The 126,023-nt window shown below is 40.3% G+C and overlaps 1 protein-coding gene across 3 annotated transcripts; it reads left to right on the top strand.

Moving 5' to 3' along the window:
* The first annotated feature begins 32,836 nt into the window (after positions 1 to 32,836).
* Positions 32,837 to 125,257, top strand: HOMER1 (homer scaffold protein 1). Of its 3 annotated transcripts, none has more exons than XM_049794436.1 (9): positions 32,837 to 32,928; positions 59,665 to 59,821; positions 67,074 to 67,205; positions 71,969 to 72,061; positions 79,956 to 80,098; positions 104,021 to 104,177; positions 117,370 to 117,480; positions 119,099 to 119,179; positions 124,413 to 125,257. In XM_049794436.1, the coding sequence occupies exons 3-9, from the start codon at positions 67,104 to 67,106 to the stop codon at positions 124,599 to 124,601; spliced, it is 876 nt and encodes a 291-aa protein (XP_049650393.1). In that variant the 5' UTR covers positions 32,837 to 32,928; positions 59,665 to 59,821; positions 67,074 to 67,103; the 3' UTR covers positions 124,602 to 125,257. The 3 variants fall into 3 exon arrangements, with proteins under 3 accessions (XP_049650393.1, XP_049650391.1, XP_049650392.1); XM_049794434.1 differs by lacking the exon at positions 32,837 to 32,928 and adding an exon at positions 34,112 to 34,199; XM_049794435.1 differs by lacking the exons at positions 32,837 to 32,928; positions 124,413 to 125,257 and adding exons at positions 34,112 to 34,199; positions 121,898 to 122,276.
* Positions 125,258 to 126,023: the final 766 nt, after the last annotated feature.

Below are 126,023 nucleotides of genomic sequence, written 5' to 3'. Positions count from 1 at the left end.
GAGGTGTGGAGTGGGACTGCAGAGAATCTGCCAAGGGAAGGTTTGGGCTACAGAATGGGTCCTGTGCAATTTTAGGGTTAGAAGAGAAACAGTTGCTAGGGGTCTATTTGTGGTGGGGCTGCAAAGGGGCTGTCTAGGAATGTTTTGGTCTGCAGAACAATTGCCCTCAAAGACTTCAATCAGGGCCATGTTTGGGTTTACCTGGATTTAAGGCCCTGGGCACATTTAGGGTGCAGAGAGGACAGTTCCTAGGGGTCTAGCTGGAGTGGGGCTGCTGAGGGAAGGTCTGAGCTGCAGAAGGAATTCTGTAGGGACTTTTTTATCTGGGCCACGTCTGGGGCTGTCTGCTGTTAAAGGTCCATGCGCTTCTAGCACTAAGGTTGGAAGAGAGACAAAGGCTAGGAATCTAGATTAAGTGGGGCTGCAGACAAGCTGGCAAGGGAAGGTGTGGGCTGCCAAACCAGTTTTCTCCTGAGAACTTTTTCATCTGTGCTAGGGTTTGGGTTTTCTGGGTTTAAGGGCTACCTGGCCACTTTAAGGGTTAGGATTAGAACAGAGACAAAGGTCAAGGTGGCGCTGCAGAAGAGATACCAAGGGCAGGTTTGTGCATCACAAAGAATTGTCCCCTGAGAACTCTTCCATCTTGGCCGTACCTTGGGGTGTTTGGCTAAGGTCAGCCAACAGTTAAGATGAGGGTTAGGATAAGAGATATGGTTTATAAATTTACATTTATAAACCAGCGTGAGTTGTTTGGGGCACGTGTTGATAAGGATTTCATATGGGAGGTACTGTGATGAAGGAAGAGTTCTCCCCTGTGAAGGAATTCAGTCCCAAGAGAGCTTAAACATGATCAGCAGCAGAATAAATCTTTAGTTTCATGAGAATCCTACCAGTGCCCAGTTATGTAGGACTTTTGCTTTTCATCTGGAACTCAGCCCTCTTTATATGCTATTTGTTTGGAATCCAAACTTAACTTTCCAGTTTCTGCTCAAGCCAGAAGCTTCATATTTTAACTGTTAAAAGTCAGGGATACGACTGTCCTGGTTTCAGCTGGGATAGAGCTAACTGTCTTCCTAGTAGCTGGTACAGTGCTATGTTTTGAGTTCAGCATGCGAAGAATGTTGATAACACTGATGTTTTCAGTTGTTGCTCAGTATTGTTTAGACTATAGTCAAGGACTTTTCAGCTTCTCATGGCCAGCCAGGGCACAAGAAGTTGGCACTGGACACAACCAAGGCACCTGACCCAAACTGGCCAACGGTGTATTCCATACCATGGGACGTCCCATCTAGTTTAGGAACTGGGAAGTGGGGGGGGGCAGGGAATTGCTGCTCGGGGACTGGCAGGGTGTCGGTCGGCGGGTGGTGAGCTATCGCCCTGTGCATCATTTGTACATTTCCAATCCTTTTATTACTACTGTTGTCATTTTATTAGTGTTATCATTACCATTATAGTTTCTTCTTTTCTGCTCTATTAAACCGTTCTTATCTCAACCCAGAAGTTTTACCTTTTTTTTTCCCGATTTCCTCCCCCATCCCACTGGATGGGGGAAGTGAGTGAGCGGCTGCGTGGTACTTAGTTGCTGGCTGGAGTTAAACCACGACAGACTCCTGATAGCTGGAGTTCCCCGCTTGGCCCATTCAAACGGCATTCTCTAGACCATTTGACCACTCTTGTCACCATAATCTATCCATTAACCAATAACATGTCATTCTTTGAGGTTTCTCACATTTTCCATGGGGCCTACAATAAATATAACCTAACACAATCAATATACCTGGTAGTCCGCAGGCATCAACATTTTTTGTACAGTGAAAAGGAAAAAAACAAAAAAAAATATTTAGGAATGCATTTACCCAATTAAAGTAACTTGTGTTGCTGTGTTTTTCCTTGTCTCCTTTTCCTCCACTCCTTGGTACAAGGCACCCTGATATTTTGTGTTTGCCTTAATCTAGATACTAAATCTAACCATTTTTTTTTTTGTCACAGACTGTTCACTCTTAAGGATTTTTCCCCCATGTCTTACCTGCATCCACTTGTCAAAATAGCTACACATTTCAGTGAGGCACCCAAAATAACCTGACGTTTTACAAATTGCCAACAGTCTTCTGAGACAAATCTCTGTGCTTTGACGTGCTGAGAGCTGTTCTGTTTTTTTCAATATGTACCTTCGTACATTGTGACCCTGACTGTGATGTCAGAAAGTTAACAGGTTAGATTCTCTTCTGTCAGGAAAGACCTACAAAGCCTTACTTCTGGTTTTAATCATTCAAGCAAAGAATCAGACTGCTGGTCAAGAGATAACAACTGTACAACAAGGAATTTGAGAACTAGCACTACAGATTCCACCAGATACCCCAAAATAGAGTAGGATTAGGATCAGTCTTGTGTTTCTGCCTCCAAAGAGAAATATTTCTTTAGAATAAAAATGGTGTATTTATTGTAACAGTACAGTTTGTAAAACTAATTTATTGGAGGAACAACAAAGAAATTGAATGATCAATGAAAGAAATTTATGATCTAGAATAGAAGCAGAGGCTGAATTCAGGCTCTAAAAACTACAAATGGTATTTAGTTCTGATAGAAAAGAAAGTGGTTTCCAGAAGTCATTAGCAAAGAGGTCTCTGATAAACTGGCTGCAATCTTTCTCATAGAATGGAAACAACTATGCAACTAGAGTTCCTGTTTGGTGCTATTTACAATTTTCTGATACTTCTAGAGCTGAAGTGCTTCAGGTATAGTTCAAGGTAAATAGTGCTGGAAAGTTTGGTCAAAGGTGCTCAATGTTCAATAGCTCAAGGAGAAAAAATGAAGGAAAAAACCTCTATTCCTCCAAGGAAACCTTTGTCCAATCTTAAAAAGTCTATAGGCTCTTTTCTCTGTCTCTTGGCTCTGGAGAAGGCCTATGGGAAATGAGACAGGTGTATGTTTAGAATATGCTTTACTATAGCAAACAGCCTTATGAAAGAGCATTTGATACTACTGCTTTTAAAAGTGTTACCTGATTAAGAGTGATTAAAAACATGTACTCATGTACTCATCCTTTCCCTACTGGGAAATTAGTTAACTTATTTGAAACATTTTTCAGTTTCAAAACCAGCTGTAATATATGGTCATTTATGATGTTATTAGTCTCCACAACCAGGTCTGAAACAATGACACTCATATCAGTACAGTGCTTCATTTTAAGTATGCCATTTTCATATTTTGTAGTGAGACCAAATGTGGCAAGTATATTAAAATAAGGAATGTAACTCCAATGAAATAAATGGAGCTATAACAGCAATTAATATGGTGCAGGATCCACACTGAAGTCTGCAGCTTTTTAATCATGATACCCATATGATATGCTTTGCAGTTTGTTTAGAAATCAGGATGTTCTGGGATTGAAGCCAAACCAGAGACTTGGGTCTAAAATAAACTTTAGGTACCAGGCAAAAAGCAGCTTTCCTCAGGAAGACAATACAATATTTTAATAATAATACAAAGAACTTAAATTAGATGTACATTAAGAAACAATATTAAAAAGGCACAAATCAATTGCTGAAGGTTGGAAGGTGTCCATGTAAATGTTCACTGCATTAAAAGCAAGATTCAAAAGATTACCAAGTAAATACTGAAGGAAAAATTAATAATTTTCTTAATTAAACAAATGCAGTATTTTTTTTCCCACTGTGCAGCATCCTAGTTCTGATGTTCAACATTCAGCCAGGGTCAGTGATGTTCATGTGTGCCTTTATATGCTTTCTTTAGTGCTTTTTAAGTGAGAGATCAGTTGATATATTTATTAAGAACAATATGCTAATTTTATATATGTCTCACGTAATACACAGTACAGTATTTATGAGACGTAATTAATGTATCATAGGCATTGATATGGAAATGTTAAGTACCTTTTCAAATATGTATGTTGTGTCTATGAATTCCAACTTAAAATTATAAAATACAGGGTTTATAAATCTATTGTGCTGATTTATAGCAAAATATGTATTTACAGGTACCTTTGTTTGGGATGATCTAAAAACATGTCTACATATGAATGATTCCTGTACCTTTTTCAGATGAGTTGTTTGTACTGTGCCATTTTGAATTACTGTTGAAAATACACTATTTGTTTTTGATGAGAATTAAGGCTGCTGTGATAAATGGCGTAATGCAGTGCACTGGCTAGATTAATGAGTATATTTGCTAGTAATTTAATTACTTCAGTGCTTTGTTTTGTAAATTTTCTAATTAAACTCCTTAAAATACAACTTTTTTAAAGGAAGGCCTGAGTTCTGGGTTTTCCGAAATTTTAATATTTTCTCTTTTGTGTGAACAAAGACAAGTTTTAAAATAAACAAACAGGGTCAAAAATTTTGATTGAAAACAGTGGATGATGCCAATTAATTCCTCACAACCCTACAAAACTGGTTTTTTTTCAGTTAGTTTTGTTTTAATCCATTGTACTCTTGGGAAGATATTCATGTTCCCCAAGTACTAAACTAGTCAGTAAAGTTTTTGAAGGGTTTGCCTGATACATCAGTTCATGAGGGTTAGGTATTTAAGAAGGAATTTGATGATTGTTACAAAGGTCTAGTAGATATTTCACTGTGGCCTAGTTTTTATTAGTGGCTGAGAAAAACTGATTTAGGGTTAATGGATCTGGAGGCAATACCTACTCATTAACTTAACTTTGTGCATATATTAACATTCCCAAACTGGGGGACAGACAGATGCAAACTTTTTTTCTCTCTTGAACCCAGCATTTTATAGAGACAGTAAGTATTACCTCTATTTTATACTTGACTTTACTAAATTAAGCATGCACTTGGAAGTTATGAGGTCTCAATGAGCACAGTGAGATTTGAACAAGCTGGGAAGGTCCTACTATAAGTTAATAAAATATAACTTGCTACCTGCTGTCTTTTTTCCTAGTATTTCCCATGTGCACTGCCAAAGGTTGAGTAGGGTGTGAGAGCTAGCTGTTGGTGGTCAGCTTAAATTCTGTTGTATTACATTTGTTCACTGTCTTCAGGTTTTTATGTCTGGTTTTGATTGCTTATGTGTTTGCGGAAAATGCATCTGAACACCCAGTTTATTTGATTCAGAAGTTTTCCCATGTTTAAGAACTAAAATTCATCAGCTGGATGTAAATGATGACAGTATTTTATGGAAAAAAACTATCTAGTGGCTTTGCTGGCAAAGATGTGTGCCTATCAACTAAGAAATTCCTTAATCTTATCCCCCCAGAGCAGATTATTAAAGATACTACTATTCTAGGTATTACAAGTCTCCTTACACAAAAGCTATTGTAAAGTTCACCAAATTTCAAATACATTTGGCAGAATGAGGAGCATTTTCATGTACCATAAAAATTTTTAATTAAAATTTACTAGTGTTTAGGAGTTCTTACTCAAGAAATCAGAACATGTTTTTTTAACAAGTTTAAAGATTACATTAAACTTTACAGTATGTGTAAATGTGTTTTCTTCGGGGCTTTTAAACAAAGCCTTAGAATAGGAATAACTAAAACCATAGTTTTTACTTAGCATTTAAGTAAAGCAGCCTATAAAGAGTTGGACCTATGTACTTTGGTTCTGAAAACCCAGGTCCTTCTCTCTCAAGTTGCTAGCATTTATGCTACTAGTAAGCTGTAAAAGTGACTCTCATTTTAAAATGCAGGCAGCCAAGAGATGGACACGTATCTGTGTCCATACACACTTGCTGAAGTCAGTTACAGAAGTCTAATCAAAAGTTGTATGTTCAAAATTGGAACAATTCTGTCTAATGCAGCAGTAATCCACAGTGTTGCTTTTATGCACAACCAGTATTCTTCCAGATGCACTTGGTATATATTCTTTAATGAGTTGTAATTCAAACAAACTAATTTTTCCTATTTTACATTTGCAGACATGTTCCTTCTTGCCTTCAGTTTTAATCTGGCATTTTTCAGGCCAGATAGTTTTTCAGCCAGTGTCATAGAGGAGAAGAAACAGGGCTCCAAAGGGAAGCTGCCAGCACCTTATCTATGAAGAGGCTACCACATGTCCATAATACATTACACCATCTTGAGGCAAGTTCAGTCTTTGTTGTGAGCTATGTGTTAGTACGGTTTCTTCTGAATAATTTATAATGTTGTTGTGCAAACTGGGTTAGTATTAGGAGCCCTAGAAATGTCAGGTTTCAAAATAATCTTCCTATTGGTAAAAGTATTCATTGTGAAATACTATATTAAAGCAACACTGAAGCTGAGCTTTTGAAATCACAAAAGGCAGGAAATGCAGAGTTAAGGTTGCCATGGAAACCTTAACTACACCTTTAGGTAGGTAGTATGCTATGGTTTTAATTACTTCCTTTTATACAACTCTATATAGGTGTCCTTCCTTTATTATGTGAATTCTAATTATATTGAATGCTATTTATAATACATATTGATTGTATTGGCTACTGAGCAAACATCAGAAATCGGGCATTAGCTGTAGCTGACTGTATCTTGCACTGTTAAGGCGACTATGTGTATCTAGAAAAAAATATTATGGCTAACTTACTGGCCACGGTATTTAAAAAGTGCTTTTTCTGAGTTAGAATGGCACACTCTTGCTGTCCCATTCCAGTGTATCATCATAAGAAGAGCAAAATCTTAGAAAACACAGGCAATTTACAGGAGGTAAACTGAAAATGGTACTTCATGATGAAGTTTAAGCAGGATGATGGTACACTTCTTCAGCAAAGCGTGAAAATACAGCGTTAGTGCTTTATGAATGTGCATTGTTCCCTCCAGTACTTCATCTTGCACTTCACAGGACATAGCTTTTGCTCCTTCTCCTCCAGTTTCCTTCCAAACAGCTTGGTGAGCAGTATGAAGCCTCTGCAAAGTTTGCGTTAGGCTGCAAACCTGAAAATTCTCCAACCCAATTCAGACTTCCTGTATCTGCTTGCTAAAGGGGCTGATTAATATGAAGTTTTGTCTTCTTTTAATTAGCCATTGGCTCCATTAATATGCAAGGATGCCCAGATGTTGAACATCAGGAACCTCAAGTCGAGAGGCCCGGCAGCAAGCTAACATCTTTAGTAAGGTATCTGGAAAGGTGTAGCAAATGGTATGGTACATTGCTCAGAAAAAGTCCTTTGTCCATGACAGCAATTCATATGATGTCTGGGAGAATGTTTGAGGGCACACTTGCAACTGAAATTTCCAGTAGGTTCATTAAAGTTTGGAAGATTGTAATCAAAATACTATAAATAAAAGGATGCACTGTGAGAAAGATGTTAAAATGAGCATCATTAATTTTTGTTCCTCAAATTGCTGGTAGCACTTTTGGCAGCACTGTTTGGGTAACAGTAAATATGTTTCTAGAATGTATAAATATTAAATAGGTGAGCATGATGTTCAGGTAAAATAAAATCTTTGTATCTACAGTTTCCATTGGCAACTGCTTCCTAGAAAGCCAAAAACCAGGCTTTAAATGTGAAAGAGAGCCTGTCGCTGCCCCCTGACAGCTGGGATGGCTGCTCCACCAAGCCCTCTGCCAGCAGGCTCACCAGGAGGACCACACAGCTATGCTGAGGCAGGCCATGAGTTTGCCCGTGCCGCTGTCCCACTAGCCATCTGCTGACAGCAGCCACTCTGTGCTTGGCCTTGCTCCCACCCCTCTTTCAAACTGCTAAATTTTGTGGCTTGGTCCATTGTGATCGTTGCAACCTGCAAGCACGGCCAGCAGGGGCGCCCTCTGTGAGGAGAAGCTGGCACTGCCCCGTGCAGGACACAGCCGGTTCCAGCCGGTTCCAGCCGGTTCCAGCCAGTTCTGAGGGACGCAGCCCGGGGGACAGCTAGGCCAACCTGAGAGGCCGGGCCGCGTTTTGGGAAGGGTACAAGGCTGGCCTGCCTCCGAGGGTGTGCGCGGCTGTGAGTGGGGCAGTCAGTGGGCTTTAGGGAAACAGTTTGTTCAGCTGTAGAACTGCAAGAGCTGGAACGGTTTAACTGCGGGGTCACTGCATAGTATCGCTGCAGGGTACGTATCAAAAGTTGTGGATTTCCTGCTGTGACAAGTGCAAGGATATGTGTTGTGTGGTTAATTAATATGCTGGTTCTGAAAATCAGATGTGGCCTTACCAGAAATTTTTTAAAAATTTCTCAGTGTGTGAGTTGTGCTCTTCGTGGTGCTCCCTGTAAGGCACAGACATAGACTTACGCAAGAAGGCTTCCTAAGGGTCATACGGTTCCTGTGAAGTAAGTGAATCTGCTGTCCAAATATAAAGGGCTAACTGCAGCAGAAAGGAGGGTGAGAAGGGGAGGGGTTCATCCCTATGGCATCTCTCAGGGTGCTGCTGGCTGTTTTACCTTTCAGACTACGTGTACTGGTCAGTTGATGTGTAATGGAGTGTCTGCGTTTGTACAGCTAAAATGAGTATCAAGAAGCACCCAATGAGGTGTAAGGCTGAAAGGCAAATACTTGGCAAAGGTGCTCTGTCCTGGTGGTTAGCACCGATTTTGAGCCCTTCTGACTGAGACGATAGTGGACAAACAAGGGCCTAACTGTATGTCTGACTGTATGCAGGCCCAGGAAAAGGCATTAACATGGAATCATGAGGAAAAAAACCACAACCAGAATCTCTTATAGTTCAAAATTAATCTTAAAGCGCCTGGGCAACTGTAAAATGGTGATTTTGGAGCATTAGTTGAGCACTAACAATACTTTAATCCCAGTATTCCTAAGCAGCGTAGGTTACTTGTAGTAGAATCTTAGGGCAGCACGAAGAAAATACCAGCTAGAAACAAATACCTGCTAGGTTTCACTATTCCCTGCTAAGAGCTTGCTGTGTACCAGTGGAGGAAAAGCCCAAGAGTGCTAGAGATGATTTTATTAAAAGAAGGATCCTGTGCTCACTTTCCTTGCTGGGAAACTTCAGGTTAGAAGTTGACCTGTCCCCACAGAGGTGCTGCTTCTTCACAGTATTTCCAGTGTCCCTTATTGAGCACTACAGGTGTATTCCTTCAGGGCACTAAATGCACTCTTCTGTACCCAGTCCTGTCCCAGTAGAGATCCTGTTGGAATACATAATTGCTCCCTCCCTGTCTGTACACCTAGGTTTCCTAAAGAAAACCAGAGCAGCTGGGGGAAAGAGGGACATGTTGCTTCCCAACACATACCTGGGATTTGGCCAGGGGACACCCTCTACCTCCTAGTGAGATCTAGGAACTTCTCTCAAATCCCCTGGTTTAGATATATCCTATGGCCATGTGAAGCACCTCCTTGGAGCCTCTGAAAGAAAACTATTTTAGAAAGACTAGTTTCTCCATACTGCCTCTGTAGTGAATGTATGTTTCTGTAGAGTAAAAGCTCCATATTGTGAACTTCATCCATGGCAGAGTTACCTTTTGTGCATCAGCATGAATGAGAATCTAGAGAACTAAACTTCCCTGAATTTATGTAAACTTAGAGAACCATTACAAAAAACTAACAACAATGAACAAACCTATAGTCATGTTACCTTGCCAGGCTTTAGAAAGTATCCCAAAAGTTTTATTACTGCAAATGCCATAGAACCCTACACTAACCTTTGCCTATTTTGCTCTTATATTTAATCAGATAGCCCAGAGACAGTATCTTAAGCTAATAATAAAACGGGCCCTTCAAAATATTCCAAGTAAGTGCACCCAGGCTGTTCAGGTTCTACTGGTCTATTCAACATAACTAAACAAGATCAAGAAAGTGAACGCGCATCCTTTAATGTACTGCATTTTGTGCAGATAATGCACCACTCGACTGGTGGTTATGTGCATACTTTTCTTTCTAAGTCTATACCCACAATTTTTCCACAGTCAGCTCAGAGGACGAACTAAAATAAAATATTTGCTCTGTGCTTTTGTCACTAACTTCCTTGTACCATAATGGATTTCTTCGTGGTGAGATTAAGTGGATCTAAGCTTGGACAAAATGCAGATGGTTTACTGTACTAATAAAATTAAAGAAAACTAACAAAGAAATAATACCAGCAATGAACGCATCAGCCAGGAAACACATTTAAAGAGAAGCAGTGTGGCTGACTTGACAGGCCAGTAGTTTGGGCCTCAGAACTCAAGGGCCATATTAGTAGACATGCTGGTTTCTGATGACCTTGGACAGGGTAATTAATTCTGTGGTTTTTTTTCTCTCCTGACTGTCTGTTACATGGGATAGTGATAGTGTAAACATCTGAAATTTCTTAACCTCTGAGCTAAGAGCCACATCTTAGAAGTATTATTAGAAAATGTAACTGAATTATGTCATTATTTGTATTTGGAAGCAGATAGGCTATTTCTGCTTTCTTCTTAGCTTCTGTGGGACATTAATAAGGATTAGAGAAGGCATCAAGTTTTATCTTTGATTTCTTTTTTTATCTAATTCACTATATGCTGACTGACATCTTGAAGCTGAGATTTTTTTTTTTACTTTTCTTCTGCCTAATCCATATTAGAAAAAACATGGATTTTTTTCTTCCCAAAAGAAACTGTTGCACCTTGGTGCCTCCATAATCACTTATTGAAACTCTAGCTCACTTAAGTCAGTAGCAAAATTTCAGTTTAAGAGGCTGCTATTCTCCTTAAGACTTTATTGCTCTGGAGGGAGCATAAAGATAAGAACCTGTCAAAGCCTTTGAGTTCTCAGAAAACTATGGAATATGTTTAAATATAAAATTAATTGAATCAGCTTCTTCTTATAAAACTATATGAATTTTAGTATGAAAAACATTCCAAGCTTGCTGATAAATGGCTTAGTTATTTTAAAATTTAGTTTGAAGAATTTTGTGAACTTCAGCATGGTTTTTCTCTTGTAGGACACTGTCCTTCATACTGTCACTTCAGGCCACCAGAAATAGCCACAGTGGAAGAAAGTATAAATACAGTCCAGTTCACCATGACTGAAAACTGTGCTTATAATCTTCCTTATCTCCTGCTGAAAGGCTTGAGGGTGGTGGGGAAAATGGGATTGGAAGAAGAGAAAAATATTTTAAGTGATACTTCAGGGTGAAGAACAATTACAACTAACTGCAAAATGGGTATGTTCCTCCTATGTTGTAGTGCTGGAGTTATTTTTTGGCCCTCCTGCTGACTACTGAAGGATGTATCAGAGGTTCTTTTTGTGTCCTTCCCTGCTCCTTCAGATCAGCCAATGCTAGGATGCTTTACAACTTCGTAATTCATCCATGAGCTGCGTTTTGCATTCCCACACACTGAATAACCAGCTAAGAAGATAGGTATCTAGTTTCTTTCTTTTATTGTTTCCTTCTCTCTCTTTTGGCAGTGGACAGTCGAGGTTGCTGGGGTTTTTTTATATGGAACTGGCAGCCTGTCTTTGTTTCCTGTCATAAGACATAAAACATAAGAGATTGTGCTGCCATCCAGAAGCACCTCAATGGGCTGGAGAAGTGGGCTGAAAGGAACATCACCAAGTTCAGCTAGTGGAATTAAAAAGTCCTGCACCTGGGGAGGAACAAGCACATGCGCCAGTATATGCTGGGGGCTGACGAACTGGAAAGCACCTTTGCAGAAAAGGATCTGGGCGTCCTGATGGACAGCAAATAGAAAACGAGCCAGAAATGTGCCTTGGTGGCCAAGAAGGCCAACAGTCTCCTGGGCTGCATTGAGAGGAGGGTTACTGATGGTTGAAGGGGGAGAGAGATGGGGCTGCTTAGCCTGGAGAAGAGAAGGTTCAGGGGGATCCCATCAAGGTGTACAAATATCTGGAGGGAGGGTGTAAGGACATACGTGGGCTTTTGCCACTGGTGCCCAGTGACGAGGCAATGGGCACAAATAGAAACACAGGAGGTTCCTCCTGAATATCAGGAAACACTTTTTTACTGTGAGGGTGATGGAGCAACAGCACAGGTAGCCCAGAGAACTGTTGGCAGGTGGGGAGGGCAGCCCTTGATGCTGGCTGTCCCACAGGGCTGCTTCTGCTGCCGCTTTTCAGCCTGCAAGCAGACCCTTCAGCAGGCCCTTGCCTCCCCTCTCCCACTGCATTTTGGGACTTTCTTTGCTTTTCTGTTCCTAGTGCCAGGAATACTCAGGTGCTTTGAACATCTCTCTTGTCAGGACATGGCATCAGGTGGTGAGGAGGCCCTGGAGCAGAGCAGGTCTCCCGTGAGGGCCACCACCAGCCAGCTGCAGCAGGCAGAGTGGCAGGATGCAGAAGCAGATCACTCATGCATCATCTGCCTGGGTGAGATCAACAACACCGCCTATGTCGACGGATGCTTCCACGCCTTCTGCTTCGACTGCATCCGGCAGTGGGCTGCTAGAACACCTGCATGCCCATTCTGCAGGAGGTGCTTTGACCGCATCCTGCACACGGTGAGGGGGGATGACGACTACCAGGAGTACGTGGTCGGCTTATCCCACTGCCGGCAGACGATCCTGGCTAGGGAGCGGGTTCGCAGCAGATTGCCAGAGCAGCGCTACCACTTGCGCCCAAGGCCCAACAACAACGAGCGTGCCACTGGGGGAAGGGGGCCTGCAGGGAGGGGCCGAGAGTTGGAGGGTAACGCAGCTCCATGGCGCTCCAACACCTCTGCCCATCAGGCTGCAGGGGAGCGCCCGGCCAACCCGGCAGATAGACCCGTCCACCGCTATGACCTGCGGTCTCTGACAGGGCGTGTGTTAAGTTTCATTGATAGTCAATAAAGATGCAGAAGCATTTCAGGCGTGTTTTTTCAAAACCAAAAATGCCAGCTACTGCGGGGAATGATTTCCAGCCTCCCCACCTCCCTCTTCCAGCCCCCGGGGCAGAGCTGTCCAAGCCCCTTGACCGTTAGCCCGGCCACCTGTCCTGAAGGCCTGCAAAGCCGGGTGCCATGGACAGAGGCCATGCTGACAGCCCTGTCCCTGCTGGGTCCTCCTGCCAGCACCTCTGCACCCAAATGGCCCCTGCCATCCCCCGGTCACAGCCCTCTCAGCCTTTCTCTGACAACTCTACAACAGCAGCCCAGGTCCTCCAGCCCCATCCCCATGGCTATGGCTGGGAGGCATGACGGGGTTGCTTTTCCCTTCTGGGGACAGGCTCCCTGCTTCCCAAAAGCAATTGAAGGGGAATGAGGCCTGTCTGTTGATCTGCATACCCCTTGGCTTGGTCCTGGTCAGGATAGCAAAGCTTCAAGCCCAGAGCTTCCCAGGATTTTTGCAGCAATCCAGAGGCAGACTGCCATTCGAGCTAAGCACGCTTGTGCCATGGGCTGAAACGTGCTTCCCCCGCATCCAGTGGGATCCATCCCAGTCACCTGCCTTTGAGTCTTCCCCCAGAAACCCTGACATGAGCTTTGTGCATTTCCACAAGCCCCTGAATGACGGCTCAATGTCCAAGTGGAAACTAGTAATGAGTGGTGTCCTTCAGGGTTCCACACTGGGACCAGTGCTGTTTAATAACTTTATCAATGACACAGACACTGGGATTGAGTGCACCCTCAACAGGTTTGCCGATGACACCGAGCTGAGTGGTGTGGCTGACATGTTTGAGGGAAGGGATGCCATCCAGAGGGACCTGGACAGGCTTGGGGATTGGGGGCCTGCAAACCTCATGAAGTTCAACAAGGCCAAGTGCAAGGTCTTGCACCTGGGTCAGGGCAATCCCTGGTATCAATATGTACTGGGTGGTGAATGGGTTGAGAGGAGCCCTCTGCAGAAAAGGACTCAGAGAATACTGGTGACTGAAGAATTGGATATGAGCTGGCAATGTGCATTCGCAGCCCAGAAAGCCAATCATATCTTGGCCTGCAGAAGAAGGGTGGCCAGCAGGTCGAGAGAGATGATTCTGCCCCTCTACTCTGGTGAGACCCCACCTGGAGTACTGCATCCAGCTCTGGGGTCTTCAGTACAAGAAAGACATGGACCTACTGGAGCAGGTCAAGAGCAGGGCTACAGAAATGATCAGAGGGATGGAACATGCATCTCAGTCTCTTGCTTTGAGCCTTCCCCAGGAACCCCAGCATGAGCCTTGCACATTTCCACAATTCCCAGAACTTCATCCCAATTTTTGGGCACCCTCAAGAACATGTCCCATAAGAAGAAAGGCTGAGAGAGCTCAGACTTCTTCTTGAGCCCCTTTATCTGGATCACAGAATCACACAATCACAGTATGAATGAGGTTGGAAGGGACCTCTGGAGGTCATCTTGCCCAGCCCTTGCGTTTAGGATCTTACCAGTGTGTACAAATACCTGATGGGAGTGAATAAAGAAGACAGAGACAGCCTTTTCTCAGTGGTATTCAGTGACTAGACTAGAGGCAATGCGCACAAATTGAAATACGGGAAATTTCATTTAAAGATAGGAAGAAAAGTTTTTGCGGTGAGGGTGGTCACACTATTCTGCAATTTCTGACAATGTCTGGCAGCTGTGTATGCCTATATGTATGCAAAGTTCATACACTAGAGACTAAGTTGCAATTTGTGGAAAATATTTTAATCTTTGGCCATAATTATTCAATTTTTTATTATGTTGAAGATGCTAGCCTTCCTTTTAAGCTGAAATAGAAGAAAAAGGAGGGGGCATTAGTGCACATTTGGTATCTTTTTGCCCTCTCTGCCTCCTGACTGATCCTACATCCCACTTCCATTTCTACTGTGCTGTGTAGATCATCAAGAAAAAGGAAGGATCATGCTTAAAAGGTAATCTACAGAGTAAAATATAGGAAGAAGTGAAAAAGGACACTTTTATTTTACCTTATATTTACTTTCTCAATCAAACCTTAAAAGTGTCAGGAACAGATTAGCAAGGTCCTGGAAGGAAGAAACGGCCTAGCCATGTCTTCCAAACTTTTGCTGTAATAGGAGGATAATTATGCTTTATCATTTTTCTGTCTCTGCCCTTGTACTGAGGAGAAGAACCACCAATACTTTTTCTGTGGAATAATCCTGCAGATACTTTTTCCTCAACTGCATTTTTTTATTGAACTTGGAACTTATGAATCCATTTGCTAATGTGCCCCTGAAAAAATATATTGAACAAAGATTTAGGCAACAGCTATTACACAGCCATATAAACTGCTGCCACACATCCTTCTCTTGCACAAGATTTCTTTAGTATCCCCCACAATGCAGGTTCTGAGAAGCTGTATTTTGTGTACTGGCAGCGCTGAGCCTTGGTGCCTGTCACAAGGAGGACACTCTAAGCACAGGTCATTTGGTGATCTGACTTCTACCATGGAAGAAAAGCTGCAGCACTGCATAGCAATGGGGCAATGTGTGCAGTTGTGACAGTCTCACAAATTATAGTCAATGTCTCAAACATTCGTTAAAGAACTCTGATGGAAAAGATGGCCTCTGTAGAAGTGCTGGAGTTGTGTGAACAGGAAAATGTGGCTGGAGGAGAGGGACCCATGGCAGGTGGGACCGTGCTTCTCCCAAGCCGCAATTCCTTATCTTAAGCGGCCATGAGAAGAAGCACAGCATATGTGCTTGGAGGAGGGAGCCCCACGGAGGATGGGACTATGCTTCTATCTTAAGCAGTCATGCCTGCACAGAGAGCGAGGCAACTCCCCAATGACCCACCAAGCCCACTTATTGATTCCAGAGAACCCCAGGAATGTGCACTGCACATGTCGAGACCACCAACTATAAAAGAAGGGAGGACGAGTGTTGAGGATTTCTTGGCTGGGCGAGGGCATGTGAGCAATCCAGCCTTTAGCTGGGAATGAAGCATAAGTTTACAAAGTGCTGAAGCGAACAAGAATGCTGTGTCCCTGTACACTGGGAAAAAGGAAGATAAGAAGAGCCTGCCAGACAACTCCTGGATGCTGAAGAATGAGATAAGTAACTGCTGGACACCTTGTGAAGAAGCTTGCACAGCCAATAGAGGATAAGATAGCGTCGTGTGAAACGGGGTATTGTATCAGTTAGAGTACTGTATAAGGCGCGTGCACAAGCGCATAAGGTATATAACTGTGCTAGAAGTTGTAGTAAAGGGGGGCTTCACTTGATCACATTGGTCTGTGTGTGATGTCCCCTGTGGATCCTCTGCAACAGACGAGTTCTCAGTGCGTGCCTTCCAGAACTGGATCTCTAGGCTGGCTGGACCAATGCTAGACCCTGGACTGGTGAAACCTCTTTCTCTTTCTCTTTCTCTCTTTCTCTTTCTCTTTCTCTTTCTCTTTCTCTTTCTTTCTCTTTCTTTCTCTCTCTCTTCCTTCCTTCCTTTCTTCCTTCCTTCTTTTCTTCCTTCCCTTCTTTCTTCCTTCCTTTATTTCTTTTCTTTCTCTCTCTTTCTCTCTTTTCCACATTCCCTGTGCCTCATCCTTTTAAACAGAAACCATTGGCCAAGTCAGGGACTAGGAGTGGATTCAACCATCCCTGGGCTCTTCTTTGAGAAAGAGTCCAGAAGGCAAGGGGTTCCACTCTGAACCTCATGACTCAATGGGAGGGCTCTCCTTCTGACACAGTTTCATGTTCCTTTTTCTGCTTTTTTTTCTACACCTCCCTTCTCTTTTCAAACAGCGGCTTAATGAGATGATGCAAGGTTCACATTGATAAATTCACTTGCACTTAGGCAAGGTTAGCTTGGTTGAATAAATGTTGATTGTTGTTTGAACTCCCCTGGTGTTGTTTCACCTTAATTCTGACAAAGGAAATCCATGAACCTGAGTCGCTCCAACCTTGGAATGCAACAGCACTATAGCAAGGTCTTACACTTCCCTGATGGCAGTTGTGTCATTCCCCCTGTGATGTACCTGGCAGTAGGATTGCATGCAGTGGGTGAGGAAAAGGTTGATGTTTCTAACTTAGTTACCTAAATGTTATAGATTAAGTAGAGTTTTCTCCACTTGCCCAGGTAAAGGTAAGAGGTAAGTTAGTGTAAGGGTTGTATCATACAAGTATCACTGATGGTATGAATCATAACACAAAATCCATAGTTCTAAACAAGCAAAATGCCTTTCAGAAAGTATAGGGAGATGCAGGGGTGGGGACCAGGGGGTGTCAGAAGGGGAGAACTTGTGTTCACAGAATTCTGTTTAGAGGCTTTCCAGTACAACTTAAGGTCACCATTTTTTTTCTCTCACTGAGAAAGGTTTGCCTATATTTCCCTTGCTATCCCTTTGCTTACTGACCATGAAGATCTCAGGTCTTCCACAATACAGGAAAGGACGATGAAAGGGCTGCAGAGCTTGGTGCTCTACTACTCCTGATACCACAAGGTTCAAGGAATTCAGGAGTAGTGATTTGCTGTAAGCTATTGAACTAGCCAGAGAATTTTGGCCAAAATTTACTAAACAATAAATCCATTGCAGAGAAAAAATACTGCCCCCACCAGTACTCCTCTACTGCCATCTAACAAACAAAACATTAGGATTTTTTCTCTGCATATTTATATGCTGCCAAGTCTTTGGCTAAACCATAACTTTCAATGGCAAAAGCATCTCTCAATGATATACCTGCTCTTACAACTGAAGTAATAAAATAGTTGACTGCTCACCCTCAGAAATAACACAGACCTGAATACTACAGAAAGGTAAGCACATACTTTCCTATCATATATACTAGACAATTCATGTATGTAACCATTTGCAGTCTGAGGGCATTAGAGCGTAAGGAAATGGGCTGACTTCTCTATTTCTCACCACGGGCTAAGAATATGTTTTTTGGACTTTTGAAGAACCATAGTGCTAAAAAAAGTATTAAACTAGTTCTTCTTGAAAGGACCTATTGTGCTTTTCCTTCCTCATTTGAACACTTTTTATACTTGTAACTAATTCCACACTCAAGATCTAACACATATCCTAAGTACACATAGCTGTAACATTAACTACTGCAGCCTTCAGAATATGTTGCTTTTGCTACTGAATAAGATCTTAACTGCTGCCTTGACACCATCCTGGTACAGAGGCTAAGCAAATAAATAAAGAATAAATAATAAATTTAGTATGAGCCTACAAGAAATGGAGAGGCGAGCTAGCTATAAAATGAGGACACGTCAAAGAAACAAATGGCAAAATGATAGCAAAATATGAATTGCTATCTTTTTAAACAACTGAGATGACATGCATTAAGACTCCAAGCTCCACCGCTTGTGGAGGACTCGATTTGTATTTTTTTAAAAATACAGCATATTTCCTGCTCAAAAAAAAAAAAAAAAAGAGTTTTTGCTTATAGAAAAAGGCTGCTGAAAGTGTCCAGATTTTTAAGGAGGCCTTTAGGAAACGCTCGTTTCGTTTAATTAAAAAAAAAAAAAAAAAGAAGAAGGGAAAAAAAAGAGTAAGCACATGCCTCTTTCACACAGCCTGCTGCAGGGGCGCCCTCTGTGAGGAGAGACTGGCGCTGCCCCGTGCAGGACACAGCCGGTTCCAGCCGGTTCTGAGGGACGCAGCCCGGGGGACACCTGAGAGGCCGGGCCGCGTTTTGGGAAGGGTACAAGGCTGGCCTGCCTCCGAGGGTGTGCGCGGCTGTGAGTGGGGCAGTCAGTGGGCTTTAGGGAAACAGTTTGTTCAGCTGTAGAACTGCAAGAGCTGGAACGGTTTAACTGCGGGGTCACTGCATAGTATCGCTGCAGGGTACGTATCAAAAGTTGTGGATTTCCTGCTGTGACAAGTGCAAGGATATGTGTTGTGTGGTTAATTAATATGCTGGTTCTGAAAATCAGATGTGGCCTTACCAGAAATTTTTTAAAAATTTCTCAGTGTGTGAGTTGTGCTCTTCGTGGTGCTCCCTGTAAGGCACAGACATAGACTTACGCAAGAAGGCTTCCTAAGGGTCATACGGTTCCTGTGAAGTAAGTGAATCTGCTGTCCAAATATAAAGGGCTAACTGCAGCAGAAAGGAGGGTGAGAAGGGGAGGGGTTCATCCCTATGGCATCTCTCAGGGTGCTGCTGGCTGTTTTACCTTTCAGACTACGTGTACTGGTCAGTTGATGTGTAATGGAGTGTCTGCGTTTGTACAGCTAAAATGAGTATCAAGAAGCACCCAATGAGGTGTAAGGCTGAAAGGCAAATACTTGGCAAAGGTGCTCTGTCCTGGTGGTTAGCACCGATTTTGAGCCCTTCTGACTGAGACGATAGTGGACAAACAAGGGCCTAACTGTATGTCTGACTGTATGCAGGCCCAGGAAAAGGCATTAACATGGAATCATGAGGAAAAAAACCACAACCAGAATCTCTTATAGTTCAAAATTAATCTTAAAGCGCCTGGGCAACTGTAAAATGGTGATTTTGGAGCATTAGTTGAGCACTAACAATACTTTAATCCCAGTATTCCTAAGCAGCGTAGGTTACTTGTAGTAGAATCTTAGGGCAGCACGAAGAAAATACCAGCTAGAAACAAATACCTGCTAGGTTTCACTATTCCCTGCTAAGAGCTTGCTGTGTACCAGTGGAGGAAAAGCCCAAGAGTGCTAGAGATGATTTTATTAAAAGAAGGATCCTGTGCTCACTTTCCTTGCTGGGAAACTTCAGGTTAGAAGTTGACCTGTCCCCACAGAGGTGCTGCTTCTTCACAGTATTTCCAGTGTCCCTTATTGAGCACTACAGGTGTATTCCTTCAGGGCACTAAATGCACTCTTCTGTACCCAGTCCTGTCCCAGTAGAGATCCTGTTGGAATACATAATTGCTCCCTCCCTGTCTGTACACCTAGGTTTCCTAAAGAAAACCAGAGCAGCTGGGGGAAAGAGGGACATGTTGCTTCCCAACACATACCTGGGATTTGGCCAGGGGACACCCTCTACCTCCTAGTGAGATCTAGGAACTTCTCTCAAATCCCCTGGTTTAGATATATCCTATGGCCATGTGAAGCACCTCCTTGGAGCCTCTGAAAGAAAACTATTTTAGAAAGACTAGTTTCTCCATACTGCCTCTGTAGTGAATGTATGTTTCTGTAGAGTAAAAGCTCCATATTGTGAACTTCATCCATGGCAGAGTTACCTTTTGTGCATCAGCATGAATGAGAATCTAGAGAACTAAACTTCCCTGAATTTATGTAAACTTAGAGAACCATTACAAAAAACTAACAACAATGAACAAACCTATAGTCATGTTACCTTGCCAGGCTTTAGAAAGTATCCCAAAAGTTTTATTACTGCAAATGCCATAGAACCCTACACTAACCTTTGCCTATTTTGCTCTTATATTTAATCAGATAGCCCAGAGACAGTATCTTAAGCTAATAATAAAACGGGCCCTTCAAAATATTCCAAGTAAGTGCACCCAGGCTGTTCAGGTTCTACTGGTCTATTCAACATAACTAAACAAGATCAAGAAAGTGAACGCGCATCCTTTAATGTACTGCATTTTGTGCAGATAATGCACCACTCGACTGGTGGTTATGTGCATACTTTTCTTTCTAAGTCTATACCCACAATTTTTCCACAGTCAGCTCAGAGGACGAACTAAAATAAAATATTTGCTCTGTGCTTTTGTCACTAACTTCCTTGTACCATAATGGATTTCTTCGTGGTGAGATTAAGTGGATCTAAGCTTGGACAAAATGCAGATGGTTTACTGTACTAATAAAATTAAAGAAAACTAACAAAGAAATAATACCAGCAATGAACGCATCAGCCAGGAAACACATTTAAAGAGAAGCAGTGTGGCTGACTTGACAGGCCAGTAGTTTGGGCCTCAGAACTCAAGGGCCATATTAGTAGACATGCTGGTTTCTGATGACCTTGGACAGGGTAATTAATTCTGTGGTTTTTTTTCTCTCCTGACTGTCTGTTACATGGGATAGTGATAGTGTAAACATCTGAAATTTCTTAACCTCTGAGCTAAGAGCCACATCTTAGAAGTATTATTAGAAAATGTAACTGAATTATGTCATTATTTGTATTTGGAAGCAGATAGGCTATTTCTGCTTTCTTCTTAGCTTCTGTGGGACATTAATAAGGATTAGAGAAGGCATCAAGTTTTATCTTTGATTTCTTTTTTTATCTAATTCACTATATGCTGACTGACATCTTGAAGCTGAGATTTTTTTTTTTACTTTTCTTCTGCCTAATCCATATTAGAAAAAACATGGATTTTTTTCTTCCCAAAAGAAACTGTTGCACCTTGGTGCCTCCATAATCACTTATTGAAACTCTAGCTCACTTAAGTCAGTAGCAAAATTTCAGTTTAAGAGGCTGCTATTCTCCTTAAGACTTTATTGCTCTGGAGGGAGCATAAAGATAAGAACCTGTCAAAGCCTTTGAGTTCTCAGAAAACTATGGAATATGTTTAAATATAAAATTAATTGAATCAGCTTCTTCTTATAAAACTATATGAATTTTAGTATGAAAAACATTCCAAGCTTGCTGATAAATGGCTTAGTTATTTTAAAATTTAGTTTGAAGAATTTTGTGAACTTCAGCATGGTTTTTCTCTTGTAGGACACTGTCCTTCATACTGTCACTTCAGGCCACCAGAAATAGCCACAGTGGAAGAAAGTATAAATACAGTCCAGTTCACCATGACTGAAAACTGTGCTTATAATCTTCCTTATCTCCTGCTGAAAGGCTTGAGGGTGGTGGGGAAAATGGGATTGGAAGAAGAGAAAAATATTTTAAGTGATACTTCAGGGTGAAGAACAATTACAACTAACTGCAAAATGGGTATGTTCCTCCTATGTTGTAGTGCTGGAGTTATTTTTTGGCCCTCCTGCTGACTACTGAAGGATGTATCAGAGGTTCTTTTTGTGTCCTTCCCTGCTCCTTCAGATCAGCCAATGCTAGGATGCTTTACAACTTCGTAATTCATCCATGAGCTGCGTTTTGCATTCCCACACACTGAATAACCAGCTAAGAAGATAGGTATCTAGTTTCTTTCTTTTATTGTTTCCTTCTCTCTCTTTTGGCAGTGGACAGTCGAGGTTGCTGGGGTTTTTTTATATGGAACTGGCAGCCTGTCTTTGTTTCCTGTCATAAGACATAAAACATAAGAGATTGTGCTGCCATCCAGAAGCACCTCAATGGGCTGGAGAAGTGGGCTGAAAGGAACATCACCAAGTTCAGCTAGTGGAATTAAAAAGTCCTGCACCTGGGGAGGAACAAGCACATGCGCCAGTATATGCTGGGGGCTGACGAACTGGAAAGCACCTTTGCAGAAAAGGATCTGGGCGTCCTGATGGACAGCAAATAGAAAACGAGCCAGAAATGTGCCTTGGTGGCCAAGAAGGCCAACAGTCTCCTGGGCTGCATTGAGAGGAGGGTTACTGATGGTTGAAGGGGGAGAGAGATGGGGCTGCTTAGCCTGGAGAAGAGAAGGTTCAGGGGGATCCCATCAAGGTGTACAAATATCTGGAGGGAGGGTGTAAGGACATACGTGGGCTTTTGCCACTGGTGCCCAGTGACGAGGCAATGGGCACAAATAGAAACACAGGAGGTTCCTCCTGAATATCAGGAAACACTTTTTTACTGTGAGGGTGATGGAGCAACAGCACAGGTAGCCCAGAGAACTGTTGGCAGGTGGGGAGGGCAGCCCTTGATGCTGGCTGTCCCACAGGGCTGCTTCTGCTGCCGCTTTTCAGCCTGCAAGCAGACCCTTCAGCAGGCCCTTGCCTCCCCTCTCCCACTGCATTTTGGGACTTTCTTTGCTTTTCTGTTCCTAGTGCCAGGAATACTCAGGTGCTTTGAACATCTCTCTTGTCAGGACATGGCATCAGGTGGTGAGGAGGCCCTGGAGCAGAGCAGGTCTCCCGTGAGGGCCACCACCAGCCAGCTGCAGCAGGCAGAGTGGCAGGATGCAGAAGCAGATCACTCATGCATCATCTGCCTGGGTGAGATCAACAACACCGCCTATGTCGACGGATGCTTCCACGCCTTCTGCTTCGACTGCATCCGGCAGTGGGCTGCTAGAACACCTGCATGCCCATTCTGCAGGAGGTGCTTTGACCGCATCCTGCACACGGTGAGGGGGGATGACGACTACCAGGAGTACGTGGTCGGCTTATCCCACTGCCGGCAGACGATCCTGGCTAGGGAGCGGGTTCGCAGCAGATTGCCAGAGCAGCGCTACCACTTGCGCCCAAGGCCCAACAACAACGAGCGTGCCACTGGGGGAAGGGGGCCTGCAGGGAGGGGCCGAGAGTTGGAGGGTAACGCAGCTCCATGGCGCTCCAACACCTCTGCCCATCAGGCTGCAGGGGAGCGCCCGGCCAACCCGGCAGATAGACCCGTCCACCGCTATGACCTGCGGTCTCTGACAGGGCGTGTGTTAAGTTTCATTGATAGTCAATAAAGATGCAGAAGCATTTCAGGCGTGTTTTTTCAAAACCAAAAATGCCAGCTACTGCGGGGAATGATTTCCAGCCTCCCCACCTCCCTCTTCCAGCCCCCGGGGCAGAGCTGTCCAAGCCCCTTGACCGTTAGCCCGGCCACCTGTCCTGAAGGCCTGCAAAGCCGGGTGCCATGGACAGAGGCCATGCTGACAGCCCTGTCCCTGCTGGGTCCTCCTGCCAGCACCTCTGCACCCAAATGGCCCCTGCCATCCCCCGGTCACAGCCCTCTCAGCCTTTCTCTGACAACTCTACAACAGCAGCCCAGGTCCTCCAGCCCCATCCCCATGGCTATGGCTGGGAGGCATGACGGGGTTGCTTTTCCCTTCTGGGGACAGGCTCCCTGCTTCCCAAAAGCAATTGAAGGGGAATGAGGCCTGTCTGTTGATCTGCATACCCCTTGGCTTGGTCCTGGTCAGGATAGCAAAGCTTCAAGCCCAGAGCTTCCCAGGATTTTTGCAGCAATCCAGAGGCAGACTGCCATTCGAGCTAAGCACGCTTGTGCCATGGGCTGAAACGTGCTTCCCCCGCATCCAGTGGGATCCATCCCAGTCACCTGCCTTTGAGTCTTCCCCCAGAAACCCTGACATGAGCTTTGTGCATTTCCACAAGCCCCTGAATGACGGCTCAATGTCCAAGTGGAAACTAGTAATGAGTGGTGTAAGGAGGCTGAGGGGTGACGTCATTGCTCTCTACAGCTTCCTGAGAAGATGTGGAGAGGGAGGTGCTGATCTCTTCTCCCTGGGATCCTGTGATAGGACGCGTGGGAATGGTTCAAAGCTGTGCCAGGGCAGGTTTAGACCAGACATTGGGAAGCATTTCTTTACCAAGAGGGTGGTCAAACATTGGAACAGTCTTCCTAGAGAGGTGGTCGATGCCCCAAGCCTGTCAGTGTTTAAAAGGTGTTTGGACAGTATCCTTAATAGCATGCTTTAGCTTTTGGTCAGCCCTGAATTGGTCAGGCAGTAGGACTAGATGAGTGTTTTAGGTCCCTTCTGACTGAAATAGCCTAATCTATTCTGTTCTAACTGTGGGTCTCTGTGCAGTCTCTGAGCAGCAATGCCCAGTCCAGTCCTGCCAGGAGGCCATGGCCAAAGGAGGGGCAGGTTGTACGGGACAGCGCTGAAGGCTGCGTGGGCTGCCCTACCCAGCCCATGAGCTGTGAGTCTGATCAACAGAAGTTGAGGCAGAGTAGCTGAAAGGGCAGGATGAGGTATTTGGCCCCATCAGGAGTAGAGGGGAAATGGATTTTTCTTTGGGCTGTTTGAAAGCAATGTGAGGGTGGCAGTGTCCTGGCTGCTGGTGGGGCAAGCAGGGGGCACTGACAGGGGGCTATTACAGAGCTTGCTAAGGCCCTTAGATGAGCAGGATCAAGAGTGTAAAAGTACACTGAAAAGACAACGGGAATAATAAAACACAGAAGAAAATGAGAACAGAGATGGAGGGGAAAGGTAACATCCGAGTCTGATTTCTCTGTTTCCCTGATTTGTAAGAAGGAAAACTTCAACCCTTTTACATAAATCTTAGACATAGAAAAAACTATGCCAAACTATGGCAACAGAATTCAAACATAAAGCCAAGTATTCAGGGCTAGGAAATACAGGAATGTGGTTGCTTGTGTAATTTTAATTTAGCTGCTTTGTGTGTGTGCATTATGCTCACTTAATATATCCTTCAATCTATTGAAACAGAAATGCTGCTAACAATCCTAATGGCTGTTATGCCCAAAAATCTTGAGTCTCCCAGAAGATGGAGAGCACTCGTGCCAATTTTAAAGTTGTCCCCCAGCTAGAATTACACAGGTATTGTAGCAAGGAGGAGTTAGGTTCCCCTGAACAGGATGCAGCTACTATAACTATAAAACCATACTCTCCTTCGTTTCATTTCTCTTCCTCTTCCACTTAAAACCTACTTCTGTGGCTCTTTTTAGAGCCTTTATAGTACAAGACTTCTGTTCCAGGCAGGTAGAGACTTAAGTTTCCACTAGGAAATGCATACATTGCAAGTAATGCAATGCACAAGGCTTCTTTGAGGGAGGTTTTCCTTCACTGAAGGTTGTCTTCCAAGCAGATCCATCCTATTCATTCAATGAGGTGGGAGTTCTGTGCAAAAAATATCTACAGTCATGTAGTTACTTTATCATAATGTATATGTACACAAGGAAATCACAGTTTGCCCGTGCATCCTCAGTTGAGGAATTTCTAACCCTTGAGAGCCTAATGATACAACCTTTCAGTGCAATTTCTGAATGTCCTTAAAAAATCTGAACCATAAAAGGCAAACCCCATCCTGTTGCATCATATAGTCCCACACGGGTCACCAGAAGGATGGAGTCACTCGACCATCCAGAGTAACTAGTACAATTTACAGTTTACCACTATTACACAGACAGCACTGGACAGGGGTGAAACGCAGAGGGAGCCTGTGGGTTTCTCCGGTGTGTTCTGACAGCAGAGGAATGACATGCTGCGTCCTTTACCTGCATCTGGAGGAAACGCCTGCCCTGCTGCACACACTGCCCATCCAGTTTCACCCATGCAGCCATAAATCAGGCTTTAAATGTGTTGATAAACTAATACGTTCTGAGGGGGAGAAATATTGTTATTTAACGTTGAATCAACAATTACAGCCCTCACTAAAACCAGTGATAAGGAAAAAAAGAATTAAAAATGAAGACTTTAACAAAACAGTACTTTGAAGGAGAAGAAATAGGAAAACTCAGATCTTAAAACTGATACACATTAGTCAATCTAGTATAGGACTCCATTAAATACCACTGACTGCTCTGTGTCAATGCAAACTTCTGCAAAATCATAGCCTACAAGTAATTACTAATGTTTAAGTGCTTGATTTTATGAAAGGTTGGAACATGACTTTTGGCCATAAAAAGGAAAATTCAAATTATTTTCTTGGGTTTCATCTTCTCTATCTTAAAGGAAGATTTGATAACTTTCTTAGTATAATTGTTGCAGATGCTGGGGAATTACAAGGTGAAAGAATGACTGTAAGTGGTCAGGCTTGCATGCTGTCCCTTCATAGCTGCTGCTTCTTCTTCAATTTTTGAGACAGACTAAGGGGTAGGTGGACTGTTCTAGTGTGGTATCCATTACACTCCTAATCTGTACTATTCAGTGGCTCTTTGAACAAACATGAATTGCACCAGGACAGATTTGAACAGTTCTGTCCCCTCTATCACAACCCATTTGACCCTCTCCTCTTTTGACTCCTTTGGTCTATATTATCTTTGACTTGCCAGTTCCAGCTTCTAAACATCAGACTTCTCTTTTCACTGCTCTACCAGTCTGAAGCTTCTCTTCTACCCTCCAGCTTAGATTTTCCTCATCCTAGTGGGGAATCCCACTGATTTAATTCAATCAGTTTCCCTGCCTGTTATGTTTTTCAAGCTTCTCTTACTTGATTTTAGCCCAGGGTCTTTATCTGATCTCTATGTCATTCTTGGTTCACTGGTTCCCACTCCTTTGCCTGCCATTTCTCTCTCTAGTCCTTAGTCATGGTTTTCACTTGGACTTCTGTTTTCCCATAATGTGAAAAGCTGGTCTGACTTTCTGTCAGGCTGGTCCTAGTCTAAAAGTTGTCTTCTCTCTGAAGCCTCAGCTGCAGAATGGTACTGGAGCAATCTTCAGAGATTTGTAAATTCCCAAGTGTGTGTGAAAAGTGATTTTTTTTCAAAGTTTAGTGTGTTGTAAATTGGACTGACCTGCCAGAGGAGTGGAAGACTAGAAGTGAAAAAATTATATTCAGAATGTTTATGGCCAAATTTCAATTTTCTGCTTCACAACATGACAATGTTAGTGCTTCTCAAAGCTTGATCAAAATTTTCTCACATGGAGAAAAAACTTTGTATATGCTAGGACTTCATTCTTGGTAGCAGCTGAAGTCCAGAAACATAGAAACTCTGTGGAAATAGTTGGAAATCCTGGATGTTCTTCCTTGAAGGATTTACAGAAATATACCATAATTTTCTCCAAATATGACTCTTTCAAACTATCAGAAAAACTCTAAGAAGGAAAACTCAGGCAGAAAATGAACCAGTTTCTTCAAGTATTCACAGATTCTATTGTTAGAACATCTACAGGAACTTTTAAAAAATAAGTAGGAAAGAAGAAGTGCTAAAACTAGAAGCTAATTATTCTAAGGCAACCTCGTATTCACTAGTGAATGCGTACTTCATACACTACAAGCTTTCAGACCCTGAGAAATAAAAATACTACTCTATTATTTCAAAGATAGGAAGAATGGATACAGAAATCATGGGTGATGTTTGGAATCCGTTAGTTCTATTAGAAATCAGCTTGGTCTGGTTTGGCAGGAGTGATCAAAAAGAAAAATGCTGTATGATTGCTATGACTTAACTCTTTCTGAAAACACAGACCATATTGTCTATAATGTAAATATGACTTAAAAAACTTCTTTATCAGTATGTGATTTCTCAGATGTGATCCACAGAGGATGCAGTAGAAAAGAAGACTCATTGTGTGCAAGTACAATTTTGCCAAGAAAGGAATGCTGTTGGTTAGGTTTCAGATCCACAATGGCTCTATTGCTACATTTCAAAACTGGTAAGTAAAAAAGACACCGGTTTTTTTTACAATATTTTTATCATTTTCAGCTGAAAGTGCAAAAATATCTGCAGGGATTTTGGGAAGTAAAACTGAATGATGTATCTAGATAAACCTGGAGTAATTAGACAGAAATGACAAGCTGACATAATCAGTCTACTGGCATAAACTGTTCTTTCCGTATGGTCAGAAAAAACACTGTAGGAAATAACAGCCACTGATAAACCTGACTAAGAAATGAAAGCATTACTCAGGGCTCAGTATCTTTAAGAAATTCCTGTAGGGGTATAGTGCCACAGAGCTATGTAGGAGATGTGCAATCTATTTCTGGTGGTAAGACAATGAAATCTTGGAAGTGGGTGCCGGCAAACGAGCATTCACTGGCAGCAGGACAGAGTTAGAAATGTTGGACCATAAGGCATCTCAGGGAATTATGTCATACAGCTGCTTTCAAAAACAAATCTAGTCTTAGTTTGAGAGTACCACATTTACTTGAATATAAGGCAACGCTTAGGTTTCTTCTTCAATTCCAGGAGAAAAAATGGTGAATGTAAATTCCTCTAGAATTCCTTCAGGCCCACCTGATACGACAGTGATGATGTTTCTAGTCTGATGAAAATGCAGACAGAAACCTTGGATTCAGGAAGGAGGATGCCATTTACTCTCTTCCTCTCTTTTCTCTGCTTCATTTATAAATTAAACGCAGATCCTGCAAGGGAAAATGGTGGAGGAGTGATCCCACTCACTGAAAGAAGCATGTGTGTGGAGGGGGAGATTTGTGATGAGACAGGAGAAAGGAGGGCAAGGAAAAGGCATAAAGGAGTAGGAGGAAGGAAAAGACACTAAATAGCAGCAATGGATGAGAAGTGAGAGAAGTGTGAGGTGCTGGCTCCCTCGTCTTCGAAGAGAATAAACATCCTCAGTTTCCTTAGTGATTTTGGAATTTACACTCATCTGGTATTAAACCAAACAGCAGCAGATAGAAGGGAGCAGCAGTAGTACCCCAGCCCAGAGCCCTTGGAGGAAGTAGTGTCTGCAGGCTGCAAGCTACCAGAGGAAGGATGTCTCTATCCTTCCAGCTATCTTCACCTCCTCCCACATGGAGGCAGTGATGGCTGACAGCGGTGATTACTTTTGAGTCAGTGTTTCTTTTGCACCCAGTCCTTATTTCGGAAGGCTACTTTTGAAGATCAACAACCTTTGGAGTGCCAGGAAAAAGTATTTATAGCAGATTTATGCTAATTTATTCTTCAGCCGTTTAATAGTTCTTTTTGCTCCCTTGCTTGTGTTAGCCTCACCCTGAATATTTGGAGAGCACAATAGCATGTCACATTGGATTTTAGTTTGATGAACTGAACAAACCAATTTTTATTTTTCTACTCTCACATAATGGTTCTGAGGTTCCCTAAACATTAGAGTTTCTCTCTGATTTTGGTGCAGCTAGAATTCCCTTGCTGACTAGAGCTGAACAAGGGATTGCAGTTCAAATCTTTTCAGTGCTTTATGCAGTGAAATGGGATTTCCCTGTCTCTTACAAGCACGTTTGTCTTTTCTGTGGCAATGGTATCTCCTAACCAAAGTGCGATCAACTGGTACAGATCTGGTTTTGCATGGAGGAAACAGAGGTATCATGGAAGGTTAGGCAAAACACAGACTGTTGCGGTGCTTCTTGCTTTTCCAGCTCTGTTCTGCTGCTCTTCCAGGACTTTGGGCAGTGGCCCATGTGGATACTCAGCAGGCTTGAGATTCAGACAGCGCAGCCATCTGGGTTTTTTTCCATCTACAGGTATCCCACCAGGAGGTTCAACCCAACACTCCTTTCAGAAGTATTGATACTGCTGCCAAGTTTACAGGTGTTGCCTCAGCTGGCTGGCCGTTCAGGGCAAGGGTGTCAGAACAGGGTTTGGCAGCTCAGTCGTTGGCTGTGAATATATATGCCAGGAACATGCTACTTCAAAGCAGCAAACAACAGTCTTTCTCCTGCACCAACCTGTGCTCTGCCCTGCCTGCAGCCATCCGTCTCTTGTTTGATGGTGGCATTGCTTGGTATCTTTGTGAAGTAACAGCCACTGGCTGCTGATAGTTTCTATCAGGCAGCTCTACAGCTCAAGACTGCCTCTGTCAGAGTGCCATAGACAAAAAAATGTTCTAAAATAATGGGTAAAAAACCAAAACAACCAACTTAGAGCTGAGCCTCTTGTCATCACTATTAAATTTCTCTATGTTATATCACCCTAGTCTTCAAGATGAGGTGATTGTGTATTGTTTTTCCTGTTAATGTCTATGATTTAATCGCCTAGCTTGCTTTCTTTGTACCCGCATGTACAGTTCAGCCTTAGCTGACGTATGTCACCATGTTTTTTGTATCATACATTAATATGGGGAATGGTAAGACAGAGAAGTGATTTCAGTAAGCTTAGCAAGCATATACAAAGGCTTTTTCCACAAGACAAATAATTCTAACTTAACCAAATCAATGTGGAAACTGATCAAAATTGTAAAAGGGTGTAATTGAGACAAAGCTTAAGGCTTAGAGAAAGCTGTCAGACCTGTAGGAACAGTAACAATAAGTATGGAAGGAAAGCAATCAGTTAGGTGGAGCTTCTAAATTTAACTGTAATAATCAATTAACACTGTTTAAATGAAGAATTAAGATGAGAAAAAGATGAACCATGAGATTTACTTGGAGTGATGCTTTCTTTGTCCCTACAGCTCTGTTCCCCAATCCAGGATCTTACCTGTCCCAGTACTCGTATTTTATTACTTATAGAGGGCCATGAAATGTATAGGGCATTTCACAAGTCAGTAAAGACACTCTTGGTATCCCAGACAGGGTTGTTCTGGAGATGGTGTTTCTTTGCCCCTGAATCTGTTCACACCTCTGATTCTCAAGTGAACACACAATTCTTTCCCCCCGGGCTCAGTGTGTGTTTGGTTTCTTTTACATTTTTTTCTTTTCAGTCTCAGGGATTTCTGGTTTTGCACCGGTACAGTGAGAAAACATACTTGATGCAAACCAAATTATGTGAACAAGATGAAAGGCAGAGGCAGATGGAGCCATCTCTGTGACATCTAAACAAAATATTGTGGACATAATGAAATACTAAAGCATTTGCATTACTGTGTGAGCTTGAGCTGAAAGAACAAAACTGATGCAACAGTTACTCATATGTGGATTTAAAGCCTTAGTTTCTTTGCTCTTGACCTGCCATCAGGGCATGCGAAATGTCATGTGGGACTTCAGAAGCTAGTGAGTCTCGACTCCTAGCTACTTGACATTAAGGAATACATTTATAAGCTGTGTGTTGTTTATGCTTGCCTAGTCTGCATTATTTCTGATCATAGTCTCTTTCACTCTTATCATTCTTATTCTATGGAAAAAAGAAACTGTTGTGGATCTTCATCTTTCCCCCACCAACACTGGGGACTGCCTCAAACAGTTTTACTGATACATCTAATTTGACTTTTAGTGGAAACTACATAGAGCTTCGTATATTTCAGAGTTCGCACGTGACACCCAACCAAGAAATTACACTGGCAGTCCAGAGAAGTAATGCAGCCTCATTGTAACTATGCATGTTCCAAGCATTACCCACAACAAACCTTATACTGTTGCCACTCAAGTCTGAAGTTTTTTGTAGCTCAGTGCCTTTGCTTTAGGTTATGAGGTAGTGTTTGAGAAATAGGAAACTGAGGAAGCTGTTGTTTTCTCCCTTGTGAGGCAGTCTACCTTGCTGCTACTGCTAGGAATGATTCATGCTTGGTTTCTTACACTTGTTTTTGTTTGGAGAAGGTTTCCCTTGATATTTAATTTGTCATCTTTCTTCCCAGGGTTGATTGCTTGTATAGGTCAAAGTGTTGAAGCAAGGATCTGTACAACACATGCATGTGTGAATTAAAATAACTTTTGAAAATTTCTGTGCTTACTCTGGGGAGATCAGATTGTTGGGGGAATCCTTCTGCTGTCTTTCATTCCAGCCTCTTTCTGGGATGCACTTGGTCCCAGGTAGTAGGGATCTTATGAGAGGACAACCAACCTTTCGTTAAAGCAACAGATGCGAACGTGCCATTGTTGGTGTTGTCAAGTTTTACAGTGCCGTAACATCCATTGGTAAAACTTGGGTCTTCTCCCATTTTTATGTGGGAATCGACATCTGGTATCGCACTGGTATCTCCCCCTTGCGCTCGTTATAGTTTAATACGCCTCTGGTGGCTACAGCATCGCTTAAGCAGGAAAATAGCATGAAAATACCAGAAGTGGTCCTACAAGTAGCAAGGGGCTGGGCCACACATTCCACCATTGACGTTGTGTAGGAGCAGTTACACCTAACGTTTATCAGTTTGGGAAAACTTGGGAGAGTTAATGAAAGTATTTGCTAAACCTTAGATGAGGTAGGTGCCCAGCAAGGTAGTAGGTGGTGCTGGAGCTTGGGCTACTCTGCCGAGTTCGAAGCAGCAACACACGCTATCTGTTTGCCTGGCACGATGGAAGGACTGAGCCAAAAATAGTAGCATCTGGCAAGCTCACCGTGCTGGCTGTTACCTTGCAGTGCTGCCAGCATGGACGTGCTGGCGTCTGCATTTGTACGGGCAGTTTCCGAATGGCTGCTGTGTGTCCTTCCCGTTCAGCCGGTAACGCTGTCGGGTTTGAAGGGCTTGCAGAGCAGGGGGACGCAGGCATGCGTTTCGGACGGGGACCCGCTGCCTCTGGAGCGGGGCGCCCTGCCGCTCCCACCCCCGGGGCAGAGGGCTGGGAAGCTGCCGCAGCCGCGCTCCGTTGGGGCCTCCGCGCTGCCTGCCCCCCCCCACCCCCCCGGTCGCTCGGGAGGGCTCACACCGGCTCTCCCCACCGGGCCGCGGGGCGGACCGCCGGGGCGGGCGCGGGGCGCGGCGGCGGGCGCGCGCGGCGTTACCGTGGAGACGGCGCCGCAGGGGGCGGGGGCGGGAGGAGGCGGCCCGGCCGCCGGCGGCGCACCGAGGAGGCGCACGGAGGCGGCCGAGCCGCCGCGGGCCCCGAGACCCTCCCCCCCCCCCCCCCGGCCCCCGCTCTTCCCCCCCCGCCGCCATTCCCTATTATAGAAGAGCTTCCGGCGGCGTGGACCACTCTGACATCATCCCCCGCACTCCGGTGACGTCAGCGCCGGGAGCGGTGCGTGACGTCGGTGCGTAGGGGAGCGCGGTGACGTGTGCTATTTAAAGCTCCCCGGGCGGAGGATGGAGGCAGAGCGAGCAGGTGCCGCCGCGAGCAGGAGAGGGCGAGCGGCGTGCGGCGGCGCGCGCGGGGGACTGTAGGGCCCGGCCCGGCCCGGCCCTTGCTTTCGCTTCCCTTCCCTTCCCTTCCTTTCCGCCCCCCCCCACCCCCCGGAGGAGCGGGACGGAGGCGCGGGCTGCGCGCGGCGGCTGCGCCTGCCCACCGCGAGGGGACGGGCGGGCGGTGGCGGAGGTGTGAGGCGGAGGCGGGGGATGCGAGCGGGCAGAGGCAGCGGCTCCTGGGCGCCGGAGCAGCCGGGCACCGCCTGACGCGGCGATCGCTCCCTCCCTCCCTCCGTCCCAGCGGCGGGGCTGAGCCCGCGGCCCCGCCGCAGAGGAGCGCGGGCTCGGCGGCGGCAGCCCCTCCCGCCGCCCGCTGGCAGTGACCGACCCGCCGCGCCCCAGCACGATGCCCGCCCGTTCGCCGCAGGAGAAGGCGTGACGGCGAGGAGCGGGCCCGCCGCCGCGGGAAGGAGGAGCGGCGCCCCGTATCTCCGCAGCCGGGGGTGGGAGGGCGGGCGGATCGGGGGAGCGCGGCGCCCCGGCGCCCGCGGGCGACGCGCGGCCGCAGCCCGCCGCCAGCCGCCTCACGCCGGGAGCCCGATGCCAGCGCCGGTGCCGCGGCTCGCTCTGCCTCCTCGGGAGAATGCGTCGGTGCCCGCCACGCTGCCGGCGGGAGTGCTAGGGGGAGCGGCGGCGTGGAGCCCTGCGCGCACCGCCTGCCCCATCCCGCTCCGCCTCTGAGGCGCACGGAGCCCTCGGCGGCCGCTCACGTCCCGGCGAGAAGCGCCGCAGCCGCCGCCAGCCCCTCGCGGAGAAGGCGAGGGCCTCCCCGTCCGCCCGCAGGAGGGGACCCGTCTGCCCCCGGAGCCGCCGCCGCCTCCGCCGCCCGCCCGCCCGCCCGCCCGGGGGCCGGAGCCGGAGCCGCTGCCTGCGGGCGCCTGGCGGGGCCGGCGGCCATGGGAGTCCGGCCCGCGGGGGGCGCTCCCTAGGGCGCGGGCGGCCCCGCTCGGCCCCGGCAGCTGCGAGCCGGCGGCGCGGCCCCCCGGGCCTGCGCGGCGCGGCGAGCCCAGCGCAGCGGCCCGCCGCCACGGGGCTGCGGAGCTGCCGGCGCGGCGAGGAGCGCCCCGGGGACGCGGCCCGCGCGGCACCGCCGGTGCCCGGCGCCGCCGGCCGCCATGGGGTAAGGATCTCGCGGGGGCCGGCGGGCTGGTGCCGGGGCGGGGGGTGGAAGCGGCCGCCGGCGGGAGCCGTGGCTGCGCGAGCGAGCGGGCGCTGGCGGGCGCGCACGGAGGTGAGCGGTCGTGGTGGCGGGGTGCGCCGGGGGCAGGAATCCTGCTGCCATCGACGCTGTGCATCAGCCCGCTGGAAGAGGAGCGGTGCGCTCCCTGAGGGGCGCACCGCCATCCGCAGAGGTTCGCCTCCGGCGTGGCCACGTCGGATCGCGGGAAGAGCCGTCTTGGCTTTCAGATCCTCGCCGTGGGGACCCTCCCCGGCGGGTTGAGGGACGGTCAGTCCTGAAAACGGCTGCGTTAAGCTCGGTGTGGCAAGGCGAAACTTCAAAGCTGCGAAGGCTCGTTTTCACTCCTCCGGAGTCTTCAGAGGGTATAAAGCAACGTGTGAATTTCCCAGTAAAGTGAAGGAGGCTCTAAGGAAACCTGCTTTACAGCAGGTCCTCTAGCAAGCTGGGACAAGCTTTGAGGAAATGAGAAGGAGTAAAATCTTTAAAGTGAATCTGATTGCATCTAAATTAGGGGATAAAAGAGGGACGTAGGTAACCTGTCAAAACTTTCCACGGTTGTGTCCTTAGTAATTTGTATAGTGAGATGAAAAAATTATCCCTATTGCCGGGCTCTCAGTGGAGCGGAGACTCATCCGTGTTCAGAGGCAACAGAAGCCTGGTATGGTCCAGCTGACTGCAAGGTGGAGGCAGACTTCTAATGCAGGAGCAAGATGCTGGTTTTCTAAGGCTTTATGATGTAGTTCAGAGTATAGAAGTTACAAATCATGGCCTATGTATTTTGGTTATTCAGGAGTTCAGATGTGAAATTGGTGTATTAGTGCGGAAGCTAAAAGCGTATCTTTCCTCAAGCCTGTTAAGGACACTTGGAATTCTCCAATTTATTAACTTCCTAGCATGTCACCGGTGTGGTAGCAGCTGCATCCTTGGCTCTGTCCTAGTCACTGGGGTTCGTGGTACCAGATGTAGGAAGGAATGACTTCTTAGGCTAGCTTTTATTTTCCTGTTGTCTTCCCTTCCATTAAAAAAGAAAAAAAAAAAAAATCCAAACAGAATAAACCCAAGCTTGCAGCTATCTACATATTCAAGAAAGTGATAATGTGTTTCGAAAACCTGCTATAAGGCTAAATGATATTACAATGTTTTGGGGATATATTCTTGCAACTGCTAAACAGACACAGAATTATGTAGCTTTTCAAATTCAAATAATGGAAAGCCTCTCATTTGTTTAAAATCAGTATAGTGTTTGTAGGTACATCAGTTAAGCATATCATATAATAAACACAGAGAACTGTTTAAGAGGAGTAAACATTCTTTCTCTGGAATTAAATTGAGCATTTCTGAAAACAAAAACTTAACTTAAACAAAAAAAAGACTCCCCCATTTCATCAGCTCCGGTATTGCTGGTGTTTTAGTGTCAGAGTTTCTCAACGAACAGTACAAATCCATTTCTGGAGAGGGAGTTGAAATAATCCTAAATACTGGAGTTGTTGGTGTGATGACTCAAGTAGTATCTTGGCACATTGAGGTTAAGAAGATGAAACTTGCTGGCAAAGATTTTGAAGACTCGTTAGATAGTACACATCGGGGTGTTGCAATATAGAGTTCCTTTGCAGACCATCTTCTAACAAGGTGGACAAAACCAGAAATGTAGGTATGTGTTACTGGTAAGCTCCCTGCTCTTTAAATGTGAGCAAACGCTTCCAAGCCAGGGCCTGCACTGACTCTGTGGGTCTGTGTTAAGCATCAGGCATTTGCTGGTGTTCAGAGCAGAGGCCTTGATTCAGTAGCTGTTTTGTATTAACATCTAAACACAGTTGCCCATGGATTTCGGAGTGTTTCTAGACGAAGGTGTGCTTGACTGTTAACATTGCAGTTGTAAAACTAGTCTTCTGATACTCTACTAAAATCTTAAAATTGAGTGCTCCAGAAGCAAGTTGCAAAATGGTCAATAATCCATGTACCTTGCCACATGAGGGTCTGTGTACTATATTCAGCATTTAATGGGTACCACTATCCTGCTTAAGCTTGTACGGTGAGCTTGTAGTACCTGGCTGGTGGAGAGTTTACCTGTTCCAATGGTCAGAACACAGAAGACTTGAGATGGGGGAGAGGAATTGGCTTGCAAACCAGCAGTGGTTTTCTTAGTCTGATTTATTACAGTGAAGAATTCACTGTTCTGCCAGTGTAGTTCAGTCTGCTTGGCGCATTGAATACCATAAGGCAACCCAGGTAGTTAGGCACTGTGTATGTGGGAGATGCCAAGCTGTGGGTGACAGGTCTCTGGGCCAGTGCTGCTGTTAAATATTTATTTTGAGAAATTTGAAATTGGAGAATTGTCTATAGGGTGCAGTAGTTCAGGAGATGTTCTTCTTAATGCTGTATCCCATATGTCTCTGGGTGTCTCTCATCTCATGGGAGAAGGTAAATTAATCGGGCCCTGGGGATTGTATATGCCAGGCACATAGGATGCCCACTCCTGCTTCTCTGCCTGCCAGTCTGTCTCTCCTCTCCTAGTTCCTCATCCCTGTTGCATAAAGACAAATTCTTATCAATAGTTACTGTTGAGTGATACAGCCATTTATTTGTGCAGGCCCTTCTGTTGGGCTGACCACACAGAATACAGTGTTCTTTCATAGGAGAACATGGATTTTTCTGTAAATAAGATGACCTCAGTATGTTCTGTCCTAGTTCATAACATGTCTCTCTTGTATTCCCAGTATTGAGAAATATAGCATTTGTCAGTATTGCGCAACCAGTCTTCCTTGAGCAGAGGTGTTTGATTACATTAAAAAGCCCCAAGAAATAGACCTTAAGTAAACATACTCAGGATGTATATTGGTAGCCTAGATTATTGTATACATCGACCAGGTAAATTCCATGTTAAAGCTGCAAACCATCACCATGTTTTACTGGTCATTGGTACTCCTTTTACTTTTAGGTGGGGGCACGGGGGTTAGAGGTTGGTATTTGTGAACTGTGAGGCAGTCATTACTTAGTCTGAAATGAATGCACTTCTTGCCAGACATGGTGCGGAAGCTTCACAGCCATGAATTCTGGTAGGGGTGAGAAGTTAGTGTCCTGTTAAACTTAATTTCTTGCATTAAGTCCTGGTTTATTACTGGGTAGTCTCTCCATAACTACTTTCCTTTATTGCCTTCTGTGCTGTGGACAAGTATCCAAATTTGTCTTACTAGCTTTTCCTTTCGCTCTTGCTGAATGATAAGGAATTACAAGGTATAAACTTCTGTAAGATGTGCTTGTCTCTGTCATGTCACGTTAATCAAGGTGTCTTTATAAAGACTTCAGCTTTTCTTCACTTTTGTTGGACTATATTTAGTATGTTATCTTCATAAAGGTGGTTATGATATGTGTCAGTTTGAGATAGCAGAGTATGAGGGTTCTTAAGTTGGCTGGATAACATTGTGGAAGATGAGTATTTTAGGATGTACTTATTAGCATTGTAGTTGCATAAGTAGAAATAAGTATTTAATATTTGGCAGTCAGGAATATGTCTGTTGCTGGTTGATCCACTCCCAGCTCTTAGCCTTTTTGAAGCATGGGGAGTTAGTCAAATGCATTTCTTTAAAGCACTAGGAATGCAGGGTCCCATTTTGAGGAGAGGATACTATAGTTGTAGGGGAATTGAAAAATCATGCAAATTCTAAACTGCAGGATGCAATAGTTTTTACAAAGCCCATTTGAAGCTTTAGAATCTAAAAATATGTGAAAGCCTATACTGCTTGAACATACGGGATAGACAAATCTTGCTGTGGAAAATGGTTTTGGTTTGCTGCCTGTTGACTTGCTTTTTCAGGTGTTTCCAAACCACAGACTTGTCCTTAAACTTTTCACTTTCCTTTCTCTAGCTGGGTAACAAGACATGATCATTATAGAGCTGTTGGGAGCCAGAAGCATTGGTGACTGTTGAATTTGACCTGACTCAGGTTCTTTAACCTGTCTTTTTCCCTCCCACAAGGCTTAGTGATACCTTTCCCAAAACTTCGTCTTAGCAACAGTTCCATCAGCTGTGCTACTCTGACACAGAAATACTGCAGATAATAGAGCAGAAGGTACCGCTTCTTGGCAGTAGTTCAGTGTTACTGCAGTTCCTGGCCATCTTACTGTCTCAGGGGTAAAATGAGATGCTTATTGTGTGAAAGCAATGGCAGCAAAGTAGTTTATGCTGTCTTCCGTAGCAGTGTGGAGAGTGTAACAAAACTAATTCAACATTACTTACTATAGGTAACACCCACAAAACTTGATTATCTGAAAAAAAAAAATTAGTAAGGTATAGACAGGTGGACTATATGTAAATCAGCCTGAAATTGTTAATGAACTACTTTATCAGGCAACAATGTGTGGAGACCTCTACCATGCTTAAATTGTCTTCTGTCACAGTAGTTTTATGACCATGAAATAAGCATGAGAAATCTAAATCAGCTCTTCCAGCCTGGCAACACATAAAAGAGTGTCCTGAACACCATGGGGGATGATTTCCATGCTGATCTAGTGAAGGTATTTGTGATGCCTTAAGCTTGCGATCGATCTGTTTATTTCCATGCATTATAAACATTAAATAGACCAGCTGTTTGTGTGAAATCCTAGTTCTGCTGAAAACAAACGTTTAAGTCCTTCACATTCATCATGTTGATATTATTTTTATTCTCAGTGTCTCAAGCAAACATCAGATAAATACTTTGTGTGTGTGTGTGTTCTTGTGATTTCTCTCTCCCAGTGCTTGGCCTACCACAATTCCTGTTAATCTTTGCAGGACTCGTAAACAGATGTCGAGCCAATACTCGAGGAAATATGCAGTCTCGAAGCATAGAGATTGCAGTAGGTTGAAATACTGTAATAGGCCAGCACTTCTAATTGGGGGAGGGAATGACACCTAACTGGCATTAGAGTGTTTCTGCCTGCTAGTTAGTAAAAGTAATAAGTAGAATTCAGATACTGCTTTCATGGGAATTTTGTTGGAAAACATTTATTCTTTATGATTGCCTCTTAAGACTCTAATTTGATTTAAAGCTCTTAGCTGATCACTCTTTAAATCACAGTTTTCCAAATCTATGTCTACGCGTTACAGTACTACCAAGAGAAGAGCATTACCTTGTGAAGTAACACTGATTTACTAGTAGTTTCTCATTAGTATAGGTGCCTGGGACATCATTTTAGCTGAGCCTATGGTTTTGCAGTGTATTCCAGATCAGTGACCATCTAAACAATGCAAACACTTCGTACAGGTTAGAAACTTAGTTCTTCTACTCTTTTAAATATCTTTAATTTTGAAGCTGTTGAGGCCTAAATTAAGTACCAAGAGCTGATGCCTCTTCTAGTCCAGAAGTTACAGTCTAAGAGGTGCTTAGCAAGGGAGCAGGTGTGGTGTAGAGATACCCAATGAGGCTGAGACCAGATCTGGAATGGAACTCACATGAGTATATGCATATATATGCAAACAGACATTAAGTGTGCTTGTGTTTGAACAATGTGCTCTTTGCATCTGAGACAGTCCTGCACCTGAGAAAAATCTTGGGCTTCCCAAGTGTATGGTTTTAGTCTTAGTAACAGGAAACTGTAGCAATGAACAAAGGCACAAAGTATCCTGTATTATTCAAAGTGAAAACAAAAATTGGAGTAATCAATCCATCTCTGGGGGTTGTTTGTTTGTTTGTTTGTTTGGGTTTTTTTAAGATACCATGTTAGATTGAAGTGTGAATTTAAAAGCCCTACTTGGGTGAAAGCCTTCTGTAAAAAAAAAAAAAAATTAAAAAAAAAAATAAATTTGCAAGAGCATGCTTTCTAGTTCAGGGTTTCATACTGTTCTCCCTGCAAGGCTTTTTCATATGTATTCAGTCTTAAAGGTAAGGTGCAACGGGTGTGGAAGCATTGTGCTATGAAAAAACCTGCTTGTAGATCTAATTTTGATAACAGGTTTCTTTTCCCCATTCTGTTGTGAGTATTTTAGGTTTTATTTTTTCCAAGACTGGGCCATGTGAGATCCACCAAAGTCAGTATTGTATTCGGGACAGGGAGGTTAGAGGGGAGAGAAGCCTAGAGGGACCTGTGGTTTTATGCCACCTGAGCCTTGCACCATGCAGTGTTGGGCTCTGTTGTATCTACACAGAGCTCTGGTAGTGGTATTAATGTCTGCTTCATTCTGCAAAGTAACGGCACAGTGGTTGAATACTGTATTGATTTTCTGGAACTGCATCACAAATAATGCTTCTGGCAACACACTGCATTCTGACACGCTTCTCTGGTGGCAAGTAGTGGTGAATGTCAGTCATCATTAAAAAAATTAGTCCAGGGAGACGCTGTTTAAACATGCAATAGATGATGCTGGATTGCCAGATACAAGCATATATTGACATTTCCAGTATCTAGTCATGATTTTTCTTTTTTAGCTACAGGTATCAGGTTAGGTAACTTAAGCAGCCTGCATCACTCCTTTTGACTAATGGCTTTTACCCGAATAAAGAGGGAAGATCTTGAAATACATAGTTCTTCTCAGGTTTTTCTTCTTCCTCCATGTACATGCAAATGATTCACAGGCACCTTTTTGTCAATCTTTGTGACTGTATTCTTTGTCAACGTCTTGATCATTAAGTTTTCACTGAGCTTGCCATCAAAAAGTGGGAACAAGAGAAGAAGGGGCTGCTTTTTCCTGTTGTCTGCTGCAGCACAAACATTTGTGCAGTGAGCCACATCAGTACCGTAACCTAGCTGACTGCACAGCTGTACCAGTACAGGGGTTGGCACAAGGGAATTGTCATTATAGGTGGGATGGACCTACCTTTTGCTACAGCAGTGCCTGTTTATGCTGGTGGGAAATGTTCAAAATGATCCAGACTCAGGGCTATTACTGTCCAAGTTTGCTCTTCAGTTTTGAAGCTGAAGTCTGAAAAGTTGGGGGTTTTTGACAGTGTCCACTAGGTTGAGTCTCAGCTTCTTGAGAAATGACATTTTTTCCCCTTCCCATAGTGTCTTTCATAGTAAAAAACATGATAAATAAAATTGTTGCTGTTTAGAATTTGGGGTTTTTTTAAATGCTTTTAGATTACTTATTCTGTAAATAGTATGCTATAGTCTTGAATCCATAGTTAATCTTGAAGCTGTTCTTCTAACAGGACATATAATGGGATCTTCCTTGAGTTTTGAAAACTGAAGAATGAACTTTAAATGGTCAACACTTTATAGTGAAGTATTGGTGAAATAAATCATCTTTGACATGTATTCTCACAATTCCTATTTCTTGTGCCTGTTCCTTTCCAGCAGTCTGCTAGCCCTGGCTTATCTATACAAAATTGTAAAAGAAGGTACTGTGTGACATTGGAGAAACCAGTGTTTTCTCCCAACACATGACTTACTGAGGAGTGTGCAGCTGTGTCAGGGCTTCTTAGGGTATGAAGGTGTTTTCCATGCCAACAAAAATAAGCATATGGAATAATCTATACTGTGTAGCTCTGTTGTCAAATGATTGCGTGCAGTAACTGAGGACCTAAGCAGCTATTTGGCCAATTGACTTTCAAACTGGAACGCCTGTGCTTTTGTGCTAGCCCTATTTTTCACTGACTTGTGTATGGCTAAAAGAGTTAACCTGCAATTAGACAGGAACAATTTCTCTTGTATTAACTTACTTTCAGCTTCTGGATACTGATTTCCAAGTGCTTTTTCAACAGCCACTTTCAACAGCCATTTTCAAGTGTATGTCACTCCCATGTCAATATTTTTGTTCTTCTACAAAACATAGAAGGATTTCCTGTGTCTGCTTTAGCAAGCCCACTACCTGGCATCCAGAGCTCTCTGCGTCTAGATGTATGTAAGAACTGGGTTCCTCCTGGGAAATGATTGGCTATGCTTGGGAATAGGTGGTGTCCTGCTGATTTGAGTCCTGGGTAGGCTTGGTTCTTCAGAAGCACCGCACAGCTCAGATGACAGCATGTCTGACTAGGCACAGTAGTAGAACTCCCGGGATCTTTGGGAGGTTTTCTGGAAAAAGACACAGGCACTGAAGCACATGGTTAAGTAATGATCCATTTTGATGGGATTTCTGTGAAGCATGAGCACTGAACTGTGTAGATTTCCTAAGTTACCTCACATCTGAATGCAAATGCTGCCCATGTCTCTTACAATGGATCTCAATGGGCCACTCAAGATCTGAGATTTTTACTGTATTTGGTGACTTTAAATGTGAGATACGTCTCTTAAAAAAATCCTCCCTTTTTGTCTACATTAATTATGAATTTTTAAAATCAGGTTGGAACAAAAGCTAGAATAGTTCTATTACTGGGATGGATTAAGGGCATTATAGGGGCCTTTTCTGTAACATCTGTGACTTTTATCGTTAGCAGGATTTGAGAATTAATACTATTCTCAAGCGAAGTTCTTAGACAAAGGAAAACGATCTGCTATTTCCCCAACTCTTCTTCCAAAGAACAATTTTACTTAGCATGAAAATATATTTAAAGAGTCCTTCTCTTCTGCTCCTTAGTAACAAACTTAAAACCTAGATTTAAAGAATACTGCTGCTCTTAAGTGCTCAGAGATGGACATGGTAATCCTCCAATCACTTGTGCTAACTCAGCCTTTACAGATAGGACGCAAGTTAGATCTTGTATACGTTACCTTCTGTTCCACCTTCTTGCTTGTCTTGTTATCTTGCTACTTCTGCCACTGGCTATTGTTTTTGTAGAACTCAAGACTTTGCTAATTCAGAGGACTTTGTTGTCACTTAGAGCAATATGTGTAGGATGTTGAGTGTGTTTCTGGAATAATTTGGAAAAGAATAGTTGAATGCCCTGGCAGGAGGATTCTGTTAAGGAAGAATATTAACTGCCAACACCATGTTCAAGTTCAAAGTGGTTTTACAAAATCCAGCCATTCAGACAGTTCTACAACCTTGGAAAAAGCTATGTATGTAGTGGGAACCTGGCACAGAAGTTTAATTTGATGTCCTATATGGCTCTGGACAAATCCTAATGAGTCTATTTAGACCCTAAAAGTTGCTGACTTGATGATTCGCAACTTGCATATAATACTTTTCTGAAGTCCCTCAGGAAGAATATGGGTGGAATTTACCCAGTTATTAAGATACAGACTTTTGTCTTCACCCTCTACAAGTCCTGCTAGCTTCCTCATTGTAGAGGAGAAACATTGCAAGGGATAGAATGATGATTTTAGACTGTGGGTAACTTAACTGATTTTTGGAAAAACAGATCATTGAATGCTGCCTCATATGAATACCAGTTTTGCAGCAAAGTACCTGACTGTGTGCTACTGTTAAGAACTTGATGATAACATACAGTTTATGATTAGCATCGCTGGTTGCCATCATGAAGTGAAATTCTGTCTTTCACGTTTGAAAAATGCAGCTAGTATTCTTCTGTGAGAAGCTTGTATTGAACAAGAAGTGTCCCTGACCAGAGTGGCACAATAGCAGTTAACCTTTTTCATTGAAACTTGACAGTCATGGTGACCTGCTTATGTCACCTGACACCTTAATGGAGGCCGGTAGAAAAAAGACAAGGATTCTGGTTTCAGATACCGTTATGCTTATAAACTAATATGCTTGTATGCTAGAGGTTTGGGAAATTAGTTGTTGTGATCAAACTTCACACAGAGCCAATTAAATAATGATTAAAATTGATGCTTTAAACTTTTAACTGGCAGATAGAAAACTTTGCTCTAAATCATCTTGTCTTATATGTATGCTGTTCATCTTCCTGAAGAACCGTTCCTCTTCATTTGCTTGTAAACACTTGAGATTTTTTTGCAGTTAAGTATGGTATTAATCATGGCATTCTATTGACTAGGTTAAGCAGTCGTATAGCGTAGTATGTATTCTGTTTCTAAACACAAAACCTGTTAGAGAGTGGGAAATGACAGTTTCTGCTAAACAGACTTGTATTTGATGCTTCAGTTAAGCCTCTTTTGGAAGTAAACAAACGTGAGCACCTCAGTGCTCCAGTTTGGGAAGACTGTACCACATTTAACATACATGAGTAAAAATGTTTTTAAATACAGCTTTCTTTAAAATTGACTTTGCAATGCAAGTGTTCTGTAAGTAGCTAATAAACTTGCTTGTTTCTGGCCACTGTTTATTTCATGGATACAGAAACACTACGGCTTGGCTTCTTAAATTTAATATCTATCCTGATACTTATGCAAAGGAGTGGGTGAGGTAGGCTTTTCTAGTTCTTGGTTTGTGCATAGGTTTTGAATGCATTCCAGTTCATTCAGGTACCATGTAAGGAAAATTGTTCCTGTTTATAAAAAAAAAAAAGGTCATACTGAAATAACTAACTAGGTCTTACCAAGCACTGGTTCCTGGTCTTTGATTAGACGCTTCCTAACTTGTAGTGGCATGTATTTATTGCTTGAATATTTTTATTGAACTATTAAGTATAGGCCTCTAATGTAGACTATTCCAATTCCCTGTGAAATAGGTAAGAAAATTCCAGCTTTAACTGTCACACAGGCAACTGAGCCAACACTTCTGCACAAACTGTATGGTGTGCATTTTGTGGCTCAGTTTGTCAAAATGCTGAGCAGTTTCCTGAGTTCTGATCTTTTTCCCTGTAATTACACTTCCACCACATAAAGTAACTAATGTCTGTGTAAAGCCCTGATACCTTCCTGCGATCTTGGGGTTAGAACTACTGTCATTGTAGGTGCCTTTCTGCAGTATAAGCTATATTTTGCAGTATGCTTTGGAAGGTGGTTGATAATCTAGTTCTAGGACAACTAATGCATAAGACTTTGTCTTTACCAGCCTCCACCAGCACAATCAAAGCAAGTGCATGAGCCACCAGTGAAGAAATATTTCTTTACATTATTTGGTTAGCAATACCCAAGGGTAGTACTGATGCAGCCATTGTGTTTCCAGCACGGTCGTCTTCCCTATGAGCTGCTTATCAGTGAGACAGCCTAGTGCAGGTGTGGCTGTTCCTTTCCAACTGTTGGGGCCCATCCCCGTGGCACAGCACTTGGCATCCCTTGGCTGACATTTACTAGGCAGACGTGTGTACCTATTCCCATGTCGGCCTCTGTAGTGGGCTGCGCAGTGCACTGTTTGCTCCAGACACAGTGTGGTCATACTGGTATATTTAAAAACTGATGGTGCCCTGTATGCCTGTTGTGAATCTCACCATTATGGTGGGGAGTTGCCTGCCAGTGCAAGGCGCGTCACTGGGGCAAACAGGATTTGTAGCTGTCCTAGGAATGCCTTCAGTGATCTGATGAGCGAGCTGCGCTGGAGGCCTCTCAGGAGCGGTATTTCGGTGTCCTGCCTTAGGAGGAGTTTCAGAATGTTTGGCGTATGTGTGTTGTGAACAATCAAGGAGAGTTGAGATCTGTTGCTTCCAGTTACAGCTCAGTATAGACGCAACCACTGCTTCCAAAATTCAATAGCGTTTAGTAGGCTGTATGCTATCAGAAGGGAGGGACTTGCTGGCATGGTAATGGCATGCTCAACTTGAATTAAAGAGGCTGTATAGTTTCTGCAGTGCTCAGTGGGATGATTCAAATTGATTTGTTACTTATGAATATAAAATTAATTTGTTTACCTTTCTAGGAGTCTAATTCAGTTCCTCGATTCAAATGAAATAATCCCAATTCTCATCTTGTGATGTGGACCAGTGATTCTTTTTGAAACTTAGCATGCAGCTGTAGCAGTCTGGATGGGATTGCAAATTGTTGAAGATCATCGGTTGGTGGTGATAGTGTAGTGATGAAATGTGTGTTTATTCAGCCTGGTTCATTCTGCTTGCTCCGTATGTAAGTTCTGATACTTTGTTCAGTGCTGGTGGCAGCATGACTTCAGCTTTGAGGTGTCTGTGGTCACCGTGCAGGTTGTGCTAATGATTTATGTCAAGGTGTTTATTTCTGAGGTTTAAGTGTAAAAGCTGTCAAAACTGACTGTTAACTGACAACTTCTTAATGTTAAATAAAGGGTTTGTGGGTTTTAAGCTGGAAATGAATGACAAGTGCCAGGCCTGCTAAATAAGAAGCATTTTCACATGTAGAAGACATGTCAAAATTAGTTACTTAGAGATGCAGAAAAAGGTGAGGTGGACTTGGTTGATGGGGTGAGAAGTGGTAAGGAGGTGTGATCATTTCTGTATGAAGACCTACAAGGAAGCAAAATGGAAATTTAAAGCCAATAAGGAGGGTCGTGAAAAAAACTGGTAAGAAGCACTACAAGGAGGGGTTGCTAAAGATTGTGATGCCAAGTGAGGAAACCTTCTTTCACTACAGAAATATGTTTGAGACAAATTCCAAGTGTCTTATACTAAACAAGGAAGAAATATATTCCTTGGTTTTTCTGTTGTGAAAAAGCTGCTGAGAGATCTAGTCTTTAGAATAGCAAAATTATGACTAGTATTAGTTGAGTGTTGTCTCTCAAAGTCAAAGATGATTGGAAAAACAGCAGTTCAACTTAACATTATCTAAAAATACTAATTTTTAAATACTATCACTGTTTACCATATAATTGCTGATTATTTTGGTGGAAACACAGGATGAATTGATTCTATGATTTTGTCTTTTCTATTCCTTTTTAGGTTCCAAAATTCTCATCTGTCTCTATTGTCAGATGCCCCAGCTTTGTCTCTGTTGCCTCATACCCGTGGAATACAGCCATCAGAACAGATATTCTTGTCATAGGCAGTGTAGAGATTTGATGGAGCGCACAAAATCACACTGAAGGTCAAATTAGAAAATATTGTGTTTATATTGTTTATTGAACTCTGCTGTGTTTTATGGAACTTAGGCTGTTGTAGGATTGCCACTCTATTATTTCAGTGTTCTTCATGACTGTATGTCCTAGTGCCAGTCCTCTGTTCTTGGTTCCTTCTTGCTGTGCTAGCTGTGCACAGTGATACTTGCTATGGCTGCTGAAGGATTTTCAGTACAGCAACTAAACTGATCTAACCAAACTTTGGAACAAAGGGCGTTGATTTTTTTGGACAGTCTCATGCTTTCATGTTGGGACAAAGCAAGGAGTTTCAGTCTGTCAGTTGTTTGAATGTGCTACTCTGGCAGTTCTACCACTGCTGTCTTATGACCCTTATATCGCACCAAACAGTATGATTAACATCTAAGAGTCTTCACGCACTTGCAGGGTGCTCTTTTTCCCCATCTGTGCCTCAGTGACAGCACCTAAGTCGCCCCATCTGATTTGGCTTAATTCTCACCTTGTGTAGTCAGCTTCAATCGGTCTAATTAGTTATTTGTGAGTGGCATTAACAGGCCTTCTCACAAACTGAAAATTATTTTGTAAAGGAAACTACTGAACTTTAGATCTCAAAGAGTCCATGAATGAATTTGAAGGGTGTCTGTGAAATGTGACAAGGAAAACATGCAGCATGGGAATAGGCTTGCATTCTGGAGATTGCAATAGATTGAAAATCGTATCCTGACTGGAGCCTTCGTCCTCCTCCTCTTCGTCCTCCTCCTCTTCGTCCTCCTCCTCCATGCCCCTGGAAAGGAGAGAGATGCTGGGCCTGCTTGTAAAGCAGACCACGGAGTCCTGGTTCACCAGGACCATCTCTGGATCCCAGAGCAACTTTGTGCTCTCACTCTCTCTGCTTCTATATTTGGAGAACTATGCTTGTTCTGCTGGTATAGATGTTTTCTTTCTTCCTTTTATCTTCTTTTTTTTCCTTAAAACTTTAGGTCTTGTAATGGTTCTGAAGACTACAGATAACCGTCCATGAAGACCACGTCTAGCAAATGTCTGTTTATTTAAACTCGAGAAAACTGGTGGTGAAGAGGGCAGTAAACTGTGACTTGTTGTACAACTGTGTATTGAAATGCTGTGCTAAGTAACCATAGAAGTTCAAGCTGAACAGTTAAGCTGCTTTATGTTTTCCCTTAAAATATTTGCGTGAGTTCTGTAAGAGTAATCTGACTGACACACAGCTCCATTGCATGGGAGATTTAGATGTAAATTGCAAAGGAAGGATGGCCTCTATATAGAGATTATCAAGTAACTGGGGGAATTAAAAAGAAAACCTGGTTATCAATTGCTGTTGGACCTTTCTAAACTTTTTTTCCTAGCAGGTATGAATGACATTATTTCTTCCTTTGCTATGTTGTGCTGTGGAGGCTTCATTCCTCACATTTCTGGTTGTGTTGCAAGTGTTGGCCAAGTTGCTTTTCCATGCTGTAGAATGGAGGGAGATTAGTATTTTTAGATCATTGCCTGCCTGTTTCTTATTCCAGATGCAGCTTAGCTTAGTTTACTGTATGTAAGGGCTGTTGCAGGAATGTTAACATCTATATTACTTTCAGAAATGTCTCATTAGCTTGTTGTTCCAGGGTTCTTTGTTCATAGAATAGAACCTGACATTAGGTTGTTTTTCTGTTTGCTTCTGGTTAACATTTTTGGTGACTAGGTGTGGAAAATGGCTATACATCTTAAACTTAACTGTCCAGTTGTAAAGGCAGAAGAACTCTCTTGACTTCCTTAACAGTAATGTTTGGACAGAGCAAAATCCAGGAATAAAATGCAACTTTGGATCAATTTTTGCTATCATGATTACTTAGTATTTTCACTATAGGTAAATATCCTAAAATTCTACCTAACATAGTTTAGCTGCTCATTAAAAGCTAATGACTAGTTCTCTCCAATCTTGTAATTTAAAAACAAACTTAAGGTAATCAGAGATACCTTTGTCCACTTTCTTGCACGATTTAGAGGAATAATCACTTGGGTACCTGGAAAAATTCTGAAGATGCTTATATCCCTGGAATATCTTCATAAACTGAAGTTACAAGTGTGAAGGTAAAGCTGAGTACTTGACCTTGGTGATACACTTTTTGTTACCTCATTTGACGCACAAAGCTCTCACTTGATTGATGGTATGAAAGTGAGCTTCTGAAGTTTGGGTGGAAGGACAAAAACGGGAAACCTTAGAGAGGCGGACCTTCATGCAGCTATTGGAGGAACTTTCATGGTCAGTGATAAACTCTGGTGTGGGTGTTTCCTGTAACACTTCGGCTGGTTGCCTACCTGCAGAACTTAAGCAGTATATGATAGCTGGGGCACTGGAGAACAGGCATTTCTTAAAAACCCACAGAATTATAGGAGTGAACGGAAATCCAATGTTTACCCATTTTTCTTCCTTTTTTTTAAACTCAGGTTAACGTTACACCATACATATCCTCCAGGTACCTTTTTTTACTCTTCAGCAAGCAGCTCCATGCTTACTGACATTATACTAAAAATATGAATTTTGTTGGGGTTTTTTTCCCATTGCTCTAGAATATAAGCCTTAATTTTAAGTAGTACGTATTCTGTTCTGAATATAGGAGTTTGTATCTTAATGGGCAATGTAATTCAGTGTGTTCTGTTTTGATCAGGACTTCGAGGGCGCATTGACTCTGCTTGTTAGAGCTCAGCAGGAATGCCTTTACCATCTTGGGAGCCCCAGGAAACAGCAGTGCTAGGCTGCAAGCTGTTCTGTGCAGTTAGGAGGCAGACTTGAGCAGGGATTCAGCATGGCGAGGACAAGCAACTAGTGAGATACTACCTAGATAGTAGGATGAAATGCCTGAGCTACAGGTGTAATTGTGACTCACATCTAAGCTAAATTTGACTTACATCTAAGTAAGCCAAATTTTCTGCAGAATCCTGGGTGCTATGTCCTCTTACTTCCCTGAAGAATGTGCATACATTTTCATGTTTCAGTTTTTGCTTTCTGCAATTTGTGAGAAAGCAAAACATGTTTTCACTATTGATCTGGACATTGGGCATATCTAATAAGACCTGTCTGATTTCACTTTTATCATGGATGAATATGATCCATTGCTTTTTTGAGGGAAAATGAGTGGACACTGTTATTCAAATTTTCACTGTATTCTGAGAAACAGTAATGCAACTAGAGAATTCACTTAAGTCTTCTCTCCTGATATCTCAAATTTTCTCTGGAAATTAGGAAAAGAAAAAATTAAAACCATCTGTCATGCAGTGAAGTTAACACTGACCTACCAAAATAATTTATTTCATCAATCTCATGAATTTTCAGTTGATATGTTAAAGCCTTCCCCACCTGATGTTAGGCGTCTGAAGATGGGATGAGATAAAAGACAATTCTTGGCTTCTGAGTGCTTTTGCATTTTCTGTGCCTTGTCATGTGGTGAGGGCCAAGGAGGGCTGCGAGGGGGTTGTTCTTTATGCAAGATATTGAGGGCAGAATCTGTTTGTTTGGTGTGCTCAAAGTATGCTAACTGAATTAGTGACCAGCTTGATAATTAACACACTTTGTAATATCGTGTGTGTATGTAAAAACACTGATCAGAGCATGTCGAAATGAATGTGACTTTAAGGCTGTGAAGGCAAGCAGGGCAAAGAAGAGTATCGGAGATAAATATCGAGGGGAGAGCTGCTTAAGGGACTCTTGTTCCTGATGTTTTGCAGGGTTTCACAGTCAGTGAGATGCCTGAACAGAAGTGCTGATGAAATAGATTGGAAAAGTGTATTTTCTAAGAGGGAGGGTGCCATAGAAGAGTTGGTCAGTTCAAATGAATGACTTGCAATGAGGCAAGAAGGTGGGTCTGAGAGACAGATCAAAGCCAGGTCACTTGGGACCTGCTCTAAGAGTCACTCGATTCTCCTGTGCCCGGGTCTGCCAGCACAGGCAGTGTCCTGTCCTGTCACCACCACTGTCCCACTGGTAAACTCATTGTGCCTGTTTTTTCTTGTCCTCTGAGGAGGGTGGGAACCTGGTCATTGATTTGTCATGTGCTTTGCAACTCTGCCAGCTTCCATGCTGTTGATGTTACTAAATTTGTGAGACCGTAATCTCTGTGCTGTGCTACCATTAATTTTAAATCTGTGCTGTGGAAGAAGCTCTTTGCTATTCTATAGTTTACCAGTAACTACTATTCGTCACTGGTCTCTTATGAATGGGAAGCTCAGACAGAAGAGGAATGAGTTTAAATGAACTTGCTCATTGCTCTTCATGATTACGTTTTTTGGGGTTGGGTTTTCTTGTTATTGTTTGACATCAACAGCCTTATTTCCCAAGCTATGGTAATCCTAGCTTTTGTGATTTTATATGATGACTATAAATTTCAAGTGCTGTCTGCAGTTGTCTTACAGTGCATGCTTGTAGGATACTTCTCTGCCTTTCTTCTCTCCCTTCCTCCTCTGGAAAGTCTCATGTATGGGCTTCCTGAGCATTTAGTTGAGATTGGCACATACAAAGTGGTTAATTTTTTTCCCCGAATGGACTATTTTATAGGATTACATGCTCATAAAGATGCCTTCCACATCTGTGGATGTGCCAAAATGTTATCAGAAGGAATAGATTTCAGAAATGTTTTCTGCCCCACATATTGAAGTTACCTGCTTTCCTGACTTGCTTCCTGTGTCATACAGAAACTTTTATTCATTGATACAAATATCCTTTGCACCTAGCTGTATACATATGTGTTTTGCATATACTTCTTAGCCCATAGTAAAATGTTGTGAGGGTTGGTTTTTTCTTTTTAAAGCCTAGGGGTTTAAGGTATGCAAATATAATGCAACTGTTCCCCCTCTTGCCTGAATAGCTCTCAGATTTCAACTAGTCTTTACAGGGACATTGACATTTCAAAGATAATAGATTTCTGAGAATTCTATGAAAATAAAGAGCCAGGTCAAAAAGAGTGCTTGTTGAGAGAGCAAGAGCTCAACTCCTAACAGACACAGAGGAATCTCTTGGATTAGATGTTCTGCCCCCAAATGCAGGAAGGTTTCAAGTGGAAGATTCTTTTTATTAGACACTGGAGGTCCAACTGTGAGTTAGAATTTTGGTTTAGACCAATTTTTATTAATTCTGCTATTTGTACAAATAAGAAAACAACAAACAAAACTTTATAAAGGAGAGGAAGAAGCGTTGCCATCATCACCAACAGGTCCTGATTGAATTAACAGAGTGTGGGACTGTGTGATATGTTGTCTCTTTAGGATAATACAAAATAATGCAGGTGTAAAATTGGATGAATATGAAGTTCTCTGTCACAATTCCACTGGAATGGTACTGTGGTATTTCTGTTACATCTCATTGACTGCCTTCACTATAAGTAATACCAGGTCTCTGGAGTCTTTTCCTGTAGGCTGATTTCCAGGGACTTTTGTATGAACCCATCACAGAATCATTTCCAATAGCAAACAGCTTTTACAACTTAGACAATATCTTGGAGCATGTTGTGATTTCCCGTTCACTGGACTAAAGCTCCTAAGTCAATTTGAATTCTAAAACCACCTATGACTCAGTCCATTTAATGTTAGTGTCACCGTTGTGCAATGCAGTTTTAAGAAGGGAGTCCAGCAATGCTTTTGCTTATTTATATACTCTTTATTGTTAGAAGCTGTTTCATTAATTCAGTGAGGGGTTTGCCATTATCTTCTAAAGTTATTTTGACATCTAAAGAACTTTAAAAATCTAATGTTTGAATAACTCTTCAGTATTTTCAAAGTCTGATCTGTAATTTCATAGGATTGGAATTAACTTCAAACAGTGTTCTATATTTCTACCATCTTTGAAACTTCTTTGTTTGTGTTTAAGACTAGAGCTAAGGAGGAGAGAACATGGATGAAGAAGTGTAGATGCTGTAGTGTGGACAAAGGTGGAGGGGAAGGGGCAGAGTTTAGTAGGGGTTGGGGTTTGAACCTTTCCTTCCAAAAAATAGGCAAAACTGGGCATCAAAATGCCTATCATAGATTTATAAAAATAATAGGCTACAACATACCCTTGGAAAAGCAAAGTGTTGGAGCTGGCCAAGCTGATGAAGCCAGCAGGCTTGGCAGCTGCCTTGTGGCATATCAGGAAGGCCTTGTCTCCTGATTGCCTGTGACAAAACACTAATTTCGTAGAAATATAAATATGAGCAGATCACTAAATGATTTTCTTCTGACTTCCTGTATCTTATGTCCATTAAATACTGTGTGATATCTGATTTAAAGCTGAAACACTCCAGTTCATCAAACCTTTGTATCCTTGAAAATCTAACATACAGTATGTAATGGTGTTTCTGGCAAAGGTAAATGTATTTTTTACTTCATCTTACGGGTTTAATGAAAGGTTCTAGATAATTTTTCTCCCTTCACATCCTGAAAAATTGCTGGTATTATTTGTGATGGTATGTTAACTCAGAAGTGGTTAAAGATCTAATACTAAAAGCTGATTGTTAAATGGGAACAAAATAGTTAAGAAAAAATCTTGAAGACATTGCTTTGTGCAGTATTATGTAGCTATAGAACATATTCTATAAAGTAAGCCATTGAACTTCATAGGTAAATAGGCGCATCTATGTACTAACTTCTAGGCGCATATATGTATTAACTTCTACCTGAATACAGAAAACTTACCAAGCTTTTTAGGATCAAATTCCTAAACTTTTGCTGACCTTGAGTAAATCTGACTTAACCCCAAAACATAACAGCAAAAGCAGGTCTAGGAAGCTAAGTGTAAAACTGGGAGAACCACTGGTGGTATGGGCAAGATTTTGATCTGGTTGCTCGATTATGATTTCCACTTTTTGTACTATCTGAAAGCTTTTTTGGGGACAATAAAGTTGTTAATTGTATGTATGTAATATAGAAAGCAAAATCTTAAGATGTACTCATTTCACAAGTATGGTCACTATGTTTTGTTCAAGTACTTTATAAGTTTAATTTTTATTTCAAGATGTCAGTTGTCAGTCACTTTCTGTCCAGAAGAAAGATTTTATTTCAGAACAGTTTCCGTACAACAAGAAGCCAATGTTATGCAATACTGTCCCACAAGCTTCCACATACAGTATTTGTCAGACTTCAGGGCATTTTTTGGAATAAGGAAAATTCTTTTTTTTTTTCTGTTGTTTTGTATTGTGTTTGCAGAGCTTGTTGACTTAGGCTCCTGAGAAACCATTGGCTGTGTTTGGATGCTATAGCTGACAAATTAGTTTTGACTATAGCTGCACCTTTAATCACTCTCTTAATTTCTTTTCAGGGATCTCTCCTCAAGCTGTAACAAAAGCTTGCTACAGCTTTAAAAACAAGCTAGGGAGAATATTTTTTAAGACCATCGCAGGGCATTGAGAGAAAGCTGTAGTCTTGGTATGCTGTCATTTTAAAAAAGCAAAAAGGTCTTTGTCCTATCCTAAAGCTGAGGATAATCAGCAAATGCCTGAGAGATCATGCAGGAGATTAATGTTGTGTGATAGGGGAGAACTTACCTTGGATGAGAGATATTATAGAGGCTCCGAAGTCACTGTGTGCAAAATTACCACCTGCAAAAACATGTATGTGATGCTGACTGACAGAGTTTGCAGTCCTTAGGACTGCCAGAGCATATGTGCTGAGCACGAAGGCTGCCATGTGGCAGGGTCTGCTGTGCTTGTGACTGTAATGGGCTGAGGGGAGCACAGTTTTTTGACCAATCTCCACTGTGGATAGGGAACTTGGAGCGTGGTTGTACTCCAGTTCTGAGCACAAGGATGTTTGGCTTGGTTTTGGATGCACAGGGCATCATCTTCCTCTGAAACCCTGAGGCTGAAATCTGAATGGTGGGATCTTGCTGTGTTTGCAACTTGCAAATGTGATAAAAAGGACTACCAAGGCACATTTTGTTGGACTAGTCTTGAAAACAGTCTTGTATGTGGACTCCATGTGCATCAAAAACAGTAAGTCTGGGTAATGCACTTTGGAGTTTTTAAGATCCATATTGGGGAAATAGAAGTCGCTGAAATGATTGACATAAATGGTCATTCTCATGGACTTTTCATTATTTGATAGATAATTTAGAGCTATCAAAGCTGAGCTGAGTAGGATGACTCCATCACACCGGACCTGCTTATTCATCCCCTTTTGTCCTTTGGGTCAGAGAAAATAGCTCTGCTTAGAGATGTAAAACTTCTAGTGTATCTGAATGCTTTGGGGATCCAACAGGCTGTTATCTAAAGTTTTAGGTCTGTTTTTTATGTTTGTGATAGGGCAGGAATGTCATGGGCAGCAAAACCATTTTGATTTAGGAAATTTAATTCAATTTAGTTTATTGCCAATGAAGATGAAGACAAACAAATAAATACAGAAAAGACACCTCATCTTCCGGGCAGACATCTCTCCAACTTCTTCCTGGTCTTCCCCTCATCACAGGTAGCGCTCAGAAGATGGTGGTCAGTGCCTGTGGTGGCTCTTTTGTTTGTTTGTTTTTTTCTCCTTTTAAACTCAATTCCTCCATGGGCCACAGTCACCTCAGTGTTATACCTGCTCCCATGTCTGCTGTTTACTCCTGCTTGGGCAGCTCTTTGCTCCAGCCCCTGCTCAGGTGTCATCTCCTTGTCTGTTTATTCTCCAGCCTCAGTCCTTGTCTGTTCTTGTGTCTGCACAGGGCAGTCCCTGACCTCGTCCCTCACAGTGCAGCACCCTCCCTACCAAAACCCTGTCAATTTAGCCCAGTATGCAGGTGGAAGGGAGGGGTGTGTGTAATTTTTACTAGGTTTTTTTTTAGCATCATTAACACACTGTAAGGGGGGGCAAGTAGGACATGAACTAATGTTGCAGAAGTTCATACCTTCTTTTCAGTGGCCTTGTTTTTACAGTAACTAAGAGAACAGAATCCCAGCCTTGAGAAGTTGCAGGTATTATGGCGATGAAAATAACTTTGGAGTCATGGTAAACAACAGTGTGGGGAAAGAAGCAAGAGGAAGGAGGTCTTCAGCACTAGTGTTGGCATGGTCTGGAAGTACCAGACCTGTCAAAGAATACATGCTTTTTTTAAAAAGGTAAATATTAATTATAGATTAGCAAGGAAAGTTCTTTCTAACCTTCTGTACTAACTTAAGCTTCTTTTGTGAAAGCTTAAATTAGTCTAATGTGGAAAAATGAAACCTTAGGTTCTTAGATTCAGTAGTCTGCATGTTTTTGAAAAGGGTGTGTTAAGATGTCAAAATAGAAAGAATGGTTGAAGACACTGTTCATTCAACTATTAGGACACAGGCTTTTCTCCTAAGCCTAGCGTAGGACTGATCACATATCAATGAATGGATTTCTGTATCAATGATGGAAGAAAATGATGTGACTCTACCTGCTTAAGTGGTACCTTATGCTTCTTTAGACCTCGCATTGCCACTCAAGTCCAGGAGGACTTCTCACTTTCTTCTTTTTAGTCTGTGTTTGACCATTGTAACATTGCAGTCTAAGCCAATTAAGAACAGCAGCTTACTAGCCTTAATGTTTCTGCTATGCCCAAGCGGACATTTCTAATAGTCAAATTGTGTTACTATGGCATTCTTGCTAGTTTCTTTTCTTTTTGTTCAGCATCAGGATATTTCTGGAAAAATGAATGACTTCTCTTTGTAATTAGCAATGAGTTCTTGTCTTAGTTCCAATTAGTGTCTTTAATGAATACTAAATACTTTCTGGTAATGAAAGAATGACAAGAGAAAACTGAAAGAGGAAGAGGAGAGAGTGATGAGTAAGGAACTGATAGGGGGTTTTTACAGGATTGTTTTTTCTTATTTAAAGCTGTTCTCTTCTTTGCTTCTCAACTCTGTGTTGGCAAAAGTAGATTTTTAATTTTTTTTTATATATAAATAAGTGTTATATATTATAAAATATAATTTGTATATATATTAATTTGCCTGAGCACTTAGCAAGGGAAAAGGGAAACTATTTAACTAATACTTTTATTACTAATATTAGTTAAGATGAATTAACTGAAACTTACAGACTGGGAGGGCATTATGTCCTCTGCGGATAATGGAAGAAGAAAAAGTTTGAGTAAAGATCGATTAGCTGAAGTTACAAACCTTGTATATGTTTTTTATATTACCTTTTGTTTGTTTCTGAACATTTTAGCAAATCTAAAATTTAAGTAGCTCTATAGTATGTTGCTACAGAGAAGTACAGATGACCTAATTGTACAACAGCTTTGAAGGACTTTAGTAGCACATCACTGACTGATTTGATAACATATTTAGTCCTAGAGATACAAGGTGCATAACTGCCATTTGTTTGGAAAATAATAATTATAAATGTTCATCATCAAGCGTAAAAATGTTGGTTCTAATTCTAGAGCCATCTGAAATCTATCATCTTTGTCAGAAAAAAATCCTGATTACCCCTGTAATCTGGCAAAATCGTCCAACTAGTTTAACGAAGGGAGCTATCGTTTTTCCACAGAGTGTAGACAGCTTATCATTCAGGAAAGCTGTAGTTTCATTTAAAACATGGAAAGAAAAGACTGTAATGCTAGTTTTATCAGCAGTGATTAAAAAACTGTAAGTAAGCTTCATTTATGCTGTTCCATACCTAACTGTAATGCATACCCCAGACCCATGCACGTGCCCTGCGAAGTGGTCTGGTTTGTCTTTGAGCAACACTGCTGAGGAAGTAGCAGGAATATGCAGGCCACCTCATCAAACAAATTGAGTATACTTAGATGGGGCTACGGGAGATTTTTGTGCTGACAGTGCAGGCAAGCAGCGCCTTAGGGCTGAACAGTCAGACTTTTACTGACACTCCTACTTGCTTTAGTCATATAGTTTTCGCTTACCTTTTACATATTCAAATCCTAGCCTGTGGTATGTTGAAAGTCCCAGTTGTGTGATAAACTGTACAGAATATCAGTGCTGATCAAATGTGTATTCATTAACCACACATCTAAAATTTGGATTCAGCTCTTCTTTTGTCTTTTTAGTTAATGTGGTCAGAGCTTTTATTTTCTTCTTTCAGTGTCAATCTTCATCCAAATAATTGTCAGGCTTCTAAGATTTTTGTTTTAGTGTGCGGTTTAACTTTCCAAAGTTAAAGAACTGGTTGCATTGTGGTAATATTCATCACATTACATTTGGATATGCTTAATTGGGAGGTAAATGCAAAATGTATCTGATATTGAAGGCAAGAACTAAAGTTTAAGTATGATTGAAGAAGTCATTGTAGATATGTGAAAGAGCGGTAAGAATTAGTGTAAGGATTCTGTTAAACGAAAGGGCTATAAAAGTCACCTTTGCATAACCTTTGTGTGCAAGGGATTGGCATCAGGCAAACAGCTACCCAACCTCCTATAGCTTGGTGATTTAGAAGATGAGTTGGTGTTGAGGATACAGTGACATTTGTATGGAAGACTAGCATGTGCATTAATCCTCTGGGCCTGCCTTCCTTCTCCTTTAGCCTTCACTGAAACTCGCTGTTTTGCTGTCTTTGGTCTGTTCTGTGTCCTTTCTGTTACTTCTTCCAACACCCAATGTAGGAGAATACCACATCTTCTGGCAGATGAGCTTCTAGGAGCCTTAATTCCCAGCTGAGTAATAGGATTCTGCTGCAGAAAGCTGCTGGTTTCAGCTGCTCTTGCTGCCAAGCAGTAGAGATATTTCTGAGAGTTCACATGTATCCCTTTGTAATGAGGCCAGATTAAAACCCTTTGACTGTGAGTACCCAGAATCTTAGGTTTTTCTTTTGCTTTTATTTTGGGCAGAAAAATGTATTAAAAACTTACCTCTTAAAGGGAAATGAGGGCAGGAACAAAGGATATGTTTCTTCATATCCTGGAACTGGGAGAACACAAGAGTCCAAAAACCTAAAAAGTTAAGTCCAACTTAAAGTTCTGGTACTTAGTATCTTTGGGATTTGATGGCAACGTTCCCTGAAGAATAGAGCAATCTATTTGTTGCTAAAACGTTAGCTAAATTTGAACTGAAAACTATCATAGTGATATTAAAATATTTTTAGATTTCTGTGCAATGCCCTATGTCCTGGTAATGATCATGGGGAAAATCAGTTGTAAATTTTAAAGTACAGTAGGGTTTTTTTACCTTACACAATTTTAGTTGCTAACCAGTTAACTTCAAACCACATATGTTAGACATATTTAGTGTTGCTATGAAAATGTTCAGGTGTGAAGCTCTAAAGAGTGAGGGTTTCACAACACATTTTCCTGGCCTTAATTAATTTAAGTTTCATAGTAATTGCATTGACTCAGCCAGTTCAGTTTCAGATTATGGCCTAAAATTGATTAGAATAACGAGGGTATTAAAAGATATTTGAGAAGGGGGTTTGAAGTCATACACGTTCTGCAGTGTGCAGTATAATGAGGTGAAGTTATACGTGTATTAATGCCAGTTAGTTTAAAGGGGTGGATGGAGAGTGAGGGCTGGGAAGACGATGGGACAGGGCTGAATCTAATTAGAGATGTCTCTCTTTATCTGACTTTACAGCTGGGTGCCGACTTTTTGCCTTAGAAGGCTTGCATTTTGCTTGCATGTGTATATTAATGCACTTGTCTGCTCAATGCAGCATCACATACAGAAGTTCTTAGGAAAAAATTATCATGCAAAGTGAAATGTGTACACCCTGGTGGGCACAACTGGCAGATAACTTGTGTGCAACAATGTTAGGTACAAATTAGATTCATGATTTTTACTGTCTGTCCTTCAGGGAACAACCCATCTTCAGCACCCGAGCTCATGTCTTCCAGATTGACCCGAACACTAAGAAAAACTGGGTTCCCACCAGCAAGCATGCTGTTACTGTGTCCTACTTCTATGACAGCACAAGAAATGTCTACAGGATAATCAGTTTGGATGGCTCAAAGGTAAGTTTTATTTCAGAAAACTTGATTGCTTCATCAGTTTTTGTATTTATATTCTAGTGTGATGTCCTTCATGTATCTTCTCAGATGCTTTTGTTAATATCTGAGTAACAGATTACTGACATGTTAAAATGGTTACATTGCTTCATTACACGTTTTAAATACTTCATTACATGTTTTAAGTGTTTATTAAAAAATGCTATTTTCCATGTGTTCGTATTTACTTTGATAACTCTGTTGCTGAATTTAAGTGATGATCTATTACTTAGGCTAAAAAGACATTCCCTGTGAGATGCACTAAAAAGTACAAATAGGGTTACAAAGACCTGTTTTCATCTCCTCATTCAGTGATCTGTCAATATCATTTGCTTCAGCATTATGAAGGACATCTGTTCAGTGCCCATAATCACTTAGTAAATCCTTTGTTATGTAATCTTCCAATTTTTTTGCTGTAGAGAATGTGAGGATTCCTTCCTAATAAAGCTCTCCATGGTAAGCTTTTATCAAAACTCAGTTGGTTTGGGTTTGGATTTTCTGGGGAGTGTTTTTTTCTTTTTTTTCTTTTTTTTTTAATTAGGAAGGATAATGTATTGAGCTGCTGTTTTAAGAAATCTTGTCTAAGAAATTAATCTGACATGGAGAAAATACTTGACTGGTTCTACCCCAAGTGGGTATAAAACCAGTAACTTTACAAACAGCACATCAGAAAACTCTGCAATAAGGACCTTAAAGATACATACAGAGTGTAGTCAAAAGTTCTAATCCTTTCAAGAGACTTTCAGTTGCAACTTCTAGAGATGCATCAGTTCATGATGGTTGGAACTGAAATATTCTGTTAACACAGTAGTATTCTCAGAGATTTTGTGGCTGTTTATTGAAAGATGAAAAATATTACCAGTAACTTCATTTTTTAAAAATATACAGAGTATTGCTATTTTAAATGAGGAAAGAGAATTTCTATCATAAAGAAGTATACAGAAATAGACCTCATAGTCAAAGATCTCTGTATGATACTACTTCAAGTGATTGAGACTCTGGTATCAAAGCGTGATTGGGACTCTGGTATCAAAGCCTACCAGAATTTTTCAAAGTCACTTAGTTTTTTTTCTTCCCAGCCTTCCTTCAAATGATTCTTTTAGTTCTGTCAAGTAATTAAAATACCTTTTGTGTGACTATAAATAAAGACTTTGGGATTGGAACTAGGCGCTATATAAAATCAAGACTACCAGTTGTAATCTGTAGCATCTTAACTGATCTGCACAGTTTACAGAATCCTTACCCTGCTGTCCACTGGGGTTCCTCTGCCTTTGTCCAAAGCTGCAACTCCTGTGAAGTGGCTCCTGAATTAAATTGTCAAGCAGTTGTTCATTTATTTATTTGTTCTTATGTCAACTGCAGTGTTTCATTTACATTTGCAATATTATTGGCAAGGCATATTGGTAATGCAGTCTCACTTTTATTTACCCTGTCTGTGATTGCTGCAATCCTAATAATGTTTTAATCCAAGTGTTAGGTGTCTGACTAAGGTCTAGGATCCCAGTCATGATTAAAAAAGAGCCATTGTGTTAGGCATTGCAACACTGCTCTGAAACACACACAGGTGAATAGCGGGGGGACCCATGGAAGAATTTCAGAGAGGGTTTCAGGATAATTCCCAGAGAAATTTTATTTTTTATTAAAGCCCCATCTTTTTTAACATGTCTGCATATATACAATGTAGTATGTACAAAGGTCTAAATATAAATATAAAGCATTCTTGAGTTTGGAGTGCATCCAGATAGTATCTCTGCTATATGACATACGGCTGGGCGTTAGTACCACTATTGGCGTCTGAACTTGCAATGCCTTGTATTGTTGATTGGTTAGACAGAAACGTTAAATTTGCAAAGGAGAAAAAGCTATGCAATTTAATTCTCCCATTTAAGTTTTAAAATTAAACTGAATAAAGATGATTTTATGGCTGTTTTTTTAAAAAAATAAATTTTACATTGGAAACGTCCTGAATGCACATGTTGCCAGTGGCCGAAACCACTTGTTGAACCATACTGGTTTTGAAGCTGTCATGCCCCTCCCTTGAAGGGAATAGATCCAACCAGGTTTTATTGTATACCTTGGTGCTGGTGGGGTTTACAGCACCCTGTGGGTTTGTACAGTGGAGAGGAGAATGTGCATGTGGCTGCTCAGTTACAACGGCTCAGGAGCTGAGCAGTAAGTCAGTAAGTGGTGGCAGCTTACACATACGTTCACCTAGTCTGCAGTAAGTAAAGTTTGAGAGAGAGATACTTTAGATTTGAGTGATAATCCTATTTCTGTCCCACACCCTTCGCTCTCTTTAGGTCAATAGGTTTCAGTAGGATTCCTGAATAAAACTTAACTTCTTTACTGATTGTCTGAAAGTCATTAAGTCTTTCTTCCTGAAAACAAAAGGACATTTTTAAGACCTGAACTGAGGGATGCTTTTGTACATTGCAGATTCCCACTTGAATTTGCTTGTGGGGCCCTTTGGTTTATTTTGAGAGAGGGTTTTTTTTCCTTCTTCCCTGTCAATGGTCCTATGAGCCAGATTCAGCTGAGATAGCTCCTGCAGAAGCAAGTTCTGCTTATTTTTAATTCATTCTATGTAACGTTGTTTTCTGAAGCTACAGTCACCTCTTAAAATACTTTATACAAGAAGTGATGCATCTCCCTCTAAGCCGACTCCAGAAAATGTTATAGGACCATAAGGTGTTTGGTTTACAGGCCGTATTTTATAGTCATGTACAGTATCTGGATCCCTGTTGCCCATGGCCTGGAGATCCTGATGCAAATTATCTGATAGAACTTGAGGCTGGTTTCTGTGATCTCTTGAGTAAATATCTTTTATGCAACCTTTTTCTCCTACCACTCTAGGAATAAGAGAAAGCCTGAAAAGTAAAATTTCTTACACTGTATGACATGACAACACTGAGCAGTTGTTGCTAAGGCTTTCAGTTCACATTAATTACATAGTCATTTCATAGCTCCTTGGGAAAATGTGTTTTAGTACTTCTTTCTCTTAGGTGATGGAGGGAAGCCTCCATTATTTCTCCAGTAACACTGCAGACAGACACTAGGACTATTCCCAGAATCCTGCTCTCTTTTCTGTTCAATTTCTGGCACTTACTGAGAAAAAAAAGGAGATCGATTTTTACAGATGCAAGATAGGGAAAAAACCCTAATAATTTGTGCTCATCTAAAACAAGAGAAGACTCTGGAAAAGAGTGGTTTTCCAGTCTGTAGGTTCCATAAGCCTTGTATATATTATTTCTGAGTCAAGTCTCCTACCAGTGTTACTGCAGTAGATGATCATTATATTTTAATGACTGTTATAAAATAGTCACACATTAAAGTGTTAACCTGTTCAATGCTAAATACACATTTTAAGTAAGGCCTGTAAGCACAGGTCTTCGGTGATCTTCCTTTGAAGAAGTGAAAAAATACCATGTGTCTTAATTATTATTGCCATCAATTTTAGCACAAGATAAAACCATATTTGTCCACTGTTGTATATCTTGCAGATGCTGGGTTTGCAATCAGTAAAATGAACAGCTAAGACACATGCCCTGTTTTCTCATAGCTAAACTAATATGAAAGGAAGACATGAAAGCCATTTTATTATTCCAACAAAATCTAAAGAAAAAAAAAATCGGTTTTCTTCAAAAGCTAAATGTCTGCCTGTCAGATCGACTCTGTTCTGTTTTTAAGATATTCTTGTGCATTTATACTAACAACATTCTTAAAAGTTGATGAAATACTTGACACTTATTACACTGGTAACTCTACAGTGAAATCTGGCATAGAGGAGAGCAGTTAAAGCAGTATCTATTTAGGTAGACAAGACAGGCTTAATTACAAATTCTAATTTAAAAAATAATTTTTTTTAGCTGAAGACATGAAGGATCTAGTATTTTCCAGATGTAGCTGACACTGTCTGTATCTGTAGTATGCTCTAGCATTGCAGTTTTTAAAAGCAAAATTAATTTAGCACGTGAGAAGTCTAGCATCCTATGCTTTTAATTCAGAGAGGATTGAAAGCCTTGATTTCCTTGTAAAATTGGTAAATCTAATGAAAGGACTCTTTTGTACCACTTGGATGTGAATGTAGTTTTCCCAGTGAGAAACTTGCTGTCTTTGGACTAATGCTGTCCACTGGAGTGGAACCTCCTTATTTTTCTCTTCTGGAAAATAAAGGGAAGAATCACAGGAACCTTTAATCAATACAATTATTTTTTCTTTAAAGTTTTCTTTCTACGTTTTTCCATGGTAAGGAAGCAGTTTGGCAGTCACTGTAACCCAGCCTAAATGGAGACCACTGTCAGAACAGATAACCCCATTCTGGTCCAGGCAGCCTGTTCTGGGTTCTCTCTTGTGCATCCAGTCATGCAGTCAGCTGAAGCAGGGAGCACTCTCAGCCAAGAACCAGTTGGTTTCTCCAAGGTTTTTCGCTGGTTTAATTTGCAAACAGATATGCCACTGTCACCGTAGCAAACGCCAGTTCTGCAGGCTTTAAACCTGCCTCTTGCCTGGAGGTCCTAAGTCTGTGTCTTCAGGGTCATCTTCTACATTGAGGAGGTTACATCCATGACATACACTCTCAAATCTGTGATGTAAGTTCAGAATTAATCAATGGATGGAACTAGGGCTTAATGAAGCTAGACAACAGAGCTAGAGCTTGAGTTGGGAAGAAGACTTTTTTTCTATACAGACCCCAGGATATTTAATTTCAATTTCAAACATGTTACTGTTGACTGCTTCCATAGCAAGAGAGATTGAGCATTAAGTGAACTTGCACAACTCTGTTCTGGGCTTCAACCAGGTTATTTCAAAAGTGGGCTTCCAAGCACTAACAATGCACAAGAAGACAAGAAGCATACAACAAAAAAAGAGCTCCAGAACACCTCCTTTCCAAGAAGTCCACCTCCCTGTGTCACACTATCTCTTCTGTCCTGTCTGGCATAGACAGCTGTTTTCTATGAGGTCAGTTGGATGGAGACCATAGTGCAAGTGCAAGCCTGCTGGCTTTATATGGGCTCTGAACCTTATGCCTAGAGAAAGGAGAATGATGTCTGAATTAGCAGTAACTTCACTAACCAGCTTCTCCTGTATGAAAATCTGAGGAGGTGTTTTGTGGACAATTAATGCTGGAGGTAGTTCTTCAGTCTCTGATCACACAGCAAATCCTGTCCTTGGCCTGATGAGGCTTGTTGCTTCAAATGTAAGCTTTGAGGCATTCTAAAATTTTCCAGTTGTTGTTCACAACAGTAGCAAAAACTTGCATTTTGAGGCAGAGGTTATCAGAGAACTGCCTCTTTGATATCCTCAGCTACATCCAGTTTTGCTCTTCTAATTTAATGCAAGGTAGAGGAGCTGCCAAAGCCACTGGAGAAGATGCCAGTTTTGTTAAATTCATCTGTGCTACGGTATCTTCGCTTGTCTTTCTATGTGTTACGAACAATGTGTTCTTCTGAACTTTCTTACAATACTCCTCTCTGCCACTTCATCTGAGAATCACTATATGCATATAGGAGCTGTTTGTGGGCTTAGCTGGCCCCTCAGCTGTAAATTTTTCAGGCTTGTCCTGTAGAATTCAGGGAAAATTTTATGTTGATTGTAGCTGTGCTCCAGTGCTACCCAAATCTCAGCAAAAGCAAAGGGTGCTAAGTAAACTCCATAAATACTCATTTTAATATCCACCTAGAAGGCCATCTCACACAAGCAGTATAGACTGATTTTGACTTCTAGAAGATCTTGGGCGTGGGAGAGCAGTACTTGGTCTCTCTGATGTTGAAGTTGCTCACTGTCCCATCCTGAGAAAATACTGTTATTCTCTAGGCATCTGTACAGTTCCTGCTATTCAAAGAATAACAGAAAGATTCTTTATTTATGACAGAGAAGGAGAAGATGGTTTGGACCCTGTGGATTTTGTTGCTGCTCTAGGATTCTTCAGTAATCACTGGCTTTAACTTGCCAGGGGTAAGGCAGGGGTTTTGATTTCATGGAAGCAGGAAACATAACACAGTGATGTTCAAAAGATTCCTAACTCAGTACTGTAAGGCAATTGCAGTAGGACGCATACTGACAATAACCTTTGGAGCACAGTAACTGACGTGTAAGAAAGATTCTGGCTGAATTGTTCTGCTCACAGTGTGCGCTATTTTCTGGGAAGTTTCAAGGGCTTTCTATTTCACGTGGGTGTTGCAAAGCACCAGTGATTCATGAAAAGGGTTGCGAGTTATTTAACAAATGTGTCTGAAACCAGACAGATGAGAAAGTGTGCCTGTATTTCACCTCAAATACACATATCTTTGGGTTTATGGCTAGTTTTTCTTGTTCGTGTTGGCTGGTTGTAAACTTTACTAACCATCAGTTTTTTGGTTAAATGGAACCCATTGGTGTGACTATTAAGACTTCATCCTGACATACTTTAAGTCAGCTGGACAGTTCCACTTAGCAGATTTAGAGTATGCTAGACAAGCTTTAATGTGATGGAAATACTGTTGAAATCCATGGTAAAGCTTTAGGTGCTTTTAGTGGAACTAGCATATCATCTAATAGTTGCATTCTGAGATTTGTTTATTTTGGCAGAATTTGTATGCTGGACGATGTGCTTCTTCCATCCTGTATATAACAAGAACTAGAGAAGAAAAATGATTCTAGCAATAGCTCTTCTATAGTTGGTGTATGACCCTGTCAGTGTTAGGCATGCTTGTGTATGTATAAAGAAAAAACAGAGTCTTGTAACACAGAAACTTAAGAAGAAATTGTGCTTCTTGTTTTATTGCATCTTTTCCAGTGAGAATCGCATATGCAGCACGGGTAGGGGGAATGCAACAGTGAAGTTTACAGTGGAGCTTGAGAGGCATTGCCTTAGGGGACAAAGAAATACACTTGTGAGACAAAAAAAGGACTTCACTACTTCTTCTATTCTGATCTCATTAGCCTATGCAATGCTTTAAATGCCTTTTTTTAGACTTGCTAACTACTAAATGACTGCTCGGAATTGCTAACAGGTGCCCCCTGCCCAGCTTTTGTTCCTTTTACAGAATGTATGTGAAAATATGCTTTTGTAAGTTTAGCTGTGACTGAATTAGAAAACTCTTCCTTTGTTCCCAGTGTGTCTCATACAGTGTACACAGGTACTTGACTACAATATTGGCATTTTCAATTATGAATAGTCTTTAAAAAGAAAAAATCAAAACGACAAGACTCCTTTTTTACAACTATTATTTTTTTTCAGGCAATAATAAATAGCACTATCACCCCCAACATGACATTTACTAAAACATCCCAGAAGTTTGGTCAGTGGGCAGACAGCAGGGCGAATACAGTCTATGGCTTGGGATTTTCATCTGAACATCACCTTTCAAAAGTAAGTATGACCAGTGGCCACTATTCAGCTAGTCAAGTGGCTTAAGAATATTTGATTCCTGCTCCTTGTATCTTGACTCAGTGCTCCCTCCTGTTGTTATTTAAAAACAATTTACAAAAAAATGTTCTTTACAAAAAAATGTTTGGTATCGATCCTTATGATGTAAAAAGTGAAGATAAAGTGTGATACCTCCAAACATACTTTTAACTGGTGGAGGAAAGAAGGGAGATTTAAGCTATCACAGTGTATATTGTTAGTGCTTTCTAATTACTCATTTGTTAGGTTTCTCTTTTTTAAAAGTTGTTCCTCCATTACAGTTTTTCATGACAGAATTTAAAGGAGTAGACAGTTTAGTGTTTTTTCTATATTTAGATCTCCTAGAAAAAAAAAATTGTTGGTAGTCTTCAGATGCATTTTTGTCATTTTGAGCCACATTCACTTTCACTTTTCTACTATGTAGTGTATCAAATTACAGATATTTCAACATCTGCAGGCTTAAAGTAAAGCTAGTGGGAAATACATTCAGTGTAAAAGAAAACTACATTTTCCTGTTGGAATACAAGAGTCGAAGTGTTTACTAAAGAAACTCTGTGCCATATGTGCAGGTTTTTTTCTGGTCTACTTGTGCAGGAGGGGAAGTACACCTTATTCCAAGGAAAGCAGTAACCCCTGTTTCTCAAACTGATAGTATAGTTCCTCTGAGCACCCTTTCTACAGTACCTATTGCTGTTGATACTACTCTGGTAGATGGGTCCAGGAACCTGTACAAGCCAGTATCATTTTTCTTCAGAAGAGGAATTTCAGTTCAGTTTAAGAACATCTCTACATTGAGCAGAGAATTTTCCTCTTTGAAGTATACAAAAGATCTGGAAACCCAAGTCCAATAAAAGGAATATATAGTATATGTTTAAGTAAGGAATAATGACTGGCATGTTATTTTAAAAAAAAAGTAATCATACCAGCCCTTCTGAGAAAGTAATTGTCACTATCCAAGGATAAGCATGGGCCTGTTAGAAAACCATTAAAATGAGAACCAATACATCTGCTTTATTTGGACAAGTGTTACACTTGTAATATTTCTTCCTTTCATAGTCAGATAGCTTTCATTTCCACGAAGCAACACAAGCACGGGAAACTCGGAATGGTAACTAATATTCCATGTGCGTTTGTGCACCTATCATTGCCTCAGTGAACTGGAAACTTTGTTACTTACTTAAATTGGTGTGTATATCCTAGAGGCACTTGCTTACCAATGTGGTAATAACTTTTCTTAATATTTCAATGAATTTTGCAGAAATGCTAATTTAGTTTACCTCTGTCATAGACTAGTTTGTTTTACTTAATGACAGAATGCTTCTTTGGTGGCAAAGTGTCATGCTGTAGTCATGCACACTCTGTGTTTGCCTGACTTTAAACATTAGGTTATCCTTGCCAGTGAAAATATTTTGGGTTGACTCTTTTCTTGCTCTCCCCATGTGGTACTTACTGCCTTCTTATTTACAGTTGCAATTCCATTCTTTCACTGCCCTCAAATGGATGTTAACCTTGGCTTAAAACTTTATATTGTTGCAAAAATAATTGGAAAAGCTAAAGTAGATATTTTGTATTAAGTATGTGCTTGATTAGCAGTTACTCAAATTGCTGTGTTTTATGAAGAATACGCAAACCTATTGAGAAAAATACCAAGTCACAGACCTTTTCTGAAGCTTAGTGATGAATCTTCAGGACCTTTTCAGCAAACTGTTCCTGTTACATTATATTTTAATTATCAAACTGACATTCATGTGAGTAGCAACTGCTGATCATTGCTACTAAAATTCATAAAGGTAAAACTTTCTGTGTTATTTTAAAATTAACAAACATATTTGGTGGGGGAAAGGAAACTTTTCTTTAGATTACGGTCTATTCAGTCACTGGATTTGGTAGATATGTTGGTCTTGGAATCAGAAAAGCTGAATTGGAAACCCTGGATCTGCTGTGTGGCTTTAGGCAAATCACATCTGTATTCTCTTTCTCATCTCGTCTCTCTGCTCAGATTACTAACTATCTCATCTGCGCACTGGCATTGTAGTCAGGTTTATCAGATCACTCTATGGTACACCTAACACTGTAGGACATGAAATCTAATTTAAGGCTCAGGTTACTATGGGATATTAGTAATAGGGCTAACAAATAAACTGTATTAATGGATTTTTTCAGAAACAGGTTGCATGTAGAGTTTGTCTTAAAAATTGATTCTGGAACTTCTTTTCTGTATTTGATTTATCAAAGTCTTTAAGTGAACGGCCCTGTTGTATGTAATTTGTTATGCAGTAGTGTCTATTGGCCCCAATGAAATATTTCAAGTTCCATGGAGCAAAAGACAGCCTGCGACCACAAAAAACTTAGTCTAGTCTGTGACTGATTTCCACAGATTAATGAAGCAAATAATCAGAACAAATAGAGTAAACTGTTCTCAGATCATTGTCTGCTTAGCTTACGGTAAATATTTGACTTCTGGACTATTTGGTTTTGGTTCATATGCCTTTGTCCTCCTAACCTAATTACTAGGGTGGAGTGCAACAGCAGTAACCTCTTTCTGTACAATTATTGTGACTGAGAATTAGTGGAGTGAGAATATCTGATACAAAAATACTGGCACTCTAATGAACTTCACACACAAACAGTACAGAAGATAATTAATTAAACATTTGTTTATCTTCATTAGACCTTTTCTTAATGTGTTAGACCACAAATTCACCTTAAGGTTGTTCCATCAGAAGTCAGTGACACCTGAAAAATGATTCCTGTGTTGAAGAATACTCCTTTCACAGGATCAGGATTTGCTAGCAGAGTCCCTCTTGCTGCTGCAGTAGGAGGAATGGAATGTTCCATGATCTTCAGAAAAAAATGAGACCTCTTTCTCATTCACAGTCTAAGTCTGTGCTTTTGATGGTATCCTGATGAATGAGAAGAAATATTCCTTTTCAGGTTTGCTGTCTGTCTTACACCTTTGAATTAGTTGACCTGCTTTATTCTGTATAACTTAAGAGTATGCTAAATGGCAAAAGTGCCACCACAGATACTTGTGAGAGCCTCTTGTAGTCTCCCTGCACAATTTTTCATCTTTTCTTTAAAATATTGATCCTACAGAGAGCCTTTCCTTTCATACCATGAGATCTCATCTTTGTTATTCAGGAATTTTATCAAGAGGTTGCTGTTATCCATCACCTGACTTATTTCAAGAAATTCTAGTACATTTGTGAAAATTTCCACTACATTAGCCTTGTTGGCTCTTTCTTAGGCTGTTACCTGTTTATCTGTCTATTATGTATTTTTTTTACAGTTTCTACCACTGTAATACAGAAAGTCGTATCTACTGCCTTGCATGTCTTCAGCCATTTATTCTAAACCTCAGCATCATGTTTGCCATTTACAAATTCTCTGGTCTAAAAGCTGACTTAAATAATAGGTTACCCATCAGATTTTGAGATCTATGTACAAGTCTTAAATAAGTATCATCTAGTTCTGGTGATCTGTTGACAATCTTAGCATCTGTTCTGAGATGTTTTTTGATGCTGGGTTAGACTTTCATGGTGGTATCTTTTGTCTCCTTCTATATTCAGGAAATGTATGCTTTTAAATAACCTGACAGATGAAATATAGGATACAAGTGGAGAGAAATGATATTTCCTCAAATACTGATAGCCTACCAGGAAAAGTTTAAAGACAAGTGAAATTCTGACTGAAAATAGTTGAGGAGATTGTGTCACGCAAAGGGTAGCCTTCGTGCTTTCTAAATACATGCAGTGCAAAACAATTTCTTTGTAAGGTGCTGCTGGAGAGATGTAGAAGCTGTTGGTGAAGCTTCCAATGTTTTTGCAGAATCATTTCAGTCTTAAGCTGATCATAATAAGTTAATGTTCTCTATAAAAGCACTAGGAAACAAAAACAAATGCTTGGCTACTACAGCAATTAGTGTAGCATCAAACAGATCTATGAAGCCAAGTTTTTCTCTAGTCAGAGAAACTAGGCCCTATTCTTAATAAAATGACTTAATCTCAAGTTTAAAAGTGCATGTATTTCTAAATTGCTGCTTTAGCCATTTTCTTGAAGAGGGACATGTAGCATTGATATCAAGATTCATATGGCAGTTCATTGGGCAATCCTTGAATTTAGTGTTCAGTATATGCAAGTGTTTAGTTCAATGAATTTGGATTGATGTCAGTGAACAATCAAGAAATGAACTTGACTCAATATTCCCACTGCTGCTTACCTAATTAGCTGTTAGAATTATAAATGCTGTTAAAATTTGGAAAGAAATCAGTATTGTTTCAGTCATGGAAGAACGAAGCCCATTGAAAACTCTAGGCTAATAGTGACCACAGTAGGCTTCAGAACCAGATCATTTGTTGTCAGGAGGAGACTAAAACATGAATCTGAAAGGAGCTGTGTAAGGCAGCTTGGCGCTATTATTAGCCATCTCTGAGGTGAGGTTTTCTAACACTGTCAGCAACAGATCAAACTTCATTGCATCATAATTTTCCTGACATATAAACAGTGTACACATTATGTCTGAAAAGCACTAAAAGGTGTATCACTGTGTAACTCATTTAAATGAGTATCTAATAAGGAGAAAAATTAAAAAAATTCTACAGACAGAATTTGTCTTTGTAAAATGTTAAGTACAGCATTCTGTTCTGCATGTAATGTACTACTTCATGCCTACTCTTTCTCTTTTTCCTTTTTTTTTTTTTTTTTTTTTTAAACATATGTACCTTCAGTTTGCTGAAAAATTTCAGGAATTTAAAGAAGCTGCACGACTAGCGAAGGAAAAATCCCAAGAAAAGATGGAGCTAACAAGTACACCTTCTCAAGTGAGTCTTATTGCCTGATTCAAGGCTAGTACTTTCATAACTGTGCTATTTACTGTATTGTATCTTACACACACGTATTAAAAATGATTGGGGTACTTCCCAGTCACTGTGAATCCTTTCAACATTCAGAAGTGTCAGGAGGTTTAAGAATATATTTAACATGCACTACAGAAGTGTACAAGACACTTGCTTTAAAATAAAATTGGCCTTTTGCCTTTTATTTATTCCCATTCCTTCATTTGAGCTTTCCCCAGTAACTTTCTTTGAGCTTTCCTGTGAATAAACATGGTGAGTATAAGTAAATGTAAGTAAATCTATAATAAACATGGTGAGTGTAAGTAAATGTAAGTAAACCTATAATAAACACCTTTTGTGTTTTTTCTAATTTTATCTGTGAAACTTCAGGCAGTGCACTGTAAAGTACTTTTATAGAAGAATCATAACAACAAAAATCAAAGTTAAAACAGCAAAGTATTTTTACTTATTTCCTACTGTGTAGTATTCACTTGTGAAATGTGTTGAAGGAAGATGACAGATTCACATGCTGGTTCTGGAGTTTTAGTGCAGTTAGCCATGATGTAAAAGAAGAGTTTATAAAAAAGGTATCTCAAACATGAACTGGGTTAATATAGTCCTAATAGAAGGATAAATTAATATAGTCACATTTACATTAGTCATGCCTAAAATTAATTTACTTGAAAATGAGTACTTTGAATTTGCTTAAAAAAAGAAATTGCATGAGGCTTTTATGACCCTCCACTCCTACCCCTGCTGCCCACTGTTTCTGGTTCTGTGTGTAGCTGTTTGCTTTGTTTAAAGCAATAGTGAAAACAAGGGTAATTCCTTCTCTTGGAGGATGAAGCAGCTTTAAAACTACAGTAGGGGTTCTTGAGATGAGTAGGATTAATGCAGCTGAGTCTTTTTTTCCTGCGGAGTCTTTGTTCATTGAATCAGTGCATCTCTTGGGTGCTTTGCACTGTAATGTGCTCCTTATCTTTGCTGGAACAAGGGTGGCAGGCAGTTTGCAACAAGCTGTACGAACAGTTTTATTGCCACCAGAAAGCTACATCTGGTGCCCTTCCAAGAGAAGTCAGTGGTAACCACAAGAATATACACAATGAACCAACCTCATGTTTTTTTCCTGGTAGGCATTTTGCCTAAGTGCTAGGTTGGCTTTTGCTATTAAGGGGAAACTGCTTGCTGTACTGTAACAGGAGAAAAATAAGGCAATCTTTTTTTATTAGTTTTCTTGACTGTCTCTAAATTTCTGATAAATTCCATAAATAAACACAGATAATGGAAGTAGGTATTTCCATAGTATAACCTAGTATACACCTGGCTTTAGAACCAGTGAAGTGCTTCTGCCAGCCTTCTAGTTACTCGATATTATGGGCAAAACAATTACTCTGCTTCTCTTTTGACATGTTGATTAATAGTCTGGACTCAGAAGTTAAATCTGACACTGTTGAATGGATTGACTTATAATCTGGTTTGGACATAAATTTGAACTACTCACTCAGAGACAAGATACTCTCATCTAGCAGCTGCCCAGGGTTGAAGCTTTCTCTTGAACTATATGAGCTATTAATATTGTTCATTTTCCTGTACAGATTTCCTTTTATACTTGGAACCTAACATTTTATACTGTAGGCAGTTACAGAAATGTTACCTTGAGTGGTTCTATAATGCATGCTGAGAGCTGCAATTTAATTACTGCACACTTAGGAATAATTTCATGTTCAGGCCTTACTTTTCATCTCTTGGCTTTTTGCTGTGTTGATAAGTTAGCATATTATTCTGAAAGATACAGTTAATGCAAGCGCTGACACATCAGCATAATAGTCTTCACATACTTAAGGCTTCTCATTAGTTCCCCAGAGAGAAGGGAGTTGAATCAGGAATGTTGGAGTTTGGAGCAGATGAGAAGCAATGGCTTCATGGCAAACTGCAGCACTTCCATGATGCTGTAGCTCATTCAAAGAGATTTATGACTGGGGCAAGAATGGGTGCGTGGTTATGGGGAGGGAAGGTGGGACCCTAGAGACATGTGAAGGAGCACTTGCTGTCATTTTGATCATCTGCCAAAAAGTGGCTGCAAGGCAATTCAAGTATTGCCTTTCTTGCAGTGGCCAGTCAAGACTTCACAGGAGCCCAGCTTTTTTAGGAAGCTTTGAGAGGAAAGGCATTGGGAGGTAGTGTGTGAGTAGTGAGCTCTGTAATGGTAACCCAGTTAGCTACAAGTGTTAATTGCTCTTCTGTTTTGGACTTGTAGTTGTCCTTCTGCATTAATAGGTAGGAAGATAGGGCATATCAAGACTGGAAAATAAACATGTCAAATAGAACGTTATATTTCTTTTGGTACTGCTTCAAAAAAATGCCCTTATTATTTACTAGTTAATGTACCAGGTATGGTACATTGCCCACCTTCTCTGCTACACAGTTCTGAAAAAGAAAAAGTACACGTGCTTTTTTCTGCATTCAGTATGTCCCTACAGGTTGAATCTTTATTAAAATTTCTCTACAACTAGTGTAACAAAACCCTGCATGAGGTATTTGCTCTTCACTGTTGTTTGATGTAACCCTGCAAATACTGCTGGTATGTGTGAGTTTGTTCTGAAGGTCCTGCAAAAACTTGTTGTGAAACTAAGGAGAAAGAGAAAACCAGGCAACAATGGAAATATCTCAGAAATAGAACATGTATTGGTAGTTCAAGTACTTACCAGAGTTAACCATGTTACAACTTAAGAACAATCTTATCTATAGTCCACTGAAGTTAGGCTGCTTCTCTAAGGTGTTATGAGCTTTAGCAAAGTGTTGGTACTATTTGGCTAGATATTTCCACCAGAAATGTGCCTCAATTGCCAGGAAGTAGTAGTTCATGTTAAGGAATTTTTGGATGTGCTGTTTAATCTGGTAGCATGTATTCTTTGGCAGGGTGTGTGGGTGTGTGTCTGTGTGTGTAACACATAGTAGAAAGAAAACAATACATAGCCCAATTTGCAAGTACTTAATAGCAGGAGTTCCCTTTCCCCTAAAGCTATGCTGCTGCTAATTTTAAACTATGCATTCTTACAGTTTCTTTAATACTGCCCGTTCTCCTATTTACCAGCAGGTTTTGCTTTAATTTTGCAGAATATCTGATAATATATATAAAATCACCATTTACCTTGATTGTAAAAAGAACTTAACTTGTCCAGAGAAAGACAGTGGCCTGGACCAATAAATTACAAGAGAGATGCTCTTTTGTTATGTGTAAATCTCACTGAGTGCACGGTGCATTCTTTCAGAAAACATTGTTTCTGTGTCAGAGAACTTGTACTTTCGACCCATCTGTATTAAGATGGATTAATATAGTAATACACACTTTATCTATACCTGATATGTTTGGTGGATTCAGTCTAGAAAGTAGTTGTCTATTTTGGTACTTCTAAGACCACCTATGCACAGAGGTACCCCATCTGGTGTCCCTTCAACTCAGCATTAGGAAATAAAGCTTTGCAATGCTCTTATCTGGTTTATATAAAACTAAAATACTGGCTCCCCTGCGGTGCCACCTCTATTTCACAGACCCATCTGTTAATATAGGGAATTATTTTGCTCATGTCATAAACTCATGGATCTTACAGTGACAAGCCACCCATGGCCTATTTTCAGTTACAAGATTGCCAGTGCACTGAAAGATCAACACTTCAACTTGGAGTTCACTGAGCTGCATGAACTAATAGCCTGAAAACAGTGTTGTGTCCGTTCCCCCCCCCCCTTTTTCTTTTTCTTTTTTAAAGTAACCTTAATTGGGTTCAAGTACAGAACCAAATAGAGCAGTTTGTTTGCAGTCTCACCACATCAGTCTTACAATGAGCTGGAGTCTGAACCTCAGTTCTTCTTCTTGTCTAAGCAAGAATCTCTCCTCAGATATTTTATTTGACCCTGATAATTTCAGATTAAGACATCTGTTAATTTCTGAAAATGTGTGGTGAGTAATTCACTCAAAATAGTCTTTTCTGTGATTCTGAGCCCCTCCTATACAGACTGTTAGAATAACTATTGCCTGAAAAGTTCTAGACACACAACATTTTTTAGTGCAAGGAATGGGTTGGTTTTGACAAAACGGTTATGGTTTATCACCTGTTAGCTTTTTTTTTTGTAGCAGTACAAAATGTACTTACAAAGCTTGTGGGAAAAATAACCTTCTGGGATGTTATGTGAATTTCTATACTGGAACAAATGTTTCACATGTGTTAATGGTATCTGAGTCAGTAACTGACAGACTTATGCCATTGCCATTCAGTACTGAACGTAGAAGCAGTGTGAAGAACAGCAATGCCAGGGAAGTGTATAGAATATTTAATGAGAAAACAGTATAACAATTAATAAGAAAACAAGATGGAATTGGTTTGGTTTATTCATGATTTTAGAACCATCTACCTACTCCTTTTCTTCTGTTCTGTATTTAGTCACCATAAAAGGTGGCTTGATCTGTGCTGTGAAGTCTGCTTGTTTTACTTTAAAAATTCTTTCGTGAGTGCATGCATTTTGTTTATAAGATTTTGAAATTTAAGGCATCTTTTGATGAATTCCCCTCTGTTATGTTTAGTTTATATAATATAGGCAATGTAATTTTTATACTGCTTGACATCACTGAAGTCCTGCATACTCTTTAGTAGGGCCAGAGCTCCTTTAGACAGTGCAGGTCTCTCACAAACTCTTAAATAGCACAATATACATGAGTCAGACACTCACATTTACTTGTCATGTAGAAAAACACTAATCCTGAGTCCATGTGTAAGTCCAGGACTGGTGAGTGACTTAAAGTTCAATATCCTCCAGAAGCCTACATATGATAGAATAGTGTTTTTTTTACCACAGGAGAGCTGTTAATCCTTTCTTCTCAAATGCATGAAATATCTATTTGTAGCTGTCATGAGTGGGAAATAGCAGGCCTTAAAATATATCACTGATTTTCAGGAAGACTTGTCATTTTCAATTTAAGCACTGGTTTTTTCCATATAGTGTCTATACAGTTGACTGTTAGAACTAAGTTAACTGGCTCTCCTAGCTAGGAGGGAAGGGTGCAAATCTCTTTTTAAGCTGACTGCAGTTTCTTCCCCAACTCTGTAAAGTCTGGAGTGGATGTGTGAAGCTGTAATGGTATGGAATAAAAAAACTCATTACATATGAACATCTCAAAAAAATGTTTCTAAAATTCTTTTACTCTCTTTAATTAATATAAAATGGGAACATATTATTTGTAAACATATGTAAAAAATTTGTTCAGTGTAAATGGCTTTTTCAGTTGTTTTTGGTGTTTTGTTCATAGCCAACTTCATTATAGTTGCCTGCAAATAAATTATTTATCATGCAGGGATAGTTGTGAGTGTGTGAGAGCACTGATTAACCTGTATTATTGGTGGAAGAAATACACAGTAGAATCTGATGCTTCTTTTGTACATAAAAAATCAGCCCCTCATGAATTTGCAGGCATTAGGTATTACACAGGCTGCGATGTTTGTCTGCATTAGTTTTTGTTACTTGAATTTCATTCACATTAGAAGTCTGTGAAAGTGCTTTACTGAAAATGAGCGTAGATGGAACTTGCATGTTTGTTTTTCTTCTGCTGAAATCATTTTTATGCATTCACGCTTAAAACATCTTAATAAGTGGCCTCTGGCTTTATGTGCCTAATAATACTGTTGTAGAAATTTAGCTTAAAGATACAAGCCATCCAGATTTTGTAGGGTGTGGTATGTATTTTTAGAATAGTAGTGTAGTTTCGGAAGAGGAGGAAATAAAAGAGAAACTCTTGGGTCCATAAAGGCTTTCATTTAATGTCACTGGAAACTGTTTATCAAGTCAGAAGCTAATAATAGACAAAACTATATAATCTGTATAGAATAACTCATTTGCTTGATGATTTTGCCAGCTCTGCTCTCCTTTCACAATGAATTTCAATTCAGTTTCAATTTAGTGAAATTGTTCTGCAAAAACAAAGATTTCATTTTGACTTGAAGTATTAACAGTTAAGATAATAGTTTTGAGAATAAAATAATGAGATTCTTCCTGAAAGTAGGTAACAATTTGCATTCATGTAATAAAAAAATCTACATTTCTATTATAAATAACAGTTTATATCTGTGGAATTAATTCAGTATAAGCTTACTATTTCTGCTTTTTAATGAGCAGAAATTTAATAAGGTGCAGAATGGAGACATTGGTGCATGTGCATTTTATAGCTTGATGAATGCTAAATATAATAGAATGTTGTATCACACATGAATTCAAGTTGTAGTGAGATACATATCTCTCGCTATGTGAGAAATGTGGCAGAATAAAAGCAAAATTTTGACAGTTGTTGTGCTGCAAGTGCCTAATGTAGAGTGCAATGAAAATGTTGAACAAGATATTTTTGATTAAGGGACACCAGAAAGGTGTGGAAAGTGATCATGACAGCCAGATCTTACTTTCTGTAAAAGAACTGAGTTTTTCCATCTAGTTAAATCTCAAAGTCAAGGATGACATTTCCTATAGATGGAGGATCAGCTTCAGTATTGGCTTTCAAAAAGCCTTATCCTTGTAAACTAGTTGAAGGCTACAAGTGGAGGCTCAAAATTAGGCCCTGGTCTTTAAAGATCGTGACCATCTTCAGGTATTTTGTAATTCCTTCTGAGACTGCTGTTCTTCAGCTTCCTATGCAATGTCAAAGAGCTGGGAAGAGGAGCTGCTGGCCTTCCAGAGACTGCACTTGTGCTTCAGTTTAGTACCTTTAAACAGCAGTTTTATCTGTTCCTCATGCAGATGGTAGAAGGCTGTGTGGCCATAGGAGTTGCTTAGCTTTTGGAAATACTGTAATTCAGCCAGTCCTCTGCTGTATAGTCATCCTTCCATGACATCCATTGAACTCTATTCATGAAACTCCTCTACCTTAGAGTTAAGTGCTACCACTTGATTACTGAAAGCCTGCTAAGACATTTTAAAATCAAGATGAGCTACTTAGCTTTTATAACTTGCTTATCTCATGCAAAAATCATTACTTGAAAAAGAATATAATACAACAGGAAAGGAAATACTAAAACCACATACAGGGACTAAAAAGTCTATAACGTTCTAACTTGGGATGTGGGCTACAAAGGTGTACTTTGTATGAACGAGAAGTACTTTTCAGTTTTTTGGCCAAAACACAAATGCACCTGTTAACATGATGAAGGGTGATTAAAAAACCACACCAGTGCCTTTGCTGGGAGGCAGCCATTAAGTTTTTTAGGTGTCCAGTTACATAGCAGTAGCAGAAGCTGCCTGGGTATAGCTGGAGTATTCTCCTTCCCAGATAATACCATGACCAGCAAGAGGTAGGCCAGGCTAATGTGCCTACAGAGGTTTTTGCAAGGACTCTGCTGAACAAGTGTTCTTTACAGATGGCTTATAGGTGGAACAGTGAATGCGCCTTCAATGGGCCTTCCACTGTTCTCTTCAGTTAATAAACAATATGAAAGCTAGATTTTGAAACAAATATCAGAATTGTTTGTTTGACCGTCTTAAAATATAAAGTAAGAGACAAGAATCCTGGATGTCAATAGTCACACGTTGTGTAGCAGGATGAGGGCTGAATGTAATACCAGGTAGGAGAGAGGTCTGTAATAAGCAGGAGGCTGGATACCTGCAAATAATTTGTAGGTCAAATAATTTGTGTTTTTTACTAGCCAATGTGATTCTTACGGTAGTATACTTCTCAATTAAATTCAAATGGTGAATCCCATGAGGGATGCTGGAAATCTGAGCCTCACATTAATAGTAGCTAAAATCTGTGTATCATTTAAGAATTAATGTTAGTGCTTATATGCACATAGCCTTCCTGAGCAGGTCAGTTTGTAATTTTAATGTGTTGTTTATTTTACTTAAGGAATCAGCTGGAGGGGATATTCAGTCTCCTTTAACGCCGGAAAGTATTAATGGGACAGATGACGAGAGAGCGACGCCGGAAGTGACGCAGAACTCAGAACCAAGGGCTGAACCAACCCAGAACGCATTGCCATTTACCCATAGGTACAGATTCCATTCCCACATCCTGATTAAGTGATACCTGTCTCCTTCCTCGTTAAAGGGACGTTTTCCCATATTGTGTGGAAAAAATGAAACTCAACCCCCACAAAAAAACCCTGGACTGGCCCTCGGATTTGCAATATAATCTTTGCTTTGGAAAAAAAAAAAATGTATGAGAAAAACTCTTGGAATAAGATTTGGGGGAACGTTACTTTATAGCTTAATCAGCTTAACATGAGCCCTTGAACACTGGTTAGTGTAGGTGTCCCTTTAACAGGAAGCATTATTTCAATGTCTGAGATCTTAGTGAAATTAACTGCTTCATAGAATACTCCAATTAAATTATTTTTGCACACATTCTTTAAATGACTGATAGGACTGGATGTCAGCCTTTCATTGATAAGTTGTTGGAAGAGAAGGGACTCTTACAACACTTCTGCATTATGAAGTTTAAAGCAGCCTTTAACTGAACAGTTCTCTGACAGTTGAAAACATTTTTCAACTTTTTTTGAAATATGAGAGAAATGTAGTTCTGCTTCAGACTGAATTTGTTGCACTAGGAATGCTGTGTTCTATTCTTCTTTAAGAATGCTAAGACTTTTTATTTAATGATACCACTAAGGAGTTAAGATGGATGTATCTTGCCTATTAGAAATAATTGTAAATGGGTCACTCAATAAAACACATAATGTATTGAGACCATGGAGAGTAAGTGAAACACTTAATAAACTTAGAGCAGAGCTAGGAATACTAGATTCATTTTTTTAAACATTCTAATTTAGTTTAGATGGAGTTTAAGAGCTCTTGATCAAAGGTTGGGGAATACTAGGACATCAGATATGTCATGCAATTCAGAATGAGCAGAAGTGGAACTGGTATTGTGCAGGACTTCTCAGTTTTTGTAAGAGAATAATACTGTCAATCGTATCTGAAAAAATAATATGCATTTTCAATGAGAAAAAAACCTTTACTTTTGCACTAATTTTTTAACAGAGTGATTGTGTTTATTTTTATACTTCCAACTGTCACTAGTGCGTCTATTACAAGCTTTAGAAGAAATGGTGCTTTGTGAGAGTGCTGTGTGCATGTTGAACGAGTATTACAAATATTGCACGTCTGTCAGTGTTCTGTAACAAGTTTGTTTGAACTGTTTGTGTGTTGGAATTCTCTATCAATATTTTTGTGAAAAGGAGTTGTGATAAAGTCCACACATGAGTAATGTTGTTTGTTTTTTTTAAAAATGATAGCTGCAAGATCTCCCCTGTCATTCTGCGTATGTAAATGAGTTTTCTGGTATGTCAAATAGTAACTATGCTTTGCTCTGCATTGAGCATGACTGAAGATACATTTGAAACTACGTGGTTGTAATTTTTGATGGTGTAGAATAGACGCTACAAAACTTTTACGTGCTTTGCATTTTTCTATCTACGTCATGCGTGCAGTGCGAGTGCCTGATTTTAGTTTTTTGTCCCGTTAAATACCACTAGCTAGAATTGGTCTTTCAACAACAACTCTGCATTTTGAGGGTCACTTTTCATGATGATTCTCAAAAGACCAGTGTTTTGTCTTGCTAATGGTAGTTTCAGATTTGTTAGTGAGCTATTACTGAAGAAAACACAAATTTTTAAAACCCTTTGAAATAAATTTAATTTTGGACTGGGTAAGGTTTTTATTATAAATAAATAAAGAATATTTATCTATTTATTATAAATAAATAAAGATGCATGAAATAGATGGAAAGTGAAGCCTCCAGGATTGTGTTAGTCCTGGTTAAATGGGCATGTTTTTGTAGAGGCATTTCATAATACTGAATTGGCAACTAGGTAGACACACCTCGCTGCTTGTGCTGGCTGACAGGGTGCTCTCTGCAGACAGTCTACTTGACCTGATTTCGAAGAAAAAAAATAATATTTAAATTTAAAACCTTACACCCCAATCATTGGCGTCTGCCTGGGCTTTTCATGTGCTAGGGCTACAGAAAGGGATTGCGCTCCTCCTCGTCCCTTGCCCTTCTGATGGTGCAGCGCGTTGGTGGCACTGCGTGTCTGACAGAGAGGAGTTGCCGAACCGAACCCTTTCCTTGTGCACCTTGGTGACTCCTGCCAATCACCCAGCCTTGTCCTCCGGCACCCTGCGTTTCAGGAAAGATGAAGTTTAGCCAGTGAGGGTTTAGCCGGGTGAGGAGGGTGGCGCTGGAAGGGCATTTGAGTGTTTGTTGCCTGGTGCATGGCAATGCTTTTAACATATTTGCCTTTACTCCAGGAGCTGTTGATCAATTGCTAGGTGCTTTTCAAAAGAAAAGGCGTTGTGGTCTTCCTTCCAGTGAGTTCTGCTGTAGGGGACATGAGAGTCACTGAGGCTGGCTGAGCTTCACTGGAATAACACTACCACATCAAGTCCATTTCTTCCATAAATAGAAAGTCTGTATTCTGCTCTGGCATTGACAAATACATACTTAACCCTGTGAGGAACCAAAAGGAGTGGTCCTCAGTGTAGGCCGGAGCACAGGGAAGGCACACGTGGGGCTGCATGTCAGCGGCCCGGGCAGCCATGGGGCAAGCGTTGGAGCTTCGTGGGCAGGATGAGGTGCCACAGCACTGCAAGGAGGGGTGGCTGGTGAGGTGGGAACTGCATTGCTGACAAGAGGGTTGGCAAGCTCAGCCAAGCGCGGGTGTCTCTGCGGCTGGGGGCAGGCGTGAAGATTTGAAGGGGGCTGCTGTCTAAACAGTGATACAGGTAAGGGGTTTTCATGTCTTTGTATGAACTGGAAGGGTCTGACAGGAGTTAACAAGGTCAGAAATCACAGGTGTGGAGGTCATGCTTACCTGACGTCTTACTACTTGTCATTTTTAATCTGCACACCTGAAAAATGTTCAGTTTGATTTTGTTTTAACATGTCCTGTCTGGCCACATATGTCCTCTTCTGCAAGTGCTCTCTGTGCTTTTTATGTCTAAGTAGTTGGGGCCTGTTATTTCAGCAGCATAGGTGCAGACTACATTGGTATTTATAGGTGTTTGCTGACCACTTATACCCAAAAGCTGAAAAACAGCATTACTTAAGTCACCAGAGTTTTGTTATTAGAACTCAAATTTCTTATTATTTCAGTAAATAATTGTAAGTATTGAAGTGAACATTCTCCGGTATATGTCTAAAATCCCATTCATATCCTGTGAGCGTAATAGAGCAGAAGTCTAGGTGCTTCAATTTATCCTCTGGAAAGTCCTACTGCTGTTCACAAGCAGTGCAATGCTAGTCAACTGCTTGAGAGAGAAGGATATTAAACAGCTATGAGCCTTGCACAGAAGATAAACTCTTGTAATAGAACATCTTGCCTTTTTTTAAACTATCTATGATGGTTAATGTTGAATTATGAAGTAATATTACTTGGGAACTCCCACATCCTGTAATATACATATGTAAGAGCACTGCTCTTATAAGTAAATGTTGCCACAACAAATGAAAGTAAAATGTAGCCCAAGCCTGGCATTAGAATTTCTAAAAATCTTGGCTGAGACGCTGATCGGTCCTTTTCTGAACGATAGCTATTCCAGGAAGGCTTTCTTCTCACAGAAGTTAGTTAATCAAATCTAATATTTAAAATAATTAAGACTAAAAAAGTATGTATTTTTGTTCTTAAGTAAATCTTAGTTTCCTTAGACAACTTCCTTGTTTAAAAAACATTTTCCACATTCTTTAAGTTGTGATTTCCCCCCCCCCCCCCCCCCCACCTGTAAACTATTGATCATAAAATGGGTTTGGAGAGAAAAAAGTTGCTAAAAAATTGTAACTACTTCTGATATGCTGGCTTTTTAATAAAAGTTTTAATCCTGATGGTGCATAGTATACAGTTCTGGTCATCTGAATGAGCCCAAATAAATACTATACTAAGTTTATTGAGCCTTAGAATATAATTCAAATATTAAAAGTGAATAGTGTATCTGGCAAACTCTGCAACTGCTGTTTGGGGCGTTTTGGTAACTCTTTGGTGAACTTGCTCTTTCACCCTTGAAGAGAATACATTTGTTTATAACAAGCTTTATTCCATTTTTGGTATCTTATGAAGCTGATAAAACACACTTCCAGAAACAAAATGTAAGAGGATTCTTCTGGGACCAATCTTGAAAGTCTTCAATTTTGTGTCAACCCTGCCATGAACCTGTTGCCTCATTTTTTCTTGTAATACGTGAACTTGGAATATCTATGACATAATGTTTTGATCAGAATATATATGTGTGTGTGTTTGTTGCTTGTTCGTTAAAATTCCTAATTTTGTATTCAAACAAGTTTTTAATAGGGAATTTTGACTCATTGCCTTAGTGAAAATGAACTTATTTCAAATGACGTTTATATCTTAGATATGTTATTGTCTAGATAGCTTACCATTTAATGATGTTGCATGTAAATCCAATGCTGTACAACAAACAAAAAACCAAAAATCTTGCTCCTAGCTCGTGTTCCTTCACCGAGTTTTCATTAAAAGTTGTATGCAGAAATATATTAGTAGCTTTTTCACTTTGTGTATTAAAACTACTCATTTCTACAAGCTTAAATATTTAGTTATGTTACAGTAAAGGTACTTTGTGGATCATGCTGAACTGTTAAGTTGGCTTTAAGGAAAAGTTTTGAGTTAATAATTTTTGTGGTGTTTTGTAATTTGGATTTATACTCAAATCCTTGCATTTGGATGTTCTTTATAGGGTTATGCATAGCTTCCTTACCCAGTAGTTCTGGGGGAATATGTTACTTTTTCTTTTTTAAATTCTCGGGTTTGAATGTTATTTAACCTGTCATAGGATAATTTGTTGTTTTGAGGAAGCTCAGGAGCTCTCTAATCCAAGCTCCTGCACAAAGAAGGTCAGCCACGAGATCAGACCAGGCTGCTCTAAGCTTTATCCAGTTGGGTTTTGAAAACCTTCTAGAAAGGAGACTGATAAAGCCAGGCTTTTTAAAAAGGTTTCTCTATAACATAAAAGACTGTAACTACCTTCACATTGCACAGTGCTATAATGAACTGTGACATTTTAGGGCACGATGGAGGAACTCTGGTAAGTTCAATTACTCTGTTGAGAAAAGACTATTTTTCTTGAGGCACACTCAGAGAAGAAAGTCAAAGGTGATAGGTTTGGCTGTCAGTGTAAGCATAGAACTCGTTAATATAGCAACTTGGATGTAGGTCTTGACTTCACCTCAACTGATATTTGTTTAATGTTGTGAAGGTCATACCTGTACTGTTTTTTGGCCTCTTGTGCTCCACTGGCAAGAGCCTGGTGGTCTCTGGAAGAAGCACACTTGGAGGGATTGCTCTCCCCTCCCTCCCTTACCCAATTCCTGCTGCTTCCCGTAATCCTGCACTTCTGCCTAAGTTGCTGGGCTCCAGCTCAAGTAGGCTATCCTTCAAAATAAAAGTTCTTGCTAGGAAATTATTAATTTGAAAGGAAAAATCTTACTTTGTGTTCGTGTAATTTTTTTTCATGTCTCTGACTTTCCTGACTGCGACAATTTCTGAAAATTCTTAAGGTATCTTTGAAGTACATAGTAAACCATTACATGGTTTTAAACCAGTAGCATGTCAAACACAGCATAATACAGCTCATCCTGTAACTTTTTGATAAGGTATCTCCAGTAATGGAAGGAGAGGTGGAGAGGACTTTTATCTGCCATTGGAAGAGTGGTCATGGTGTATGTGTTGCTTAGCTCTTCAAAATGAAGAAACTCTCCAACTAATAGAGCTAATTTTAATGGCTGGGGGAGTGGAGGAGAGCCAAAAGTAAAAATAGCCTAACACTTAAGAGAGTAATTTCACCATCTCCCTTGTGCACCTAAGCACATTCTGGTTTGGAGCATGTGAAATACCTACTTCCTGTCGTTTATTTAGTGAGATCTCCAAGGGGTGATTCAGATGATGTGAGCTGGGTGTTTGAAATTAGATGATACAAATACTGTCCTCAGCAACAAGTGAGCACTCTTGAAACATATCTGTCAAGTACATTCTTAGAAGAGAAATACAATCCTTATGCAATTTTTATTAAAAAAAAAAGAAAAAGAAAAAGAAAAAAAACAAAACAAAACCAAAAACATACTACTTGTACTATGTAATTTTTCTCCCCTTTAATCACATACATAAGGAAAAAAAGCCCAGTAAAAATGAAAAGGGGGGGGAAAAAAAAAAAAGGAACTATCCTGCTTGAGGAATGAACTTTCATTTTCTAAAATAGATCCATTGTGTTCAACCTTTCCAAAGTATGGATGACATTAAAAGATTATTGTTAATACTTCAGCAACTGTAAACATTGGCTCTGTGAATTGGGATATATATGATACTTAACACTAAATCAGATTCTGTAGTGTGAGTGGTTTGGAGGTTTTCATTGGTTGTGTTCGTTAATTCCCAGTCAGTAGTTTTGTTAGGTGTTTTCAAGAATACAGTTTTCTGAAATGTGTTGTTCATTTTAGGAATCTACTCTTAGCACACAGGGACTTTATTTGTCATTTTTAGACATTGGTGGAGGAGCTGTTCTCTTTATTCTAGATTTTCCTAGTAATTTACCCGAATAGTGTACTTTTTCTATTGTGCATTTTGATACCAGTGTGTATGCTTGTTTAACTTAGTGAGCAGTGTCTGTGAGGTTTGTTTTATGGTATGATTTGTACATATATTATTTAGAATCTGCTAGTTTGTGAGTTGTAAGCTCAAACATGCAATCATCTTTTCAAGAAGAAGAATTAAAATGATAGCTATAGAAGATCTTATCTAGACAGTTGATACCTCATGTTTTCTTTACACCTACTTCCATCAGTGTTTTTGATACTGTTTAGTGTCATTGAGGAAACCTTTCAACCAGTAAATAGGGATAAGCTGCAAACTGAACCTTCCCTGGACACCATGAAGGAGTCCAAGATATTGTCTTTAATACACCAGAGATCTCTCTGGATAAATTTTGCTGAAGTTAGGTCAGCATTTCCAACTCTAACCAGTGTCTTATCAAACATTTTTTTTCAAAACTGAGAAGTGTCATTAGTAGCAAAGAGAACAGTCACCAAAGAAATACTGCACATCTCAATACACTATTCTCCAGAAAAAAAACCACAATGAAAAATTTTGAGAGGAAATAGCCACTTTGTAGAATAATCTGTGGAAAGAGTTAATGCTTTGAAGCTACAAATGTCGTGCCTTGTTTGGATTGGAAGCCTTAGTGCATACTTGCCATTTTTAAGCCACTCATTAAAGAAACAAAAATAGAAAGCCCGTAACACCTGAAGTTACCAGGGAAGAAAAACCCCACAGAGCTATTGATCCCCTGAGTCTCAAATGAATTTTCTAACAGGTATGACCATTAAGAAGAGAAGCCTTTTATGAAAAACAAAGGCAGAGGGGATGTTTTGTAGGACAAACCTATTTTTCATGAAGTCTGATCACTCAAACTTCACTGTCTCGTCCTCATTTCTTAGGACGGTTGATGCATGAAAGTATTTTATGACCAAGGTAATGTGAACCATTTATGCCCATACCTTCAGCCTGGGATTAATTCTTGATGAGGAGGTGGGGGGCTTTCTTCAGAGCCTGGAATTTTGTTTGTAACAAGAATTCCCTATGGCAGTCTGTTCTGCAGGTAAGAGTATCACACAGTTTGCACCCATCTGCACACACACATGCTTTGCCTCTGCAGAGAGACCTCTTCAAATTATGCCCCAACAGCCTCAAAAGTATATGTTAGAAGATAAAGATTCCTTGTAGCTGGTGTATAGCTGCTTCATTTCAAGTGCAAGACTTAGTCCACTTATCTTTACGAACACAAAATACATTGCTTATGCAGCACCCATATGGGTAGACAAATGCTAAAGAAACTTTTCCAGACTTGTTCATTTACTGTTTTCTGCCTCTAAATGGACTCTGTAGTTATAATCTGAGTCTATGAAACTGGAGAATAGTCTAGACTTGAGTTTCAGCATACATAGTCGCATCCACGTAGAAATTATTGAAAAGGTTACACAGTTTTAGAGAAAGGATATTAAAGGGAATTGAAGATTTGTTGCCTTCAGATCACTTTTAAGTATGCTGCAGAACAATCTGCATCACTGTCTTACTTAGATTTGTGTGTAATTTACTCATCTCAAGGTTCACTTATTGTCAGCTTTGGATTATTTTGTAAAATCAATATACTGAACATGGAGAAACTTGTGTAAATTACAGTCATTGTAGTCATGGTAGAATGCCTCTGTCATATTCCTCAGGAGTAAAGGAAATTGAAGTGTTGCTGAACAGTTTTGGATTCAAAGTTCCCAAGCTAAAAAACAACTTTAAAAAAACTCAGAAGGCAAGAGAGAACTTGGCCTTTTGTCAGTTTTGGTATATTAAAATATGTTATAACTCATAGCAACAATGTATTCTCAAAATACAACCTTACTGTTCTAAAGCCCATACCACATAAACCTGCCTCCCAAAGCCGTACTTTCTTGAGTATTTGTGAAGTGTTCATTTTCAATGAAGAAACATATCCAGTTGTTCAATTGCTTGAGTACTTCAATAAATTCATCCAGATTTTATACGATGAGGATAAGACATCAGAACATGTAGCTTAGAGAAGTTGTGGATGCCCCATCATCGGAAGCGTTCAAGGCCAGCAACCTGGTCTAGTGGAAGGTGTCCCTGCCCATGGCAGGGAGGTTGGACTAGATGATCTTTAAAGGTTCCTTCCAACCCAAACCATCCTATGATTCTGTACCAGGAATTAGTTTCATGCTTTACTGAGAAGACAGGAGCTAAAATTAAGTCACCTGAAACAAAAAAAACAACCCAACTCCAGCAAAACAACAACAAAAGCCCAAACCTTTCAGTTAGTGGCTCTTTTAAATGCAGGCTCTTTGTGTTTCGAAGTTACTTGGCCTCTCTATGCTGCACCAGCTGTAATGTCTGTTTTGCCTGCTCTTCTGAAAGATCGGTGTATCACTGTACCTCATTTGTCTGCTTTACTCTAAGAGAAAGGATATATGTCAAGTTTTTTAGGCAGCAGGGCCAAACCCTGTGGAATACTTGAGGGAAGTATTTTTAGAAAGGGGGGAGGGAAAGAAGAAAAAAGTCTGTAACTCAGTGCATTTTAGTGAAGGTGAAGCTGAAGCTCCATTGAATGCATCTGATTGATACCAGTTTAGACGTCCTCTTACTGATACCAGCTAGTTACTCTGCCCTCTGTGTTATCTTAGGTGTAGTGGTAGATCATGAGATACACGGACTTCTTATATGAGAAGCTGCACTTATATAGATAGATTATCACTTCTGAAATCTTACATATGCATTGTGGCTATGGTTTCATTGCCATCTGGAAGGCCTGATTATAAACGTACAACTATCATGACAATGACTAAACAATACTATTCTTGAAACAGTGTAGCACTCATTTTTCTCAAACTTCAAGCAGAATATAAATAAACATACCTTCATCCTTTAACAACTCACATTGGAGATGAAATGATCCATTTACTTTATGGGTTTTTGTATTTCTTTTAGTCTTTTCTGTATTACTCCCTTCTTAACTGCCCCCTCTCATTGGAGAAGAGGTACACTTTGGAAACAGAAATCAGTTTGGTGAGCACCATCTTCTGCAGATGTTTAAGCTTAAGAGCCTGTCATTCATTTTAATCCTACTGTAATTTATGAGGTTACTATTAGATATGGGGTAGGGGAATTTACATTACATCAGACCTGAGTTACAAGATGTCAAGCACCGTAAGTTATGGAGTGTTTCCACTTTAAGTCTTGGTGAGTTATTAATTGTGGATTCACCTAAAATGCGCTATGTGGACCCTTGGATCCATGGATTTTGCCATTTATAAAGTACTTAGGTGGTGTTAATGAAGCCCATATGGACTTAAAAATTAGCTGATTTTTAATCGATTAGATAACTTTCTTCGAGGGGATTGACCATGAAAGTCAGAGCCAGTGATAGCTGGCAACAAATACTTAAGTTACAGATTCTTTTCCTGTTCAAGGTATGAGATAGATGTCCTGCTGTGCCAAAATCTGCTTGGGTTAAAAGGAAAGCAGAGATGGAGCATGAGTTTAGGAGGTAGCTGCAGCTCCTATTCCTTTGCTGCCTCTCTGATGCTGTAGTTAAAGCTTCAGAATTAACAACTGTGATTAGCAACTGTACCCTGAGCAGCTGATACAGGCTCCTTCAGCGGTCATACAGAAAGGAGGATTAGATGGAGCTGCATGAACGCTTCTGTCCCCTGGAATACTTTTCACTCCCAGGCACATGTGGCTTAGGAACTAACTGTGCTGTGTCTGTTGACTTCTGCGGTTAAGAGCCAGCATACAGTTGTCTGTGTGTTGCAAAGAAATCACGGTCAACTTGATGAAGCCACTTGCTGGTCTTAGATTTATTGATAGGATTCAGCCAAATGGATTACCTCTGCCCACTTCTTGAAAGAATGCATATTTAAAAACTAAAGTTTGACAAAGCAGACAAAAGCAGTTTAGAAAACTATATTAAGAATACATAGCATGAGTATGTATATTTTTTTAAATAATTGTTTTATATTTAAATTAATCCTTTATACAAAAATAGCTTTCATCAAAGTTTTTTTTTCCTAGAATTTATCTGGAATAGAGCTAACTGAAATTCATAATCTGTGTCGCTGCTTATCCTTTGAGGGATCATGTTGCATCCCTGCAAGAGATATAGGACCAAGGACCAGGAGCTCTTAATTTTCACATGAAGTAAGAAGCTTGGTTTCAGGTCTAATCCAAAAGATCCATGCTGTTTGACTAATATGTTACTCTTTGGAGTGTGTCATTTTTGTGAGATGAATTAAGATTGCTAAAGATTTCTCCCTTATTTAGAGGTAGGCTTTACAAGTAAACCTAGTGAAGGTAGTAATTCTTTTGGAGAATGCTGTAGCCTGGGTCCTCTGGGGAAGAACCAGCAAATTCTGCCACATCCACATGACACTGAGGTCGAAAAATTATGCCTGAGGGGCTTCCATAGTGCCTGCTGCATTTCTTCATAGATAGTCACCTAAGACCAGTCAGATGAAGTGCCATCTCAGGATACTCAACCTCTCTTAGCTTTTAAATGTCTAAACCTGGGGAAAATGGGTTTCGTCCATGAAGCCCTCTTTACCAGGCCCAGCCTTAAATTGTACCTCCTGCCAACATTATGATCCAGAGTTGTGCTCCCTGTTTTCTATGGAGGTAAGACAGGTGTCGTCTTCCCCAGCATTGCTGTCATCCTGCCATGGCTCCCTGGTGGGCTGTTTCCTTTACTCTCCCTACTGTCCAGGTCATGATTCTTGTCCAGATAGCATAAGGCCCTGGAAGACTACAGTAAAAGCTTGTTGATCAACTAAAAGTCCAAAGCTGCTTTATTGTAAGCTGTTTAAGAACGTGTCTGCGCAAACAGTATTCAGGCTCCACCTGAACAAGTTGTGTTATTGAACATAATTGTGTTAATGTTGATTATTTCCTGTTGCATTGTAGTAAGCAGACACCTTGCAGTGGAACTTCAAAAGGATTGACCTGCTTCCTGCAGACATGGGTAGAGGTTGGGGGCAGGCACAGATAAATACAGAAGTGGAATATTTTGTCTGTCAAAAATATGAAGTACTTAATGTATTCTCTTCTTGAGGTAAGAGTTAGCCTTGAGGTAAGAGTTAGCTTGAAGAATAAAATGGGGAATACAGCTAAATAGAGATCAACATTTCCTATAGTTTTCCGTCAGCTTTATGCTTTAGGGAAGCTTTCTGTACCTAAAGAGTCACCTCTTTTGAGTTCCTTTAATATCACTGTAGATGCCACTGACATTTTGTACTACAGGCAGAAAGTGGCTCGTGTTGATCAGTGGTTTTGATCATGTAACATGGGGCTCTGCTGAGATGAATTTAAGTTGCTGAATAGCACTTTGGTGAGATTTGGACAACTGGCAATTCATAAGCATCATCAAAGTATTTCATAGCGAAACCAAACAGCCATCAAGTTTTGTCTGTAATGAATTGGGTTGGCACAAATCAGCAATGAACTAGTGTACGAGAGGGGTTTTTTTTAATCCCCTCTTAAGCCATTTGGCAAATGAAGGGCGCTGGAGCTGGGTGAAGGTGCTGAAATAAAATGTCTGGGATGCCTTGGACTCTTGTTTTCTCAAGTACACAATAATAAAATGTCACATGTGGTTGGTCCATTTGTTGTGCTGAACTTTGATTGTAGGTTGTTGGCTTTGCAGATTTTACTCTGTGGCACTGTGGTGTAATGATGTCCTGTCTTCCTGTCATGATATGCAAAGGGTTTGGTTTTGAAATTCAAGTTACAATAGTGGAAACCATTCTTCTGGGAGACTGCAACCACACAGGAAATTAAGAAGTAGTTTTATTTAAACAACATGGCTCAGACAAAAAAATCCGAACCAAACCAAAACCCTAAAACTGAATTGACTGAATTATAGGAAGTTAACCAACTCTCTAGTTTGCCAAAGGAAGAAAAATAAGATTTTTTTTCCCCCTCACTATAGTGAAAATAGGTATAGAAATAACATAGGGGTTCATTGTCTGAAGCCACATGCTTTTTCATGTAGGTAGTACATTCAAATTAAGTTTGCCTGAATTTTAAGAGATAACTGAGTTTCCTACATGCCCGAAGTGTGGTCTAACTGATCACTGTGTATGACTACGACTTACCTGTTCACTTTATTTAGGAAATACTCTGAAATTGAAAACTAATGTAATTATATGACAACACCTATTGTGTAGCACCTTCTTTCTACACTCTCCAGAGATTTTAGTATTCTTGTTTAATTCTATGTTAGCACTTTAGGGATCATTGGTGCTGGGCTTACATTCAGCACAGTGGGAAGCTCAGGAAAGCTTTTTAAACATCTTCCTATCATGCTGTTTGCCCTACCCTTTTCCTAGTCTAGGTGCCTTATCAGGTGTTCTGGTTTCAGCTGGGATAGAGTGAACTGTCTTCCTAGTAGCTGGTACGGTGCTATGTTTTGAGTTCAGTATGCAAAGAATGTTGGTAACACTGATGTTTTTAGTTGTTGCTAAGTAGTGTTTAGACTATAGTGAAGGGTTTTTCAGCTTCTCATGCCCAGCCAGCGAGAAAGCTGGAGGGGCACAAGAAGTTGGCGCAGGACACAGCCAGGGCACCTGACCCAAACTGGCCAACGGTGTATTCCATACCATGGGACGTCCCACCTAGTTTAGGAACTGGGAAGGGGGGTCTGGGGTAATTGCCACTGGGGGACTAGCTGGGTGTTGGTCAGCGGGTGGTGAGCAATTGCACTGCGCATCATTTGTACATTCCAATCCTTTTATTACTACTGTTGTCATTTTATTAGTGTTATCATCATCATTAGTTTCTTCTTGTCTGTTCTATTAAACCGTTCTTATCTCAACCCACGAGTTTTACTTCTTTTCCCAATTTTCTCCCCCATCCCACTGGGTTGGGGGGGAGTGAGTGAGTGGCTGCGTGGTGCTTAGTTGCTGGCTGGGGTTAAACCATGACACAGGGAAAGTGAAATAGTGCTCGCAATATTAGAAAACAAACGTGCTGAAACAGTGCCGTGTCACATAGGCATAGCCTTGTGAAAGGATGGGAGCTCAGCATCTCTTCTGCTGTCTGTGAATTCACAACTAGCAAAACTCATGTGCAACTTCATACTCTTGGCATCCCTGTTGGGTTTGTGATGAGTTAAGTAAGGTGGGGCAGGTAGAGAAGTGGGGATCCAAGCTTTATATTCTGCTTTAAAACTATTGCGCCAATTAATTGTTCAATTGGGAAGAACAGGTCCATAAATTATTATATTTTTAACTTCCAGCTGAGTTTTTGAGCCAGGTCATCTAACCTATGCATTATTCTGAAGAGAAGCTGAAGGAAACCTAAGATCGCTCAGTCTAGACTGAGTAAAAAAGAACTAGCAGCTATCAGTGAGTTAAGGAAGGTGCCATGTTAGATTTTTTTCTTAAAAACTGGGATTTTTTTATGGTAGGGGAGAGGGAGAAACTTACATAGGCACTGCTTCCTCTGAGTGTTACCTGTAGTTCACAGAAAAAGTACCACTATCAGAGACTTCCCATGTATTAAATTTAATCTTTTTTTTTCATCCATTTAATCTCTTTTTAGTAAATTCAACTCTAGGATCAATGTAGTGCAAAAAATTTAGTGTTTTCTTGGATTCAGGTTTGCTTTAGAAAAGGCAAATTTAATAATTCTATTCTCTTAAAAAGCTGGGATGGAAAAAAATGTGAGTTATAGTATCCACTTAAAAGTGTTGCAACTCACTTGCAAGTTGTTTTGTTCAAACCTGTACAGTCAATAAATATTTTGCTGTGATCATATAGTTATGTGACTTACTCCTTGTTCTTCAGAGTACTTCTGACAGCTCCATAGATGGTTTAGTTTGAGCTTTATATATCGGCTATTGACTCTTAAGTAATTGTATGGCTATCACAGGAGATAAATGAAACTTAATAAAATTTGCCATGCTCTCACATAGCTTCTGTTCCCTTAATGGTATAAAATTATTTTGTTGTCAGCATGTAAACTGACAGTTCACCTCTAGTGCTAACTGTGCAATTAATGCATGTTGTTCTATTTACTGGAGTAAGCAAACTGGCAATTGCGATGCAAAAATTAATTGCACCAGTAGTTATTGTTTGATATTGTAAGATAAGCTAATGCAGTAGCTGGATGAGGGCCAAACAGTCATAATTCGGAATCTTTATGAAACTGCCTAATTACGTGTAAGTATTCCTCTAGGTCATTCTATAGAATGTCTTTCTGTTGCTGGCCCTGCAGCTGTAATGATTGTTCTGATGAGTTCAGCGTTTTCTATGAAGGTAAGAGGGGAACCATTAAGGGGTCTTAGAGGCTGAGCTCTCCTGTGGTATCACTAACAGAAAGTTCAACTGAGATCTAATACAGGCACTTGTAAATCTTTCACATTCAGCCACTCATAAGAGCTGGTGTCTTCAGCAGAGGTGCAATACACTCCAATTAAAGCTGTGACAGTACCTGGAAATGCAGGCAGGGGTTTGTGCTGAGGATCTCCACCCCTTTGCATTTGGTGTATGTCAGATTTACAGGGTTGTGAGAGGTTCCTTTAGCCACCTCACTGCTCTACATGTGGCTGCAATTGCTCAGAGCATAGCTCTTACTGTCTTCACCCTGTTGTTGCAAAGCTGAGAACCTCTGCTGAGCTCCATAGCATCAGCCTGTAGCTGCAACAGCCTTATGGGCCACATCTGTATAGCTAAGTAAAATGGGCCTCGGCACGGAGGGCTCTGGGCTGAACCGTTTCCACGTGTTACAGCAATGATGCTGGATCTCTTCTGCACTGTGCAGTGTCCCTGCAGCTGTAAGACACAGTTACTGTTCTGTATGGAGTCCTTTTCCAGTTCCACGTAACCTGCAACGATTTGAGGGCTGCGTTGCCACCCACCAGCGTTGTATTCTCCTTGCACGAAAGCACGGATGTGCCTTGCACGTCCAGAAGTGTTTCAGATGGGCACGGGAGGGTTGCAGACCACGTAAAGCCTTGGAGGACTGTAGAGATGGACGGGTGCTAAGCCTGACTGTGCGCAAACTGTGCCAGTTTGTGCTGGTCTGTCTGTCCAGCTGACACGCACCACGGCAGTGTTTGGAGAGTGCAAACTCCCCAGTCCATATGGCTTTCAGAAGCTCGAGGCTTTTTGGCCCCCTTTTACTTAGTGGCAGATGTGCGGTCGCTGGGAAAAGTTGTTCCTTGTCCTTACCACTGCAACATTTTGTGCTGAAGTTAGGGAAGTTTCTCAAACTCACCGAGGTGTAATCGAGAGCACGATTCAGTGAAACTCTTGAGATCAATAGCACTCAATAAATTAGAGCCCAGGTGACAGAAGCGCAGGGCACTCAAACACTCTTCTCTTCTGCTACATTGCTGACAGAGTGTCAACGGGTTCAGTGCACACACAAATTGTTGTCATGGGTAGGATTTGTGAAAGAAACACAGGGTTTTGTCTAGCCAGGGGCCTCAGCAAAATTAATCCCTACTAATTCAAAGTGTGAATTTACAGTTAAACTGCTTTAAATTCTTGTGTGTAGGAATGAGTTCCAGAATGAAAGTGGTCATACTTCAGATTATTTTAATGTCAGGGTCACCGTGTCCTGGTATCTGACTTGCCGATAACCACATCATCTAACGGCTTTCATAAAGTGATTAAGTGCCATAGGACCCCAAGTCAATTTGACTTTCTTCACAGCCAAATACCTCGTCATTTTAGAAAATGGGATATAAGTTCCTGAATAACTTAGGCTGCTTTTGAAAATGCAATTTGTTGGAATGTTTGAAATATTCAGCACCATAGCAACAGCAAGGAATTATGCCTAGTGTTTAATGCACTAAAAATACTTATTTGGTATCAGTTGTGGAAAATATGAGATACATTACACACATGAGAATAAACTACTTCCAGTGATACCAATAAGTAATTTCAGTAAAGGGGCAAAGGCAAATCTTTTTTTACTTTTTCAGAGTATGTGATAAAATTTTAGGTCTGCAAGGTCTCACAGACATCAGAATAAAATACTTGCAGTGACACCATTAAGCAATTGCAGTAAGGGAGCAAGTGCAAATCTTTTTTTAATTTTTCAAAGTATGCGATAAATGTTAGGTATATAACGTTTTAATGTTTAGTGCAAAAAAAAAGCTAGAAATCAATTAGCTATGCTTGCTCCTGCAAAGGGCTGAAAGTTAGAAGAGAATTACTGATTTTGGTTTATGTTCTGTGGCCTTCATGATGAGATAATCTAGTGTCTCTGTACTATATATAATTAAATGACTAAGTCAAAAATGAGATCTTTTTAAAAGAATAAAATTAAAATAAAAGTTGAGCCTCTTCAGAGAAAGCAGGGATTTTCTTAGTGCTACTGTGATGATTCAGGTTAAATACAAGCCTTTTGCATTGTGTTACATTGTACAAAACACATGCATTAAAACTGTTCTTAGCAGTGTAAGTTTAATGAGAAATAGAGTTTAAATGTCACCTGTGTAACTACATCCAGTGTACACTAGCAGACAATTCAAGAAGCTTGGAAGCTTCATTGTTTCTTGTGGAGAAGAGTGACTTTTCTCTTTGTCCCCCACTTTAACTTGGGTCAGGACTGGGTTTTAAGTCCCTGATTGATAAGGATCATAGCTGAAGCATTAATTTTGTGTCAATACCCGATTTTCTCCATCCCATGGAGTGCCTTTCAGGAGCTGTTATGTTGCCATTGTCTCTTAGTGTTTAAATAAGCAGTGAACACCACCAAACTTGGGCTTTTTTTTCTCTGACTTTGTTGTCTTCTGCAGGAATACTGTGCCAGTTTACCATAGGGAATATTTCTGTGAAATTTTTCTTCCTTCAAATGTGATGAATGAAGGCTGTATTAGAAATATAGAACATGGATTTAGGTGGTGTAACTAAATAGCCACCAATTTGCATTGCATAGTGGTCTGCTACATAGTGGAAAGAGTGTGTACCGTTATTCAACATCTTTGATCATCTTTATCTGTCAAGTCTGCAAAGGTATTGACCCTTCCCCAGTGAGCTGATAAAGCACAGCACAAGAGATGCCTAAGAACAGGTCTGTCGTAACAGAACTGGAAAGGCAACTCTTCTGTCCGTGGTCTGCATGGGTACTTTGGATGATTCAGAATCTGGGACGATGGTCAAACTGAAAGGCTAAACGAAAGTGAAAGATCATGATTAGGATATGAAACACCTTGAAAGAGAAATCTGTAATAGCTCCATAAGCACCCCTCTGCCCGAATTTGCAGAAAAAGCTTCTGCATTTTTGTCTTCTACACTGACATAGAAATCAGGAGTTCAAGCATATTGTAGCTCTGAGTTGAGCAAAGGGGTGTGCAAAACAAAACAATATATCCTGGAGTGGGATAAACCTTCAACAGTTGTAGAGAATGATCGACTCAAAGAAGTCATGCGCCCACCTGCTGATTTCAGCCATTCCGCTGCCTTCCTCACTTTCCAGTAGTTGTGTGTGGCTTTGTTATTAGTCACCTGACTTAAAGTATGATGTGCGTCAAGGGCCTCCTTCATCTTTTTTTGCTATGATTGAATTTGTCATTTAACCAGTCTGAAGAGCTGATTCACAACTATGTTTCTCTCCTTTTGTGCTGATGTAACTCCATTGAGATCATGTAGATATTCCTTATCCCAAAGGGAAGAACACATCTTTCATGGTCCATTAATGTTCCTACTTCTCTCCCCAGGGGAGCTATCCTCTTTTGCTAAAAATTCTTTTGAATACTCTAATTAAGGATAAGGATCTCTTTGAATATTAATTAGTTTTTCATTGGCCTCACTCAAAATATTTAACTCAAAGCAATTTCCCGGTAATTATCTCTTGATTATAACTTTGAGAGGATTTACCCTTTTTTAATAAATTCCAGTTTATCAAGCAAGACTTCCTTTTGTATGTGTCCAGTTAATGACAACTACAGATAAGACAATAAGCGGTAGCTGTAAAGCAGCAATTTTGTTTTGTTTCTTAAGTTTTCTTCTTACAAAAGCTGTCATTCTTACCGTAGCTTTTCCTCTTTTGCTGGTCTTTAATTATTAGCTATACTGTAGATGACTGTGTCCCTCATACACATAAGTTCAGAGTCTTTTGGGTGGCTGAAACTACTGGGCCTGTACAAGCAGACAGCTTTGTACGAAATCTAAAATGGCAGAACAACTCAAAACTTTTCTTTCTTGCCCCTTCCTGGGATGGTGAGATAGGACCTGATCCACTCCACTGCTCGCTCTTCAGCTTCCCACTCATTCTAGGACTCCTAATTATGCCTAATTAAATAAATGACAAAACCCCTTTCTGTTTCCATTTTGCTTTGAATGTTCAAGAGAGAGGGAGAAATTTCTGAATCACTACCGAGAGCATATGGTACTTTGGACGAGCAGCATGACAAACTCTAAAACCATCATGTTCAAAATCCTTTCTATCATGAAGTAATTTTACACATTTAATGGCCACAGTAGATGCCTTTTGAAATCTCTGAAAAGGGGTGAAATTCCCAAAATGCCTGTTAAAAATTTCTTCCAAATCAGGACATGAAGTGAGGAGCTTAATTCTCATTCTCAGCATGAATGAGAGGAGGATTCTTGTGATTCTTGTGAGCTTTTAGGAGTACCTTGAGGGATGCTGCACTCATCCTCTGTGACAGCAGAGTCAACATCTCCATCTAATAGGACAGTCACATCATTCCAATATAGGCAATAGCAAGTGTAACCTGTTGCAGAGATGTCACCCTTCCAGTCTTGCACCTCAGCATTATCTGAAGCTTATTTCAAATGGAGGATTTCCTAAGGACCTTCTGCAGAATTCCTTCCCAAATGCACCAGGGAGTTTTACATAAACCAAACACTTGCCTTACACTTCCAAAGAGAAGCAGCTGCACTACTTGAGTTCCCTAGAGCTCTTGGATACTACTGTAACAGAACCAAATCATTCACAATCCCCCTTTGCTTCCTGAAGCATGAAGAGCTGCTCCGTAAGGCTCACCAGCAAGGCTGTCGGAAAGGATCACCCCTTGCTGCCAGCACAGCTAATGCGTTGTTACCAGCTGGTTGACATACCTCTCCTGCTGATTGTTAATGCTCACTCCTCCAGACTCTTGGGCTTGCTTCCAACCCATGCCACTATTTATAATCTGGGCAGCAGCTACAGGGATTCTATTCTGTTCATATTTGTCAAGTCTTATGCATTTAGTTACTATACCAGATGTCAGATTTTGGACTGAAAGTACTCCATTCTCTACTCAGCTGAATTCCTCTTCGTTTCTGTTATCCCAAGACAGCACTGCTCATCATACACCTGCAGTGCAGATCACAGTGACACCTGAAGAAAAGAACTTATGTGCTCTTGGGTAACGGTAGTGCTTTGAAACCATGACTATGCTATAGTAAGAAATCAGATTTTCAAATTAATGCATTTTATGCAATGAATCCAATATTAAAACCAATAAAATATTAATGAAACAGAATTCTGCGCACATTTTATTTCTGTTAATCTGAAATAAAGCTTAAGCTGTGTTTTATAGTATTGGTACTCATACAACTTGGCAAACAATAAGCAATCTGATTCAAAAAGCAGAAAACATCTCTGTTTGAACTGCTTTTGTTTCTTTGTTTCATGGAAGCATCTCTCAAAATAACTTAATTCTGAATGCAACTCATTAATGTGTGCTTCCCGCCCCCTGCCTTCGCAAGGCTTCTCCAACTGCCTAAATGCGGTGACTGGAGCTTTTCGGATTAATTTTCCTTAAGTGACCTACTTTGCAGAGAAAGATAATCATCCATTTATAGCCTCTGGCACTCTATTCAGGTCACAGATGGACAGATAGCAAAGCTATTCCTTGGTGACTTACTGGGGTTGTAACTAATCCCCAATGAGAAAGCAGATTGGCCTGATGTTAATTGGTCAGAATGCCTAAAACTATGCAAGATCATTGACTCCTACTTTAATTTTCAGGGGGTGTCACAGTTAGGCTGTATGATACCAGTCAGCAGTTATTCTAGGAGTGGTTTTTGGTAGTGTTCTGGAGGCTTTAGGTGTTAAATGTCTGACTTTGAATCCCTTGCCTTGAAGGTGGAGCACCATGCAGTGTTCTGACTGTGGAGAGGTCTGATGTTACACATGTACCAGATACCATGGCCATCACCAAGGATTGGAGATTTGAAAGAGTTTTGACCTTTTGCTTGCTAACAAGTGCTTACAATCTGTGAACAGTTGTCATTGTAAAGATAATTTTCTGTGCAATCAGACCTAAACCTCTGTTATGAAAAGCTTTTTTTTTTTAACAGCGTGATCTGTTGAGCCAATAAAACTTGTATTTTGCTCTTATCCATTAGAGGCCCATTCTCCCTCTTGTATTTGCCCCTAATGTAGTGATTTTTGCAAAACAGCTTGTTCTCTTACTTTCAGATGTTCAGAAGTTTCACAAGGGAAGTGACCAGGCTTTATTCTCTTTAAAAGTTTGGTGGAGCTTTTCATGCTGAGAAGCAGGCAACAAGCAAGAGTGTTTAAGGGTGTCTCACTTTTTGAAGGACTGTCTTGAAACTTCGAGTGTGCCAGGCAGCCAGTGATGTTAATTCTGACAGGTCTGAAGAAGTAACTGTTAAATTTGTGACACTGCCAGCGAAGGGATGGATGGCTTTCAAAATAAAACAAAACATATATGCAGGTTGAATTCTTGCACCACAGTACTGCAAATGTGTATGCCTGTGTCCCCCAATGTATACATAGAGCTTTGCTCTTGGTACTGCAGTGCAAAACTGGAAGGTGTTCTGGTAGAAGTTGCATTGCAGTTTGGATCACTTTGATCACTGCATAAGACTTCATATTTCATGTGCTTCCTAGAGCAAATAATCTCAGAACACATGAGGAATGATTTGGTTTTGGTTTAGGTATTTAAAACTGTTAAGACAACCTGACAGAGCTGTGTGTGTATATCCTGTGATAGAATCTAATGCACTGAGGGCAAAATCAATTCCTTTTAGCAAAAAGCCTTTCAGACAGGAATTAAGTAAAAGGTTTTAGAGAGAATGAGTATGTGCAGCCTTCCCATACCTATCCTGAGGGTCTGTAGTGCAGCTGTTCCACCATCAAAATTCTGTCCAGGGGCTCTAGCAGTTGTAGGGAGCCCTTTGAATTTTCCACACGTGTCCTTCAGCTTCTGGATCTGTGTGTTCCCTCTCTCGGCTGTTAGTCCCAACATCTTCTCTTCCAAGTGAGAATTCTCATTGTGTCTGAACCGTATGTTTCTCAGTGTTTCCTCTGAAAGTGTTGATAAATTTGAACTAACATAGTTCTACAGATATAGGCATCAATGCAGATACTCTTAGTCTAGCTTTAGAACAGACTGCTGTAGGTGTGCTTTTATCTGGTCCTAAAATAATCAATCTAAATCCAAATAAATCCAGTTTTAACCGAAATAATCTACACAGCATAACTTTTTTTTCTTTCTTTTTTAGTTTGTCAAGAAAGTATTTGAAAAAACTAAGTCAGCACTTATAGGCTTGGTTATGGGCTATTTTAATGAAATTACAATTTTATTAAACAAAAATTTCATGTAGTTGGTTCTGTGTTTCCTCATATGATATCCATCACATAGTTGTATTTGTCAGAGAATGCGGAGTTTTGTAAGAAGAAACAGGATAAGTCTAAATAGTTGGGAAGTCATTGTGTATTATCAGATACAAAACTAGACTAATTTAAGTAATATATTATGAATATGATAATGAACTAGATTTTTTTAGCATGTTTTTTACAGAATTTGTTGATCTGCTGTGCTACTATAAGTGAAAAGTAAATCTGATTAGAGAAACAGAAGAGTAGACATTGTTACAGAAATTTGTTCTCATTTTCTTTAATATGTGAGTCAATGTTCCCTGATAAAGTATGATTATAGTTATTTTAGTTTAGTCATTTAAGATTTAAGATTTCCAGCAGTGAACTTCTAAATAGTTGAATAGATCATGAAATGCTAGAGCAATTTGAAAGAACCGGAATTCCTCTACTGAAGGAACTTGTATTCCTGTTCAAGGGGATGAAGCAGCATATTTGGAAGAAAATGCTGGAGCATGAAAGAATCAGACATCATGTTTTAGCGAAACAGTAGATGTGATCTGACTTGGTAATGAACGTTCCTTGGTGGCTGGTTGATTTTGAACACCTAAGGAGCATTTATAGGAGTAATAATGTTTTTGAAATATGCTTTGGTGGGATGGGCTGTGCATATGCACGAAATGGAAAAAAGAAACTTGGTGGACAAAATGGTGGCAGAATGTTTCATTGTTCATATGTACAAAGCTCAAATAAACCTATAAACTTACATACAAAATAGTAATAATTTATAATTAAATCAAGCATATTAAAATATATTTGTTATAATATATTATAATTAGTTAATTATAATAATTCCTCATAATTCATCACAAACCTATATACAAAATCATTTTGGCCAGAGTTACAGATCTTTGGTTTTCAATTATGCCATATAGGTGTGCAATTCACGTGCTGTTAGCATTATACTAGTAAACATTAATGAGCTATTTGCATACTAATACATTCACCTGATGTGTCTGAGATGTTTTTCCCTTGCATACTGAGTGCAAAGATAGGGTCTGTGGATGATGGCAAACTAATTACCTGTGAAAATTAAAGCCCTGTGTTTGCTCAGAGAATAACTAAATTGTGGGCAAGGATTGTTCTTCCATATGCTACTTCAGTAAACCCCAGCATCGGATTCCTCTTTGCAATAAGGCAATATCTCTGCGCTCCTGGATCTTTAGTCTGTTTGCTGATATTACTGAGGAAAGGCATATTGATAGTATTATGGTGCTGAAATTCAAGATCTTTGAGTTTGCAAGTACAAATTAAATATGGTATTTAACAAAGAAAGTATCTTTCAGGGATAGGAGGCTTGCATTAAGACAACTAAGCTGTAGTTCCAAAGCACTACATTAGCTGCCTTTAATCAAGTTGGTGACAAATCTTTTTCTACAATATATTTCATAAAGTAGTAGATTAAAAAAGCTCTTTCACTCAATACATGTATGTTAAAATAGTGACTAATCATATACTTATTCTAGAACTATACACTGTTGCTTTTGGGAAGCTGATGTGTATTTCATCATCCTTAACGTTTTATTAAAAAAAAATACCCTGTTGCACTGGGAGGGTGGAGGTTGTTTTCCAATAATGATATGCCTATATTTTCTGAATTTATAGTTTTGCTGATTTGAGCATTCGGATTCTCATTTGGATATTCAATCACAGGATTTTTGCATAATTGTATTTTTCCGGGATATTTTGAAAAAAAATTACAAGATATTTTAAGGAAAAAAAAAGGAAGAGATCTGGGGGCTCTGACATTCTCATTCTGTCTGTGCAGTTCGACAATCAGCAAGCATTGGGAGGCAGAACTGGCCACACTCAAGGGTAATAATGCTAAGCTCACAGCAGCCCTGCTGGAGTCCACTGCCAATGTAAAACAATGGAAACAACAACTTGCTGCGTATCAGGAGGAAGCAGAACGTCTTCACAAGCGGGTAAGTGAAGGCAAACGGCCGACATCCTTGAGGCAGAAGTACTGGTGACTATATTAGCTCGTTTTCAAGTAAAACAAGTAAGTTTATTGTTGGGGCTTTAGATTATTCTTTGAGATAGACATTGATGATTACTTTAAAGCACGCAGGGTTCCTCCATTGGGAGGCTCTTTCCTTTGTAGCAGTTCTTTTTCTGCAAAGGGTATTGTTGCAGGAATAGTCATCTAACCTGATGACATGTTTGCCAGCTCTCACTCTTCATTTGATGCCATCACATCTGTTTCAGAACCTTCTCCATAGCATTACACTTTAGTCCGTCTTGCATTTAAGCCCACAGAAACTTGACATCAAACCTGTAATTTAAAGAAACCCTGTTGTAGTTTCCATATATAACAAAGACGAACAGCTTCCTCTCATCCCTGCACTTAAAGAAAACTGAACATAGATTGAAGATCATTATAAGCAATTAGAGATCTGCTCCTGCTTTCACACAGGAGGGGTGTGAAAGGGTCCTGTTCCCTTCACTGTAAATTTAGCAGAGGTCATTTGGCAAACCAGAAATTAGTGCACAGTGGGGGAAGGAATGACAGTGTTTGAGAGAGGAATAAGGCAAGCGAGGTTGAAGGCTGCATTATAAAAACAAGTATACAATGTTTTCATTTCTCTTTTCACTTGTAACTCCATATATTCTATAATCTGTTCATGTTTATCCGTATGAATTTGTCATCATAGCTTAGGACACATTTTTGTGCAGAGTGGAGGCAAGATTAGCACATGTACAGTGGGAAGAATAACTTAGAAAAATATCAAGGAGATGTACTTCGTAAAGAAAATAAAAACAAACAAAAGCATTGCTTTTTTGGCTGAAAACAGCTTTCATGAATATGCTGACAAGAAGTGAAAGGTCTAGTAGCAAGCATGAAGACTTTTAGTTTGGTTTTGTATACTGTACTCATTCATCTACAAGAAATAAGGTATGAAATTTTAGTTAGCTAAATCCTGCAAATCGTGAAGGGTTCTTTCAGACCTGTGCTGGACCTGTTCAGCTGCAGGCTGTTAGTAGTCCGAAGAACAAGGCTCACATTCATCTGAGGCGGGGAGAAATTCAGCAAGGCTGCATCTAACCGGGGAATGTGGAAGAGTAGCAGGATTTCCCTTGAGCTTGAGAAACCTGGGGAAATGGCAGGTTGGTGGGGCTGTCCTATGCCTACACGGACTTGCAGACAAGGATCCTGAAGTCCCAGCCAAATGATTTGATAGGCAAGAAGGACAATTTCTGATGGAGTGTAACAGTGTGTGCCATAGCTGGCTGGACGAAATGCATGAAGTGTGATTAAAACCGGTGCTTTCTGCAAAGTTCTTTCAGTTCAAGAAATTGGCAGTTGCTGACAAAACTGCTTTGCTTCAGAAATTTTTCCAGCCAGGCACAAGCTTGTCATGTGTGTTTGTACAGAAAGAGACTTCGGCTTTGTCTGTCTTCTCATTTAAGCTTCTCCTTTGGGAGGGTGGGAGTTCTAACCTTTGCTCCAGCTTTGTGAATAGATAATAATAGTCATTGTTGATAAAATTATTTAAATTGGAACCTTGTATTAAAATTACTATAATGCAGATGTTCAGGGGATTTGACCACCAGATAGGCTTTACAGCGAAGAACTCGTTGCTAAAACGTGGACGTAATGAGGTAGCATTCTTCCTAATAAAATGTATTAACAGCTTTTGTTGCAAAGCTGAGACAGTACAGTCCTTACCTAAGAAAGAAAAGAAAAGTAACATGCAACAGCAGCTGCATTTGCCATGGGGACACCCAGCCAGACAAGATGGGCAAAGATGTTACTCTTGGTCTTAGTCAAATCTTGTTTAAAATCTGTTACTGGAAAATACATTTAATGAATATGGGAATTTTTAGCATGTCACTTTGCTTTTATATGATGCTACAGTGAAGAGAAGTAGTAACCAAGTCTTTGTAGCTACATTCATTAATAGCTGATGATTTTTCATAAGCTTTGCCCAGCAAATTTCCTGCAATTATTTTGTATTTCTGAGGGAAAACAAGGTCTTATAACATGGGATCATCTACACTATGCTCTTTTGATCACCATTTACATGCCTTTATTAAATGTTTCTGTAATCTGTGACCTTGGGGCTTGTTGATATCTCACGTAGAATATAGGAACACTCTGTGCCTATGTGTCTCTGGGCATGCCTGTAAATTACAAGAGGATAGTTCATCAAGAGTACTGCCCTCTGTTGGAATTAGAATATAGACTTGGCTAACCCAATAAATCAAACTAAAGTTTGATTTTGCCTAGAGGCAAAAGTATGCAGATCATGTGAAAAAAAAAATCAATCTTAATCTGTTATCCATACGGTGTGATAGAAGAGCTCTTCTAACCTGCATGGTGAGGCTGATCTTTCAAATTGAAATAGTGCTCCATTTAAAAAAAACCTGCAAGTCAGATGCTTCTCTCTTAATGCAGATAGAAAACGTGCTGTTGAAATGGCAGAACTGGAGACTGTTGGTTATGGTACATGTGGTAGCAAGCACTATTAAGTCACTGTATTGTGTTATCTTTCTGTTCAGTTTATCTGTTAAGCTCAGTATAAACATGTTGCTGCCGTTTATCCAAAAAATGTTGCTCAAACTGGAACCCGTCTCACCTGAGATTATGTAGAAGTTATATATCAAGTCTAAGATGGTCATCTTTTTTTCTTCTAATTCTTAAGAGAGACAAAAGCGTGAAGAGTAAGTGTCCCAGTCTTAAGAAAACTAAGGAGTTGAATTTGCTTCTGTAAGTGCTTGTCTTTCTTCATAGGGTAATTGTCTACATAGTCCTATAGACATACTTTTAGTCAGATGAAATGAACTCCATCCTTAGTTCACAGAATCACAGAATAATTTAGCATGGAGTAGAACTCCAGAGGTTATCTGGTCCAACTCTCCGCTGAAAGCAGGGCCAGCTTTGAAGTTAGATACAACTCCAGGGCTGGATCAGGTTACTCAGGGCTGTGAATCAGATCTTAAAAAATGGAGATCCCACAGCCTCTCTGGGCAGCCTGTTCCAATGTTTGACCACCCTTGTCAAATCATTTTCCCTAATATCTTACCTAATTGAAATTTGCTGTGCTGCAACTCCCATCTGTTGCCAGTTCAGAAGAAAAATGGGGTTTGATCCAAAAGAAACTTTGGTGAGAAAAGTTGAATAGACTGGATTTTTAGAAATACTCATAGAAAAATTGGTTTCAAGGAGAAAGAAAAATCTGGAAATCAGTTTGCATGTTCAGTTGTAATGTAGTTGTTGTTTTATATGGAAGAGTTGGCTCTCACAGCATGCTGCCCACTGGGGAAGAAGAATGTGTGTAGATATGTATGCATTGGAGGGATAGGCTCACTTAGAAGATCATAGTCTTGTATAAAATAGACCAACCTCCAAAACGAAGAATGGTACTGCCAACATTAGCTGCTATATTTAGTTCAATTTATTTATGTATTATGTGATTTATATATCATGTAATTGTGGTATTCACTCCTTACATGCTTTAGGTATATATACAAGTTTTGGTGCCTGAGTCATCTGTCTGCAAGCTATAGCATATCTTCTGTCAAGTGTGATGTGTAGGGGGAAGTAATGCATATTGATTAGTAAACTTTGCATTGTTATTTCCATCTTTAGTTTCTTCTTAATAGAAATAGCCTTATAAATAATCTTATTTACATAAACAGTTTCCTCTTACATTAAAAAAAAAAAATAGTGCTAATACTGTCTTACTAGTTGACTTCTTATGGTACCTTTTTCCACAGTTTGAACTTTGTTATGTTTTACTTGTAAACATTCATTGATTTTGTATTATATCTCATTCTTTTATCTTCTATTTTTTTCATTTACTGTGGTAAACTGGGTGTTTTGTCTTATGCAGTATTTGTTGTAAACTCTGCTTTTTAAGTTGTTTTAAATTATTTTAAGCCCAACATTTTTTATTCTATAATTGTTTTCAAATTGGACTGAAACAGTTTTTCTGTGTATCACATTGTTTACACTTTTAAAAACACAGAAACAAAGCCAAAGTGCCCCTTTCTTTGATTTTGATTGCATTTTTAAAAATTAATTTCATTTATTATTTGCCATTTTTTATTAAGTGTAAGATTTACTCATCTATCAGTTCCAGTTCAGTTTTTCATATTAGCCTACATTTATTTTCTTCCCCTGAGGCCTTTATCTTCCTTCTTCCATTTGTTCTCTGCATTAATAATGCCTAGAGTTGAGATGAAACAGAATACAGATTGAGTGTGGCTGAGTGCAAAGTTCTCAATAAAGTTTTGAGCTCTCATCTGATATATTGTAAGCTTAAGTCAGAAATACTATACATTGATATTTTGTCAGATAAATTTTTCAGAAGTTTGCTACATGAGTGTATGGATTTTTGCCTCCAAAATACTGGGAATTCTGGGAAGATGTGATGCACAGACAAGAGCTTAACTTGGAGCTCTCAGCTTACTTTCCTCTAATCTGCTCAGAAGCAATTTAACAGCAAAGATTTCCCTTAAACGGGGTTGGGGAGCACTCCTACACACCTTGCCTAGCTTTTTGAAGTCAAAAGGGATTCATGAGTTTAGAACAGCTCAGTAACAGAAAGACAAACCCTGAAGTGAGCTACTTCAGACAAATAGAATAGCATTGGCACTAACATTAATCCTGATACCGCAAAAAGGAAGGGATTGAATGGTGATATGAATTACAGAAAGTAACCCAAAGTTCTGTCATTGTCATGTTAAAAATGGAAATGATGATTTTTTTTCTTGCATGCTAACTGCTAAAGTAAATCATCCTATGACACTGGGCAATAGGACAGAGTAGTAACACCAGTGCATAATAATAGGAGCTGTAGTTCTTGAAGATCATTCATCTGCAGGAAAAGAAACCTAAGATAAAAAGAGATGAAGGGAAGTGATCAAGCTCTTGGGTATTCCTGAAAGAATAGAGAGGTAAACTCTTGAATTCTACCTTGTTATTTTACCAGGATTTCCTAGGAAATAAGATAAAATTAGCCTATTATGTTCTGGTTCTTTTATTCAATGAATGAAATAAGTATGAGGACACCTTATGTAGTCATCAAAACCACCTGATGAATAATGGACCCTGATTTCACTACTGTTAAGAGAAATTTTAAAGTGGATATTAAAAAAACCCATGACCATACAGAAGTAAAACCATGGTCATTTTATTGGGCTATTTCTGTACTACCTAAAGAAAACAACAATCTATAAATGCAGTTATTAAACTCCACAAGAAGTATGTGAATGCTATATAAGCCACCCGTTCAGATTATCTGTAGAAAATCTTTGCAGACCCTTTAGCAGTCACCTCCACATTTCCACTAGCTGCATTAGTAATTGAGTAACCAAAACTAAATTTTGAACGTGTAGATGTGATAAAGTTGCTTGCTGAATCAGAGCCCCTGTTGTGGGCTTCATACTTGCTGAGAAGTCTTACTAGCACCACTGTGGGACTACTGAGAATAACTGTTTGGTTTTATGTGGTTGAGGAAGGACATTATCTAAAAGTGGAAATATGAAAGAAGGTGACAGAAAGTGTGGTAACAAGAAATTTATGAATGGGGTTTTGATCCAAAAATATATTGGCAATGCACCTTTTTTATGTGATGCCTACCTGTTGTCATCCTCTTAACACTGTGCCCCTCCTACACCCACTGAACAAGTCAAACTTACATTTGAATTTTATTTGATTGATTAAAGAAAAAAGCTATCTAAGTATAACTTTCTTCTTAAGATATTGTAATTAGTATGTGGCTAGGTAGCAGCTTGGTACCATTTGTTTATAATGAAAATAGACGAGCATTTTGCAAAGTAGATATGGGTAGCTTGTCAATTTAATCAAAACAGTGGGATTATAATTTTGTTAGTATTTGTCTATGCACTTATTTGAAAGAAATGTGTGTGCAGATGGACCAATTCTGTCCACAAAAAATGGACAACTAAGTCCATATGTTTACGTATGCTGTCCTTTCATCTGGAATTGTAAACTCTTGATGCACTAGAAAGTCCTGAAAAGGCAAAAAAAAGGCAGCTCTTGCCTAAATGAGGTCATAAAGTTAAATACTGACCAAATGTTTAAGAGAGATGTTCTGGGGAGTATTAGGGTTTTCTAAGACACAATAAGATCTGGAAAGGCTAATTGTTCTAACTGTGATAGGCAAGTTTTTAGAAGACATATGGGGATATAGTGACTTTTTTATTTTTGAAATTACAGTCTTACCTTAAAAAAGAGTTTCTCTTTCAGAGCAGGCTGTAATTATCTACGTAAGGTCGGTTATCCTTCTTGCAGTGGAACTAGTTTCTAATAAAAAGAAATCCAGAGTAATATTTTAAAAATTTTTAAGAAACCATTGCAGTGGCTGACCACCTTCTTTGCTTGGCATTAGGGAGACCAAAAGAAAAACACACACATTTTATAACAGGGGGTACATATTTTTTTCTCAGATGTATGTTTTTGCTCCTCCAAGGTCCATTTCAGCTATCATAAGTTCCATATTATTTTTTAAGTGGTATGTTTTGTCAGTCTTGATGTTAGACTATCAGATCATTTCCTAGGACAGGATTTATGAAATCCAGCACATACTCTCAGCTCCCTTTCTGTGCATGATTCCTAATACAAATAATCTACATCTAGCCTTTATCAAGATTCAACCCGTGGTTAATAATTACAGTTTACTAAAAAGATGGTCTCTTTTCAGACAAAGCAGGTGAATCAGGTTATGTTCCTGAAATCAAAATGTGAATTCAGCTTTTTTTAATGTTTGGTGAACTGAAGGCAAGTCTTTTCTGTCTTTTTCTGTTTGCTTTTATTTGGTTTTAGAGCCGATTTGCATTTAGGACCCAAGACTATTTCATTAGGTTTTTCTCTGGCATTTCACTTTCACTGAATGTGTCATATATGAGATTATAATTTGGAAAAAACCCCACAAGCCACCAATCAAACTACTGTCACTCTGGGAAAGGAAGCAGAAAAAGTTTTCACAGAATGGTCTCTCATCCCCATCTTCATCTTTCTAAAAAACCTGAGAAAAGTGTTAGGATCATTTATCTGCAAGTTATAAAAAGCATACTTGGTGGAGGCATAGCACAAAAATGTATGTAGTCAAAACTTTGTAGAATGAAATATATCCTATAATTCCAAAACTCCACTGGGGACTGAGGATATTACTGGATTTAAATCCTCAGGATTAAAGGATGACATATCTGTAGTGTGTTTGCTATTGCATGTATTTCATGAGCTGGCCAGATAGCTGGAAAAAGTATTTCCTAATTAGATTGCAGAGAAAGGGATGTCCCCTGAAGTTAGTATTAGCATTATCAGTTGCAAATAATAATGCACGGCTGAAGCTCAAAGCATCGATTTTAGTAAACTTACTGTATTTTCAAATATTCCTACTGCAGTTTCATTACTTCACAAAAATCAAGCAGATGATGGATTATTCCTCCTTCATCTCTGTTGAAATGCATAACTGTGGAAAACATTTTGATATTTCCATGGCTTGAGGCATCAGTGCCCACAGAGAAAAATGTGTCCTTTTCAGCAAAATCTTTAATTGTTTTTTCTGTTGAAAAAAGTAATATATTGTTGGTAATGCAGAAAACTCCCCCCCTGCCCCTAGGTTATCATTTTGTCTGTGGGTAAATCTTGGAAAACTGCAATAATTAATTTGCTGTCAGAAGTGATGTATATGAATAATACTATGGTGTGCTTTTTGTTCTTTCAGCAGCAACCTTGAAAAGCAATTTTCCTTGTTTTCTGCATTTTCACATTTCTTAGCACCAAAAATCTTGCTAGAGTTTTTTATTCTTGAAAGCTATACTGGAATTATTTTTATGATTGGCTTGTTGCATGCTGTCTTGCATCTTACTGTCCACCATGAAGAACTGAGAAGTTTCTTCTGCATAAATTATGAGAAACTTCATGCAATTATTCCTAGTTTTGCTGAGTCATGCAACATAATTTCTGTTCTCCTTGTGGAAAGCAAAGGGCTCTTTTTTCTTTCTGGGAGGTTCATCTTGAATTATTGATGGAATAATATTGTCACGGTCACAGTGACGATCCATTTAGGATCCATGTAACTTAACCAGCTAAAAATACATAATTAATACTTAAATTCAGTCTGCATACGAGCACTCTGCCTGTTCTGCATTGTAGCCTGGACTCGTAGACCTTGGGTATTGCATTCCACAGTAAATAGAAGGGATAAAAACACCTTTAGAAAACAACAAGTTAATAGTGTCAGGGGTATAAAATGGGCTACAGCTATGCTGAAAATATGTTGGTAATATGGGTAAAAAATTGGCTGGATGTCCAGGCCCAAAGAGTCGTGGTGAATGGAGTTCAATCCAGTTGGTGGCTGTTCACAAGTGGTGTTCCCCAGGGCTCAGTATTGGGATCAGTTCTGTTTAATATCTTTATCAGAGATCTGGACAAGGGGATTAAGCGCACCCTCAGTAAGTTTGCAGATGACACCAAGGGAATTGGTTGAGTCACCATCCCTGGAGGTGTTTAAAAGACATGTAGCTGCGGTGCTTAGGGACATGGTTTAGTGGTGGACTTGACAGTGCTTGGTTAATGGTTGGACTTGATGGTCTTAAAGGTGTTTTCCAACCTAAACGATTCTGTCTATGATTCTATGTTCTAACCTGTCTTTCTTTGCATTTCTGTAGCAATTGAAGTAATTTCTGTATGAAGTTTAGAAGGAATTTCATGATCTGTTGGTACTGAATTTAAGATGCTGAATAAAAACTATTGTTTGAGATCAGAAGTGTACAGATTTATCTCAAGAAAGTGGTTTGAAAAAATGAGTCACCTGCAGCAAGCAGCACAGATTGAGCCAGTCAGTAATTGCTTGGGGAAGGTGACCACTCAAAATATTTCTGTAATTCCCACTTCTTTGCCTCTGTTTAACTGAAGTCTTTACTTGTGAAGTAGTTGTCTGTGTTGTGATTTGATGCTATCTCCCCTCTTGGTTTCTTTGTGATTTGATTTGGTTTGTTTTCTTTGAGAGATTCTTCAGTCTTCTGAAGCTTTGGGCACTCACTCTCTTAAGCTCACATCAAGGCTGTTACTTCTTGTTGTGTTGTATGGCCCAAAGCCTCACTCCTCCAGTCTTCCCAGCAGTCCAGTGTGTGCTAGCTGTCTGCTGCAATGACAAATTCTGCCTGTTATCCTCCCCTATTTATAGGCTGCTGACCCTAGATTAAAATTTCCAGGAAACTGTAGAATGGCCTCTGCTGAGAAGGTCTGGGCTCTGCCAGAACAAGTTGCCTTGCTGTCCTATTTCAGCTGATGTATTTCTCACTGAAGTATGCAGTTAAGTATAATGCCAGCCATATACTAGAAGAGTTAGCTCATTAAATAGTCCCTAAAAAGCCTTTTCACAATTTTTTTCCCTATGTGCAATCCTTACCCGGATGATAAGTGCAAAATAAAGAAGCAGAGGCTAAGAACAATACTTTTTTCTTTCTTAGTCTCAAATACAAAGCCACAGTATTGACTTTTTTTTCAGATATGCAAGTCAGTGCAGCCTTACTATAGTGCAATAGAAGAACCTTGTTTAATCAGTTATTGTTCAAAGACTGTTCTTTCAGTCTGAATTCTGTACTGGAAACAAGGCTTAGTCACAGGTACATTGCTCAGTGTTGCTGTGCAAAGGCTTGAATGATTGATCAAGCTTTGCTCCTATACATGAAACACTGAATGAGGAGATGTCCCTGAAAATAGCATGTAGGAGGGTCAGACTAAAGAATTTTAGCTTCCTTTTATGCCCCCTTCTGTGCATAATGCATAAACAGTTATTTTTAATGATTTTTGGATCACTGGTCATGAGAAAAAGAAATTCAAGTTGAAACAAGGAAATAGAGCAAGTAGATGCTATCCAGATTTTTGCCTAGAGCTTTATCTTTTGTTACTTCTGTTTTCAGTTGCATATTCTTTATATTGCATCATTTTGCAGCTCTTCTTGCTCTTCAGATTTTTTTCAAAGGGGCACGATATGATTTTCTTTTATATAGGTATGTTCAAGAAGGTAACATCGTAAAGATACTTGACATCCTTTCAGATGTCTGTAGGAATGGGCATTTAAATAAGACTGCGATTAAAGTAAACCCATTTTTTAAATTTAATTCATTCTTTTTTTCCAACTTGCTTATTTTTTCAACAAACAGTAAACAAAGCAATTGAACAACACATTATTTTCGTGCATAAGCAGTAGGCGATGGACGTTTGCCCAGAGAAAAGCTGGACCAGAGTAAGACATCACAGCCCTTTTAGCATTGGTAATTAATTGCCTCTCTGAGAGCAGTTGGCTCTGTTGGCAAGAAGGTTTGAGAGTGAACTCCCTACTCTGCCTAAGCAAAATTAGCTGTGTTTGCTTAAGCAATTTCAGTAGGTGTCTTGAGTTAGTATGGACCAGAGCATACTGGGGAGCGTTCATGTGAGCCGTGCAGCTGGTGGGGCTGTTGCGGAAGGTGTTTTCAGCCAGTGACAATATGCAAAACTGAGAGCAGTAATATTTCATCCACCGCAGTTCAATTCACCAGGCTCCTTGAATTCCAAGCTTGGACCAACACATGCATCCTCTCTGCGTGTAGCAGCCCAGAGGAAACCACATGGAGAACAGTGGGGGTCCAAGTGCTTCCTTAGTTACAGGGTGAGACACCTCTGAGGCACTAGGTGCTAGGGCAGAGGTGGTCTGGGGACTGTGTTTTCTTCTGGCTCTCCAGTGGAGGCTCTTGCACTTTGTGTAAACGAGTTCTCACTGTGCCAGTGCTTGGTAAGAGCCAGTGGGTATTGCCGAGTGCAGCAGCTTTAAAAGAGAGATTGACCTTCTTGGAGGTTGACATACAACATTGCAGTCTTTCACAACGGGTGAGAAGAGGTCCTGACCCTGGGCTCCCCTAGCAGCCCTAGCCGTGGATTCACAGAGGCTTCCACCTCCTGTTCAAGAATCAGTTCAGGAGAAGAGCTTAGAAATGTTTAAGTAGTTAAGCATCAGAAAGGTGAAGGTGGGCAAGGTGAGTGAGTTTGACAGTTCTAGCAAAATTTAGGAAGGAGCTAGAACTCTCCATAAACCTGCACTGTCAGAAATACAGGAACCTGCGTAAAACTGTGGCAGCTCTTGCTAGATAGTGAAGGGTTCTTGACTGGGCAAGACCCTGAAGAACCAAATGTGACTTTAGAATTGGCCGTATTTTGAGCAACAGTCCTCGACCAGGTGACCACCAGGGGCCCCTTCCAGCCTAAATTACTCTGTGCCTCTGTGATTCGTGCTGTATCTAGATGTTAGTTCAGACGCTGTGTAGACATAGGTTTATCCCAGTCAGTGTGTTCCAATTCTGCTTGTTTGTGTTTGTGCAATTGTAGTGGTGAATACTGTAACAATCAGAATTGGTAGCAGTCACAAGGAATCTAAATAGATATATTTTTGTCTAGTTGAAGCAAATTAAGAATATTATCTAAGACTTCAGTTGTAATACTCAGTGACAAACTGCTAGTACTTTTTGCTATGAGCACTGATATTTCGACAATTCCAGCAAATAAGTTAGTTCTTTGGGGGGGGGGGGGGGGGGGGGGTGGTGTTGGTGGTGTTGTGTTACCAAGCTATATCCTCATCCCTCATTCCTCTTACCCCTCCCAAGAATTTGCTGCAATCTCAGTTCTCTCCATTTATAAACCTGATGTGCAAAAAAGTCTAATCACAGTTTCCCAGCAGAAGAAACTAGACTTGTCATGGCTGTTACAGAGGGGAAGTTGATGCTCTGTGACTCGGAGAGGAGAAGTTGATAGGGATTTTGTTTTAATTTTCTTCTATTTCATCTTGGCTTTCCTTTGACTTCTCTCTGCACTCAGTAATATACCTTTTGAGCTTACAAATAGTTCAAGAGTCTGAAATAACTGGCATCACAGTGGCTTCACTAGCTAGACTACATCGGTGCTGGAGGGCACCAACCTTGATTCCTCGAGATGTTCTTTGGTCTAAGAAATAAAACTGTCCTGGAGAATGCCTGCCCTCTGTCTAATAGCTACTTTTCCAAGAAAGTTCGATGGAGACCTAAAGGTTTTCTTTGCAGAGTTGGGTAGCACTTTATTCAAAGGGGTTTCTGGTGCCAGATTTGTTAGTTACTGTAGGTAGATGGTGCAGCTCTGTTGAAGAGTGTATACTAAGATTGACAGGCTCATATCTTCTGGAAAAAAATGAATTATTAGGTTTTAAATGGTGGTTTTAATATTTTAACAGTTTGTTATTAGACAGAAAGGTTTTAGTGCACACATCCACACAGACATGAAGTGTGAGAGCTCTCTAATATTTTGATCTGTAATTTGAGAGTTACATCAACACAGGCTTTTCTGTGTATGCTCTAGCTGCATGGATTTTATTTCTTCAGTGCAGAAGCTATTTTTTGACAACTGTTTATTAGTGAATGGCGGGATATTAACATCTCTTTGATTAAAAACTGAAATAAAAAGGGCATACCACTGCCAGGTATGTTAATTTATCCAAAGGCAGATGGAGAGTGTTCACTCTCTGCTAATAAAGAGGAGCTGTGCAAATACAACTTGTGCCATTAGCTGTTGGCTTTGTGACTGAGAGTTGAGATCTGAAACTAGAAGTAAGAATTGGCAGCTCTATATTGGTGACTGAGTGCCTACTATTACACTGTTGATTCCGAGTCAGAAACTGAGTCTGTGAAAGGTTAATTGGCTTGCTAGGAAGTGAGTGAGCATTGTGGTTTAGTTGATTAAGATGGTGCAACATTAAAAAGTGTCAGATGGAGAGGTTAGTTAGAAGGATAGATCTGTGTTTAATCATCTAGACATGACTGTTTCTGAAATGGTAATTCAGCTTCTTTCATAAAATTTTCAATATTTAGTAAGTATAAGTTTTAATTAATGTTCTTTTCAGACTGCAGCATATTAAATTTATTGTTTCCAAGAAGTCATGGCAACCATTTTAAGCTAAACAATTTATAAAGGAATTTTATGCTAACTTCCTAAGAACACCTTCACCATTTTTAATCAACATAAGTCACCCAGAACTAAGGGTATATTTCAAATGCAGCTATTGATACAAAGAAGTAATAGTACCTCGAATTTGTTGAAATTAATTCTGTATGTATTGCTTCTATTTATTTCAACAGGTGACAGAGCTAGAGTGTGTGAGCAGTCAAGCCAATGCGGTCCACACACATAAAACAGAATTAAACCAGACAATACAGGAGTTAGAGTCTACACTGAAGAAAAAAGAAGCGGTATTTGCTAACATTTATTCTTGGCTGTTCTGTTATATCTTTCTAAGTGCTTTCAATATTAAGCTAGTGATGGCTGGTAAATACTGTATTATTTCCTATAGATGTTATGAAGTAAAAATTTTTTCATCTTCTTTGAAGTCATTAATATTTTTCTGTGTATATAATTACATCAGTCCAATATAGACCTGGATATCTGAACAACAACAAAAAAGTGTGTTTTCCTGTTCGCTTTTACCAAGCATCTCTGTTTGCAAAAGTAAGTCATAAACAGTTACCACAGAGCAGTTATCACACTGATGCAGTCCAAATTCACAAAGAAGGGAGGCTGTCGTAAGCATGCCTGCCTTTTTTCTGGAGAGTAAGGTTTGGAACAAGTAATAGATCAATGGCTCTTTCAGGCCAGTCTGGTTTTCATGTTATGTTAACGTAGCTGACTTTTATGATCCCCAAGATCAGCCCTTTCCTTAAATGCATGCCAAGCCCCTGGCTTGAAACTTGCTATTTATTGTGCTGTCTGCCTTGGTCTGGACCAGCAGCAAGAAAACAAAAGGAACTGGAGTAACACCTGCACTGGCACAGGTCCTAGAGGAAAGCAGATTTGTGCCACAGAATGATCAAGAATCACCCCTTTATGGATGGGAAAAAGGATGTGAAGGATTATTTGCCCCTTGTAAGACCAGATCCTTGAGCACTCCGTGACAGATGCAGTGAGCACTGGTGTGCGTGTTCAGAGTGGCAGTGTGTCTGGCAGCGTCTTGCCTCCAGCGGGGCAGTTGTTAGGTGTTTCCAAGGAGGATGCAAGAGAGGCACAGTAGTTACAGAATATCCTCCCAAAAAGGAACAAAGCCTTTCCCAAACTGTTTCTCATTTTGGTGCCCATTCACTTTTGAATTATGCTGAGCTGGTGGCTGCAAAGAGGTCTTTCGGAAAGGAGTTCTGGGAGGTGAATATGCCCTTCCGGGGAAAAGAACTTAATAGTTTAAAGTTTGATACCTTTTAGTTTAATTAACTGTTTCTATTCTTGTCTCCTGAAAGTAAGCTAAGAAAAGGTTTCTCTTCCGTTTATTATTTTATCTATATTTATTATTTTTGTACCTCATTACTTTCTTTTTGCTAAATTAATGATACCATTTCTTTTAGACTCTCTTCTTAAGAAATCAGTCATCAAAGTAGGCGATTTTTTGATGCTCAGCCCTACTGCTAGTGACATAATAAGCAGACCACAGATGAAAATTGGATTTTTCTCTTGAAAAAATGGAGAAGGATGGATTCTAATAGAATTTAAAGTATAAAATTGTTTCTCTATTTACAAGGACCCTTAATTTTTCAGGAAAAAATTATTTTGGATCTTTTGTGTGGGAGAGGAAAACTTGGGACTTTTGTAAAAGAAAATGCTTATCTGTATTCTTGTTTGTTCACAATGGAATTGCTGTTTAGGGACTGTGATTCCAGAGTATTGAGAGCAGGGCTTAAACTTCATGTGCTGTGATGGGCAGTAGCCAACTGCCAGTTTTGGTATCATTGCCATGGCTTGCTCAGGAGAAGTGGTAGCCAGCTTACCTGCACTGAAGCCAAGTCAGGTAACATGTTGCTAGCAAGGTTGTTTCTTCTCCCTTAGGAAATCGAAGGATTGAAACAAGAAATCGACAATGCCAGAGAGCTCCAGGCACAGAGGGATTCTCTGACCCAGAAGTTACAGGTGAGCTATAGTGCATCATCTTACTTTAGAGAGAAGGGCAAAATGACCATCAAGTGAGCAGTTCACATCAGCAACTTGTGCTGTTTTCACGGAAGGTGCCAGGTAAATATGTAAGATAGACTGCATTGCAAAGTGGTGGATTAGGATGATCCTTAGGAATTTGTATCAAAATTTCCACCTGCTGTAAGTTTCTATTTTTACCTGAGGCAACAGACCCAAATTTCATTTACAAGTCCATGGAGTACTCTCAGGCTAGCAGCTGTCCTTCATCAATACATGTCCTGGGCAATTCTGGTCTCATTTTCATGGCAGAGTCTTCCCATAGGTCTTGCGTGCCACTGAAACTGTCAGGCTGTGTATCATCGGGTTGGGATGAGTATTTGTATTCAGCTTTTAAACATGCCCTGAGAAAGTAAAGGTTAAAGCATTCTTGTGTAGTACGAGCTTTAAAAACACACTTTGACGGGAATTATTTAGAATCATTGGGGTTTTTGTTGTTTTTTTCTTGGCTGTGTCTTTTCTATGTGTAAAGCCAGATACCTCAGCCTACCAGAATCAGTGTGCCCTCAGTATAGCTTCCCTTGCTACGTCTGAGCTCCTGTCTGTCTGTCGCTGGGCTGACCGGCCAGCACATAGGCACCTTCCTTGTTAAATCTGCCTTCAGAATGAGACTGACCCAAAGCTTACATGGGTTAAACTCTGAATGCAGGCTTCAGAGTTTTGATAGGCCTGGAAACTTGGGCATTAAATAGCTCCAAATCTGAAGTGCTGAAAGGCAACCTGCACTGCGGCTCGACCTAAATTACGCTGAAAGCAAGCCCCATTAGACTAGCCACAGCTTAAAAATCATCAAGCAGGTATTCTTTGAAATGCATTACATGCATTGGAACTTTCTTGAATCTCATTTTAACCTACAGAATAAACCACAGAAGAATAAAATGAGTTTATTCATTCTTCCCCATTCTTAAGTCAAATTATTTGGAAAAAGGATGTTATTACTTTAAACAATCTTTAAAGATTGTTTTGAATACACCTGAGCTTGCCTGTTCCACTATTCCAAAAATTGTTGCTGGCTTTAAGCTATTCTTAGCAAGCAGAATTATGAGAGACTAGTAAGAGATGAAAGATTAGAAAATGCTATGTTTCTATTAAAATTTGGCCTTATGAAGTCAGTAACTTCCTTTTGATATATTTATATCTTTAGTAACCAAATGTATATATTGTGTTTATATGTCCATACATCACGTTGTAGGCAATGAGTTTCTGAAAATAGTTCTGTATGGTTCTATTCAAGTAAATTTAAAGCTTATTTAGGATCTGAGTTAAAAGTTGCCTTTTTTAAGCTTAAAGATTATGACTGACCTGATGCAGCCCATCTAAAAGATCTTGAGTCTTCGCTTTGCTATAAGAGTCCTGCTTTGATTATACTGGCCTTCTCTGAGGCACTTCACCCTGCTTCTGTGACGTCAGTGAAATGGTGTTTTCTTCTGTAGCTCCAGACGAACCGTCTTCACGTCTGTTCACTTTGTTGACTCATCATCCGTTTTCAGGGTGATTGTGTCCAGGGTCCGTATCTGTTCGTCTCACTCTTTTTTCTTGTGCTTTATTTTTTCCCTCTTGTGCTTGTAAATGGATTATGTAACTCTAAAATATTTTGGAATATAGCCTGTACGAAAAATGCTATACAAAGAAATTACTATTTCAAGGTGTATTGCATTTCTGACACACTCATATCAGGGAATGAATTAGAAGTCCATTATTGGCAATTTCCAATGAAGAGCCATATGCTATCACTGTGAAGGATAAGTGTCGGGGCCCTTGTTACTTAGTTTAATTAGCAATGTAGGGAAGACGTATCAATGAGTCATGATCAGTGTGACTCTCACAGTAAGTCAGGATATCTTCATTACTATGGCTGATTCCTAAATATAGCTGGTTTGTATGGTTTGAATATTTTATTTGGATCCTTGCACTGAATTCCACAAAAGATTATTACAGTGCAAACAACAAACGTAACTTGTTGGTAATGCATTTCTTTTCTAAAAGAAAACAATGTATGAGAGATGATTGTGTCTGCTGTAAGAAGAGCTTGAAAAAACAGTGTAAAATACACCTTGCAAAGGGCCTGAATGTATTGGAAGAGTCAGTTTATTGTTAGATGAGATTAACTGCAAATAAAGTGAAATGACACAACTAGGGGAACAGATTACATTACATGGACACGTCTCCACTTCTTCCAATCAAGCAGCAACAGTTTTGAGGTAGACATTTGTAATAGGGAACTGCACATGAGCTGGACATGAACTTGTAATGTAATACTATTGCAAAAATCATTAACACTAATCTGGGGCAAAGATGTGTAATGATCGAATGTAAAATTTGGGAAGAAGCATGTTCCAGAAATTAAAAGCAACAGGCATATTTCAGTTAGGTCTACTTCCCATATGTCGTTAAATATGTTAATCATAAGTTAGAAGAATAAAACAGGAGGAAGTATGGGAGAAAGTATATCAGAGGAAATGGTTGGGAAGCTAAATGTATATGGATTAGGACAGAGATGTCAGAAATGGAATATAAATAAAATATGCAAGCTGGAAATTTAAACAAAAGAAGGGAGCTCTTCTGATTTTAGTAGATACAGGGCAAGGGCTATCAATGGAGAGTTAACCTTTTGCTGAATATGGATGGAATTTCCTACATCAAACATAAAGCTTTCAGTTTTACCTGGGTGCTCCCACAGTAACAGCTCACAGCAGGACAATTCCTCAGTTTAAGAGAGTCTGAGGATGGCCTGAAAGTTGATCTTCAGTGCTAGATACAGGCCAATGGGATGCTCTTCAGGCCCGGACACCATGAAATAAAACTGTGCATCCATGGATTTGTTCCAAAGTGGTCCCTTTCATCACTGGCTTGCCTGCTTATAGAAATTAATTATCTCTGGGGTAAGAGCAGTGGCAAGGAGACTTTGTAGAGCACACAGATTTGGTGAGTAGAAGAGGAGCAGCGACAGGAGAAGCGGAATGCGTGAGCAAACATGGAGAAACAGCTATCAGTTTTGTGTGAGCTAAAGAAAGGACTGAGTCATTCCTGCAGAGCTGAGAGGACCTTGAATTTCCCTTCTTGTCCTGCACTGCAGTCACTTGGCCTCAGAGGGTCTTGAAACCCTGCAGTCACCACACCAGGCAGTGCTTGTCAGTACTCGTTTTGGAGGGAAGGAGCGGGTTCAGTGAAGGAGAGCCTTCAGAGGGTACAGCTGGGTTATAATCACTGAGCTTGTCATTCATAGCAGTGGTGGGGTAGCTAATCACTACATAAGCATGTGTTTATTTTAGTTTATGTTGTTTCTACAAATACTCTTTTCAGTTAGCTTCCTTTAGTGCTTTGGCTACTGTATTGTTCAGTGTTAAACAAACAGATTGAACTAATTCTTCTCTTGGTCCTGGCAGCAAGGGATAATTCCTGCTCTCAGCTGTGCTGTTAAAGACCAGTGCCCCAACGTCTGTAATTTTTGACTTGCCCATTTACAAACAAGAAGTAAGGGAGGTATTCCAGTTCAGCTTGGATGTAGCCCTTGGCTGCATAAGCAGCCACAGTTAGGAGGAGATCAGGTTCTCGAGGCTCTGCCTTCTCCACCCGCGCCACTGCTGGGGGTCCCAGAGCTCTCCCTCACTGCAGAGGCTGGGAGCCAAAAATGAGCACTGGCCCCGTGACCCCATCTCTCCTCTGGCCCCGGATGCAGCAGCCGATCGACGTCGCCATCGGACTGCTCACGGGTGGAAACGTGTCTTGGGCCATGGACTTTGACACAAGGCTGCTGATTTACACCTGTTAATCTTTCTTGACTGCCCAAATACATATTCTGTATAGGTCAGGTTGTTTCTTATGGCTAGCTGACATCTCTCCGATGTAAACATGAATGTATTTGTTAGCTTTGAAGGAGGCAGAAGAAGCGTAACAAAAACAGTGGGAGAGTGGGAGGGCAGAAGGAGGAGTCACTGATGCTTGGAGCAGTGACTGCTGCCAGATCTCGCTCCCTACGGCTGTGTGAAACTAGTCGTTGTAAGAACTCAGAGCAGGCCCGTCAAAGCTTTGTGACGCAAAGCTGCTGTAAAGGGAAGCGGTGCTGAAAAAATGTTAATGTATGTAAATATGAGTTCACTATGCACTTTTCCAGAGGATGGCAGCACAGAGCATATGGTGCACTAAATACACTCTCCCTGTGCTGCCTCTGAAAGTGTTCTTCATAACTGAAATTAGGAAGTTCAGCATGAATTTACGAGACGTGCAATGAATGGGAGAAATAACAACACCCTATTCCGGACCCAAGCGACTGCTACGTTGGCAGTTTGATAGAGGAGGGGGCACCGGGCTTGCACAACGCGGAGCAGCCCTGGCCTCCCTCCCCGCGCAGGCGCAGGCGCAGGCGCAGGCGCAGGGCTGTGAGGGGTCTCAGCAGGATGGTTCCAGGCAGCTTCTCTTCCTCAGGACGGAGCTTGCTGGGGGTCAGATCCCCTCAGCTGTGTGCTTCGTCTTCCCGCCCGCTGAATGGGAGCAGCCTGTCCCTGTGGCACTGGTGGCTCGCCTGCTTCCCCGGCTCCCACAGCTGCGCTACGGCGGGGCTTGCCTGGGATGCTCCGGGGCACGGCGCAGCGAGACAAGGCGTTCTGCTTGGGCTGGCGGGTTTAAATTCGTTACAGTCAGTGTCACCGTGACATCAGTCCTGCTAGTTTACGTTTCTGCCTTAATCTTCAAGGGGAAAAGGCCTATAATGTGAGGCAGCGGTAAGGCAGTACTCCTCCATCCGTAGCGCAGTATTCTGCATGGGTTTCTGTATGAGACCATTTAATGGAGACTATGTCCTTGAGCAGTTCATGTAGTACAAATTGGGGAATACTTGAACTTAAGTAAACCTTTGTGAAGCTGTTTTCAGTAGGTGGTACATTTCTGAATGATAGAAGCAATAACTTACCTGAATAAGTATAATGCATCCATTGTTCACTGACTGAATTTTATCCCTCTCCAAAAGTTTCTGTCCTTCAGATGAGTTACTGAAAAAATGAAGAAGTGGTAGTACATGTGCAGTTGTAATAACAATTTAGGTTCTGGTTCTGGCTTTAACAAACAAATTGTTTTAAAAAACAGCTGACAGAAATAGCACAAGAATATCAGCAGGAGGTTAGACTGCTTTCTGTTTTCAGACAACACATTAACATGTTATGTATTTTCTCTGAAGGAAGTAGAAATTCGAAACAAAGACCTGGAAGGCCAGCTGTCTGACCTAGAGCAACGTCTGGAGAAAAGTCAGAATGAGCAAGAAGCTTTTCGCAATAACTTGAAGACACTTTTAGAAATTCTTGATGGAAAAATATTTGAACTAACAGAGTTACGAGATAACTTGGCCAAGCTAATAGAATGCAGCTAAAGAAAATGGGATTTCAGTGCCAATCAGCTTAAAGATGCACTGTCTCTCTTCATAGGACTGTGTTGGGCTCTGCATCAAAGTTGCACAAAATTTGAAAATGCTCCTCTGAGAGGGCTTGTTTTAAATTTGAGTCATATTTCAATGTAAAATTTAGAACTCAGCTTGTAGCTAGTTGAAGAAGAAAACAACAAACAAAAAAACTTGAATTACAAATTACCTCCTTGTACATTATTGGCCACAGATAACTTGAAAGATATTAACAGTAATTGAATGCAATCCTTTTCTAATTATCAGCGATGGAAGAATTAGCAGTGTCCCAGGTCACACCCCCTTTTTTGATAGACACAATATAGGTTATCTGCTGTTTTATTTATTTAAGATATTTAATTGCTGTGTTCGTGCAAGAACTTAGTGATGACAGCCCTGTATTTTGTTGTTCTTAATAATTTCTCAGGATACTTTGCACTGTGGAGAAGCAGTGCCATTACCAATTTATTCTTGCCAGGAGTGAGAGAGAGTTGCATCTTTAATTGAAACCAAGTTACTATAAACTGCTTGTATAAAGTTTTTCCTTTTGAGGTTTTTTTGGTTGGTTGGTTGGTTGTTTTTTTTGTTTTTATATACATACATATATATATACACGTATATATATATACACATATATATATATATACACATATATATATACACACACACACTGGAAGATACCGTATTTCTTTATGGAGCTTACTCTGGTGTTCTACGATATTGTCCAATGTAAGGTTTACTTTTTCGTATGAATTCCATGTATTTACAGTGAGATACTATCTTCCACTTAACTATATTTTGAGGCCAACCAATGATGGAAGGTGAGTCCACCAGGGGGGAAAAAACCTGGGGGGGGACGAGGGCAAAAACCCCTGAGAATTTCAAATGTAAAATTCGACATGCACAGATAACAAGGAATAGCCAGGTGTTTGTTTTCTGGCCTTGATACATATATCGAATATGTATGTTCAATTAACTGTTAACCTGTTCTGCAGGAGACTTTTTCAGAATGTCACATGAATTTCAGGTTTTGTGAATAATGGCTTATGGGGAGCACAGTTCTATTACAGATTGCATAAAGGACATAGAGCTATTGCAAGGGATTACTCGTACACGGAACTTGTCCAGCCAAGAAAGCTGTTTCTAGAAGTTTTGTTGTCATAGCAAATTGAAATGGAGACATGTTTACTCTTTTATGGGTCTTCATATCACATCTTTATTGAAACTACACCAGGCAATATTCTGAACTGTTAACTAAATGTTTAAAAACAGGAAATTGAATTCAATTATCCTCAGTGAGCAGGTTTTAAAGTTGTTTTGATGTAATTTTAACAGACTTTTGGCAAACACACATTTCTTTATATAATAGATTTATTTAAAAAAAACCTCTTTGAA

This window comes from Accipiter gentilis, chromosome Z (assembly GCF_929443795.1).
Source record: "Accipiter gentilis chromosome Z, bAccGen1.1, whole genome shotgun sequence".
In the NCBI taxonomy this organism is placed as follows: Eukaryota; Metazoa; Chordata; class Aves; order Accipitriformes; family Accipitridae; genus Astur; species Astur gentilis.
This window is presented reverse-complemented; position numbering and strand designations above follow the sequence as displayed.

Coding starts and splice junctions, on each gene's coding strand:
- HOMER1 (XM_049794434.1), top strand. Junction 80,099..104,020: donor GCATTGCCATTTACCCATAG/GTACAGATTCCA, acceptor CTGTCTGTGCAG/TTCGACAATCAGCAAGCATT. Junction 119,180..124,412: donor CTCTGACCCAGAAGTTACAG/GTGAGCTATAGT, acceptor TTTTCTCTGAAG/GAAGTAGAAATTCGAAACAA.